The 107,193-nt window shown below is 38.6% G+C and overlaps 1 protein-coding gene and 1 long non-coding RNA gene across 5 annotated transcripts; one reads left to right on the top strand and one right to left on the bottom strand.

The window, feature by feature from the left end:
- Positions 1–7,254: 7,254 nt before the first annotated feature.
- LOC101731219 lies at positions 7,255–11,543 on the bottom strand. Its single transcript, XR_208504.4, has 4 exons — positions 11,115–11,543; positions 8,481–8,550; positions 8,357–8,392; positions 7,255–7,578 (listed from the first exon to the last, which is right to left on the bottom strand). It is a non-coding gene; the product is annotated as an uncharacterized LOC101731219 (long non-coding RNA).
- A 1,014-nt stretch (positions 11,544–12,557) lies between these two features.
- On the top strand, positions 12,558–92,843 carry lpcat2 (lysophosphatidylcholine acyltransferase 2). Of its 4 annotated transcripts, none has more exons than XM_012960473.3 (15): positions 12,558–13,055; positions 22,864–22,983; positions 37,445–37,584; positions 46,439–46,656; positions 53,576–53,688; positions 55,338–55,398; positions 56,054–56,112; positions 59,500–59,534; positions 70,267–70,321; positions 76,836–76,918; positions 83,644–83,769; positions 86,624–86,777; positions 88,284–88,382; positions 88,837–88,978; positions 90,739–92,843. In XM_012960473.3, exons 1-15 carry the CDS (start codon positions 12,996–12,998, stop codon positions 90,942–90,944), a joined length of 1,671 nt encoding a protein of 556 aa, XP_012815927.2. In that variant the 5' UTR covers positions 12,558–12,995; the 3' UTR covers positions 90,945–92,843.
- The last annotated feature ends 14,350 nt before the right edge of the window (positions 92,844–107,193 follow it).

Genomic DNA, 107,193 nt, shown 5'->3' on the forward strand with positions numbered 1-107,193 from the left:
AGGAAGTCTCAGTTTTTCAAGAGTTGCTATTTGAAGCAACATACAGTACAATATTTATTTATATTATGTTGGTTAGAAAAACCCAACATACTGTAGGGACCCATAGGCTTTAAACCCTATTATTTCCTTCTTTATTCTGTTACTGGGCAAAGACCTATGTATCTAGTTTACCATTTGCATTCTGTGCCTTATTGGTTCATAGGTAGATCACTCCCTTTGCACTCTAATATAGTGTTTAGCAAAGGGGTGGATCCCCCTCTTTGGCTGCATCTGTTGACTCAGGCACCGCCGGATTTGCTATTGAGGCTCCCTGAGGCCTTCCCCATTTGCACCCACCCCAGCACGCGCAGGCGCAACAACACCAACCCCCCCCCACACATTCAAACTCACATACAGAGCAGTGGTCTCCATCGCTCCGTATGTGAGCAAAATTTCAGGTCGGCTTGGGCGGCTACATTTGTGCTGCCCTAGGACCAGGACTTTGTGGCCTCGCCACAAATCCAGGCCTGGACTCAGGTAGAGGTTTCACTAAGCCTGGGATCCACAGGGCCAAAGTAAGCCATTATAACCTAGAGAAACATCCTACTTTAGAGAAAGTTGGGGAACAGGGACCCCGTGAACGAGGAATAGGTAGATAGTAGACATACTAGGATCACTTTCTAGGAAAGTTAGCATAAAGATTAGGTAGAAAGAGCAGTTTCTGGCCACAGTTAATTTGCAGGATTCAGTTTAGTTCTAATCCCTGATCCATAGTCGGCTGTTGGGATCCTTAACAGCTAAGGTCCTGAGGACCTGAGGTATCTGTCCAGACTGCCCTCCATAGTGGTGCTGTGCTGTCAGGTGTCTTTACCCTGCCCAGACTCATTAGGTGGGATAAACTGGTAGACATCCTCTCTTTCCATCCTCAGAGTGTTAAACTGCTATCTCCTCTGAGTATTTCTACAACCCTGTGCACTAATTGTCTTGGACAATAAACAAGTTGGTTTATGTTTTCACTGCAAAGAACATTCTGGCGTCCATTCTTTCAATTACTTTGCACAGAGCCTAAGTTGTAGTTACTCAAACGTCCCTTTCTAGTTTATTTATGTAATTGATATAGCCAAACACATTTTCACAGTGCTTTACAGTGATTATACATCACTCACTGCCACAGAGAAGCTTACAATCTAAGGTCCCTCTAACATTCACACACTTTGGTCAATTTATTTAAAAGTAAAGGTCTGTATGTTTTAAAAGTCTGTATGTTTTTGGAGTGTGGGAGGAAACCAGAGTACCCAGAGGAAACCCATGCAGACATAAGAATATCTCCTTCCAGATAGTGCCCTGACTGGGATTAAAGGGATTTTGTCACAGGAAAATTTTTTTAAAATGCACCAGTTAATAGTGTTGCTTTAGCAGAACTTTGCACTGAAATCCATTTTTTTAAAAGAGCAAACAGATTTTTTTTATATTAAATTTTGAAATTTGACATGGGACTAGACATGTTGTTCCCATAATCCTTCAACTAGCAGCCTACAGGTCCTGCTTTGTAGCATCATGGCTCTAAGGTTCTTTGACCCGTGCCTCGCTCAGTCTCAAGAAAAAAAATATTGTCAGTTGTTAGCCTATGATTATCCACTGAAAGTGAATATTAAAAATGTTGGTTTTCTAACTGTTCTATTTGGTGCATAATGTGAATCTGATTTAATAAGCCTTGCAAAATAACATAGTAAGTTAGGGTAAAAAAAGACACGTCCTTCAAGCTCAACCTTTTATACCTATATATAACCTGCCTAAGTGCTAGTTGATCCAGACGCTGGCAAAAACCCCTTCTGAAGCCTCTCTAAATTCCTCCCTGACTCCAAGATGGCAATCGGACCAGTCCCTGGATCATCTGATATGATATGTTGATATGATGATCTTCCATAACCCTGTATTCCTCACTTGCTAAAAAGCCATCCAACCCCTTCTTGAAGCTATCTAATGTATCAGCAAGCACGACTCATTTCAGGAGAGAATTCCACAACTTCACAGTTCTCACCGTAAAAAACAAATTCTGAGTATTCAGATGGAACTTCCTTTCTTGTAATCGGAGTGGGTGCCCTCGTGTTCGCTGGAAGGACCTATTGGTAAATATAGCATTAGAGAGATTATTATATGATTCCCTTATATATTTAAACATAGTTAGCATATCACCTCTTAAGCACCTCTTCTCCAGAATAAACAATCCCAACCCGGGCAGTCTTTCTTCTTAAATGAGACCTCCCATATCTTTTACCAGCTTAGTTAGTAAAGTGGTATGGAAAAGTGGAAAAATAACCCCCTCTATACAGCTCAAAACCTTGTTTGCCCTTGCAGCTGCTGCCTGGCATTGCTTATTACAGTCAAGTTTATTATCTACAAGGACTCCAAGGTCCTTCTCCATTATGGATTTGCCTAGTGCAGTCCCATTTAAGGTATGGCTTGCTTATTTTTACATCCCAGGTGCATGACCTTACATTTATCAACATTAAATCTCAAGTAAATGAAAATTATATTAAATATATGCTGCATATTGACAGGTTAATAAATTTGCTTGCTTGGGCTTCTCATTGCGATATTTATTCCTGTCATTTTAAGACTATATTCTACTTTTTCATCATCATCATCATCATCATCATTAATTTATATAGCCCCATAAAGTTACGCAGTTCTTTACATTCATTTTTAACAAACAGGGGTCTAACCATAACTGAACCAACTATATGCTTCTGTAAAGTATTACAGAATAAAAATAGGATCAAAAAGGCCTGCTCACAAGAGCTAAAATTGTAACATGAAATTTAATTCGCAGTACTGAATCATTATCACTCTTATTGATTGGAGAACTTTAAGCTCTGGGCATATTAAAAGGGAATTATACCAACCCAAACAACTATCCTCAATTTTGAAAAATCATTTCAAAGCTTCCACAGGTTCTTATCTTCCCTATATCATTAAGTACCAAGATAAAACACCCTAAATATGAATGCCAGGGGTCCACTTAACAGTTTGATACCCAATGTCCAAAGTATGTGGCATGTAGGGGCCCCAAAATGAAAATACCCCCATATGGTGTATCATTTCTGTCATTTCAGTTACTACAAAATTAACACATTTACTTAATTTTATGGGGGTAAAGCTATAAAAAGTAAGTTTACCCCAGAAAGCCATATATTTTTGGAAAGTACACATTCCTCTGAATCTAAAATGGGTACCCATGTATTTCTACTCTAAAGAACCAAGCCCCAAAGCTTTCCTAAATTTGGCGATTTTGACAAAACTTCCGAAGATCACCTCAAAACTTCCACTTTGCACTATCTTTTCTCTCACAGGTTATTAGGTAACCATATAAAACAACCTCAATATAACCAACAGAGGTCTACCAAACAGTGTGATGTCCAATATACATAGGTTCATCAAAATACATGGCACTTACAGACTCTTACAGTTATGTGTGTGGTAAAAGAGGCAAACATATAGGATAACTCCTAAAAACCATATTTTGTTTGGAAAGTATGCATTCAGACGAATCAAATATGGGTAAAGACGCCTTTTCTACACCAAAGTACCAAACTGTAAAGCTTTCCTAAACTTTGCGGGTTTGATGGCATTTCTGAAAGTCACCTAAAAACATCGAAATATACCACCTTTATCTCACACAATTTTTTACATACAATGGCAAATTACCCTAAATATGAACGCCAGAGGTCTACTGAACAGTTTAATGCCCAATATGCATAGATATACCAAAGTATGTGGTTATGTACATGTAGCGCACCCGTAGGTGTAGCTGTGTTATATGGGTCCTGCTCTCGACCACCTCTGGTGACACCCACAACCCCCAGTGATACACATAAACCAGCAGTATAATGCTAAGCACTTTTATTGGATCCGGAGACCCATTAATAAAGATAAATTGAACAATCTTTATTTCAGCAATATGCTTCAACAAATAGGTTATAGCATCTGTGTAAGGTCCCTGACCGCCGATCTTAGATTTAGTAATCCGTGGGAGCCCTCCTACCAGGACAAAGGCGTATACGGGGACAAGAACGACACAACTCCAATGGTAATTCAAACTTGTCCAGTTTATTATTACGTGATCATAGAATTTATACCCCTGGTGTACGTACAGAGACGTACAGAGACAAAGGAATCATTATAAAATAAAGATGGTGTAGAACCTCATTATCTTCAAGGATGGCCTTCATGGATGGCTAATGCAGGACAGGAATTTTAAGGAGGACACAAGGAGTAGAAGAGGCGTTAGTGCACAGATAAGATTAAGTTGTTTTTAAACCATGTATTTCGTAAAGTGCAAGCTGTACGATTTGGGAAAACAACTATTATGGGATGTTCAAACCTTGCTGTTTGCTGTTACAAAATGGAGATCCATTTCTAAAATGGAGTATGATATGCTAAGCATCAATGTGTATCAAAGTATCAAAATAGGGGGCGTGGCTTGCCTTGGAACTGAATGGCAGCATATCCTGAGAGCTCCGTGACGGAACTGCCCTTACAGCCCTAAAGAGTAGGAGAAGAAATGGGGAAACCTAATAAAACAAAACCGGAGAGGGAGAGAACCCCTAACAAAAAACAATTAGCCTCTCAAAGCGACATAGCGCCGCTATTCTTAAAAAGAAAAACGGCACGATACGAAGCCAAAATGGCGGCCGTCAGTGAAGCGAGAGAGGAGGAGGCAGAATCTAACAGAGAGCTCTCTGAGCAGGAAAGCGACACAGAGGAGGGCCCGGACCTGCATACTTACATAGCGAATTTACCCTCAAAAGCAGATATCAGAGATATGTTGCGCGAAGTTACAGATACACTCAAGGAGGAAATCCAGGATATTAAAAAGGACTTGCTCACACTGGCGACACGCACAGATGACCTAGAAAGTAAGTGTGCAAATAACCAAAAATCTATATACACGCATATACAGCAACAAGATAGTATGATACTCGACCTCCAAAGACAGCTGGAGGATCAGGAGAACAGGAGCAGGAGAAGTAACATTAGAATACGTGGGGTCCCAGAAAGGATCCCCAATGAGGAAATTTGTAATGTTTTGCTGCATGTGTTCAATAAAATACTGAACAGGGACCCTTCCACTGAAATCATAATAGAGAGAGCACACAGGGTCCAAAAGCCAAAAGCTGCACCTCTAAATGCTCCTCGTGACATATTATGCTGCTTACACAGCTTCTCACTTAAAGAAGAGATTTTGACCAAATCTAGAGAGATCAATAATCTCACATATGAGGACTGTGTTATAAAACTCTTCCAGGACCTATCAAGGACCACTCTGGCAAAGAGAAAAATGCTCAGGCCACTCACCGATCTCCTTAGAGAAAAAAACATTCCTTACAGATGGGGTTACCCTTTCTCTCTCACTGCAAATAAGGATGGTACTATCGCAGTAATCCGCCTCCCCACTGATACAGACAATTTTCTAAACAAATTCCATTTACCAGCACTTGATCTACCCGGATGGGCACCTGATCCAGGGAGGATCCAGGACCTATCCTTTGATCTACAAAATGACTGGACAGCCGCTCCAACACCAAAAAGAACACCAAGGACTACAAGAACCCCGAGAGACAAAACAAGACCCTCTCTCAACTAAAAACAATGGAACATTGCAGGTCATGGACTACTTGAGGATCAAATGGAGACTTTAAAACACAACTCAACTTCTCTATTTGGACTCTAGGATTCCCTCTCTGCACACGAATTGGCATAGGACAACTTGTACTTACTCGACATGGAACACTATCTATAATGGACACTATACCACTTGGACTTAATATCTCCAACAGAGGGATCTGGCAAGACATAACAGTCGCACAGATCAACGCAGGTTCCTGAAACAAGCACCACCTGAACCAAGACTGGGACTTTCCTAATCACACTGATCATCTTTCTCGCTACAACATATTATTGCTTACACAAGAGGACTCAGAGACAGTACCCAGACAAACACCCTAAGCGATTCATAAACCTGCGTGCTCCACAACTGGTATAGGTGAAAGGTAATAACCCCAATTGCCTAGCACGAACCTAGACTATGCTAAGTTTTTTTTTTTCTTTTCTCAACCTCAAGTTTTTGTTATATTCATATGTATTAATATGTAAGGTTACAGTTATTTAGATAGCTAATAACTTGGTTACTAAGTTACAAGTTACTTATTTTGATTTTAAATCACCTCACATATCTAAGACCTCAAAAAGGCAATTAAAGGTTTACTCCAACTTTTATGGTATTAAACATAAGAAATCAAACTGACTAATACATTGATATTCGTAAGTTACCCCATCATCTCCTCCACTAACCCTAATGTTATAAAAACCTGAGAACGGGCAGGGCACAACCACCACGGGTTGGAATGAGACCAGAAATGCTCCCACTTAACTCCAACCAATCACGCTTTCCCACAAAAAAGGTGCAGGACACCGATGCCGCTGCTAAACCAACCCAGCTAAGGGGCTACACCCCTGTAAGTCTACTGCGGCAACTAGTTGGTATTATACCCCCGACACTCAGTTGTCAAAATAGTTATTGTGCTCCCCCTTTCCTGTCCTTCCCTCTCCCGCAATCTGTCAGCAAGTGTCAAAACAGTCAGCATATCAATATGAACAAGCAGGTTAAACACATTCAACTGAATGGCTGACCAAACTAATATGGACTGTCATGTCCTTTCATACAATGTTAATGGTATAAACGAGCCGGTCAAAAGGGCCCAAATACTGCGTGAATGTATGAAAAGTAAAGCAATGATAGTGATGCTCCAAGAAACCCACTTTAAGGAAAAACATACCCCAAAAATAGCAATTAAGACATACCCCCAGGTGTATATGAGTAACAACCCCATAAAGAAAGCTACCGGGGTACTCACCCTAATACACAAGGACCTACCTTTTATACATACGGACACACTATCTGATAATGAAGGGCGATTCCTTCTAATTAAGGGAAAACTGGTGGATCAAATGTGTACTGTTGCAAATGTGTATGTTCCAAATTCAGGACAGATCCCTTACCTAAAACAATTCCTGAAAATACTCGAAAATTTTAGCAAAGGCTCAATAATATTAGGAGGAGACTTTAATATGGTACTGAATCCACTAGTAGATTCATCATCAAAAAAGAGTAATATATCATATAAAGGTCTTAAAGAAGCCAAAAAACTCCTTGCTGACTTACAGTTGATAGATGTTTGGAGGGCAATAAACCCCAAAAAAAGAGACTACACACACTTTTCAAAAACCTTTGCAGTTTATTCAAGAATAGATTACATATTTACATCCCAAAGATGGTTACACTTATTTACTTTGGCAGATATTGGCAATTTTCACACATCAGATCACGCACCGGTCAGAATAAGATTCAGGATCCCACAGACCTCCAAGCACGAATATAATTGGCGATTGAATGATTCTTTACTTCATAGGGACTCCACCAAAAAAGAAATTCAGTCTTTAATTACCCAAATAATTCAAAACAATTCTTCAGAAGAAGTATCTCCGGCGACGCTCTGGGAAACACTGAAATGTGTACTAAGAGGCCACCTGATAGCGCTAAGCAGTAATATGAAAAAAGAAAAAGATAAAGAAATAAGTACATTAATAAGCAACATAACCTCATTAGAACAAGTACATAAAAAGACCCTAGCTCAAAACACCTTAGCAACACTAGAAAGCAAAAGACTTCAACTGAAAACAATACTTAATGAAAAGATACGAAAATCATATGTGAGATCCAAGCAAAGATTTTACGAACTAGGTGACAAATGTAATAAACATTTTGCACAAATACTTAAACGAATACAACCATTGACTCAAATAAATGCAATCAGAAATAATAATAACGAACTGTTACATGATACAAAGGGTATTGCAAGCACCTTTCAGGAATATTACCAGTCCCTCTATAAATTAAAACCAGGGAAAACACATAAAGACCACATAGATAAAATCGATAACTTTATTAAAGAAGCCAACCTTAAGAAACTATCCCCTGACCAATCCCAACAGATAGACGCCCCCTTCTCCGTGAGCGAAATAGAAAAATGCATAGAATCCCTCCCTACAGGCAAAAGCCCAGGACCAGACGGATACCCTGCCATTTTTTATAAGAATTATAAAGCTTTACTTTCTCCCCTTCTCTTAACATACTTCAACTCTATATCAGAAACAAGAGGTTTCCATCCACAAGCCCAAGAGGCCCATATCACTATAATACACAAACAAGGGAAAGACCCCCAATTATGCTCCAGCTACAGACCCATATCCTTAATTAACATAGATCTGAAAATATACGCAAAAATTCTAGGAAACAGAATAAAAGAACACTTACCAGATTTAATACATACAGATCAGGCAGGGTTTGTACCTGGAAGGGAAGGGAAAGATAATACAACTAAAGTGATCTCCTTGATAAGGCAAGCACAAAAGAAACATATCTCCTCCCTAATACTTACCACAGATGCAGAAAAAGCCTTTGACAGGGTATCCTGGGACTTCCTAGATAGGACCCTAGCAGGAATAGGCCTGGGAAAAGCAAGCAGGCATAGAATATTAGCTCTATATGAAAAACCCTCAGCTAGAATCAGAGTGAATGGCATTTTATCTCCCAAAGTATACATACACAACGGCGCAAGGCAAGGCTCCCCTCTCTCCCCCACCCTATTTGTCCTAGTAATGGAAACGCTTCTGGCCCACATTAGAAACAATCCGAATATTTCAGGTATTATAATCGCTTCTAAAGAATACAAATGTGCAGCCTTTGCTGACGATCTCTTGCTATTTATTACCAAACCTATTATTTCCCTACCTAACACGATTTCTCTTATGAAAGTATTTGGCGACCTATCCAATTTTAAGGTAAACTACTCTAAATCAGAGATTTTAAATATAAATATTCCAGAAACAACCGCTTCAAACCTAAAACAAAGCTTCCCATTCAAATGGGCAGACCCATGTATTAAATATCTCGGGGTCAAAATACAATCAGATCTGGACAAGGCATATCAAGATAATTACCTTCCCTTAATCTCCAACCTACAAAAAATTACGAGTAACTGGAATAAACTCCAACTCTCTTGGTTTGGGAAGATCCAAGCAACTAAAATGATGATCATGCCTAGAATATTGTATCTTTACCAAGTTCTCCCAATCCACCTACCTCATTCCTTTTTCACCACAATTAAATCTCTAATTTCCAGGTTTATATGGGCTGGGAAAAATCCCAGACTCAAACATAAGTTTCTTACTCTACCCAAAGAAGAAGGAGGACGAGGCCTCCCTGTCACCCATCTTTTTTATATTTCCACGCATTTGGACCGCATCCTAGAATCGAAAACCACAAAAAAAAAAAAGACTGGTGCACACTGGAACAACAGTTCCTACCACTACCCTTAGAGAATGCACTGTGGTCAGATAATGGGCTTATCTTAAAAGAGGCAAAGCAACACCCTTTGATACATGCAACACTAACGATCTGGCATAGAAATAAGGAAAGCTACAAGCTTACTAGTACCCCCTATGTTTTACAGCCCCTTACACAAAATCCCAATTTTACCCCGGGCATGGACAAAGGCTCATTCGATAGATGGGCACTATGGGACAATAAACAAACTAAAATTAGAGACTTTGTCAAAGATAACAGAATGATCCCATTGGCGGACATTCAAAAAAAGTGGGGTTCCCATCCAAGGGATAGTTGGAATTACAACCAACTTCACCATTTTTTACAAGTTAATCAATCCCAACACTGGAACAGACAGCTAACCCCATGGGAACGATTATTGAATGAACCATTAGAGATAGACAAACCACTCTCCAAAGCGTATAGATACCTATTGAATGCTATGCCTGTACCACCTAGACCATTTTGTAAAGCATGGGAACAGGAACTGGCCGTTAGTATACCGGACAAAACATGGGAAAGAGTTTTTAGAGTCATGCACAAAGCTTCTAGAGCCTCTAGAACAAACGAGGCGGTCTTCAAATTGGTAACAAGGTGGCATTATACACCGGTAAGATTAAGTAAAATGTACCCCAATAGCTCTGATTTATGTTGGAGATGTAACAGTCCTAGAGGTACTCATACACATATTTGGCTGACCTGTCCAGCACTACATGAATACTGGTCAAAGGTACTAAACGCAATAACTCAAATCATGAAATATGATATGGATATTGGAGACCCCGCTCTTATTTTACTTAATATCTATCTAAAGAAAAATGTTATTATCTCAGATCCCCTCACCCTTCACTTACTACAATCAGCAAAGGCGCTTATCCCTAGAAAATGGAAATCTATAGACCCCCCTTCATTCACGGAATGGTTAGCAAATACTGAAGACATACGCCAAATGGAAGAAATAACCCATATGATACACAATAACAGTTATCAATACAGGAACATCTGGACCCCTTGGTTAGAATATCTAAGGTCACTTTGACTCGTACTTCAAAGACAGCCATCCACATAAAGAACAATAGAAGTAAAGAGTATAAGGTATAGTTACTTGAATTTACATGTGAAAATCTAGGTATGACTTGATGACAGAATTGCTTGAGTACCTTCGTTGACAAACAATGTTAAGTACAAACATGCAATTTCCCCCCCCCTACCCTCCCCTTTTCCTTTCTGTATCCCTTCCCCATATTGCAAAATTTTAAATAAAGAATTGAAAAAAAAAAAAAGTATCAAAATACATGCATATATGAATATATGATTATATGAATATGAGAACATAGGATATTATATCAAACCTTACAATCTGAACACACAGTTACATCAACAATGCAATAACAAACATTGGTTGCAAAGGAATAGAATAGAAAATGACAATAAATTGTTGAAATAACAGACCTATATAAACAGACTGATATAATCAACTCAGATTAAGATTATGTTTAAATCAAGTTCCCTGAACACTGGCCAGTGTTAGTATAAGCAGCAAGGCCGGCAGTTGGAGCTCATATATATTAGTATTTGTAATCCACAAGGCACATAAAACAGTATTGGTAATCCACAGGAATCACTCACTGAAAACTGGGCCTGTGAGTCTGCAGGGGCAGCAATATAGGCAGAGGATAAAGCATACCAATAGACTGGATCCACTATCAGCCGATCACTGCTGCCTCAGCTTCCTTCACACTGCAGTAATAAAGTAGTTTCCTTGCAGTTTCTCCAGGTGTCAGGCCGAAGAAGCAGTCACCATGTGGAGTGGTCTGTAAAACAACTCTTCAGATAGCAGGCAGTCACTGGTCACTCTGGAGAAAAGGATTCCACCTCACATACAGCCCAGCTCTGTGCATGGCTCTGTCTTGGATACACCCCTGCGTTTCTCTCCTTCCAGAGCTTCCCCTCACAGCTCCAGAAAGTTCTCCTCTCTCTGAAGTAAGTCTTTCTCTCACTGGCTACAAACTCCTCAGTCTGAAAGCTGCTCTCCTATTGGTGGCAGGAATCTTCCTTCTTTCTGTGGGAGGCTATTTAATAGCCATGTTAGCAGAATGGCTACATACAGATCCCAAATAAAAGTAGCGCATAAGAATTTTTTCAACTGCCAACTCAGCTTCTGCAAACAAAGCCCCCAACTACATATTATGTGCCATAAAAGCCCCTGTACAGAGACCCCTAGAAAAAAAACATATATTTTTGGAAAGAACACATTCTGACAAATCCGAAACAGGTGAAGACGTCTTTCTACACCAAACAACCAAACAGCAAAGCTATGCTAAAAGAAATACAACAAACAACAATGCAAGTCTAAAACTGCAATAAAATCACAAAAATGAAATACAATTAAGCCTGCTTGGCACTTAGAGCTTTTTCTAATAAGCACGTAACACATACATGCTTAGCAGATAAAGGTAGAGTAACACCAAAAAATAAAATTGTTTGCATCAGAAAAACTGCTATAATTTATATAAATAAGCTGTTGTGTTGCCATGGGCGCAGCAATTTAAAGGAATACTGTCATGAGAAAACATGTTTTTTTCATTTAATAATGCTAATCCAGCAGAATCCTGCAGTGAAATCCATTTTTCAAAAACAGATTTTTTTTATTTTGAATTTTGAATTTGCCATGGGGCTAGTCATTTTCTTCAGTTTCCAGGGTGCCACAACCATGTGACCTGTGCTCTGATAAACTTCAGTCACACTTTACAGCTGAACTGCAAGTTGGAGTGAAATCACTCCCCTCCCTTTCTCCCCCAGCAGCTGATCAGCAGAACAATAGGAAGGCAGCAAGATAGTAGCTCCCAGTAGATATCAGAATATCACTCAATAGTTAGAAATCCAAGCCCGGCTTGGGACTCCTCCAGCTACATAGGAGCAGAAGAAACAATAGGTTATCTCAAAGCAGTTCTAATGTGAAGTGCGGGCTTCTTCTAAAAAACTCAGGCACAATGCACTGAGATGGCTGCCTACACACCAATATTACAACAAAAAAATACATTTGTTGGTTCAAGAATACAATTTGAAATGGTAGAGTGAATTATTTGCTATGTAAACAGTGTAATTTAGAAATAAAAAGCATACCATAAAAAGCATGACAGAATCTCTTTAAGCTAAAATTGGGGCAAATTGCACAAGCTACATAAGAGATATCCCATTGTATTCTAAACGCTTATCTGTTATCTGCTCTGTATCCTGTGCCTTTTCTCCTTTTTCAGCTTTGCAAGGCCGCATATTTATATAAATTATAGTAGTGTTTTAGAAGCAAACACAAGTTTTACTAGTGCTGCACAACAGTACATTATATTTATATTACTTTATAAGACTTTTTTTTTGGTGTTACTGTTCTTAAAATTAAAGCAGAAATTAGTAATTAGTTAACTAACCGTGATGCACAGTTAACTGTTAGATATAATTTTTAGAGCCTTTGCAGCTGCAGGAGATCAAAACTAGCATTTCTAGTTTCTTAATCTTTAATTAGGGTTTACCCGGATATGGGGGAGGGGAAGGGTGGAGAAATTTTGGAATGAGGAAGCTTGTTTCACAGACTGCTGAATTGTTTTCGTCTGTAACGATGGCATTTAAAGTAAGTAGAATGTATTCATGTTGGATACTTTATGTTTGGACAACAAACATACATAAGCACAATATGCTATAAGGAGCGTATCATGCAGTGAAAGGTTCCTGAGATCCTGTGTATACTAGCTCTGTCTCACTGTTTACATTGAGAGAAAAAAATCTGTGTTTGTACTTGGTGCATGCACTCTGTAAGGCCAACTTAAGTTTTTGGACTTATATTGTTTTAGCTCTAATAAATTGGTAAATAAGTAAATACACCATTTACGAAAACTGGTGCCTTCTAACTTACGTTTAGTATGCACTGACAGATATGTCATACATCTGCAGTTCACACATGATACAGATTTTCATGAATATGCATGCTATCACTTTTTCCCTGCTAAAATCCAACCGATGTGGTCTTGTGGATGCCCTTCCTATCAGTGCATGCTAGAGAGGCAGAATGACGTTTTTTCCACCAGTGTATTTACCATGTGCAACCCTAGCCTTTATGGTTTAACATTTTTGTCAAGGATCCCTTAACACCTTGCCTGCCAAGCATGTATCCCCTGACTGGTAAAAGCTAACTTCCAAGAGCATATAAGAAGTGTGCCAAGTGCAGAAAATGCCCTAGCATGAGCATTAGAATGAGAATAAATGTGTCTGCTATTTAGGCCTTTCTGTGCAGACCCCTGTTCTGCCTCTGTCCAGTGGGACGTTCCATGGCTGCCAGTGGCCCTCCAACTACAAAAAATGGTAAGACACACATTTACACACAAAAAATATTAAGCCTTTTTTTCTTTTGCACACATTTGCACCTTCACATATACACAGTCGCACAAGTTTTAGAAGCGTACACACATGCATACACAAACACACAAGTGCTTTTTTCTATTATTTGATTCTTGCTTTGAGGGTCTTTAAAAACTTATTATGACGCTACCTAGAGTATCAGTAATTTAGACTAACTACACATTTTGTTATTTCATTGATTTGCTTAAGTTTTTTTTTATTATTGTGATTCTATTGTATTTTTATTCCGTAATATGCTTTTTTTCTTGTGTTTTAGTATTGCTTTGTTTTTGGTAGCCTGGAGTATAAAGATTTATTTGCCCATTTTGGATTTTTAAAATGTATATTTTCCTAAAACAAGTAGCAGCTTTCACCCAGTGCCCATTTTCCCTCTCACACATCATCAGTGACATTTACATCTGCAAACAGCACATGTGCACTGTAAAGTTCATGGAATGGAGCAGTGCTGTCCAACTGGCGGCCCGCGCGACCCCCCTCTGTGTGGCCCCCCACCTGTCTGGCTGCTTTGATGGCTTACTCTTGTGTAAGCTTTAAATGGTATCAGTACTGTGATTAACTGCATGTTGCATAACTCTGAATTTTTAGAATTTTCGCACAGAAACCTCTACTTTTTCGAAAAAGTCCAAACCAAACTAAAGGTGGCCACGCACCATCGGTCGCACGAAAGATCGTTCCACATCGGCCACTAACCTTCAGGGCTGAAACAGCAGATATGGAGGTAGAAACAATAGGATTTCTACCTCCTTCTGCCGATTCAGCTCAGAAGGCAGGTTTTGCTCAGGCACCTTCTATGGCACCTGATCAATATCTTTTAACCCACCCGATCGGCAAGACGACCGATATCAGCGATGGTTTCGTACGATATTATTGGTGCGTGTATGGCCAGCTTTAGTTTAAAAGAAAAAGAATGCTCCGGCAAGGAAGGGACATCTGCCGTTGACTTCCATCTTGGCAGATCTTTAGCCATTTTTACACATAGTAAATCTCTTTTAGCGCTAAAAAAGCCGAATTGAAAAAAAAAAATGTGTGTTAGTAAATGGCCCCCTTAATAACCAGTGGTGTAACTACGTTAGCACTGGGCCCCCCCTGGAAAAAATATTGTAGGTGGCCTAGCATGCACAGTGCCTCCTGAAAGCAACCCCTATTCCCAAGGTCTGCTTGCACCTGGGGGAAGTACTACTATACAGCAGTTATGATTTCCATAGAAACTGTACTCTAGCTGTGCACTCTGCTGGAGAAACATGTTTTTTACAATTGTCTGCAGTTAAATCGCCATATACTTGGGTAAGCATATGTACACTGGACATTAAGATGTTCAGGATGTTTGTTCTTGGTACATAAAAATCTGTTGATAACATTCTGTTAGGGTAAAGACACACTGAGCTACTAGTAGCAGCTTCTTTTTTACAGCTACTAAAGTCCAGAAAATACCTTGCCATAGACAATACTGAGAATTGCCTCTACTAAAACACACATGGGGCAGATTTATCAAAGTAGGAATTTTTCATACTTTAAAAAGCACGATACAAAGAAATTGTATTAAATGCGTTTTTGTTGCGCTTTTTGTTGCAAAGTTCAAAAAGTCGAGCAAATATACGAAAAAGTCGCAAAAAATACGCAAAAGTTGTAACCTTTAAAAACAAAAATCGTATTTGGACCTGTCTTACTTTGATGAATGTGCCCCATAGAGTCAATTATCAGTAAATGATCAGCATTGTTTATTTTAGTAGCTACAACAAGTAGCTGCTACTAGTAGCTCCGTGTGTCTTCACCCTTAAATGGAAACTTTAGATGTGATTTTTAGAAATTTCATGAAAACTGCTAAGTAGAAAGAGGACTTCATCAATTTTGGATATTACAAATATATATGGTTTCCAGAGGTTATTGGACTCTTGCATGCAGGGTTAAACATGAATATCTGTATGCATTATTTGCATATTGGTGCGTCTACATGCCATATACTTCAGTATGTGCATCAAACTGTTCAGTAGACCACTGAAATTCGTTTTCAGGTTGTTTGATTTTAGCACATACGGATTTGTGAGATTAGATGCTATAAAATGGAAGTTTTTGTGCAACTTTTAGAAATATCACCAAAACTGCAACATTTAGGAAAGCTTTGCAGTTTGGTAGTTTGGAATAGAAAGACATATTTATATTTGGATTCAGGAGAATGTACTTTCCAGAAATATGTGGTCACCACACTTTTTGCAGCTTTTACCACACATAAAACAAGAAATGAGTTTTTGAACTAGTTAAAATGTAAGCCTTGTAAATAGTATGCACAAGGTATATTTTGAGATCTCTACATACTATATATTTGGCTAAACCTATGCACATTGGCATCAACTTGTTCAGTTAACCCCCGGCATTCATATTTAGGATGTTTAATCTTGAAAAATAATAACATGTTGGAGATAAGATGTAAATAAACAATCAAGGTTAGGGTGAGAAAGGCTATAAAGGGCCAAAAAACACTTTGCAATGCAAGACATGCAGTGTAAAGCCTATTTAAAAAAGGAATTGTACTTACATGCCTCATACTACACACATAGGACTACCTTAAAATAAAAAATGATGGACTTTACCCTTTTTCACCCTAAGCATGATGGTACCTTGGCTTCACTGCTCTCCAAGTTCTGCACCCTTATAAGCCATGTCCCAATATCTTGCACTGATGAGCTCTAAAATAATTGAAACAAGTTTTCTGCAAATTTGTATAGATGGCTTTGAATCATTAGGCTGTATCTGTGCTATTAAACTAGCATTTCTGGATGCATAGTTGGGTATAAAACTATTCAGTAGACTCCTGGCATACATATATAGGATGTTTGATCTTGGAAAGTGGATGATAAGATGTTGCTCACTATAAGCTTTGACGCAAATTTCAGAAATTTTACTGAAACTGTAGGAAAGCTTATTGGGTCTGGTAGGCTGCAACAGAAAGACATATTTGGCAATTTTGGATTTAGGAGAATCCAAAAAGGCTTTTTTGGTGACCTCAATTTGTGGCTTTTACACCATGTACTGTATATATGGTGCAAGCACTAATAATACATAGGGGCAGATTCAGTTACTTATGGAAAAGGTTCAATTTGAGGAGAAAAAACTTTCTCTCTATGTAGTTCCAGTTTTCACCTATAGTCTTCAATAGAGTTTTCATGTGAGATAGATTTTTCACATTACATTGCATCTAGCTCTACAGGAAACTCTGGAATTGAATTAAGTGATAAGATTTTCTAATCAAATTGAATCTGACCGATAATCTTTTATCAAGGGCATGTATGTTTACTGTCACTGCATCAATAAAAATGTTTAATATATACACCTATTTATTGTACAGCACTGCCCTTCCATACACTGTTATGTACACAAATGACCAGGGCATTCTCAGCAAAATATGAAGCCTAAGGGAAAAGTAAAGCTTTGTGCTCAGCACCGTGCTCAGCTAATTTCTTACCATAATTACTTAGATATATCAGTAGGATTACTACAAAACTGGGTAAGCACTCCATTAACCCCAGGCATAAGTCAAGGTAAGTAGTGACTAAACAAAATTACAGTATGGAAAAAGGAGAGCAGCAAAAAAAGAAATGATTTCTGAATTCATTTGGTCTGGGGCCTCAGAAATGATTGCCTCTCATTGTATTTAATGTATTTGGGGCTAAAGTTCCGACTGGCTCACACTGCATTTAATGTATTTGTTGTGTCACTACCAAATGTCTCTCACTTTATTTTATGTATTTCGGGTGCCACTACTTCTGGCCCTCACTGGAGGAGATTATTTTCTCTTTATGACAAATCAATCAATTTAAAATGTATTAACTGGTACTAAACTGGCCAAGATGTACTCATCTAAGAATGATGCTTACCCTAGAAAGCAGACTTTTCATTTTATCTGGAATTGTTGCAAAGTGGTAGTATATTTGTAGAAGGTAATCGATTACATTTCTAAACAGAAGCAACTTCCAGTGAGACTTGCTCCTGAGATGTGCCTTTACAGGGGACTTGTCACCCAGACCTAAAAGGACTTATTATACAGCTTTTTATAAATAAATATGAAACTCAAATTCCTTTTATTATTAACACATCCCATTATAAAGGAATTTAAAAATCCCAACTGTCAATCATATATTACCTTCCCCACCAAGTGCCTTAGGCACTCACTCCCCCCCCCCCTCACCATCTAATTGTATAGCCAGAGCATGGGCCTGGGCATCTGGTCCTGCATTCTATCACATAAACTAGAAAAAGATTTTAGCATGATGCAAAGCTTGTCTTAATAACAATGGCACCTGCCTGCTTGCTGTGATTGTGTAGGAAGACTGAAGGAAAAAAGATTTATATTTATTATAGTATAAGTGAATTTTATTTTGCTTGTCAAACACAATAGAACATATTTTGTATAATTTCTTAAGGTGACAGGTCCCCTTTAAATTGGTTTATTCTGTGTTGGTTGAAGAATCCTGTACAGGTATGGGACCTGTTATGCAGAATGCTTGCAGCTTGGGATTTTCCAGATAAGGGACCTTTGTGTAATTTGGATCTTCATACCTTAAAGGTGGCCATACACACACCGATAATATCGTACGAAACCTTGTTTCGTACGATATTCGGTGCGTGTATGGTATGTCGGCGAGTCGACCGATATCGCAGGAAGCTGCTGATATCGGCCGACTCGCCGATCGGACCAGTTTGAAAATTTTGATCGGGCGCCATAGAAGGGGCCTGACCAAAATCTCCCTTCAGCGCTGAATCGGCAGAAGGAGGTAGAAATCCTATTGTTTCTACCTCCTTACCTGCCGATTCAGCCCTGAATGGTGTGTGGCGGATCTGATCGTCAGATCGCCACGTGTATGGCCAGCTTTAGTCTACTAGTGAATGCTAGATAAGCTGATTGTCTGTCTGATATGTAATAAAAGAAGGAGGCAAAGAATTCATAAAAAAATAACAATTTTGAGGGGAGGTTTTTTTTTACATGTTTAGCAGATGTAATTAGTCATATATAAGGGTTGATGAAAATGTATTGCTTTTCAGGATTGTAATTGTTCTAAATTGTGTGCAACTATTGTATACTGTGTAAAGGAAGTGAAAACAAAAATGAAAAAAAAAAATGTGTGGTACATTTTGCAAATAGCCGCTTCCTTCACTAATGCAGCACTGACTGTGTTAATCAGTGCTGTATAAATGAGGGGCAATAGAGTAATCAGTGCTGTATAAATGAGGGGCAATAGAGAAAGGCGTAAGGCGTTGCCTCTCTGGTCTTTTAGACACCATCAGTTTTTAACTTGTCAGATGCGGAGGCAGCATTCGCATCCCACAAGCATGTCGCGTCAGATGGCAAATGTTTCATGTAATGTAGTTTACACATCAGATTTTTCTATCAATCCAATTATATTTTGACACATGACAACATCCAACTTGTATGATTCATCCTGTCAACAACAGATATTATCTACAAAGCACTTGCAAGAGATCAGTAATTGCATTATGCCACTTGAATTAGTGGAACAGCAGGCGAGATAAAGCGGTTAATAGCACATGGGGGGGAGGGGAAGGTTAGAGAAGTTATGCAAGGAGGAAGCTGTTTGCCCGGACTGCTGGATGGTTTTCTTATGTAATGATGGGAGCCGTGCATGTGAGTACATGTTATTCAGAGCTACAGTATGTGAACAATGTTTGGGCAGCAAATATATATAATTTGCAGTGAAGAATTTCATTGCAAACTGGTCTTCTCTGAATGTTTATATTAAAAAAACATGGCCACAGAATTCTGAAATTTGATTGCCTTATAATACACAAGAGCCATGAGTAACATGTCAAATAATTTTTTTAACCTTTTACCTGCTGCCAAAGTAAGAATGATGTCACTGACTAAGGTTCCGGGTGACGGAGATTCCATGTTTACAGGTTTTTGTTTATTCTATGGGGATTTCACATGATCGTTGAATGTGGATAGAAAGGTATGAGCAGTGCTTAGTAATGTCTTCAGTTGCAATTGATTCAAAATCACGTGTCAAATTACTTATTGAAACTTCTATATTATAAAACGATCTGCACCCCCTCCTAAGAGCTCTAATGCTGACAGGTGTCACCCAGTGGCTGTGCCTAACACAAAGAAAGATAAAAATCACTGGGGGGTGCCAAATGTTAGGCACCCCCAGTGACTTTAATCGCTGACCTTTTACCCCGTCTGGTGCTCCTGTGAGAAGAAAACTGCACCAGCCCAGGGTACCTGCGAGTGTCTCCTCTTCCTTATTTCTTCTGTCTTCGGAATCCCTGGGCCGGCGCATTCACAGTCGAGTGAAAAAAGCCGACTTCTTTGTTAAAGTTAGACTTTTCACTCTACTGCGCATGAGCAAGCAACTATGTATAAATATATAAGGGGATCATATAATAACCTTTCTAATGTTTTATTTACCAGTAGGTCCTTCCAACGGACACGAGGGCACCCATTCCGTTTAGAAGAAGGGAGGTTCCATTTAAATAGGATTTTTTACTGTGAGAGCTGTGAAGTTGTGGAATTCCCTCCCCGAATCAGTTGTGCTGTCTGATACATTATATAGCTTTAAGAAGGGGCTGGATGGATTCTTAGCAAGTGAGGGAATACAGGGTTATGGGAGATAGCTCTTAGTATAACTTGATCCTGGGACTGGTCCGATTGCCATCTTGGAGTCAGGAAGGAATTTTTTCCCCTCTGCGGCAAATTAGAGAGGATTCAGATGGGGTTTTTTGCCTTCCTCTGGATCAACTAGAAGTTAGGCAGGTTATATATATGGTTGAACGTGATGGACGTATGTCTTTTTTCAACCCAACTTACTATGTTACTATGTAAGACAGAAGAAGAAAGAGGAGACACTCGATCGCAAGTACCCCGGGCTGATGGGGTTTTCTTCTCACAGGAGTACCAGCCCGGGGTAAAAGGTAACCGATTTAAGTCACTGGGGGGTGCCTAACATTTGGCACTGCTGGAGTACTGTGAAGTGATTACATTATAACATCTTGTAACATCCGAGAGAACATTACAACAGTAAAATGTTGTTTTAAGCCAGGATCAGCAAGGAAGGCTAGAAAATACACTAAAACCTTGTTGCTACTATTTCATTCTTTTTGTTTTCATTAGAGGAAGACTACATTTCCCATGTTGCAACTTTAGGATTTACAACAGGGAATCAGTTGCAGCTACAACAACCAGTTAACTTTTTTTGGTGCCACTCCCTCAGTCAAAAATTATTTGTTTCATTAGTCTTCATTCAGATGAATCATGTTTGAAAAGACTGAAAATCATATAATACTCTGTAAGGTCTTTACATGAGAACAGGAATAGCACGTAGGGCAGGCAGCAAATTGTTGGAACTGTACACCCCAAAAAACCTTAATCCTTATTCCCTAGTTTAGTCCTTCATCAAAGATATGCAACCCTTTCCTGCCATCCTTATTTAGAATAGGATCACACTCTAGCACACACTCTAGCATAGGGTGTCTACCTGATGAAGATTAGGTAAACTTGGAACACCTACACCCCGGCTTTAAGCGATAACAATCACTGGGGGGGGGGGGGGTGCCTAACATTTTGGCACCTGGGGTTTTCACATAAGGGATTTCTCTGTAATTTTTGTTACCATACCTTGTCTGCTAAAAATCATATAATTCAATAGGACTGATTTGCCACCAATATGGATTGATGCAGCTTAGTTACTAAGTTACCAGTTGACCAATGCTCGTTGACTAAAAGAAGCTAATTTTTTAGGAGCTGGAATAGCATCCAATATTGGCTCAGCCTCAGCTCAGAGTTGTAGTTTTGCTGCACTGAGGAATATGATGCTAATCACCTGCTAATAAGTGCAGCATTAGCTAACTATATTGAGCCAAGATGCCATAACATTCTACTTTTTAAGTAGATAAATTGCAGTGATTTGTTTTGTGTGATACTGCTCCTCAGGCTGATTTACTGTGATTTGTACTTAAACAATTGAGCTCTTTGGCCAGTTACCTTTCCTGAGTAGTGATACCCAATCCTACAATGTCCTATTTGCCCCTAGGTACACTTACAGATTAATAGTTCTGGCTGCTTCAACTTGTGCCTACCCTGCTCCCTTAGCTGGTATTGCTGGAGTTGCTCAGGACATGGAAGTGAAGGCAAAAAAGAACAGGCATGTTCTACCTTCTCAAACATGGAGCAGTGAGAGATTAAAGTTATAACTGATCTGGGCTACAGGAAGAGGCTGGATGGGTGTCAATGAGTAGCTCTGATCTTAGGACCCTGGAGGGGAGAAACTCTCTTATAGAACTGGCTGGCTGACTGCCTATGAATTGAATGCGGTAGTGCTGGGACTTTAGTAAAAGTTAGTGACATAAAACCTAAAGTAAGAGTCGGATTTTTTTGGGGGGGCCACAGCACTCTTGCTTCTCCCAGTTCAGACACCTATGTTCTGATTCCTGTAATATTTAAACAGGATAACTAAAAGTTTCAAAAAGTTTAGCCAATCTTTCCATCAATTATCTTACTTGGTAAGCCTAGCCAGAAACTATTTACTCTAATTATTTTCTATTTAGCCATTATATCATAATGGATAATTACCACATCTATGCAGAACCTGTACATTTTACTTGTTAACCAGTCTTTTATGCTTGTTTAATTCTATCATGCTTGCTTGTAAATAAATATGACACACTTGTTATGTTATTTTTTAATGATACATAACTTTCTGGAGCAGCATAAATAAATCATGGCCATGATCACTAACCTTTTAATAGTATTATGGTGGCATCATATATAGTAGTTGCAAGTAATTAGTTGCTTTTAGAATTACGTTCCTCGGAATACTGATTGCCATTTTTAAAAATGGCATTAGTGTTCCATACAATATTCAACAATGTAATTTAGTACTTAAGTACTTTAGTATTTAAGTAAGTAGTTTGTGCAAAAAATTGTACTTTTGTGTTAAAGCAAAGCATATATTTGCATCTGTTAAACTGCTAATATTGATGGTGTACTAACTATAATGTCACTTCCCCTATAGGCTAATAAGGTAGAACAGCAGCGGGTACCATCTCTGCCACGACAGAAATCCTTTATTCCCCCGCAAATCCCAAACCCCTTTGTTCATGAAATCAACCTGTCCCCAGTTAACAAGTTAAAGGTGAGTGCATGCTAAATTTGTATTGCTTACATAATAATAGCAAAGTCAAGTAGCACAATAATGTGTTACTGTATGAAAGTGTTAATGTATATTTTGTGTTTAATAATAACCAGGGAAACTAGGCCCCAGGCGTCTATTCTGTTAAAGAATTGTAATTGCTACTAAATAAATGTTTATATCTAAAATTTAGTTTTCAGTGGCAAAGTAAAGGACAAGGAAAGAATTGCTGTGGGTCCCAAACTGTTACTTCAGACCCCAGTTCAAGCCTCCATTTCTTTGCTTTTTATTGAGCATCCATAACAGTAGACTATAAGGTGTGCTAAAGCTCTCTAAAAGTAGACTGGTGTTCCTCAATAGACAGTAATGAGTAGCAAGAAGGCATTGCAGGTAATAAGGTGGGATGGTAACCGTAAGGAAAACGATCTGTTCATTTTGGAAACAAATTATGAAACATTGTAAACATTGTTCTAGGGTCTAATTAAGGCACTCAGTTTGGCCATTAGTTTGCTGAAAATAAACCTAGATCTAAAACTTAGATCTTCAGCAACCTATAGAACTTAAAAGTAAACTGCATACCCCTGTCCAAGATTTCTAATTTATGTATACTGTGCAGATGGAATATTTCTTAGAGCATAAATTCTGCTGTAACTAAATCTACAGGGAGATAATTTTGGAATAAAATGTGCCATCTTTGTTAATCAATCAACAACAACTAGTATCATTCCATGAGAGTCCAAAATAAAACTAAGAGAAATTGAACTCCAAGGTTTCCCAGGCATTGGTAAAGGTTAAAGAAAACCGATTGGTTTTCCAGGCGTCTTACTCCAAGTGCATGTAAAATACAACCTAAAAAAATCTTAAACATCCTGACAAAATCTAGACAACCAGATGCTCCTATTGATCAGGTTTAAGGGCTTAATAAATCCCTTGTGGCCAGCAAGGGTAGAATGGTGATTAAGTTTCAAGACAGTTTGTGAAAAAAATATTTCAGGGATGGAAAAGTTGTTTTTTTAAAGAAAAGAGAATTATTGCTGAACTGAAGAATGCAAATTCAAACGAAAGAAGCTCCAAACACTCCGGATTCCAAAAGATAAAATCCTATCTTTATTAGTCCATTAAAATGTGAATACCTAACGCGTTGAACTGAAAAATGCCCCACTTCAAACGACAGCCTCCTGAATCTTAATCTATAAATAAGACCATGGCTGATGAAAAAGCTGTAGGGGAAAAACAACCCCAACATTGACAGTCTGTCTTTATATCTTAAATGTTTCATGCCCTTCCATGCAGTTAAGTTGTACATCTTTATACTTTCTCCAACTCATTAATATTCTTCTTAAAAGAGGGTCAACCCCCCAACCAAAAATTTTAGCAGAGAAAAGCCTCACAGCACTGTTTAAGTACCTGCCACTCCTGTCCCTCAGAAGCAAACACTGAAGCTGCAGCGACTAATATCCCTGATATGCCATCCCACGGGCTTGAATGTAAATCGGCGGTGGGATGGCATATGCGGCGTGACGATTTCCTTGAGAGAAAACTTCCACGATTTTGGGAAATTGTAGCGCTGCATATGTTTTTGCATTATGTTTTCATCCCTTGAAGCAATGCCCTTTTTAATGCAAGACAGTACTTTATTTGCTTTAGTAGCCACTGAATGCCACTGCCTGGAATTAGACAACTTGTAATCTACAAAAATCCCCAGATCCTACTCAATAAAGGATACCCCCAAAACACTAAAATTTAGTGTGTAACTCGCATTTAAATTATTTCTACCAAAGTGCATAACTGTGCACTTTTCAACATTGAACTTCATTTTCCATTTTGCTGCCCAGATTTACAATTTTGTCAAATCGCTCTGCAAAGTGGCAGCATCCTGCATGGAACTTATAGTTTTGCAAAATGTAGTATCATCTGCAAAAATAGAAACAGTACTTTCAATGACTACCTCCAGGTCATTAATAAACAAATTAAAAAGCAAAGGACTGACCCCTGCGGTACTCCACTGGGCTATTTAAAAAATGTTCAGTTTACTACTACTCACTATAATTTATCCTTTAGCCAATTCTCTATCCAAGTACAAATATTATGTTCCAGGCCAATATTCCTCAATTTCCTCATTAACTTTGTTAGGTACTGTATCAAATGCTTTAGCAAAGTCCAAGTAGATTACATCCACTGTCATCCCAGAGTTAAGGTTCCTGCAAACAAAAGCAAATAAAAAAAAAAATTATGCTGGCACCTCCCCACTCAGTTATACAAGATACTTATTGAGAAAACAGCATTTAGTACTATAAAATTTAACTTTTAATGGTTTGCATTCAAAACGGCTATTCAGTCCAATAGACCAGACATCAAACAGAAATCCCATAAGAGAAAGGGTAACATAGAGTCAGGTGGCCTCCACCTCACCTCTGTCCATGCCTCACTATGGAAAAGTAAACCAGTACACCAGTAAAACACTATTCTCCCCTGGTGTCCTTCTAGCCCTCAAATGTATTGCTGGCTTTGTATTATGCAGTTGCTCACACCTAAGTCACATCTGCTGCCCTAAGTACCATTCAATCACTTCTCGGGCAGTCACATAAAGTTAAAACAAAAGTACCCCCCTTCAAAGGAAATGCCTTTCACTCATAAAAAAAGCTTTATCAAAGGCACGGGCAGCTGTCAGTATGGCTTTAAATGAATAGAGCCACACCTCTTCTGCTGAAGCCTGCCAATTGGAGTCACAAATAGTTAAGTTTGAAATACTGGGGCCAATGGATAGTCAGTAATTTAAACAACAGTCTAACCTGTTTTGCTGAGATGTTGTAAGTTGTAAGTGGTCTGTGGTATACCTTATTGATAAGATTACCCTCACTCTTTCAACCTGTTGGAAAGTTATCCTGCCCTTCTCTTAAATGCACTCAGTTATGTAAAGTTTTGCATTAATACTTCCCCAACTGGAATTCCCTTCTTTGTGGATAGGGGGTGATGGCTAGAAAAGTGAATACTAGAGTTGGTAGCTGTATTTTTACAGAATAGGTCACTGGGCAGTGAATGTCTGATAAAATGTTACATATAAAAAAAAAAATCAATCTGTCTTCTATCTAATGTATATGTCAGCATTATATTGGATTTATTGTTATTTAGTCAGTCTATACACTACATAAGCAAGTCAGATTCCCCTGTCCAAAGGAAGACCAAATCATCTATGTAGAGATGACTCCTAAATGATTTGTACTACTACTTTGTAGACAACTTATTGTTAAATAAGAAAAAATTATGGGTCAGGCAGAAAACTATTAAAGCAGTGATAAAATCAATATACTCTGAACTCCATCGGCTTTCAGTCTCCATAAAGAATTTTACTGCTAATAAACCCCATTTATGTACTTTCAAGGTGTAGAGTGACTCTGCATCACATATAACCAATAAAGTACCAGAATCAGTTTTCAGATCCTGAATTTTGGCTAAGAAGTCACCCATATGTGGTTTGGATCACATGATAATTTTTCATAGCACTGATTATCCAATAACTGTCTCAGGGTGTAAACTTATGTACCTTACAGAAGCACTATCACTATGTTGCCTCCTATCTGATGCTTTGATTACCACATCATCCCATTCTCTGATCTGTTTAATGCCCAGATTCTCATCTTTAGTCAGATTAGCAGGGCCATGTTCTGCTAGTTTGAGAAAATCATGCATGACCAACTCTCCAAATACCAGAACTGATCTGCTAGTATTTTGAGGTGGCATGAATTTATTTTTAGCTTTGAAGGTGCATGAGTTTTCCTCTATAACTTGATCTAACAGTGATTCTGCCTCCACTAGATAATATGGATTATTAAAATCTGGTAGTCTTGAAACTGGGTTGACTGTTATCCTTGTCATTGATTTCTCCTTTATATAAATGTTTTGTAAGATCCATATAGAGGTGAAATTTGTTATGTTATAACTAGCTGAAAAGGAAAGACCCTAATTAAAAACTTTCTCTTGGTATGGGGACAGCATGTGGTCACTAAGATTTATGTCTTCATCATCTCTGAGATCTCCCATACATAATATGTCATATTGTCTATATTTGTAGTGACCATATCTATTTCTCAACACAGTTTCCATTCACCACTTTGTCTTCTACAAATTAAGTTTTAGATCCCCCCCCCCAGGTCCTCTTTAGCAAAAATATAGGCTGCACCCAAGCATTAAAGTAAGTGCGTATTGAGCTACAGAGTGCCACCCCTGAGACAAATTTAACAGAGCTAATTCGGAAGAAACTTGTCTATTAGAGTTATCAACAATAGCTGCCATGGTGGACAAAAAAACAATGTTAATCATGATGTAACAGTGGGCTATTTTACTCAATGAGAAGCAAATCCCATAGTAGTGCTTCCCTTGGAGCAAGGTTAAAATGAACTCGACTTTTAAAAAATCGGCAAAGTCTTCCAAAACATTTACGAAACAGAGAAAAATTTGCAAAACTGCGAAAATATTGAACATAAAAAAAGACGCCTGCAATTATTTTGATACATGTCATTTTTTATGCGTGCGACAAATATTTTTTTACACAAAAAAAGATCTGCCAATGACGAAACGTGGAAATTCGCCACCAATCCATGCCTTCTGAATCATTTCTCCCATCACTAATCATCTGTAAAACAGCCTGTATGCAGAAGAAAATGGAGCTAACACTGATTTAGAATACCTCCTGAATATAGCGGTATTTCTTGAAAATTTTTCTGGAAATGACCTCTTAAGTTCCTGGGCATATGATTCAGTAGGACCTTGAGGGTTAGGGGCTTGGCCTTGTAATTGCAAAATTCAGGATTGTAAATTTTGAAAAAAATCAGAGTCATGCCTGCTCTTTGTTGTGAAAGTCCTGCTGATGCTAGCTCAGTTCATTTTAGGGGGCCTAAGCAAAATTTAGATTGTTCTATTTAGATTGCAGTGGAACAATTCAGCACCTCCCTTCTTACTCTGGAAACTCAATTCCCATATATTTCCCATGATGAGGCTGGTGCTGAGAAACCTCCCTGGTGAGAGCAGTGTGCTAGAGCTGCTGCAGTGCTGTAGGAGAGATTTGCATTGCATAGCAAAGCCTAAACACAATGCCAACCTGGCATTTGGTTCCGCCAAATTGGGCTACTAATTTAAAGGACATGTAAAGCCTACATTTGCCTACAATGTATATCAGTTGGGCATGTCTCCCCCACGCAAATGGCATTATTTGTACTACTTATATCCCCTCCGTTTGCTAGCACCATCACATTTTCCAAAAGCAAATAGCAGCACCCAGTGGCCATTTTTCCTCTGATACATAATCAGATACATTTAAATCTGCAAACAGCATACACACACAAACACAGACCCTTATTTAGCATACATTTCATCAAGAATACAGGCTCACACACATAGGCGGATGGTGATTTTTTGTTTGGGGAGGCTAAAAATGTTAAGTATCTATATGCAATTATTATTATAGCCTCCCCAAGCCTTCATTAATATCCGCCAATGCTCACACAGGCAGAACTGTATTTGATAAAAGTTCTGCTTTGTTTGAACTGAGCTCAGGAGAGGAGGTTGTGAGAAAAAAATTGAAGCAGACAGCTAGAGCTGAGTTTCTATGGGAACCAGCAATGCCATCTCTTTATTGGCTGCTAGACTGGAGGGCGTGTTTAGTAATCTGAGTTTAGAACAACCGAGCATGCCCACAAACCAAAAGTCAAAGCAAATTCATGAGGGAGGGGGCCGAGTGGGTTAAAGCAGGATAAGGAAATCTAAGTGATTAAGGGGATGTTGCAGCCTTACTATTAACCTCTGGACAACCAGAGTGGCAGGTACTGAAAGATTTCAAAGAGGCTGTTCACTGATTACTTTTACTTTTTGTGTGTGGGGTTTACACTGCTTTTCTAACCTCTCAGTCGTAACCTGCATTACAACCTTATTCCTGCTCTGGTATGAGATCGTACTACTACTTTGTAATTTGATGTAGAGGGCTGTCATTTGTTACTTTCTTTTCTTAGGCTATAAGTCAGGATCTCTTAGGGTTTCTGAGAGTTGTAGTTGAACACAACCATAAATATATCATGTCTGTGGTAATGCAATATTCTAAATCCATTTCTGCTGTAACATACCTCCCAACGTATGCCTTCTTTTATCGTTTAGATTTTTTTTCACTGTGGATATTGTGCTATTTGTGGGCTACTTTTGAAGTGGCGTTTGGCTAGTTTTGGGACTGACTGGCTGGTTTGGAAAATTAGACCTGGCAACCCTGCTTGTGCCTGTGAAACGATTGAGTGATGCTGCAAAACAGACAGCTTGCTAAGATTGAGGCAGTCACTAGCTACTGCAGTGACCAAGGGATTACTAAATTAAATTCAGCCCAGGCCTAAGTTTACCACCACACACAATTCACAAGGTCAGTAGGAGCCAAGTCATACATGGAAGAGTCACTAAATTTAAGTTTGCAGGGGGAAGATCTAACACCAAGTCAAGGACAGCTGGGTCTTGCATAAAGTAAAGTTAAATTAAGCTAAGATGTTACAAGAACTCTTACTAGGATTGCACAATAACTCCCTCTAGAACACCAACAGAACTGTGCCTAGGCAACCAGACTAAGGGGGGGGGGGGGAGAGAAGGCCTCTTCTGTGATTAGATGGATGAGAAACAGAGATTAACCACTATCAGTGCTGGAAATAACCCTAACAACTAAAGAGCTGAAAAGGGTACAGAGTTCTGCTAAACTGAGAAATGAAATGGAATAAACTATGAAAAAATAATATGAAAGTGTGAGATACACAACTTTTAAGAGAATATAATTACTTTTTACAAATACAACCCGGTTTCCAAAAATTATTATTTTATTTCCATAAACACTGTGTAAAATAAAAATAAAAACAGAATGCAATGATTTGCAAATCACTAAAATCCTATATTTTATTGAAAATAGTACAAAGAAATGATATTGTTTTCTGAAAAACATATGCATTGGACAGGGGCATCTTTACAACTGTGTTGCATCACCTCTTCTTTTAACAAAAGTGTATTATCTATCCCTAAAACCCTTAGTTTTCCATTATGGATTTGCCTAAAGCAGTACCATTACTGGCTTGCAAAATTTTACATTGTAGCTGCATAACCTTAAATGTATTTACATTGAATCTCATCTGCCACTTATTGTCAGTTTGTCAAAATATGCTAAATGACAACTTTTTATTTCAGGCAGTTCAAGAACCCACTAGGAATGACGCTATTTTGGACCTGGTGATTTCTAATAATAATGAACTTATCTCTAACATTTGTGTGGGTGAGCATTTGGGGAACAGTGATCACAACATGGTCTCCTTTGAGATAATGCTGCAGAGACAGCGCTATAAGGGAGTAACTAAAACACTCAATTTTAGACGTGCAGACTTTGCCAGTATAAGGGCATCTCTGCAATGTGTCAACTGGGAAAGGCTTTTCATGGGGTTAGACACAGAAGGAAAATGGAACATCTTTAAAACATTGCTTTGTAGGTATACACAACAGTATATCCCCCTAGTAAGCAAGGAGAGGCATCGCAAAGCAAAACCTTTATGGCTGAATAAAAGTGTTATTGTCAAGGTTGGTAAGAAAAAACGTGCTTTTAGGGCATTCAAGTTAGCTGGGACAGCGGAAACTTTCATCAGGTACAAGGAAGCAAATAAAGCATGCAAAAAAGCTATCAGGCAAGCTAAAATAGAGATGGAAAGGGATATTGCAGCTAGGAGTAAAAAGAATCCAAAATTATTTTTTAATTATGTGAATAGTAAAAAAGTGAAGCAAAAAGGGGTGGGAACTTTATTATCACGGGGGGGTACGTTGGTTGATGAAAACGGGGAAAAAGCTGAAATTTTGAACTATTATTTTTCATCTGTCTATACATCTGAGGAGCCAGATAATGAAGGCTTCCCTTGTAATATGCCCAGTTCTAGTAATTTAGCTACTGGCGCATGGGTCACTCGGGAGGAAATTCAAAAGAGACTTGAACATGTAAAGGTAAACAAAGGTCCAGGGCCGGATGGGATTCATCCCAGGGTATTAAATGAGCTGAGCGCTGTGATTGCCAAACCTCTTCACTTAATTTTTCAGGATTCATTGAGGTCTGGCATGGTGCCAAGAGGCGGATTGCTAATGTGGTGCCGTTATTTAAAAAGGGATCCCGTTCTCAGCCTGAAAACTATAGGCCTGTTAGTCTGACATCAGTAGTAGGAAAACTTTTGGAAGGGGTAATAAGGGATAGGGTACTTGAATACATTGCAGTTCACAATACTATTAGTTTGTGCCAGCATGGTTTTATGCGTAACAGATCTTGCCAGACTAATTTAGTTGCCTTTTATGAGGAGGTGAGTAGGAACCTTGATGCTGGAATGGCAGTTGATGTAATCTACTTGGACTTTGCTAAAGCGTTTGATACAGTACCTCACAGAAGGTTAATGATCAAATTAAGGAATATTGGCCTAGAACATAATATTTGTAATTGGATAGAGAACTGGCTGAAGGATAGAGTACAAAGTTGTGGTTGTAAATGGAACATTTTCTAATTGGACCAGTGTGGTTAGTGGAGTACCGCAGGGGTCAGTCCTTGGGCCTTTGCTGTTTAACTTGTTTATTAATGACCTGGAGGTGGGCATAGACAGTATTGTTTCTATTTTTGCTGATGACACTAAATTGTGCAAAACTATAAGTTCCATGCAGGATGCTGCCGCTTTGCAGAGCGATTTGACAAAATTAGATAACTGGGCAGCAAACTGGAAAATGAGGTTCAATGTTGATAAGTGCAAAGTTATGCACTTTGGTAGAAATAATATAAACGCAAACTATCTACTGAATGGTAGTGTGTTGGGGGTATCCTTAATGGAGAAGGATCTAGGGGTTTTTGTTGATAACAAGTTGTCTAATTCCAGGCAGTGTCATTCTGTGGCTACTAAAGCAAATAAAGTGCTGTCTTGTATAAAAAAGGGCATTGACTCAAGGGATGAGAACATAATTTTGCCCCTTTATAGGTCCCTGGTAAGGCCTCACCTTGAGTATGCAGTGCAGTTTTGGGCTCCAGTCCTTAAGAAGGATATTAATGAGCTGGAGAGAGTGCAGAGACGTGCAACTAAACTGGTTAAGGGGATGGAAGATTTAAACTATGAGGTTAGACTGTCGAGGTTGGGGTTGTTTTCTCTGGAAAAGAGGCGCTTGCGAGGGGACATGATTACTCTGTACAAGTACATTAGAGGGGATTATAGGCAGTTGGGGGATGTTCTTTTTTCCCATAAAAACAATCAACGCACCAGAGGTCACCCCTTTAGATTAGAGGAAAGGAGTTTCCATTTGAAGCAGCGTAGGTGGTTTTTCACGGTGAGGGCAGTGAGGTTATGGAATGCCCTTCCTAGTGATGTGGTAATGGCAGATTCTGTTAATGCCTTTAAGAGGGGCCTGGATGAGTTCTTGATCAATCAGAATATCCAAGGCTATTGTGATACTAATATCTACAGTTAGTACTAGTGGTTGTATTTATAGTTTATGTATGTGAGTGTATAGATTGGTAGGTGTGGGTTAGGTGTGCTGGGTTTACTTGGATGGGTTGAACTTGATGGACACTATGTAATCTTGCAGCCTTGGCCTTGCTACTTCCTTCCAAGATTTGCTGCCTGCATCAAGGTTCTTATAATAAATATTGGATTTGCTACCCATTTTAACCTGCATATGTTCATTCTCTCAATGTCTCTGATTATAGCACCAGACACAGGATCTAATCGCCATTATATCACATTGTTGCAATGCAGTACTTGCAGAAGTACTTGTGCTAGAAATGTTCTTAGAAATTGGGAAAAGACTCTTTAGAAATAGTGAATAAGGAATATTTCTGATTAATGAGCTTGAATGAAAATAGCTAGCGTTTAGCAAACAACCATGTCCTTATCTATCTGATTTTCAATAAGAACTGTAAGATCTAGAAAGTTTACACTAATCTAAAACAAAAAGTTGTTCATGGTTTTATGTGTTATTCATGTTTTCAATAAACAACTTCAGATCATAAACAATGAGATAAAGATAAACCATTTAAACAGTATAATATTAGCATGATTCTTCAATATCAAGAGCATACATTAACTCATTAGCATATGGAGATACCATAGATGACTCCAGAGCATTATAGGCAGGTAATTGTGACAGGGACCTTAGATTGTAAACTCATTTGGGAGGGAATGATGTAAATGATGTGTAATCTTTGTACAGTTCATCTGAATACCTTGGAATTATATAAATAACAATAAGTATTCACTTTGAATATCATTTTCTGAAGTTCTAAAAACTCAGTAGGGGGAGCTGTCTGACCTGATTTGTTCATTACCTCTCTGCAAAGAGCAATACCAAATGTTGAATGATTGTGTACAGGCTTTCAACATCAAAGTAGAAAATTATGAGTTTAAGGGCTACGTTTATTCATTTCTTAGGGCTTGCATTCACTCCTTTCTGTGTTTGCTGCAATGCATTCCTCTGTGTTCCACCATAGGCAAGTGCAGGAAGAAACACATTCTGTTCTTCCTAATAAGACTACACTGACACAGGCACATGTAGTAACGCAGGTAGGACACAGAATGTTGCTGCCCATATAAAGTCCTTAAAAAAAAAAAAAAAAAAAAAAAAAGCGCACAAGGGAAAACTCCCCTAGTGTATCAGCAATGGTATAATTACAAGGTTTCAAAATCCTGTTACCTATTAGCAGGCAATGTGAGTAAAATATATCAGATAAGGGTCCACCACAGTGCTCCCCGTTCCGGCTATATACTCACAAACACACTGTTAAGGATTGCTTTTCATGAATGGCAACCCATTCAATGTGTGAAAAAACAATAAAAGATACCATCTTGCATTAAAATTGTTAATGATGTATAAATAGTTAAAACAGATGTCTACTCACAAAGTTGATAAAAGTACAAGTGGTAAAAATATCAAAAGAGAAAATGCTGACTGCTCCTGGCTTCACGCGTTTCGTGAGGCTCCACCCCACTTCATCAGGGATTGGGCGTGTCAGCGAGTTTTTAAAGCACAAAGTTACTATGTATTGACCCCTGGCAACCACTAGACATGTATAGCTACAACAACAAAGGTGCATGAGCGGATGAAAGTGCAAGTGGTTGCTAGGTGCTTGCCCCAGCAACCACTATAAAAGTTTTAAGTGCAATAGTGACACATGAACAATAAGACACAAACAATAAAATCAAATTAAATATATACCCAGAGCAAAAGCTCTCCAAAATTAGGAAAACATCAGTATTAAAAGTGTGATGGGCTGCTAGGGATCTGCCCTAGCAACAAATGTAAGTGCATTACTAGTGCACTAGTGATTCAAGAAATTGGAGACATAAGAGAAAAAAAAGCCCAAAACAGAGGCTATCCAACATTATAGACTTGGTGCTTGCAAAATATAGTTATGTGCACTTCTTAGTTGCTAGGGACATAACCTAGCAATGAGGAACTTTACCTAGCAACCACTATAATTGTGTTAAATCTACAATGTTGAACTGAATTAATATTAAAAAAAGATTCAAATAAATATGCCTACTGCTAAAAAGGTCAATCCATAAACGTATACATGAATTACTTACTAAGAACATAATAATGAAATATATATTTCTAACAATACAAAATGCCCACTGTCATAAATGTAACTAGGAATTGTGGACAATGGGTTGGAGAAAAAGATAAAGAAATGTTTTAAGTAAGGATCCAACCAAAAACACAACAGCCCTGTCTGGTGGGCTTGGGAAGCATGTTTAAATTTAGTATTTTAGGATGATCAGCCGTAAGTTATTACATAATTGACACAGCTTTTTTTTTAAAAAAAGTTACCAGTTTGCTTTGTAAAGGCTAAACTACACAGCAGATTTTGTAGAATGGTGTTAGATCAACAGAACACATCCTACAAGTTGGATTCATTCACATGGGCCAAAATAATGGGACTGACAGAAAATGGCATGGAACAAACATTTGCCACCTGATGTGATACACCTCTTGGCAGCGTATACAACATGCTGCATTTTTCAAGATACAATCTGATGGTGTCTCAAATACTTTTTTTGTCATTGAAATTTAACCGTCAGATGGAAATGCATAAACAAAATACACTATTCAGCTTTATCTAATCTGACCAACTTACAGCAGTGGGGAAAACTGATGCTTGTCTCCAATGTTAATAATATCCTTCTAGGTGTCTTAACAACCAAATAATACAGTATAATGCCTTTTACAAAGTGAAACTTGTTGGTGTGGGAGGTTCTGCAGCCACCTTGGAGTGTGTTAGGCTAACTAATAGAGATCTCTTACCGCAAGAATGACTCCTGTATTATTGTGAGTAGTACTAACCTTACAGCGTGATAGCATCAGAAACACATGGTGTCAGAAGCTGGTGAGCTCACTGCAGTAAAAGAAAGCATAGAGTTTGCAGGTATGCAGCCACCCAGCATGGACGGGAATAGCATAGAAGAATATAAAAGGTCTAAAAACATGCAGAGCTCATCTCTAAGGGTACTCTCAAGGCAAAAGAAAATAAAATAAATACTGTTGTCTGCTATGGGCTGGGGAGACATGTCAGCAGAGGAGAGCAAGCTGCTCAATGCTCTATTATAAAATATACAGTGATTATGTAATCCCAAAAGCAAACCCAATCTTTGCAAAATATAAATTCACTAAAAGAGTGTAAGATGCAAATTAACCTGTAGGGCAATTTGCAGGGTCAGACTGGGGGGGCGCCCCTGCTGTGCCTCCCTAACCCCCTACAGGGTCCCCCCCGTCACACACCTGACATCCTCCCCTGAGTGCGTGTAAGTGAAACTTATTTTAAACGTGTCAGAAGAGGGACACCGGTGGCCGGGGGGGCGCGCCAACAGGAATCGGGTCTGGGCTGCTGGGTTTTTCCCCGGTGGCCCAATCCGACCCTGGCAATTTGTCACAGATCTAAAATTATTAGCCAGTAGTGATGAGCGAATCTGTCCCATTTCGCTTCACCAAAAAATGGTGGAAAATTTGCAAAATGCTGAAAATGAAAATGGCAAGTACAAATGCACAAAAGATAACCATCTGTGTAGGAGTAAGGCCTAGATGCCAGGCAGTTACTGATATAACTGTACCATGCGGTGACCGTGTTCTGGGTAAATCTGTACATCAAAGGTTAACCTACAGATTCATGCACCCCTTCACTGATCAGCCTGCATTCCTGAGTATATCGCCACAGCCCAACACAACCCCCCAAGCAAGCCTTGATTACTGCTACCATGGCCTTGAAGATAGGGCCACCTGTTTGGTTGTAGAGCAGCTCTTTGTTTTCTGTGCTGTAAAGAGATACCTCTATGCACTTCCATTGTATTTGTATACTCTATTTAGCCTTGGAGTGCTCCCACGTCCCCCTGTGGTGTATTTATGTATTCTAGCAGAGTTACTCTGCAGGAAGAATGGCCACATTTCAATGTGGTTGCCTTTAAAAAATAGGTGTTGATCAATGGGCAGTCTTCTTCTTTACAAGCCTTAAGCAGGGAAGGATTCAGCCACTGGGATTTAATGGACAACCAGGGCAGATCTACTAACTACTCCTGCCAACTTATATATAAGTTTGGACTATATACATAGATCCTGTCTTTAATAAGCATATTATTCTTATTATTAATCTACAGTTAGTATTGTATATAGATACTGTAGGTCAGTATAGGTTTGTGTGTTCTGGGTTCACTTGGAAGGGTTGAACTTGATGGACTTTGGTCTTTTTTTCAACCCAATGTAACTATGTAACTATTTAACTGTCACTTAAGTAGTATAATATAAACACAATTTTCTTCCATTTTTATAACAAAAACATTTCTGTCACATACAAGCCTGAAAACCTAAGAGGATCCATGCATAGAAAAGAGCTTTGGGAGTGTTGAAAAGTTTACTGGCAATAAAAATTAGTTGAATAAGGCTTGTCATGTTCTATTTGTTTAAAGCACCTTAGGAATGAAATTCTGCAGGGACAGCTGCATATACTGCACTAATTGTTACTACTTTTATCAGCTCATGTCATATGTCAGATACATTAATACAATGAGCAACTTAAAATCAGTTGCATAGGAACAGAGTTCTATGTCACTGAAACTGAATTTAAGCCAGTAGGGGCCATTAGGGTGCAATGGCAATGACAGGCAGTAAAGACAGGGCTGTCTTGCACCCATCATGGCTGCTCACTGCTTTCTGATATCTCTGTAAATAACCCCATTGATTTTAGATATTCACTCCTATATCTTACCTTATTAATGTATTTTTATTACAGTTTAGTGGTATTTTTTTTCCACAAGGGCTTTAAAGTATCTGGGAAAAGTCTTCAAGCTGAACTTTAAAGTATTTGAAAAAAGTCTACAAGTTGAACAATGAAATTTAACTTTGTAACAACATTCACTATAAATCTTTCTAACATAACTTAATCTGTTTCCAACAGATGGTGTTATGTGGTTTGTTTCTTCTTCCACTCCGAGTCATTCTCTTTATGATTGTTTTACTTGTGTCATGGTTGGTTGCAGCCATAGCTACCTGCTGTTGTCCTGAAAAGAATGAGAAACCACTTGAGGGATGGAGAAGGTAAGAGAAGTTTACATATTCATATTACAAGAATAATAGAAGTCAAATAAAATCAACAAAAAATTTTTTAAAAAAAATATTATTTGTGTTTTTTTTTACTTGGATTTTTATTGGTATTTTGTGCAAAATAATTATAACAGGCATTCAATAGGTCAGTAGTAGTAATGTAGCATTACAATAAAGTGGATCAACTAAGTTGACCATATCGCAAAGTACAGGGCAGGCCTGCTAATTAACATTTATCATTGATCAAATTAACTTGATTTTCTTGGGTTGACAGTAACATTTTAAACTAACAGTTGCAATTGCCAGTAATAATAAAAAGAAAAAAAAAGAGAGAAAAGGAAAAAAGAGGCACAAAGGGAGAGATTCGGATCCATCGGGGGGGGGGGGGATGGGAGATCATGGTTATAGGTCAGATAAAGGGTTATTCCTGTGTAGGGTGTATCTTATTCTGTGTTCTAGTGCTGGCTATATAGTAATCCCATCTGGACCAGACCTTCTCCCATTGTTTGTGTCAGTCGTAGAAGTTTTACAGACGTATCATACCAGAAAAACATAGTTTTATATATATTTTCCTTTTGTCAGACACATGTCACCATTCTCCTCGCATTGTCCCAGATATCTGCCCATTCATCTAGGGGAGGGTTGTGAAGGTGATTTCTTCCCACTTTAGCATATAGGAGTGCTTGGGGAAGGGATCCTTGGGTAGGTTAGTCAGGAATCTATGCAGAATGGAAATCAAGTCTCTCCGAGGTAGTCCTGTTATACAAAGTCTTTCAAAGGGGGTGAGAGACAGAGGGTGTGGGTCTTTTGGGAGATTAGTCTGGATAAAATGGTTAATTTGTATATATTCAAAAAATCGTGAAGAGGGTTTCTGGTATTTGTTTTGGATTTCAGCGAATGACCACTGTTTCAGCGTCAGTGGATCTAGAAAGTCATAGATCCTGGATAGCCCCTTTGTACCCCAGTAGTTTTTAAATTTCTCAGAAATCCCTGGGGTAAAAGAGGGATCGGCCAGGAGGGGTTTTACCAATGAGATCTGGTTTGCTAGGCGGTATTTATCTTTGCACGTTTTCCATAAGGTAAGGGTAAAATGCATTGGGTGTAGGATGTCTGGAATGCTCTTTCCTTTTTCATCCCATAATAGTGAATTTGGTGGGTTGGGGAGATCCAGAGAGATTCAATATGTGCCCATTTGCTAGAAGGGGGCAAATATTATTTGTATTATTATCATTATAATAATCAATTTGTAAATATACAGAAAGTTTAGCAAAATAGAAAGCACATTAAAATGGGATGGGCTGAGTGTAGCCTTGTTATTTATTGTGCTAAACAGTAAATTGAAACTGCTTTTACTTCCAAACTTCCTGTCTCACTGTTTCTGTTGTGTTATTGTATGCAGAGGAGTAAGTAGTAAAACAAATGACCAGTTCGATGTATAATAAGCTGCTTTTTATGGCAAAGCCCAAGGCTAATGTTGCTCATGATCTAACCCCCCCAACCCCCAGACTGTCTTACACAGTTATTTCTGCCAAAAAATGCGCTAGTGACCATTTTTGGCCAGAAGTCACTGGCCAAAAACATCACGTCTACTTTTCTGCTCAGTTCCCACTGAAGTCTGCTGGAGTTGGGGGATGTGGATAAAGATGGTTCCTCTTCAGCAGTCTTCCACCTTCAAAGAAAAGTTTTTGGCCAGAAGCCATCTTTAAAATATGATACATCAAAAAATAATAAAAAACTGAAAAAATACAGAACAGATAGGAAAAAACCATGTCCAGTTGCAGGTAACAGATATAGGCTGGCAGAAATTAAACAGAAACTGAATAACAGGCCAAAGGTCAAGGGCAGGCAGATAACATGCAGAGTCCATTAAACAAGCCAAAGTTCAAAATAGGTCGAAGATGTGCAAAGTCAGATAGGAGGGAACGAGGACAAGGCAGTGCAAGGCAGGACTTACGGGACAGGAAAGTCAAGAACAGGAACTCAGGGCTTAGACACAGCAGTATGAGCCAATGATCCAGCAACAGGTTGTAGTAAGAAACAGGCTTAAATAGCCCCTTAATTGAGCTATTGGCTGAAGCTGAAAAATGGGAGGAAACCAAGGGAATATTGAGAGGAGGAAAGAGTCATCATGATACAGGGGGTTAGAGTCATCATGATATTCTGGCAGGCTACAGCCAGAGTGTCTCCTGTGTCTCAACTGGGAAGAGCTCTGTCCCAGGTTCGAGACCAGGGATTTCCTGACACCTGCATACCTGGGGAAAACAAGGGATTGGCAAGTACTGGTATTAGTAGTGAGTTCAAGCTCATTAGTCCTTACATTGCTTCCAAATTTGTAGGGCAAATATAAGAGATTAAAGTTTGAGTTTCTTTGCTCAGCTCTCTGTGCCATACAAAAAAGTGCTAAGATGGGCTGAGTATGCCCTTAGGTCTTATATATATATAATATATATATGCCACCCATCTCCCGATTCTGGTGTAATGGGCTTTAGATCTTCAGTCTATGAAGATTTTCAGTCATCCAGGTCATGATATACAGTTTCTACTAGAATTAAGTCTAAAGCAATTGGACTTTTTGAGTTTTCTTAAATATTTTAACACTCATCTGAGCATCTTCTTTAATTTAACCGAATTGTAGGAATTTTTCTGGCATTTAAACCCCTAAGGGGTAGTACAATTACAGATCTCCAATCACAGTCGTTCCATTGAACGTATTCAGTTTGGTGTTGGCTGGAACTCACAGATGTGTGAAAGTGTGATTCAATTAGGTGTTGGCATTAAGACTCTGATATATATAAGCTGAGATGAAGAAAAAAGAATTATTTTTATTGGAAGATTGGGTCCTGTCCTGTACAATTTTTCTGCATGGAATACATAGCCTTTTTATAGTACTATACCTGTACACATCCAAGCATTCAGAAAAGGATCCCACACATTTTCAAATGTATCCAGGCAGGCCCTTCTTGCATAAACAAGCTTGTTTAGCAGAATTACCTGGTTAACCTGATTTTGCCATAGTGTCAGTGACAGTGGTTAATGAGCTTTCCAGTGCATGACAATGCATTTCTTAACTATAGTAAGGAGTATGGCAACCAGGGTTCTTGCCACTCTGGTAGGAGTTAGGTCTGTAACCTAATAAAGTAGCATTGTCAACTGATCAGGTTGTATATGCATCCCTATGATATTCATGAGATATTCCAAAATGGATAACCAGAATTTGCATATCTCAAGGCAGGAGCACATCATATGTATACAGATGGCTGATGCATGGTGACAAAGTGAAGTTAGTTTTGACACAGGGATGTGGTGCACTATATAGGGCTTTTGTCCATTTTATAAAATTGACCCAAAAGCCTAGGGATTGCATGTTAGTCCAGAGATATGCCCATTTTCGTCATAGACCTTCTCGTTTCCTGTGGGGTGTAATGGGTGATCATCAGGTTTGTAAATAAATGTCTCAGATTTAAAACTGTTGACCATCCAGGGACAAACCAGATTGGTCAAAAATTGAAGAAAGAGCACTAGTGAGACGATTGGCAAGCACTTTGGTAAAAATGCTTGCATCGCAATTTTTAATAGATATTGGCCTGTATGAGGCACATAGTGTGGGATCTTTCCCGGGTTTTAGTATAAGAGTTATTAATGATTTATTAGCAGACAAGAACAGAAGGGTTCCCTTACAAATTGCGTTGAATAGTTTGGTCAACCAAAGGGCTAGAATAGAATTGTATTTTTGTACAATTCCAATTCCATTGGAAGATTGTCCAAATCTGGGGGTCTTCCCTGATTGGCAAGAGTTTATGGCATCCACCAATTCTTGGACTGAAATGGGGGGGGGCAGTTCCTGACTTACTGAGACTTCAAGTCATGGCATAGGTATATTGCAGATATATTCCTGCACTGTTTCTACTGTATATCTAAAGTAAGCTATAGCTAAAGAACAGCTCGATTTGTGCTATTAGGAATTTGGTTTGGGAGGTTAGGAAGAGAGGTTAGCCAGCCCTCTAATAAATGCTTTTAAAGTACTTTTTAATATAACCTTGGGTATGAATAAAGGAAAATGTATATTTTTTATATATTGTTTGTTATATTTTTTAAGGAGAAGGGAGGAAAGGGTCAGATGTGCCTGATTATTGTGTGTGTATTGGGCAGCATCTGAGTATCTGCTGTGCCATAGGTCGGTTAGGCCAAAAGCTTCCAGCCACCTTAGCAAAGAGCCATCAGAGTGGGCTTGTGTAGGGAGTCTGTCAATAGATTAATTTAGCACTGTATTAAAGTTATCCATGATAACAGAGCCTGGGAATGGTGAAGGCAAATATATATTGGCAACAATATGCAGTGACCCTATTACCTGGGCTTGCATATTTATAAATCTACCCTTAGGGTCTGTTATCAATTATGGTAAGCTAAAGGAGCAGCCTCTGCTAATCAGTATTGGTACAACTCTCAAGTAGGTAGAATAAGAGGTATGATAAGCGGCAGCCATCCACCATTTTCTGAGGGCCAGAAGTTTGCTACCATCAAAGTGTGTCTCCTGCAGGTAGTGCTTAAAAAAGTGGAATATCAGTCCCCACTTTATGGCACTACCCAGGCCTCTAGACATTGTAAATCAGCATTTTCCCTATGTAAGAGGTGAACTGCATCCCTACAGGTGCTTCTGCCACATGCATAATACATTTGTCAGAGATGTGGTATTTAGTTGAGGGGGGGTCTTGTTTGCAAAAGCTAATTTGGTAGCCAAGAATATCATATGCACTATTTCGTTGCACATTCCTTGCTAAATATATGCATACCTGTATTGGGCATCAAACTGTTTAGTATAACGCTGACAGTCATATTTAGGGGGCATTTTCTTTTGAATGTAAAAAGTTGTGTGTAAATGCTGCAAATTGCATCATTTGTAGGCGATTTTCAAAAGTGCCATCAAAACCGCTAACTTTAGGAAAGCTGTGCCAGTTGGTGGTTTGGGGTAGAAAGAAATATTTACCTATTTTGGATTTTTTTTAGAATGTGTACTTTTCAAAACTATATGGTCTTCAGGGATCACCATACTTTTTTGCAGCTTTTACACCACATAAAACCGACAGTATGTTTATGAATTAGTGTAAATGTAAGGCATTGAATTAGTATTCACTAGGTATATTTTGAAGTCTCTACATATCATGTACTTTGATAAACCAATGTACATTGGGCATCAAACTGTTGAATAGACCAATGGTATTTAAATATGCTGCAAATTGAAGGTTTTGAGGTGATTATTGGAAATGTAATAAAATGGTCAAATTTAGGAAAGCTTCGCAGCTTCATACTTTGGAGTAGAAAGACAAGAGTACCCGTTTTGGAATTGGGGTATTGTGTACTTTCCAAAAATATATGGTTTTCTGGGGTGAAGCTACTTTGTTGTGGCTTTACACCACCCCCCCCCCCCCCCATAAAATACAGTAAATTTGTTAATTTTGCAGTAACTGAAATGACAGAAATGATCATATGGGTATATTTTCCTTTTGTTGTTTTTCTTTAATGTTTCTGAAAATGTGTTTATATTATAGAAAGTAATGTGTTCAGTGAAGGGTGGAACATTGTGTAGTTTAGTTTTGACACAGGAATCATCTACAAATAGGAACCAATGACTTGGTGCTGTTCCCTGTTCACTACTATAGGAGACACATGGCAACCCATGGCACAGCTATGGTTTTGTCTGTAACAAACTTTCTTACACTTGAAGTGAGTGGTATTAAGACATAGGTCCAGTAAAGAACAAACTGGGTTCAGCTTTGTTCTTCTGCAGAAGGAGATGTCTAATTTCAATTGTTTTCTCAATGTTTCAATTGCCTCTATTGTCAGTATGGATATGAATTGCGATTTCACATTACTCATTTCTACTAGATACTATATATCATGACCTGGATGAATGAAAATATTTATAGCCATATGTTCGGCACAGTTACCCCAGCCCTTGTCACATGTGGGACATTCAATGGAGTTCTCAGTGGACCCCTCAGAGACAGATGTTGCTTTAAGAGAAAAGTTTAAGTATACATGGACAGACACTTCTGCCTAGAGGATCACTTTGTGTGCTTTTCACAAAGTTGAGAAATACATAAAAAGGAGGAATGTGGAAGCACTCCAAGGCTAAGTAAAAATACATGCAATAGAAGGGGTGAATATAACAACTCCTTGGAGATAATGCCCTGACTGAACTTGAACCTTCATGTGCCTTCATATGAATTAGGTGGTCAACTTCCACCAGTAAACATATTGTTGACCATGTCTACCTATTTTTCTTTGTCCATTCAGATTTGTCTGTCAGTAAAGACAACCTTCCACAAATGATCTTTGTATAGGCACATCTAAGCTTCCTAGGAACCCTAGCAACTTGGTATACATCCCATGTTTTTCCACATCTCCTCTCCCCTTCTCCTGTGCACTACTGAATGCCTGCTCTCTCTCTCTAATAAAAGGACAACTGTGCATGATATATTTTTCTTACTTGCTCTTCACCTGCTTGCTATTACTAAAACCTGGCTCAGACTGCCCTTTAACTTGCTCTATCTTATGGTAGCTTTTTCTTCACCCAATCTGCATGCACAGAGGGCAGAGGTGGAAGAGTTGGTCACCTTTTCTCTTCACTCTGCAAATTCAAAAGCACTCCCATTCCATTTTCTTGAAGGGATGCACCGAATAATCCCCTCTAATACACAGAATAACCATGCCCTCTCACAGTTTCCTTTTTGTCTAGAGAAAACAACCCCAGTCTGATCTCATAGTTTAAATCCTCCATCCCCCTTACCAGTTTAGTTGCATGTCTCTACACTCTCTCCAGCTCATTAATATCCTTTTTAAGGACTGTAGCCCAAAACTGCACTGCATACTCAAGATGAGGCCTTACCAGAGAACTATATAGCGCCAAAATTATGTTTTCATCCCTTGAATTAATGCAAGACAGTACTTTATTTGCTTTAGTAGCAATGGAATGACACTGCCTGTAATTAGACAACTTGTTATCTACAAAAATCCCCAGATCCTTCTCAGTTAAAGGAGAAGGAAAGGCTAAGTCACTTGGTTGTGCCAAAATGTTAGGCACCCCCAAGTGACTTTAGTCGCATACCTTTTACCCCAGGCTGGTGTCCCTGTTAGGAGAAAAATGCACCAGCCCGGGAAACCTGCATCAAGCACTTCCTCCTTCCTTCTGTTGTCAAAATTCCTGTACCGGCACATGCACAGCAGAGTGAAAAGCCAACTTTTTTGTTAAAATTTGGCTTTTCACTCTACTGCGCATGCGCAAGCGCGCGAAGAAGGAAGCAGGAAGAGGAGACCACACTCGCAGCTACCCCGGGCTGGTGCGGTTTTCTCCTAACAGGGGCGCCTGCCCGGGGTAAAAGGTAAGCGATTAAAGTCATTTGGGGGTGCCTAACATTTTGGCACCCCCAAGTGACTTAGCCTTTCCTTTTCCTTTAAGGATACCTCCAACACACTACCATTTAGCATGTAACTTGCATTTATATTATTTCTACCAAAGTGCATAACTTTGCACTTTTCAACATTGAACCTTATTTTCCATTTTGCTGCCCAGGTTTCCAATGTAATGTATTCAAGTGTCCACCCCCTTATCGATTCCAAAAGCTTTCCAACCACTGATGTCAGACAGTCAGACTGTAGTTTTCAGGCTGAGAATGAGATCCTTTTTTCGAATAATGGCATTAGCAATTTGCCAGACCTCAATGAATCCTGAAAAATTAAGTGAAGAAGTTTGGCACTCAAATAGCTAAGCTCCTTTAGTACCCTGGTAGTGGTCCATTCATCAGTAGTTATATTACTAGAATTGGCTCCTTCATTAGCTGGCTCCTCCGTTGTATAGACTCTGATTTTTCCCTGTGCTAGTCAATGAACTTGCCCCCCTATGATAATAAGGGTCCTTCTTCTTCTTCCCCTTCTTGCTTGTTTGTTTTTCAACAGGGACCTATCTCTATACACTTTGGTGCAAAAAAACACAAAGGGGCACATTTACAAAAGCACGAATGCTCCCAGCGTATTTTCATAGAATTTTTCGGGCGTCCGCACAACTTTTTCGTATGCTTGCACGAAAAAATCGGAAAGGTTTTACCGCTGTTTGACTTTCGGATTGCCAATACGATATTATCGTGACTAATACGATTTTTTTCATAAGCATTTTCTGGATATTTGCGATCTTCAGAAATGTTCCTTTCCAATCCAAATTTTTCCCATTCGGGATTCAAACTCATGATTTGATAAATCTGCCCCAAAGTGTTACAAAAAATGAGGGCTAGTAAATGCCCCCCATAGTGTATTGTCATATTTACCAATTATGAATGCAATTTTTAAGTTATTTCCTTCATAAGGCTAGTGCCACATGAGGTTGATTCTCAGCCTGTGGAAAAATGCAGGCCGAGAATCAGCCTCTATGCTGGCATTTGCCTTTTACTTTGCCTGCACCTGGAACTATTGTTTTGGCCCGACTGCAGGCACATGTAATGGAAAACAGCTCTTGCTTGTCTTTGCAAAAAAAAAACCAAAACACTGGGCAAATTTGTATCTGGACAGTAACCTATAGCCTAATCCTAATCAGTATTTAGATTTTTTCAACCAGTTGCAGGTAGAACAATGAAAGCAGTGACTGGCCACTATGGGTTAATGTCCAGGAGCATAGTTGCCTGGTGTTTTTTAATGACTCCCAGTATAATTGTAAATGTGCATTATTCTTGTTTATTTAAAATACTTATGTTATTTGTGGTCAGATGGCCATGAAAATACAACAGGCACAAGAATTTGTTTTATTATATACAAAGCTTAAAGAGTAGAAACATGTATTGCTGTTTTTTTGCTCCTACAGGAAAGTAACTCAGACTCTAATCGGCAGCCTTGGACGCCTTCTGTTCTTCTCTATGGGATTCCATGTTCGGGTGGAGGGGAAACCAGCCACTCCATCTGATGCCCCTATCCTCTTGGTTGCTCCACACTCCTCCTTCTTTGATGCAATTGCTGTTATTGTATCTGGAATGCCATCCAGTGTTTCCAGAGCAGAAAATATATCAGTGCCTATATTTGGTAGTAAGTCACCTTTAATACTGGAGAAAATATTTTCTATTATGTTCTAAAGAAGGGATGTTCATCAGTTAACTTATCTTAATAACTTATTTTCTCTATTCTTTTAATTAGCATAGTTGCCCTTCTTTGGTTCTCTCTAGTTCCACAAATTCCTTTTTGTGTACAGGATCCTTTAGGTGAACTGGATCTAAATGGGGGAATCTAGATGGGGTCTTAGAAGACAGTTAAGAATAGTTATACAAATTACTGTATATACTATCTTCTTTAATACAGAGAAAATATCACTGGCTTTTGCAACTGCAGACTGGCATTGTATAAAGTAGTGCTGACTATGGTGCTTTTGGTGGGTGATGATGGCAATGTAGTGCAGACACAATCAAATGACAGGACAGCACCATAGCTTGGCTTGAAGGTTTACTTAAGGTTACTTGATGGCTTGCCTTGATGGTTTACTTAGGTTAGGTTATTGAAGGTTACTTTACTATTGAACTTCCAGTGATCCTGTTCCTTTTTGTACTTGCTTTTGTTGCTGAATTCCTGGTGTTTAAATTTGGTATGCTATCCAAACTGTCCTTAACTCTGCCTGACCTGTGCCTGGACCATAAACTTTGTGCTAACCCCTTATATATTACTATTGGACCCTGCCTGCCCAGTATACCTACCTGCCAGTACCAGTGCCTTTTTTACACGTACTACTTTTTGTCTAGTGTCTGCTTCCTCCATTGCTTGCTAGAGGTATTTTTATTATCCACAAATACTTCTAGGTTCTTCTCAATTAATGACTACTATTAATGACTATACTATGACTTCCCATTTGGAGCAAAGAATATGCTGATGCATAACCTTAGTTTATCTACACTGAATCTCATTAATTACTTACTTGCCCTGATTTCTAGTGTGTCCAGATCCACTTCATACATGTCATCAGTAAACAACTACATTCTTTTCAATGTCCTGTCATGGCAGGATCTGAGAATATGACAATAACTGATTGTTCATGATACTTTAGCTTGTTTTCTGTAAATTAAAATATCTACAAACAGAAATAAGTTTGAACAGTAACCCTTTATGTAACCTAAATAACCTAATTGGTCTGCACTCCGTGAGCTTAAATCACCAGGTGCAAGTCATACAGGAAATGGAGGAAGATGTATTTTTTTATATAAAATCCATAGTGCATCAGTATATTTGTGAAAAGTTGCCTTTGTGTAACATAGGTTGACAAAAGACACTTGCCCAGCAAATTTTTATGGTAAAGGCAAACTGCCTAACCTGCCTAGTTGATCCAAAGAAAAGCAAAAAACCCCATCTGAAGCCTCAAGATGGCAATTGTGCCAATCTCTGGATTAACTTTGTACTAAGAGCTGTTTTCAGTAGCCCTGGCCATGCACACTGAGTTTCGTACGATTTTTGGGCCGCGTGTGGAATTATCGCCCCAACAATGATAAAATCTGCATATGTATTCTGTGATATCCTTGGGGATCCTACAATGCATTTCCAGGAAGTCACTTTTGTACAGTTGTATCCGCCATGTTTATGTTCAGAACATCCTCTGAAAATCTGATGTGTATGGCCACCTTTAAAGTTATCTACTGTATCTGCCAGTACATCTGTGTGTGGTTGGAAGGACTTACTGGTATATAAAAGCTTTAGATAGTTTATTATATTGTCCCCTTGTATATTTATGCATTATTATCATACTTTAGGTGCTTCTTATGCGTAAACAATCCCAACCTGTTGTCCTTCTTTGAACTCTCTCTAATTCAATAATATCCCCTTTGAGCACTGGAGACCAAAAGTGTGCTGCATATTCTAGATGGGGCCTTTGTAAAGTGGGAAAATTAGCCTATCTTCCTGCTAATCTGTACCCCTTTTAACCATTTTTCTGCCAACGACGTATGGGATACGTTGTGGCAGAAAAAGGATTTATGTATGTGTCTCGTACGTCGTTGGCAGATACAGGATACAGGCACTGCATGTGCTGCCGCTGCAGAGAGTTTTTAGCGATGACAGCCCCCTGGGCAATGAGCCAGGGGGGCTGTCATGTTGCTCCTGCACGTCTGCTGCTTGTACTGCTTCCTCCTTCCCTCCCAGCCGCCGCCCACTGACTTTTTTTCTGGGGGTCTCTGTACAGTTAGGGGGTGTTACGGCACATAATATGCTGACAGGGGGCTCTGTGTGCAAAAGCTGAGTTGGCAGGCGAGAAATTCATATGCACTATTTTCATTTTGGGTTCAGTACATACCACGGACTTTGGTATATCTATGCATATTGGGCATCAAACTGTTCAGCAGACCTTAGGTAAAAGAGACGCCAAAAGGATAAAATTAGCTAAAAACATCAGAGGAGGTAGTAGTGAACTTACCTCCTCCAGGCACATACCAACAAAAGTGGTAATTTTCAATAATAATTTATTCACAACAATATTGCAACGCGTTTTGCAGGCTTTTCCTGCTTCATCAGGCAATGGATTGGTACTTTGGTGTAGAAAGGACTCTTTAACCATGTTGGATTTGTCAGAATGTGTACTTTCCAAAAATATGTGGTTTTTAGGGGTCCCCCTACATTTCTGCAGCTTTTACCCCTCATAAAACTGCCATATGTTTATGAATTAGGTAAAGGTAAGCCATGACATTAGTGTGCACAAGGTATATTTTGCGGTCTGTAAGCGCCATGTGCTTTGATAAACCTATGTAGACCTCTGGGGTTCATATTTAGGGTGTTTTATCTTGATACCTAATGACCTGTAGAAAATAAGATGCTGCATATTGGAAGTTTTGGTGGGATTTTTGGAAATTTCATAAAAATGTGCAAACTTGGGAAAGTTTTGCGGCTTGGTATTTTGGAGTAGAAAGACATAGGTACCCATTTTGAATTCAGGGCAATGTGTACTTTCCAAAAATATATGGCTTTCTGGGGTGAGCATACTTTTCCTGTAGTGTTATCCCACATAAAATGATGAAAATGTGTTGATTTTGCAGGAGCTGAAATGACAGATCATATGGGGGGGTATGTTCACATTGGGGCCCCTACATGCCACATACTTGGGTAAACCTATACATATTGGGCATCATACTGTTCAGTGGACACCTGGCATTCAAATTTAGGGTGTTTTATTTAGTTACTTATGACCTGTAGGAGATGAGATACTATAGACTGGAAGCTTTGAAGCGATTTTTTTTAAAAATGTCACAAATTGTGATAAAAACCAATAACTTTAGGAAAGCATTGCAACTTAGTAGTTTGGAGCAGACAGACAGTTGTGCCTATTCTGGATTCCCCAGAATCTGTTCTTTCCAAAAATGTATAATTTTCTGGGATAAACATTCTGTTGGTGAAATTTTTGGCCTTGAAATCTAAAGTATGCATCTTTCTGAAGCAGTGCTTTGGAAATTTGGTAGTGTACTGCTGGGAGTTTTTGACCTATGCAAGTGAGAAATCTCCATAAAACTATATATATTTGGTATTGGCATGTTCAGGAGAAATGGGACTAACCCCCCAACCCCCGCAAGGGGCCTCACTAACCACCCGCAGGGGCCCCCACCCGACGTCCTCCCCGAGCATGCATAAATTTAACGCATCAGGGGAGGTACAGTCAGGCAGGGGGAACGCCAGCAAGGGTAGGGTCTTGGCGGGTCTGACCCTGGCAGTGTGTAACTTATTGAGGTTTCAAACCAATAAACAGGCTGTCTGGAAGTCATAAATGTCCAATAAAACCATAAAGTGAAAACATTTTATTTAGATTTAAATGTTATACCTAATTGTCCAGCACCACCAATAGCATCTTTCTAGAAAAAAACTTTCCTCCTACAGGACTGTTTAAACCCCTGTTTATCTTCACTTGTAGTAATAACATTGTATTCCAAATAGCTTGTTATCTACTATGCCAGTGCTGTCCAACTGGCGGCCCGCCTCTGTGTGGCCCCCCACCTGTCTGGCTGCTTTGATGGCTTACTCTTGTGTAAGCTTTAAATGGTATCAGTACTGTGATTAACTGCCCCCCCCCCCCCCCCCTGCATGGTTCTCACCTCAGATTCAGGCTGTAATCAGGCTGTATTGTTTAAATATGTAATCCCCTGTGTTGTTCACACCTTTTAATCTCTGCATTGTTCACCCCCTGCAGTGTTCACACCTCAGGCTCAGGATGTAATCACCCCCATTGTTCCCCTGTTCACACCTCAGGAGCAGTAGAAACCCACAAATAATCCCTGCACACTGCAAAAAAAACATATACTGAGGTGGTACTTCAATTAAAAAGTTTTTTAATATACAGTGCAGACTGTAGGAGCAGTGCCAGCATTGTGTCACTGTAGGCTGCCTGTGTGTGCCATACACACAGCCATCATAGGGCAAGCAGAGTATGGCACACACAGGCAGGGTAGGGAAGGCAGAGTATGGCACACACAGGCAGAGTATGGGACACACAGGCCAAGTATGGCACAAACCAGCCAAGAATGGCAAACACACTGAAAGTATGGCACACGCAGGCAGGATAGGGAAGGCAGAGTATGGCACACACAGGCAGGGTAGGGCAGGCAGTGTATGGCACACACAGGCCAAGTATGGCACAAACCAGCCAAGAATGGCACACACAGTGAAAGTATGGCACACAGACAGGGTAGGGAAGGCAGAGTATGGCACACACAGGCAGGGTAGGGAAGGCAGAGTATGGCACACACAGGCAGGGTAGGGCAGGCAGAGTATGGCAGGTTTTTGCTGTACTACAACCATTAATATGGATATGGTCATGTGATAACATGGGTGTGGTTTCAAGTGGGTGCAGTTTCAAAAAGGGGAGTGGTCAAAACTGGCTTCCATTATCGGCCCTCCACCACGTAGGTCGGAAAAATTCCGGCCCTCGGTACAACAGAAGTTGGACAGCACTGTACTATGCAAATGTGAGCAGACAGAACTGAAATGAAGTACAGCACTTCTGGATATGGGAGCTTTTAAAGCTGCACCTTTGCTCCCCACTTGTTCCCCAGCCCCTATGGAACAAGCAGAGGTGGAGATGAGTGGCTTCTAGGGCACGGTCGCCCAGGGGCCCCATAGGAAACAATAGGCACGTGGGTTATTATGTTTCCTGGTTTTATACCTCAACCCCAATGCTGCCACTCGCAAGATCAGGAAAAGAAGATGGTCCTCTGGTTCCTGCATCCCATCGATTTTCAGAAATGTTATAAAAACCGTTTAGCATAGCTTTGTAGTTTGGTAGTTTGCAGTAGAAAGATGTATTTACCCATTTTTATATCATCAGAATGTTTACTTTTGGAAAATATATGGGTCTCTGTACTGTGGCACAAAATACACATACCGGGTGCTTATAATGCAGCAGCCAGAGTGTCAGACATGAAAATTCATATGCACTATTTTCATTTGGCTGCCTCTATACGCCACATAGTTTGGCATACCAGGCATCAAACTGTTCAGGAGGCCCGTGGCATTCATATTTAGAATGTTTTATGTTAGTATGTTATGAAATGTGGGTTACAGAATGGGGTAAAATGCAAGCTTTGAGATATTTTCAGAAATTACATAAAAATCTCTACATTTCGCTTAGTTTTGCTGTTTGGTGCTTTGCCATACAAAGACATATTTAACCATTTCACATTCGGCAGAATGTGTATTTTCTGAAAATGAGGTTTTGTGGGGTAAACTTACTTATTTTCTACTTTTACCACATATATTTTAACTAGCAAAAAATACACCTCCTGAATTATATGCCATGAATCATGTATGCACTAACTTCCTTTTGGGGTCTCTAAATGCCAGATCCTATGCACAATGGGCATTGTGCAGAGGACCCTTGGCTTTCATATTTAGGATGTTTTTTCTTGGTACCTAATGCTATGTGGGAGATAAGATGTTTAAAAGTGTAAGGTTTGATGCAATGTTTAGGTATATCATCAAAACCACCAATTTTGCTAAAGCATTGCACCTCCGTAGTTTGGATTAGGAAGACATAGGTGCCCATTTTGAATTCACATGAAGGTGTTCTTTCCAAAAATATATGGTTTTGGGGGGGTCAACTTATTTTTTTGTCTTTACCCCCCAAAAATGCAGTAACTGAGTTAAATTTTCAGTAGCTGAAGTGATCTTGGGGGCAATTTGTTTGCACTCCCCCTTTTTGGGGGGGATGCTTTGGTGATTCTATGCACAACAGGCATCAAACTGTGGACCCTTGTCTTTCATATTTATGATGTTTTTTCTTGGTACCTAATGCTGTATGGGAGATAAGGTGAGGCGATTTTTAGACATTCCTCAAAAATGGAAAGTAATGAACTCTGCAGTTTGTAGTAGAAAGACATGGATATCCATTTTCAATTCACCTGAATGTTTTACACCACAAAATGCAGTAAATGTGTTCACCTTTCAGTAGCTGTAGTAATCTCTGATGCAATTTGCATTATGCACTAACTTAATTTTGGGGTCTTTAAATGCCAGATCCTTTGGTAAACCTATGCACAATGAGCATCAAATGGTTTTGCGGTGCCAACGTATTTATCCCACAAAAATGCAGTAAATGTCAGTAAATTTCAGTACCTGAAATGCACAATTGGCATAAAACTGTTCAATGGACCCATGGCTTTCATATTTAGGTTATATTTTCTTGGTACCTAATGCTATGTTATATAGCAATTTTTCTTTCTTATTGTTTGGTATTTAGAGCTCTAAATCTTGTTCCAGAAGTGGAAATACACAAAAACTCAGGCAGATTTGGCAAACTCAGGTTCTCTTGAAAAAAAAAAATATATAAGCTTCTTACCTAAACTATCCCCCTCCAAAAAATGCCCCTAAAATGAGAGAGCACAAAATGTTTGTTTGGCACTAAGGGGAACTGAAATTTAAAATTCTGCTGGTGCTTAAAGGGTTAAAGCTAGTTGTATTTTTCTAAACTAAAAAAGCTTTTTCTTTCTCTCAGGGATACTCCGGGCTCTTCAGCCTGTTCTTGTGTCCCGCGTTGATCCAGATTCCAGAAAGAACACAATAAATGAGATTAAAAAACGAGCAACGTCAGGAGGGGAATGGCCACAGGTAAATATTATGCTTAATTTGAAGAGTTCAACATTTTCTCTTCTCTTTCTAAGACAACACACATAGATTGAAGCAACACTAGTTAAAATATAGAGTCTGATTTGCCTGAAAACAACATATATTGTTCCAATTAAGCTAGGATTGCAAACCATTGCTTCATGTAGCATTCCATAAGCATTAACACAAATGTGTATTGTATCGTCATGTATATTATACTAGGGCACCTCATGTCATGAAGGTGATGTGCCCAGAGTACAACCATTCAGCTTTAAGGAGCATGTTAAAAACCAGTAACACAGAACAGAGACATTAAAGCATACCCTCGCTGCATCCCAACCCACAACACGGATATTCAAATTATTCAGAAGGTCTCACATGTATATGGATATAATTTGTATCATCATGAACATTTTGGCACATGTTGGCTGTAATATGAGGTGATTGTAACCAAAATCCATATATTTGTCTAGTTTTGCTCTGTCATTGATATTTTGAAATCATACTTAAATTCATATTTTCTTCCACTAATCCTTTCTTTAAGCTATACTGAATCCTATCTTTCTTTAAGCCTACTATAAAATATTTAACTACCCTCCTCTGAGTAGGAGACCAAGTTGCTTCACTCAGATGACATGTAGTTTATGCAGTCAGAGGGGGGAGGCATATTTTGGGCAGAAATTTCCAGGATTTAGGTGGTGACCCTCTTCCTAAGAAATCATACAGGAGCTATAAATATTTAACACAAACATTTGAAACAGTAATAAATAAAATGGATATCATGCAATTGTGTTTCATGCTGTTTATGCAGAAAACTTGCTGTAGAGATCTATGGGTTGGGCTAGAGGAGGCACATGTGAGGTTCCTGGTTAATAATTTTGTAGATCTAGGTACTGCAATGAAAAACTACAAAATCCTGGCTAGAATGGATAGATTTTTGTTTAGGAGCCATAAATATCTGGTGCCAGATAACTGTGAGAAGAGACTCAAAGGTCTCCTGTTCCACATGAACCGACATAAATAACATTGTTACACATGAGTATACCTTTATGTCTGTCTTTTTCTCATGTGGAATTCAAAAACAAGACCCAGTCCATTAGTTTGAGGGAGAAAAAGTGCTATATCTTTCAGTTGAGAAAAGATTAGCAGTTTAATAGTTTTAGGTACAATTTACCTATTTTTCTGGAGCTCTGCTCTCTGAATATAAATAACACATTGCTTGAGGCAAACATGTATGAGACATAAGAAATTGTATATGTGGCTTGTGTGTTGCTATGTTGGTTTTTAATTTTTATAATAGAATGACACACAATGTCATATTTAGAAATGATTGCACTGAACAGTTTTCCAAGGTAAATTCAAAATTGTGAGAGTACGAATATTGAAAATTTGCTTTGTGTCTGTGTGGAAAAGTGGATGGTACACAAAGGGTTAAAATGTAAATATTATATTAGATTTTTATTCTCAATACATTTTTTTTAAATAATATATGCATTACATTGTGCATTCCAACATCATATAACAACACATTGCATACCTTAAAAGACTTGACTTGACTAGTTTTTTCTTTTGTTAAATAGATAATTTTTCTTCAAGGACATAAAACTAATGTGTTTACTACTCCTTAATAAATTCCTTGCTTTATTGTGTAGGTTTTAATTTTTCCAGAGGGTACCTGTACAAATCGCTCATGTTTAATATCCTTCAAACCAGGTAAATCTGTAAATTATTTACTATTGCTTACATTTATGGATAGTGTGGTTAGCGATAGCCATATATAAATAAAAAAATAAGTCAATATAAAAATAAGTTTGGAAACAAAATGTAATGTACAGGTATCGGATCCCTTATCCAGAAACCCGTCATCCAGAAAGCTCCGAATTACGGAAAGCCTGTCTCCCATAAACGCCATTTTAATTAAGTAATGCAGAATTTTAAAAGGGATTTGCTTTTTCTCTGTAATAATAAAACAGTACCTTGTACTTGCTTCTTACTAAGGTAAAAGTAATCCTTATTGGATGCAAAACAATCCTATTGGGTTTAATTAATGTTTTATTGATTTTTTAGTAGACTTAAGGTATGGAGATCCAAATTACGGAAGGACCCCTTATCCAGAATACCCTTGGTCCCGAGCATTCTGGATAACGGGTCCTATACCTGTATAATGTCACTTGCAATTCTGTTTGTATTCCTTTTAAAAGTAAAAAAAACAAAAAAAATATATAGAGAGAGAGATTATATATCTATATATACTGTATGGATAAAAATATTTACTAAATATAATGAAAATATTTACTACATTTTTATTATTTTTTTCTAAGCTGACCTAAAGCTTTTGATATGTGATTTTTGTATTGCTCTGCTTTAGGTGCATTTCACCCTGGGGTTCCTGTTCAACCAATACTTTTGCGATATCCAAACATTCAGGTGTGTATAATATCATCTTATTAAAAATAAATGTATTGTTAAGATGGGAATTCAAATCAATAAACATTGTAGGAGAATTCCTGGAAAGTGAGAGATAAGGATGACTGCATGTAATTACACTATGTGAAAGAAGGAATTAATCCAAATGTGGTTACATACAGAAAAAGTTTGTTGTGTTGTATATTGTGAGTTATTTAACACAGTACACACACGTACATTTTAACAGAACACATCCCTTAGCATTACTTGGAAACCATGTTATACATTCTTAAATAAAAACTTAAATATTGTGGGATACTTGAAATAGGAATATTCATATAACAAAACAAATTCAATCCCATTTTTAAAATAAACTCACCACTTGGAACAGTGGGTCCGGGAGCACAAGCCCCAGACCTTCAGCTGAAGGGGATAATTACAGTATCTTCTCAGAGAGAAACCGTCTGGCACAAAACCGGACTAGAGTAGAAATATGCTGCTTAAAATCTCTATTTACTAAGAACTTAATATATCGTATTCATAGTACAACAAAGCCCTACACATTTTGTGCCCCAAATACAAAATATTTGTAGATATATTTTTTTCATATTATTGGGTACTGTGCATCTGTTATTCAACTATGTACCTTTTGTGAACATTTATCAAAGTGCAACAGGTCCGATTACACAAAATTCATATTTTTTTCTAAAGTTTACAACTTTTGCATATTTTCTGCAATATTTTCGTTAATTTGCACAACTTTTTCGTACTTTGCGACAATTTGTGCGACAAAATCATATTTGTTGCAACGAGTATGAAAGTTTCGGATTTATTCAAGCTTCGGTATCGTTACTTTCCTTCGGCCAGGTTGGAGCTGCAGAGTGCTATTGAGTCCTATGGGAGGCTTTCAAAATCAGGTTATAAAGGTACCCAGCTACAGTGCCAGCCAGATCAGAGCTGAATGTGCTCTGCTTTGCATCGAGCTCCAGACTATCAAGAGAAGGGTCTACTTAGTTGCTGGTGGATGCCTTTGCCTCCGTGTCTCTCCAGTGTGTGTCCCCTGTGTGAGGACAGGTGTTTCTCAAGTGCCTGCTATGTGGGAGAAACTGCCTATCCAAAGGGAGAGGTACTTTGAGGCAGGTAGCGCTACCTGGGGAAACTAAAAGAGCTCTTGGGGAAGGGACTTTGCCAGAGACTGAACTGGACAAGGGTATTTCCTCCAGGAGTGGAGTGTGGGACTGTGTCCTGGAAGAGACTGTGCTAGAAGTTTGGTTAAAGCCACACAGGTTTCCCGTTTTCTAGTTATCACATTTTATAAACTGTTATATAAAGTTTATCTTTGCTGCAAACTGTGTGTGATTTATTTTCCTAGTTGAATTCCCCTGAGGCGTGCTCCTCAGTGTCCACTAGGTGGAGGCACTGTGCTGGAAATCGCAGTTCCCAGTATCTTTCAACATATGCAGAATTCCTGCTCTTTTGAAATAAGCATAGCCCAGAGAAGCAAGTGTAATCCAATTTCTGCATAAGTATGCCAAGAAAGGGTTACATATATCAATAATGAAAAACTATAAGGATTATGTTTGAAAATATCTAAAGCACTTTGTTGCTTTTCATTGTAAAGATTAGGGATATTCATCACCACAATTAATAAAAAAAAACCACAGAGTAAACAAATCCAATCCATAATATACCATTTTTATACATAGCAGAGCCTATTTAGCTGTAAATTCTGTTATTCCTTTAAGTTTAAATAATAAAAATCCCATGCTCTGGTTTAGGTTGACGTATTATTATTTACTTGTTATGCAGCTCTTCACAATTGTGATTCATACACCCGAGCTGATTCCTTACCATTGACCATCTGTGTGAGTTTCACAAGCTGTTTTTTAAAAAAAGATAACCCACTTAACAATTAAACATTGTTTAAAATGTTTAATATTAAAAGGAAAATAATGTCAATATGCAGAAAGGTACTCAAACTTTTTATTCAGGTTGCAATTTTTTTATATACCATGCATACCATTGTTGATGATGTGATCCAGGACCAACTGAATTACCGTATATACTCGAGTATAAGCCGAGATTTTCAGCACAAAAAATGTGCTTAAAAAGTGAACCTCGGCTTATACTCGCGCTTATACTCGTATATATACGGTATATGTATTCCCCGTGGACGACCTAACGTACGTGCTGCCGCGCATGCGCGCAGCATTGTTGACTAGCAGCGGCTTCATCGCCGCGCATCGGTACAGCGGGACTTTACATGGCAGCGTATGTGCTCATTGTAGACAACCAGCGGCTGCATCGGCAGGCTCGGTGGCGCTCGGTGGGGTGCAGGCTCGGTGGCGCTCCCACCACAATACTGTGATATAGTGTGGAAAACTGCATCAGTAAGGATCTCACGTATAAATTAATAATTTTTTTTGGTTACCGGTATGTCATTAAAACCAATCATCATTTTGTACTTACAGTTATAGAAGGGGAACAGTTGAACACCACACTTCTTTGTTATTAAAATTAAGTAGGTGTTTTGCCAACTGCATCTTGGTGTGTCAAGTGGTACATATATATCACAAGATACTTCATATTTACTTGGTTGATTTTTCAATGCCTATGATTAAGTTTGCCTGCGCGCAAAACACGTTAGGCATGATGTCTTTAATGGGTCAATAAAGCTGAGTTTTAAAGTGGATATCCACTTGCTTGAAGCTACCTTTGGATATATGATTTTTCAATTCAGCAACTTGGAAATCTGAGCAGATGTTTATATTATTTTGTCACAACCATATTCCATTTTTTCAGATTTTGTACATTAATATTCCTGTACCAAAAACACACTTTAAATATGAAGACAATGAAGTCCAGATATTCAATTATTTATGGTATACTTTTAGTTCTAAATTACACTGTTTACATAGCAAATAAAATTGTGTTCTTAAACCAACAAATGTATTTTTTAGCTGTAATATTGGTGTGTAGGCGCCATCTCAGTGCATTGTGCCTGAGTCTGAGCTTTCAGCCAGCGCTACACATTAGAACTGCTTTCAGCTAACCTATTGTTTCTCCTACTCCCATGTAACTGGAGGAGTCCCAAGCCGCACTTGGATTTCTTACTATTGCGTGCTATTCTGATATGTACTGGGAGCTGATATCTTGATGCTTTCATATTGTTCTGCTAATTGGCTGCTGGGAGGGGGGGGATATCGCTTCAACTTGCAGTAGCGGCTGCATTTCCCTCGCCTTATACTCGAGTCAATAAGTTTTTCCAGTTTTCTTAGGTAAAATTAGGTACCTCGGCTTATATTCGGATCGGCTTATGCTCGAGTATATACGGTATATCTGTTCCACAAGCTTTTTTTGTCAGTAGATATTAATGTGTAGTAAATGATCATATATTTTATTCTGTAGGATACGGTCACCTGGACTTGGCAGGGATTCTCTGTGTAAGTAAGATCAAATTAATATATGTAAAATTGTAAGCACTGTACCCAGTTATTTTTGTTTTACTTTGTACATTAATACTGTTTACTAACCTGGCGCTGACAGATTATTTTGTGCTTTTTTTAAATAGAAGCCTTTATTTATAAAATACAATTAATATTTTAATGACTTGTGCTAAATGTAGCTTAAGACTTACCTTTAAATACTGCCTTTTATTGATTGTTTAAGATAGGAGAGCCTATAAAGTTGTGTTTGGTGTACAGGTATAGGACCTGCTATTCAGAATGCTTGGGACCTGGGGCTTTCCAGATAAGGGATCTTTCCGTAATTTGGATCTCCATGCCTTATGTCTACTAAAAAAATCATTTAAACATCATTTAAACCCAATAGGAATGTTTTGGCTCCAATAAGGATGAGTTATATCTTAGTTGGGGTCAAGTGCAAGGTGCTGTTTTATTATTACAGATAAAAAGAAACATTGTGTTCACCATAGTTCACCATAGCCTGGGCTGTAAATAACGATGTTGTAATCCAGTTATTAACAAATTGTGGCATTAGTGCCAAGGAATGGCAGTAATGACCACATTTCTTTTTAATGCTGCTAATTTTTTGCAGCAAAATTTTGCACTAGTTTTGCAAACGGATTCGCCAATGTCAAAATGCGGAATTTAGCAGCAAATCCATGCCTGGTGAAAAAAAAATGTGCTCATTACTAATGGTATTGTAACCCTTTCTTGGCACACTCACTTATTTGGGCTGTATACTTGCTTAAACAGGAAATTTTTAGTTAGTTCTCTTTGTAAATGTGAAAGATAGTGGGAACTGGGATTTTAGTGCAGTGTCTCCACCCAAGGGGATTTCCACTAGAAAAAATAATTAGCACACACTTTGCAGCAAGGATAACTTTATATAACCGTAACATTTTTAACAACTTTATGGATAGCTGATTATCCTGCCCTGAGGAACCCGTGCAGTCTTTCCACTCCTGGCACAGTCTCTTTGGGTGCCCAGTCCCAACTTTGATCTGGATAGACCCCAACCCTTTTATTCAGTTCAGTCCCTTCCCTAAGAGCTCTTAAGTCCCCCGAGGTAGTGCTACCTGCCCCAGTACCTTTCGCTTTGGAAAGGTGGCGGCTCCCACATAGCAGGCAAGCAAGCAATACCTGTCCTCACCAGGGAACGCACAAGGCGATTCCACAGAGGACTTTGCAATCACCAGCAGCCCAGCAGACTTCTCTCTTTGCAGTCTGAACAACAACTGGCACTGGCTACTCACTCTGGATCTCTCTTCCAAAAACAACAGGGGCTCCCTTAAACTGTTGGGCACGCACCTGATTTATGGCTCCAAACCTAGGCACGCCTTCTCTCTCCCAACAGGGCACTGGGGCATCCAGCCAATAGGGTTTCTCCCCAGTCTGTAGCCGGGCTGGATGATGTGGTTGGGATTCATTCATTGGGATTTTTTCAATTTTATCAATTAAAATTGTTAAAAATGTAATCAGAACTAAAGTTCATTTTTGATGCCTTTAAACAAGAAAAACAGAATAGGAAAAAAGTCACAGGCTGCAAATAATTGGAAGTTATAGAGTGGACTAGGGATCACTCCTGTCTGCTGGGTTCTGCTCATTCCTTTCAACTCTGTTCCCCTCTGCACGTCCCTTACACAGCAGATCCCTTTATCATTTCACTTCTACCGTTCCCTTCCCTCTGCTGGCTTCTGTCTGTCTCTTTCACCTCAGCTCCCTCCAGATGATCCATTTCACAACTGTTCCCCCCTCCCATTAATTCCCCTGTGATCATCCCTTTCGCATCAAATCCCTGTAGCCCACTCAGTTTATTTCTGTTCCTTTCCTTGATGGCTTCTTGCCGCTGCTTTCATCCCAGCTTCTCCACTCCACTCTGTCCATTTCACAACTGGTTTTGCCCTCCTGCCCGTACCTCCCTGTTATATAATCTCCCTCTACCCCAACCCACCCCCCTGTTTCACATCCATTCCTTTACCCTCCAGTCATTCTCCTCTAGCATTGCTCCTTAAAATTAAATACATTCGGTGCCTTAGACATTTTGTGTTCACAGACACTTAATAATGGGCCTATGATTAAGTGGCTGTGAACACAAAATGCATACCGCAATTATTCAGCCTCATGATTTGCTCATTCAGTACCTGCTCCTCAAAAAATGTTGATAGTTATCTTTGCCCCCTTTAAGTGCCTCCTTTGTGTAAACAACCCCAAACTAGACAGTTTTTCTTCATAACTGAGACCTTCCATAACCTTTACCAGCTTAGTTACCCTTCATTGGACTCTCTCTTACTCATTGATATCCTCTTTGAGCACTGGAGACTAAAACTTCACAGCATATTTTAGGTAGAGCCTTACTAGTGCTCTGTAAATTAATCTTCATCTCTTTTTTAAAGGAAAAGTAACGCTAAAAAATTTTAACTAAAAAATCTATTCTACCCTCCTCCAATAATTGCCCTATCCTGAAAACTATTTGTTATTTATAATGCTTTAGAAGAAAATACCTGTTAAACTTGGCTTCCGGTCATTTGAACAAAGCCAATATGGCCATGCAGGAGAAAGTATCGGGTGAAGTTTAACTATGCGGTGATCGATTGATCGAGTTTAGCCTGACTCCTTCCTATACAGAAGGAAGGCTCGACTCGATCAGTCGATCGCCGCATAGTGAACGCTTCCCCTGAAACTTTCCCTGTATCGCCTTTGTTGAAATGACCATGGCCAAGTTTTTTACAGGTATTTTCTTCTAAAGCATTATAAATAACAAATAGTTTTCAGGATAGGGCAATTATTTGGGGAGGGTAGAATAGATTTTTTTAGGTAAAAATTTTTAGCGTTACTTTTCCTTTAATAAAGCTCAAAACCTTCTTTGCCCTTTTGGCTGATGACTGGCATTGCTTTTTAGATCCAAGCTTATTACCTTTATAGACTCAAAGGTCCTTCTCCATTTGCCTGGTCCAGTCCCAGTAAGAGTATAAGTGACTCGCATATTTTTACATTTATCGACACTGAATCTCATCTGCCACTTAAGACTCTCAGATTGCCAGTTTGTCAAGATCCTAATGCAAGGATGCCACATCCTGGATGAACTTAATTGGGCTGCATAGTTTTGTGTCATCTGCAAACACTGATACATTACTTCCAATACCTTACTTCCTATAATTCATTAATGAAGAAGTGAAAAAAAAGTTGATCCAATACAGAACCCACTGAGAACATTACTCAAAGTAGAGTATGTACCATTAACAACCGCCCTCTGTAACAGATCCTGTAGCCCAGTGCTGTCCCACATATAATCCCTACACACTACAAAAAGAACATATACTGAGGTGGTACTTCAATTAAAAAGTTTTTTAATATATAGTTATTGTGCAGACTGTAGGAGCAGTGCCAGCATTGTGTCACTGTAGGCTGCCTGTGTGTGCCATACTCTGCTTGCCCTATGATGCCTGTGTGTATGGCACACACACAGCCTACAGTGACACAATGCTGGCACTGCTCCTACAGTCTGCACAATAACTATATATTAAAAAACTTTTTAATTGAAGTACCGCCTCAGTATATGTTCTTTTTGTAGTGTGTACAGACAGGCAGGGTAGGGAAGGCAGAGTATGGCACACACAGGCCAAGTATGGCACAAACCAGCCAAGAATGGCAAACACAGTGAAAGTATGGCACACGCAGGCAGGGTAGGGCAGGCAGAGTATGGCACACACAGGCACGGTAGGGAAGGCAGAGTATGGCACACACAGGCAGGGTAGGGCAGGCAGAGTATGGCAGGTTTTTGCTGTACTACAACCATTAATATGGGTATGGTCATGTGATAACATGGGTGTGTTTTCAAGTGGGTGCGGTTTCAAAAAGGGGAGTGGTCAAAACTGGCTTCCATTATCGGCCCTCCACCACGTAGGTCGGAAAAATTCCGGCCCTCGGTACAACAGAAGTTGGACAGCACTGCTGTAGCCAATCAATGTACAAACAGCATTACGGACCTTAGTTTAGAAAGCAGTCATTTGTAACAGAACAGTATAAAACACTTTGGCAGAATCCAAAAAGGTCACATCTACTGCAACCCTGCTGTCCAACTTCTTACTAACCTCACCATAAGAGACAATAACATTTGTCTGACATGACCTATCCTTGACAAGGCCATACTGCTCTTAATGCCATTTTCCAGAACATAATTTTGAAAGTGATCCCTTAACAAGCTTTCAAATAATTTGCCCACTACAGATTTACAAACTTACTGACCTATAATTGCCAGGCTGAGATCATAATCCCTTTTTAAATATAGAAATTTCATCAGCTTTCCTCCAGTCCATTTACTTCATTTTATGTGTACACATTCAGGTAAATCCAAAATGAGCTCCATTTGCTTGCTGCTTGCTCTGACCTTGTGCCCAAACTTGGACTTGTTTTAATTTTGCCACCTGCCCAGACCAATCTCCAGTATCCGGACTTGTTTTTTTCAGCTCTTTATATAGTGGGTCCTTGTTTTCAGTTTTGATATGAAATCTTCTATTTAAATATGCAGTTCTTGCCTCAGTATGTTTGCTAGAGAATGTAGAGCATATAGGCTCTCTTGTGTTAACAGAAGAAGTTTTGCAGGAACGCATTTGTGCCTATACACCTTCTTAATTACATGGCTAACTATGTTCAGACATTGATAAGAAGGAAGTATATAACCATAGAGAGCAAGCATAGAAAGAGGCTAGAAAACACAAATCCACTAAATCCACCAAATAACGGGCTCTCGCCAGCTAGTTCAGCTAGCAACCTAGCTAAGCACAAAGCTTACATTTTTGTTATGTGCCATCATAAAACTGTCTAAGTATAAACACCAGGGGTCTTCTAAACTGTTTGATGTCTAATATGCATTGACTTACCAAACCATGTGATGTGCAATAAAAATATGCATATGAATTTGCAAAATTAGCACCCACTATGGGTATTATGTGCCTTAAGACACCTTAACAGTAGGGAGACCTTAGAAAAGTCTATATTTTTTTTCTTGGAAAATACACTACAATACTTTCTTTCTACTGCTAACTACCAAACTGCAAAGGTAAAAACAGTAAACTTTGCAGTTCTTATTACATTTCAGAGAATTGTCTCAAAGCTTGCATTTTAACCCATAATTTGGCCCGCATGTCTTCATGTAACAACGTAAAACATCCTAAATATGATTGCCAGGACGCTACTAAAAAGATTGAAGCCAAATATGCATAGATTTACCAAAATGACACGAAAATGAAAATATAGCATCCAAAAATTTTACAGACAAAATAAGTGATCAAGAACAATAAATAATACAATAAAATCACTAAAATCCAATAAAACTACAAAAATAAATACTTTTTTATCTCTTAGTGTAAGCGGTGGTCAGAATTGCAGTTTGAGTAGTTTTGGTGGCCAAATAAGTTTTAAAGGCACAATCAACCAATCAACACTTAAACAAGATGCCGACAAAAAACAGAACATAGAAGTCGACAAAAAACAGAATATAATCACAGCAATAACATACAAAAGGTATTGCACAGTGGTTAGTAAAAACTTGTCAATTTATTCTCTCCATGGTAGCCAGACTGCTAAATAATCATAATATTTATCCCTTATTGATGCTGTTAATTTTTCCATCAGACATACTTCATTGGGCAACAAAAATTTGCATAAATGTGCATGAACATTTGGTAACTGTGTACGTGTGCAAGTATGAGTGATTGCTGTAAATGTGTAAAATCCCTGATTCCCCAAAAACATGTGTGTGTATTAGTGTAAAAATTTGTGTGTGTGTAAGGCTTTGCCCTGTGGCAAGCTGGCTGAAAATCTGGACGAGGTGCCACAGAACCAAAGTTTGCCACATACATTACAACACTCTGTTGAGCAAAGCTGCTTATATTTTGTCTAGCTGCTGATCCAAGACTAGCCAGCACCCCAAACTCAGAACCACTACAGATCAAAACTAAAAACATATGGGGAGTTTCATTTACTAACATTTGATGATGATTATTTCACGATTTGTAATTTTTGTGGACAAAATATGACTTTGTCACTATAGCAGAGTGAGGTAAAGAGATGTAGCGAACCTCACAAAAAAAGTTCGCGAACTCGTTTGCGAACTTCCGCCAAAAAGTGCGAACTTTTGCGAACCCCATAGACTTCAATGAGAAGGCGAACTTTAAAAACTAGAAAAGCCATTTCTGCCCAGAAAACTGATTTTAAAGTTTTTTAAAGGGTGCCACGACCTGGACAGTGGCATGCAGGAGGGGGATCAAGGGCAAAAATTTCTCTGAAAAATACGTTGTTGACACAGCGTTGCGTTTTGTGCTGTAAAGGGCAGAAATCACACTACATTTCTAAACTTGTGTAATAAACTGCTTTAAAACGTCTACATGCCAATCAAGTTGTGTAAAGGTTACAGCCGGTTCACATGCAAAGACAAAACACCGCAGTAGTGGATACGGAATATATTATTGCTGGTGGAAAAACATTGCTCAGGTGATTTTATTGCAATGCAATGTCACTACTATGTGTAACGTGTTTGGTGCACTACTATGAATAACAGCAAACAGCACTGGACACGTTAAAGAACAGTAAGTTAAATTAAAAAAAAAAAAATTAATAATAAAAAAAAAAGTGATCTCTGGTTGGTGCTGGGGGTGAACTACTAGCAGCACACCAGTCCCCCACAGACTAATAGCACTCGGCTCTATAAATTACAGTAGCAAAGTAAAAATGATGTGAATGTGTGGTTGGTGCTTAGTGCACTACTATGAGCAGCACACCTGTCTCCAACACACACAGACGGAGCTGCAGTACACAATGAAAAGAAGAGTAACAGTAATCAGAAAATAAAAGCAGTCCTTACAAGGACTATTGGGTTACAGCAGATGAGATCAGCAGGACAGCTGCCCACAGCAGCTACATACAGAGCAGTAGAAAGTAGATTACTAGTCAGCAAAGCTACCTAAACTGTCCCTCAAACCCCTGCACAGCTCTCTCCATATGCTAACTCATCAAGCACACACAGGCAGAATGTAAAATGGCTGCTGGGCTTCGGTTTATATATGGAAGGGAGTGGTCCAGGGGTGGTCCAGGAGGGAGAGCTGCCTGATTGGCTGCCATGTATCTGCTGGCTCTGGGGTGAGAGGTCAAAATTTGGCTCCAGCTAAGGAGAACCCAAAATTGCGAACATCGCTAAAAGTTTGTGAACTTGCGAACACCCGATTTTCGTGCGAATTAGTTCTCCGGCGAACAGTTCGCTACATCTCTAGTGAGGTTCTACAGGCTGACCAGGGAGAGAGGTCTGTGAACTCTGCACACTGTGCACATTTTGTTACCTGACCGGAGATCTGTAAATTCTTTATATTTTTCTTTACAGGGTAACCCTTTCAAAATAAAAAATAACAAAAGTGGTATAAACTTAAACTTATACTTTTTTATTTCAAAAGGGTTACCCTGTAAACATTTTGAGACTAACACGATATATCACCTTTTCCTGCATTTATATTTTTGTTGTATCCTTCTGAAGTAAGTTGTCCTTTCTTTTCAAACGTTTTTGCTGAAGCTGTTGAGATCATGAAGTCAATGGTAGGTGTCACTTTACAACTGGAAGATGTTTCTTTGCTTTGTGGTTTTAGAGGTTTTTGGGGTTTTTTTAACGCTTGCATTAATGCAACAAAATGAAAAAGTAGTGGTTTTCACATTTTTTCTGATTTATTTTTGATTCATGCTATTTTAATTTGGATCTTTCAATAAATAACTAGACACTTGTGGTTTTAGAGAATTTGAATTTAATTGTTTAGTCTAAAAGTTAATGAGTATGTTGAGAAATGGGCCTCACATGCTTACTTAAATTTAAAACATAGTTGACCCAGAACAGAGTAAGTTTAACATATTGCATGACATCAGTTCCTCAGCTCTAAAAACTAGCAGAGCTCCAGATGAGATAAGCATTATGAAGTAAAAAGTCAGTTTCATAACAGTATAGTCTAATACCAAGAGAGTTTTAATCCTAGTTTCCTGTTACTATACAGAACTATATGTTACAACTATTTACATATATTTTGATTATTAGCACTTGGGCTTAATGACCACTTTGTGCACACTGTGTTTAGCAGGGGGGGACACATCCTATTATGCCTTCTGTCCTGATTGATGTGGTTGCATTCCAGGGTGCCTGGGACCAACAAGGCCCAAAATTATCCAGTTACACTTACCTGAATCTCCATGATCTTCATTCTGGGTTGCTAATGATCCAGTAGCATGTGGCAGTAGCAAAGGTGGCCATCCAGCTGTCCCTGATGAACTACCAGTTAAGAGTGCATGCTGGTGTTCGAAGATTAAGAGGCTTTGGGTGGTTTTCCACCTGCTTTTGTGTTCCAAAACGGTTATGTAATAAAAGGCACTAATCTTGCCCAGGAGAAGTAACCAGTATTGCAAACAATCAGCTAGAAGCATTTACTGGCACTACTATAAAAGCAAACATCTCATTGGTTGCCACAGGTTAGTGCTCCTTGATTATCGTGTAACCCTTTCTTGGCACAATCACTTATTTGGGCTGTATCCTTAATTAAAACAGGAGATTTTTAGTTAGTTTTCTTTGCAAATGTGAAAGATACTGGGAACTGGGATTTTAGCGCAGTGCCTCCACCCAAGGGGATTTCCACTAGGAAAAATAATTAGCACACACTTTGCAGTAAGGATAACTTTATGTAACCGTTGAAATAGTATAAACACAACTTTATGGATAACTGATTATCCTGCCCAGAGGAACCTGTGCAGTCTATCCACTCCTGGCACAGTCTCTTTAGGTGCACAGTCCCAACTTGGATCTGGATAGACCACAACCCTTTTTATTCAGTTAAGTCCCTTCCCCAAGACCTCTTAAGTCCCCCCAGATGGGAGGGAGTGTAAGGATACGTACCCTGCTGCAGTGACGTCAGTCCCCGTCCGGCGTCTTCCAGTGCGCAGGCGTGCACATTGGCCATAGCGATGTTCGTCTGCGTGCTGATGCTGACGTGAAATCGTCACATCATGATGCATCATTACGTGGCGCGTCATTACGAATTGGCACCAAAAGACAAGCTATTTAAAGCGGTTTGTAGTACTGATCAGTGCCTGGTTATTGTGGTTATCCTGAAGCCTAGCTGTTATTTCCTGTTGATTCTCTGCTGCTGACTTCTGCCTGTCGACCTTGAATCCGTGCCGCCCGTCCTGACCTCTGCCTGACCCTGAGTCTATCCACTCCTGGCACAGTCTCTTTAGGTGCCCAGTCCCAACTTGGATCTGGATAGACCACAACCCTTTTTATTCAGTTCAGTCCCTTCCCCAAGACCTCTTAAGTCCCCCCAGATGGGAGGGAGTGTAAGGATACGTACCCTGCTGCAGTGACGTCAGTCCCCGTCCGGCGTCTTCCAGTGCGCATTGGCCATAGCGATGTTCGTCTGCGTGCTGATGCTGACATGAAATCGTCACATCATGATGCATCATTACGTGGCGCGTCATTACGAATTGGCACCAAAAGACAAGCTATTTAAAGTGGTTTGTAGTACTGATCAGTGCCTGGTTATTGTGGTTATCCTGAAGCCTAGCTGTTATTTCCTGTTGATTCTCTGCTGCTGACTTCTGCCTGTCGACCTTGAATCCGTGCCGCCCGTCCTGACCTCTGCCTGACCCTGAATCTGAACCTACGCTGCCTGCCCTTGACTCGGAACTGTCTGACTACGCTTTGCCTTCTCCTTTGGTACCTCGTCTTGGTTAGTCGCTCAGGCTTCTCTCCACTCTCCTCACCCAGAGAGGCTTCGTGTTGTGTGAGCTGTTTGTGTGACACTAAACTTCTTACTGTCCTAACCCTAGCTGGTGAGGCCCTGTGACCCCGACTACTGTGCGATCTGATAAGCCTGACAGGGAGTACCTTTTCCTTTGGAAAGGTGGCTGCTCCCATGTAGCAGGCAAGCGAGCAATACCTGTCCTCACCAAGGGACACACATGGAGATTCCACAGAGGACTTGGTAATCACCAGCAGGCCAGCAGACTTCAGTCTTTGCAGTCTGAACACACACAATTGGCACTGGCTACTCACTCTGGATCTCTTTTGCAAAAAACTGGTAAAGCAACAAGGGCTCCCTTTATAAACTGTTGGACCCGCCCCTGATTTTTGGCTCCAAACCTAGGCACGCCTCCTTTCTCCCAACAGTGCACTGGAGTATCCAGCCAATCGGGTTTCTCCCCAGTCCGTAGCCGGGTGGGATGATGTCACAGATAGAGAAACAGGGGAAAGAGTTCTCTGATACCCTACAATCGTGCAAGTTTTTCTGTTGCTCGTTCTTTACTAAAATTTATCCAGGTTTATCCAAAGGACCAGAACCCCATTCACTAGGAAACTTTGTGGTCAAGCTTCATAGTTTTTTTTCAAGGTTAAAAAGCAAACTTAATGAAACTGCACTGGAAGCAGAAGGACAAAAATATGCCATATGGGGGGGAGGTCTTGTTGTACTTTGAAGCTTTGAGGAGGGTCTACAAATGGGGCAGGTATGGAGGGAGGGATATACCAAATGAGTGCCAATATAGAGTTGTACAGTGAAAGGTTGGGTTTTGCTGAATATTCTTCTTCCACAGCTCTTTTTATTAAAATAGAGTGAAATTGTTGATAATTATGAAACGAATTAATTTCAACGGTACTATTTATTAATGTATTTTTTCATTTTGTTCTCAGTGAAAAGCTTCTATTATTGACTTTGTGTCAAATCTGCACAAATGTAACTGTGGAGGTGAGTGATTTTTTAACTCTTTAAGAACTCATAACTGAGGTACAATTAAAATAAATATATAAATTACCTATAACAGAGAGCACAATATTATATTGTATTCCATCAATTAAATATTCTATCTACGTTAGGAGTTCTGGTGCTACATCTTGGGTACTGATGACCAGCAAACTAACACACTCCGTACAAATGTACTTTGTGAAAAGGTATTTTGTGAGCTTAAAATAATTTTGACATCAGAGAAAGCACAATATAATTCTGCTATAAGAAAAGGTCTTTGAATTAGCACAAAATAATTTTGTCATAAAAAGTCATAAAAATTCTTTTTCAGTCCCAAAATTATTTTTACCATGATTAAAAGGTTAGTAAAAGTAGTCTGAGCCACCAACAGCCAATCAGATTTTATCCATCGAATTCCATTGTTTTACATTTAAAACACTCCCATTCTCACACTATTTATGCGAGGGTTCACAAATTTTGTACAGTCAGTCACTGGGTGACTACAAATGCAGGATTAGAAATAGTGGGTGGAGCCACCAACAGCCAATCACATTTCTTTTATTAATTTAAGTGGGGAAATTTTAACTCCATCTGCCATTCTCACAGGATTAATATCAGGGTCCCCAAATTTTGCACAGTTTAAACTCTTTAACACTTTACACAGTACAAACTCTTCACAGTTGTTCACTAGGGGACTGCAGTTTTAGGTTTGAAAAGGTGGGTATAGCCACCAATCAGATTTCACCCATTGAATTTTGTTGGTTTAAATTTAAAATGCTGCCATTCTCATACTGTTTATCGAAAGGTCCTTCAAACTCTGCAAAGTTAGTCACTGGGTGACAATAATTCAAGGATTAAAAAAAAAAAAGTGGGTGAAGCCACCAACAGCCAATCAGATTTATCTCATTGATTTTTTTAGGGATGTAGTGAAACTACAACTCACTGTAGCTGTGTGCAGTTCAGATTAGCAAAGATGGATGCCAGAAGGTTCTTGCAGTTGAACTATAGACAGATTTATTGTCCCTGTCCCCAACATCTCTAGAGTAGATGAAGAGTACTCTAGGGCACTAAGGCATTATTGGGGCCTATTCTGATGCCAGGCTCACTGGACCTTCACCTGAGACACAGAGGCAGCCAAAGAGGAAGCCACACCTTCTTGCTAAACACTATATTGGATTGCAAGAGGTGTGGTCAACCAAATAAACCAATAAGGTATAAGTGCAAAGGCTAAACTAGATACATGGGTCTTTGCCCAGTAACAGTAGAAATAAGGAAGTGGAAGGGTTTAAAGTCATAGGGGCAGATTAGCCCTATGGGTCCCTACACAACAATATCACTATCCACAATAAAATTCATCTGCTGCCCAGATTGTCAGTTAATTTTCTAAAAGTATCTATATGGTTGGAATGAGAATGTACCATTGACAATCACCATCTGTACACAATCCTTTAGTTAGTCTATTTAAGTACAAACCACATAGTTTTCATTGTTTTGTTTTTTTTTTAATGTAATCTGTAGGTTTACTGTATAAAATGGTTTCTATCTTTCCCCATTTCGCAGAGACAGGCCCTGTTTCAGGAGTTCTGACCCCTGTAAATTATGTTCCTATGTTAGTCCTCATCTGCTATTGGGGTGTACTTGGGAGATAACCAGTTAAAGGGGACTTAAAACAATGGTGATGTTATGCAGAGCTCAGTTGGCTTTTTGTAGTACAGCAGAGAGTCAATGACCTATTCTTTAATCAGGTACCATATAAAAATGAGTGTTGGAGTGTTGTTTACTGCTGTGGACTTGGAACTCTGCCTAAGTAAAAGCGCTGCCACAACAAGACTCACCAATACTGGTTGTGCATGCAAAGTCAATTCTAATGCCAATACTAGAGTCATAATACTGTGGCCCGACAACATTCATCGCTTCTGCCTCAAACATCAGTTCCCCTCCATAGCACAGCTGGCCAGGGACAAGAAAACTGCATGCAGTCCATGGCTTTCTAAGGTAATGAAGTGTGGGTAGGGGTGAAGAAAACAGCTGCTTCACAGTATTTGATAATTTATAGATTTGCATCTATCAGTTGCCTGTCTGCCTGCCCCTTTCAAACACGGCCCACCCCATTCAACACTATCTGACCCAGAACTGACTAAAGGGTACCAAAGTTAATCCAAGCAGGTTAAAGGAGAACTTAGTTTCTCATGGGAGAGGAAGAAACTCTGTAAAGTAAAACAACCTTTAATCTTTAATTAAATAAAGCCTTTTTTGATTTAATGCTGCTGAAAAATATTGCAAATCAACTTATAAAAATAATGAAATAATAATAATAATGAATAAACTGGTAAAGGGGTTGTTCACCTTTGTTAAACATTAAAAAATCTAATAGTTTATGCTAAGAAAACATTTGTCATATAAATGGTTAACAGTTGAAGAGATATTCACCCCAGAATCATCCCTTTGCTGAACCTTTACTTCATCACTGACCCTATGCTGGGTTACCATGGTTACCATTGCTCCTTTACTTCCTTAGTTGACATATACTGCTGGCAGTAACAGGTTGAAGAGATTAACTCATTGGCTATTTCTCCAGTCCGTATCTGCCTCTGATCTCTTATCTGTGCTGCTGCACATAAGCATAATACACCCCTAAGCTTAAAAAAATCTTCTTGTTGTGCCTGCGGAAAGTATTGAATCTGCTTGGGTGCCGGAACACACAGCCAATATCCACCAACAAGAACAAGACTTGGGGTGCCTGCTTAAATGGACAGCTGTGTTATCTCATTTGTACTTTTTCATGCATATTTGCTGTGTAAGCACACAGCAATGCAGTGGATACAGACAGACTGCAAAGGATACCACAGACAGACTGTGCAGGCAGAATCTCTTTTTCTCCTTGATGTTTATAGCCCAGATTATATCTGAGCTATTATATAGATTACATTTGGCCTCAGTCATTTCCCTGACCCTATTACAGACTCCTAAACTGATACTCTCTTTTTTTCTCTACTGGGAATAAATTAAACACAAGCAAATCCTGGTAAACATAGTAAAGAGTATTAACTCTGTACTCCAGAAAGGGCAAAGGGCCCACTCAGTTTAGTGCCCACCAGGAAAATATACAGGCCAGTCCAACACTGTGCTTTACTGCATGTGTGATTTCTGTGCCCACAGATCAGTCAATAAGTAGATTGTTATAATTTTTCACGCCAACTCATTGGGCGACCAAAATATATGGCTCTCATGCCAATGATGGGATTTCAGAGAGGACACCCACAGACTTACATAGTCCCTAACCAGGTGGATTTTTAAAGAGACTGTAAGAGAAAAAAGAGCTATTGAACATTTCACATACATGCTTTTTGTAAATTTGAAATTTCAACAAGGCTGAAATTCCTAAATCCAAGATATGAACTGATAAAAACAGGGTACTTAAGTCATAAAAATATCCCTTAAAAACACACACATCTTATAGAACAGAATAATCAAACAAGAAAATGGGTGGTAACACACAGGGCACTGCATTGCCCAGCGGAAACTCTCCTCTCATGAAGCGTCTGACCAGTGACATAATTACAGAAGCAGTAGACCACACAGCAGCAAGGGGGTTATGGGAGGATAGGGAGCTCAAAAGAATTTTAGCTAATGTGTTATTTTGTCAGCATTAACTGCTTATTGTGCTTTCGCTCATGCTGCCTGACACTTATTTTGCAGCTAGGAGTGTGCCAGGATATTACTACCTTTTGCTCTGCTTGGCTGCATCACCAGTTTACACCTTGCTGGGCCCACCCACACCATGACGATTGCACAGGACTCGGAGGACAGCAGAGGGGGTAGTATCAACATACCCCCATTTGAAAGCTGCAAAGAGTCAGAAGAGGAAGGGAAATCATTAAAAAATCAAGACCATTTAAAAAATTGCTAAGAATAGGCCATTGTGTAACATACTATTATTATTAAATACTAAAAGTTATCCTGAAGGTGAACCACCCCTTTAAAGTATACTTTTCAACTGGTCTTCATTTTTACAGTCTTTGAAATGTACCTTCCTCTTCCGCCTTTTTCCAGCTTTCAAATGGGGGGTCACTCTTCCATTTTACCAATCAAAATTCTTGCATTTGTAAACATACATTTAATACTGGCACCAGCGTGATAATTTTGCATATACAGCTTATAGTGCCATTATAAGTACCCCCAAGCATGTCTCCTCCCCCATATTCCCTTACTATGCCACTACCTCATCTAACCAGTCTTCCACAAAATTATTCACTGCACCCTCCCCATGCCTAGTTTAAAATCTTCTCCAACCCTCTAGCCATTTTCTCCCCCAAAGCAGCTGCACTATTATCATTGAGGTGCAGCCCATCCCTGGTAAAGAGCCTGTAGCTAATTGAAAAATCAAGACAGTTCTCCAGAAGCCCAAAGCCCTCCTCCCTGCACCAATCTCTCAGCCACGCATTAATCTCCCTAAACTCCTGCTGCCTTCTTAATGTTGCTCGAGACACAGGTAATATCGCTGAGAAAATTACCTTGCCATCAACTTTTCGCTTAGTTTTTTTAAATCGTTCTTGAGAACTCCCCCCCTCTAATTTTTTCATTGGTTCCTATGTGTATTAGAGGGGCTGCCCCCCCCCCCCAAAGGTGCGCTGAGAGTCAGCCTGCTCCATACATGCCAGTTCAGAGCTGTCCTTCCCAGCATCTTCACCCAAAATGGCAAATATGTTGGTTTGAACAAGCTGTGGACCCATTTTGACTGTCACAAACTTGTCTCCCTTATTGGTATCCACTATCCTCCCCCATGTTTGCAGCTGCCTTCAGTGCTGCCAGTTTCCCCCTTAGAGTCTGCAATTCAGATTCTAAGAGGAAAACCCATCTACATCTCTAACAGGGGAGTGCTGCATTAATTTGCTGCTCCGGGTTAACATACAAGATACACACTGAGTTACGCCAGTGTTCCCACTGGAACTCATATTGACACTGGGTACTTAGTCTCTCGAGTGCAATTCCTCATATAACTCCTAAACGCCTTTTGGTTTTTTAACACCTGCTAAACACTTAATCCACATAAAACACTTAGATCAAAATCCAGTACTCGCTTAGCAGCTCCCACACTAGCTGTGCTGTCAGCAACTTATTGAGGTACATTTGTCCATTTGGACTTTCACCTGGCATAGTGCTGGGCGGTATACCGGTAAAAACCGAACACCGTTTTTTTTTAAAAAAACAATATCAATTTTTTACATACCCCCCGGTGTGCGCGCTTCCTGGCAATTTTTCCAAATACTTCCGGGTGCGCGCGTGACGTCAGCGCGCACGCGACGTCAGCACGCACGCAACGTCAGCACGCACGTGACGTCAGCGCCATCGCTAGGACGCATCATTCAGAGTCGGATACCAATGTGAGCTGTCGGGGGTGCCTGAGGCTGCCTGGCCAGTAATTATATTTTATGTGAAGGGGATGGGGGGTGTTTGGGGTGGGGGGTTATATTTATGTGAAGGGGATGGGGGGGTGTTTGGGGTGGGGGGTTATATTTATGTGAAGGGGATGGGGGGTGTTTGGGGTGGGGGGTTATATTTATGTGAAGGGGATGGGGGGGTGTTTGGGGTGGGGGGTTATATTTATGTGAAGGGGATGGGGGGTGTTTGGTTGGGGGTTATATTTATGTGAAGGGGATGGGGGGGTGTTTGGGGTGGGGGGTTATATTTATGTGAAGGGGATGGGGGGGTGTTTGGGGTGGGGGGTTATATTTATGTGAAGGGGATGGGGGGGTGTTTGGGGTGGGGGTTATATTTATGTGAAGGGGATGGGGGGTGTTTGGGGTGGGAGGTTATATTTATGTGAAGGGGATGGGGGGGTGTTTGGGGTGGGGGGGGTGCGTGCGGATGGGGGGTGTTTGGGGTGGCGGGGGGGTGCGGATGGGGGGGTGGCGGGGGGGTGCGGATGGGGGGGTGGCGGGGGGGGTGGGGGGGGTGCGGATGGGGGGGTGTTTGGGGTGGCGGGGGGGTGTTTGGGGTGGTCACCTAATCATGCATGGGGAAAAAAAAATACCGTCAAATACCGTGATACCGATATAATTTTGAAAAATACCGTGATATAAATTTTTGGTCATACCGCCCAGCACTAACCTGGCAAGAACAATAGTTAGCAACTTTTTCAATTAACTAAACTTTAAAAAAAAACTTGTGGAAAAAGTACTGAAGGAAGGTAAAAAATGTTTAAGTAACTAATCCTTTTTATTTAAAAAAAAAAATATTGCCTGTGAATAAATGAAAAACAAAACATTTACACAACACAACTTTTCATTGGGCACTTTGAATGCATTCACGGTTAATTTGCCATTTTCTTTTCTTTTAGTAATTGAATATTTTAATGTCCTATTTTCACCTTTGGGTATTTTTGCCTTTATCTCAATCAATTAGCAGATTTTATTTTGACAAAATGATTGAATTTGATGGGTGTGTATTTTTAAAACTTCAATTATTATGCTAATATGTCTAACTATATCTGATTAGATTTTTGTTTTCCTTCTAGTTCCTTCCAGTATATGTTCCTTCTGAAGAGGAAAAGAAAGATCCTTTTCTTTACGCACACAATGTCCGGCACACAATGGCACAGTACGTTATTTCAGTAAATAACAGCAAGTAGATTTCCTTTTTCAACTATACAGGGATATTTAAATAATCTGATCTATGTACTGGAAAGATTACACTCCTGTCAGTACATACATTGTTTAGCAAGCAACCTAGAAACAATTCATAAACAAAAAAGCGGCTTCAATCACACATTGGAACGCCATCAGATGTACATTAAAACTCTGCTTTATTTATCCATTAAAAACGATCGCACCTTATACGTTTTGTTCACATGCGCACTTAATCATTGGCATAAACAGAGCCCTATTTATTCCTATGATTAAGTGCGCATGTGCATGAAACGCATCAGGTGTAATAGTTTTTTAAGAAAAAATAAAGACAAGTTTTAGTGGAATCTGATGGCGTTCCATTGTGTGATTAAAGCCACTTTTTTATTTGTGATTGATTTCACCCTCAGGCTATGGGTTCGGTGCTTCTAGCACCTGGACCACCAATCAATAGCTATGAGCAAATCTGTCCCGTTTCGCTTTGGCAAAGAAATCTTCCTTTCTTGAGGCGACCATGCCTTTTAAATGTGACCAAGCCCTTTTTCCTATTTTTGATGTGCCCCCAAATTTTCGCGGTGAAATTTAGTGGGAGTTTCACAAAACAATTTGGCAATGGAGAAATGCGAAAATTTGCTGAGAATCCGTGCCTGCCAAAAAAATTTGCTCATCACTACCGATCAACAATGGTGAGTTGTTTTTGAATTTCGTTGGACTGTTCAACATTGCTGGTTGCTGTGAAGTGAGTGACTGACCTGGGGTTTAAACACCCAGGTCATCTGAAAATCTGGGTGCGATTTGACCTTTTGGGTTTAATTTGAGTTTAATAAGCGCTAGCTTTTTTGTCACAATTTAAAATAATTTTATTTGGTTTGGCTAGAAGCAATTCATAGTCTTTTTCTGGATCAACAAGTTTGTGATAAGTTAAAAGTACAATGCACTAGCAAGTACCATTCTGATTTATATGCAGTAGCAACATCATCAAGATGTTGGGTGCTCCAGTGGCTCCTTTGATGTTGCTACAAGCATCTTGATACAGTTAATAAAGCAACTGATGTATGAACATATAAGCAAAAAGGCACATATTAATACATTATATGTTAGATCCGATATGCTGAATAATACCTTAGTGAAAAAGAAGTGCCAACATACTGTATCTACCTATTCACAGGGCAAACTAATAACAACCCAACCCTATAAATCCCATAGGTTGTTATATGATCTTATTAATGTTTCTTCCTACCTAGGTTAGAATTTGGTCAACATTTTAGCTGAACGTTCAGTTCAGTTCAATTGGAGGCAATGTTCATAATCCCTGAGGCAGTAGAAACTGAAAATCAAAAGATTTAAAAAGGTTTATTAAAAAAAAAAGGTTTAAAAATTAAACCTGAGCTATATCATTTTAGGCTTATTTATCAGTTTTTGAGTTTATGAATTTGAGTTTGTTTTTTGAAATTGAATAAATGTGAATATTGAATGCTTATTTATTCATAAATTTTTTATTAGTGCAAAAACACTCAAATCATGAAAAAAAACATTCATAATACTTCCCCTTTGTGTTGAAACAGATGGTAAGTGGGGTCCTGATAACAGTATATAATCCTATATTGTATTTTTTTTTTTTTATTCATTTATACATTTTTTTCATGAATGGCAATTATTTATCAAAAAACCTGAAATGAAAAGGTACAAACAAAAAAAAGAATCGGTAGAAAGGGGAAAATCACAAAAAAACGCAACTTTTCCATATTGTTGCACAAAAAACCCTAAAAATCTTTAAAACCACGAAGCAAAGAAATATCTTCCAGTTGTAAAAAGGACTACTACTACATGATCTCGACAACATGGGCATCCATAAATAGCGTCATACCTCAGAGACTTGATTAGAGACAGTAGAGCTGTAGTGCCTGCATCTTCTTTCCCCTTACACAGCTTTTTAGACATTTTCTTATTATGTTTTAGTCTTGGTAAAGCCGTGCTGGGATTGGATAGGGTGGAAGGGAAGTTCAAACCTTCATCCTTCAGCCTGACCAATCACCATGTGGCTCTAACAGAACTTAAACTTCAAGAGAGAACAAGTAGTCTGAAAAGCGTTCTAAGAAGAAAGAAGGTGCAGCCACTATAACTCTACCCTCTTTACTTGATTCTGCAGTTCACTGCCAGCAGGAAGGGCCTGGCCCCAGAGTTAGTACAGCAGGGCCAGGCACCCCTTAAGTTATTGGTTGGAAACCTTTGTCTTGGCACAGTAAACATCAGTCTAGAGTTAGAAGAAGGAAGGAAAGTGTAAAAAAAATTATATCAAATAAAATAATAAAATTAATTTAAATTGATTGTAAATGAGCAGTAAATATATGATGTACCTCTTTAAAAAATGAATTAACTGTGAAACTATAAGAGTTATTATGAATTGGTAAAAGTGAGAAAAGTGATCTATTTATTCTAAATGAGATAGTGATTGTGGTTATATAGTGTACAGCTGCCCTGCACTGGTAAAGTTGTATGTTTGATTCAGAAAGACAACTATAGTTTATATTAATACCCTGCTGGGTAGCCATGGGGGCAGCCATTCAAAAGAAAAAGATTACATAGCGGATAACAGATAAACTCTCTAGACACAATGATGTTCCTTGCAACTTTTTTTTAGTAAACATTAGACATTCGGAAAATGAGTTTAGTGGAATTTGAAATTATGGAGTTTTAGTAAATCTTCCCCTAGATGTTATGACTTGGTCTTTGCTGGGTTAGAGCCTTTGTGTAGCTTGAAATTCATTTTAATGAAGTTTAATGAACAGACTAGTCAAAGGCTTCCATTAAAATAATTCAGTAGTGCAAGGTACAGATACATTTTAATATGGAATCCACTTGTAATAGTGAGACTTTTGACAGTGTGTATATAAAATCCTGTCAGCATGCGCCAGTTACAAGGTACTGAAACATGAAAAGAAGTGGAGCATTACTGCACAACTGTTTTTCAACTAAAACATAGCTAAACTCGAACCATCCCCCAGGAACAACTACAGAGACATAAAAGCAAAAATTCTAATAGAAGAGCAGAACAGAGCCAGCTAGTCAGTACCTTAATTTAGTAGTCAGTACCCCAAAATTACCAAAAATGTAATATAATCACTAAAATAACATACAAAAATATTGCATAGTGCAGTTAGCAAATTGCTATTCTCAGTTTCAATAAAACCATTTTTTCAGGCAAAAAAACCTCACGGAATGAGCGAGGAGTGAAGAAGCAGCTTTAAAAGCCACTCCTCTGCTCCCAGACCCACGATCTGTGTCACATAGGAACTTTTATCCACACAACATAGATTCTATGTTCTGTGGCACTTAAAGGATAAATGTATGGCATTAATATGTTGGTGTTTTATAAATACATAATAGAGTACTTTATCATTTTTCCAAGTGTGCGGCAGTGGTCCTTTCAGTCCTGGTATATAGTAACATTGCAGGCATTTAAATAAAAAAAAAATGATTCTGATGGTCATGTTTTTTGCCTCATGCCACTTTAAAAATGATCAAAAAATTTAATTTCCAGTTTTGGGCAGTCATAAGAATCAATGAAAGGGCAGACTCTCTGCCCTATTTTGAACCATTAAATCACCAAAGATATTAAAGAAAAAGCAATCAGTAATTCCAAGAGTGATACAATAAATATAGGGAATACAAAGTTACAAATATGCAAAATTTTATACCAATGTGATATCATAAAGAAACTAAAAAGTGTACAATAAAGATGTATACTTATGCATAGAATATTGGGAGGCTGCATTAACAGATTTTTGCAAGATAAAAAAGGGGCAGAGTATTCAGGTACACCAGTTTTACCTGGACCGTACAAACTGCTGCATACTTAGCCTTTTTATCATCTTTTCTCCACCCTTGGAATATTAGTTTTATTAGTGAAATTGATTACAGGTAGGAACTTATAGTTTGAGGGCTCAGTGCAATTAGTAAGTTAGCTTGTATCTTTCATTTTTAAAGCTTTTTTATTTGGGGGAAATCCTCTCTAGAGAAACATAATGCAATGAATATGATACCCCAGGGGATGGAGCGCATAATCATAAATTTGCCTTTTCTGTGATAATGGCATTTTATTGAAATGGAATGCTATCCATTTTAAATGCTTATTAAGACTAATGAAAATATTAACTGATCAAGACAGACATTATTAGAGGAGACTAGTGATTGTATTTCTTTACTGTAGAACTGATTGCAACTGCAAACATGTAATGAACAATTGATATAATCTAATCATTTACTACGTGTTAGAATTGAATTAAAGTAGTTGGTGGCACATAGAAAGACTAGGAAAAGCAAAAGTGAACTCTGTACTGAAAGGGGGTAGGATGAATATGTTTTTTGCTGGTGTGTGTAAATCTGATTTTGGTTTACATACCTACTTGTCTAGTGCATGTCTAACAGTGAGTAGAAAAAATCAAGAAGTAGATGCTTTATACAGGGCTATGTTATATAAACAAACTGTGGTCAATACAATAAAATACATTACAATAGAAGATTATGTGTAGAAAGGGGCGTGGCAAAAATATTTTTTAAGAAAGAAGGTACAATGAGAAGCAGAAGGGTGTATGTAAGAAGCAAAAAAAATTGAGATGGCAGGAAAAGATAGAATAAGTTAGAAAGGAGGCAAAACGGGAAAGACCGTTACGGAGTAAAAAGATCCCTTGTCTATTAATATTGCCTCAAAGAACATGAATAATCATTGTTCTCTGAAAGAGATCGGGGGAAGATAATGAGTTTATTATTCATAACATATTCCTGCCAGTTAGGAGAGATATGTGACATAATATGTAAATATTTACCACGTTAAACAATCCAAAAAAGTCCAGGTTTTGGTAAATAATTTAAGGAGCTATAGGTGTGGGACTTTGCAATGTGGCTTTTACGAGCCACTCCAAGGGTAAAGAGTATAATATGGCAAATTAATTGCAAAACTGTGGATTTAGTATATATTTTTAGTTGTGCCTATTATATAGATTAAAAAGCTATAGATGTTAAGCTTTGCAACATATTACTTTTAAGAGTATAATATGACTAATTAATTGCAACACTGTGGATTTAGTATATATTTTTACTTGTGGTAAGTAGTATGTTGAGTGTACTACATGATAATTGAAATGTTGCATGACATATTAAAGTGAAAAATATATAAGTCTGGTGCTTAGATATTTTGTATTATGTTTTAATAGTTACTTCTCCATTATGTATGTTCAGGGCATTGAAATAGTTAACTAAATTGTGACGGTAGATGAATTTTTGACTAAAATTATTACAGTGAAATGTTCTCTGGATTTTTCTTTTAAAACTTGGAAGCTAAAATGAATGTACATAGCTAATTGCACAGATTAAAAGAAAACCATAGTCTGTCTCTGTGCTTGCAGTAACTAGTGCTCCGCTCCTATTGGGCTCACAGTGTAATGCAACTCATCCATTGTGAACTGATGGTTTCTTGAACTTGAAGTTCTTTTGCTTTTCATAAGTGGTGCACAGACTCTCTGGAAAGCAGGGGGACATAAAGTGCATTTATATTTATTTTGTTAGTTTGGATAGTATTTAAGCCCAACGAAATGAGCTCACGTAAAAAAGGGGGTATATTTTCCTTATATTAGGTTTATAATAATGTTTTTTATTTGATGTCAGATAGGAATCATGTTTATTGTTTCAGAGCTTCATGCAATAAGTTAGTGCAAAATGTTTTTATTAAGGTATTAATGCTTGATGCAGGCTTTTAGTTAATTTTCCTGTTATGTGTACAAAATTATTATAAAACCTAGCAATAAATTAGATTCTACTTAGCAATATTGATGAACATAAAGTTGACAGCCGAGCTTGTAAAAATCAATAGGGATTACGACAACCTAAATGCCTTACTCTGTGATACAGGTATAGTATCTGTTATCTAAAAACCCATTATTAGGATTCTGACTTAAGTAATAATTACCCCTTATTGGAGGCAAAACACGCCTGTTGGGTAAAATTATTGGTTAAAATATCTTTTTTTTTTTTTTTTTGGAAAGATCACTTATCTGGAAAATCATAGGTCCCAAGCATTTTGGATAACAAGTCCCACACCTGTACTAGTATGACAAAGTCTAATTTCTGTATAGGTTTGTAAGACAAGAGGGAAGCACTCACCAGGATAGCAAACTGTGAAGCTCAGCCGTGCTCCCACTCTTCTGGCAGCCCCCGATAGGGCCAATGTGTCAACAAAAATTGTAAGTGTAAAGCGGAGCACTGGATTGCTTCTTAGTAAAAACATATGTTTATTTCCATTCTGAGGAAATTCTGAGGAAGTGGCATGTAGCCATGAAACGCGTTAAGCTGTGTGGTGAGGACGTTTTGCTATGTTTTTAATAATGGAAATAAATATGTTTTTACTAAGAAGCAATCCAGTGCTCCGCTTTTCACTTACAATTTCTGTATAGGTTTGTAGTCTCTGTCAGCTCTTATGATAACATGCGCATGATACATTTTAAGCTTAGCATTTTTTTTTTATTAGAAATTACAGCTTTACTTAAGAAATGGAAGCAAAAGTTGTGAATTGTGCATATTGCTGATTAAATGTGGTATTAGTTAATGCCCATTCAATTTCCACTGTTGTGCTTCTCTTGCAGTAATTTAATTGTAATAACTAATTGTCATTCCATGTACTTTTACCTACGGTCTGTTCTGCAGAGCACTGGGACTACCTGTCACTGATCATACATATGAAGACTGTAGGCTCATGATGACAGCTGGAGAGCTGACTTTACCAATGGAGACTGGCCTTGTGGAGTTTACAAAAATCAGCAAGAAGTTGAAGTAATTTTTTATGCTTCAGTTTTAAGATGAAATGTGTTCTAATGATCATGATATGTGATATTACGCCTCTTTTTAAGATTGCTTTGATAGTAATGTATATTATAAATGTTGGCAGGGACCAGTTCTGCTGTGATATAAAAACAATTTTGTGCTCAACTTATTGTACCCAGAAGCAGGTATACAGTTAGAAAGATCAACATTAGGTAAGAAGAGTAGTGATGAGTGAATCTGTCATGTTCTGCTTTGCCACAAAATTTGTTAAACAGTAAAAATTTGCGAAACGTGGGTACTGTACATCTTTTTTGCTGCATGTGACTTTTTGTGACACCCGCGCCTATTTTGATGTGACTGCAAATTTTTGAGTTAAAATTTTGCAGAAGTTTCCCAAAACAATTTTCCAATGGCAAAAATGCTGAAATCAGTGTCAATGATATATTAGTGTATATTATTAGTATATATATTAATATATATTATTATATTAGTATTATGTTAGTAAATATTAGTATTATGTATTAGTGGAGTCGGATGGCCACTGGGTTTATAACCTTCAGGATTGGAAAGGGACCAATAAACTTTGGACTAACCTCGGAGAGGAAATTTTAAGATGGATGTTCTTGGTGGATAACCAAACTTTGTCTCCAACTGAATACTGTGGGGAGGATTTCTGTTTCCTACTGGCAAAATTTTTATAAAAAAAAAGCTCTTCTGCAAATTAGTGGATAGTGATGGGCAAAATAATTCGCCAGGCATGGAGTTGTGGCGAATTTCCGTGTTTCGCCATTGGTAGATTATTTTGTGAAAGGGGCAACAAAATTTGCTGTGAAAAAAATTGTTGCGCATCCAAAACTTTTCACCCATGTCAAAAGAATTGTCACAAGCGTCAAATGTATTGTCACGCCAAAAATAATTGCCTCTTATTAAAAGAATTGTCTCGCGTCAAAAAGAATTGTCTCTCATCAAAAGAATTGTCTCTCCCCAAAAAGAATTGGCCCTCTCATCAAAAGAATTGTCTCTCACATCGAAAAGAATTACCTCTCATCAAAAAGAATTGTCTCTAACCAAAAGAATTGTCTCTTTCCAAAAAGAATTTGCCCTTTCATAAAAAGAATTGTTGCGCGTCAAATGTATTGTCGCACCAAAAAGAATGGTTTCTCTCATCAAAAAATTGTCTCTCACCCCAAAAGAATTGGCCCTTTCATCAAAAGAATTGTCGCATGTCCAATGTATTGTCGCATGCAATAATTCTCTTTTTGACACACGTTTTCCCCGTTTCGCAAATCTTTTTAACTTTTTTGGTTAAGCGAAATGGGAAAGATTTGCTCATCACTACTAGTGGAGCTGCAAATTTCAGACATTTGGGTTACATGATCATTGGCTGCTGGGACAGAGAAGGAAGTCCTATCAAAATGTTTAGGGATGTTGCCCATAGACAATTAGAAAAGGTGATCTCCCAGTGGAGGCATGCAAAGTCAAGAGCTTGACTAACTTGTTCTACAGCTCCATTGGACTAAAGGTGATAGGCAGAATACAAAGAGAGATGCCAAGGGCTTTACACAGAGAGTGCCAAAATTTAGAAATAAATTAGGAACCTCTATCAGAAACAATTACCTCTGGGAATCCATGGAGACAAAAATAGCTTGTGTATTGAAATGAAATGCGCCATCTTTTTCAAAGTCTTTTTAACTTCAGAATGATCTGCTTGTTTGGAACTAACAAGCAAAAGGAAAGCTCAAAAGGAACATAAGCCATGCCAAAAGGAATGTCAGGAGGTGGAGAGTACTGAGCAGATTGAATCTGAGAAGCAAACTGTGGTAGCAGATAAGCAATAATTCTGCCAGAGGAAATAATAGGATCATTATCTTTACAGTAACAAAATTAAACCAGGAGAAGAAGAGTGCCCATCCAGCCTGCCAAGGATCCAGTCTTTTCAGATCCTGGATATACTGTAGATTTTTATGGTCCGTAAGGATAGTAATGGGATGTGGTGTACCTTCAAGCAACTCCAATGTTGGATGTAACTTCCCATCAGACACTTGTCTTTGAGACAAAATTGCTCCCGATCCAATATTGGATGTATCTACTTCAATGAAGAGGGCCAGGATGTCTGAGGACCGGAGCGGAAGCAAAATACTCTTTCAGTGTTTTAAAGGCTCCCAGGGCTTGCAGGGGCCATATGTTAGGTTTTCCACCTCAAGCTCAACCCACACATCACTAGTGGGCAGTGGGTACTAGCACCCCAGGCACATTATATGTAGTGGGATGCAGTGGGTATTCAGGCATGCCCATGCACCACTGGTGTAACTATAAAACACACCAGTGTGTGTTAAAAGTTGTGCTTTTGAGAATTTTGAATGAGTAACGTCTACAACATTATGTACTAACCCACCTTTGTCTCCGGTAGTCTTCATTACTCAGGACATCAGAGATAATACATATTAGTACATATATTAATTCATATATATATTATTTAATATATGAATTAATACATATATTAATATTAATCTGAAGTCAGAAACAGTACATATTAGTACATATAATACCTATTAGAGATGTACTTTGGCACCTATGGCACTATTTATAGTATTTGCATCTAAATGTTTCCTATTGTTCTGTAAGCGTGAGAATAATTTAGAATTTTATATATATATTTACACACAAAGTGGCAAAAATTTAAATTTGAGGTTTCCTTTAAAACTTTCTAAAGCAAAGCATACAATGTTGGCAGCGTGAAGTATTTTTATGTTTATAATTTATATTCTTGAATAACAATTTTACATTTTAAATATTATTATATTATTGATCATAAGTGTTGTCAAAATTCTAATAACTGATTTGAAAATTTGTTAAATTTTAGCCTAAAGTGGGACAGCATCAAAAAACAACTGGAGGTATTTGCTTCCATCGCAGGATCATGCAAAGGAGGAAGAATTGGTATTGAGGAGTTTGCCAATCATCTAAAGCTTCCAGTATCTGATGTTCTGAGAGAGCTGTTTTCATTGTTTGACAGGGTATATATAACTACTAATGTATGACTAATCACTGCACATTGCAGAATTTGCTTTATTTGATTAGAATGCTCTTCACATATGTCAGTGACTATTTCTCAATCATGATCACTAGTCACCCGAAAAGTCAGTAATTAACTATATGTAAACTTTGTTGACAAAACAATGTTAAAAAGCAATCATTCAGTATAATCTGAAGCATTGTGCTGCATGTCAATGACTGATATGCAAAAGACTAGTACATTGCTCTTTAATGAATTTTCAAAACAGCTGCCATCTGCAAACCTTTTTGATTTATTTTTTTTTTCAACACTGATCTCCTTTCTTTTGTCTGATGTTTCTGGTGCAGTATTATTTTTATCACCTTCCTTCTCTCCATACCTCCCAACATTCCCTACTTAATAAGTTATATACAGGCTACAGCCCCAGTCCACCCAATTATTCCATCTAATTACCCAGCTACCCGCAAATGCCCCATGCTCTGTGCCCCAGAAAAAAATTAGGTGAATTACGAATTGTGTTTTGCGTCTGTTCTGCTCTGGTGTACAATGTACCTGTTAAGAAAGTATGCTTTTTTATTTGTAATGTCAGTGTTCAAACTCCAACACATTAAGAATGTGTGACAGCCCTGCCCTCGGTAACAGCTTGTATTTATGTGCCTCTGTGTATTATTAGAGTTAAACTGACATCCGTAGAACCACTATAAAAAAAATCCCTATTTTGTGAAAATCGAAGTAGCCGATATAGCCAACCTTTAGGTGGTTGCCAAACAAGCAAATTTTGCAATGTATGGGCACCTTTACTTTGTTAAAAATTTTAATTTAGACAATTGATTTGTTAATGAACATTTTATACACCAAATTCCTCTTAACACCTCTTTTGTCACTTGCCCCAATGGTATATGTGCTTGAATTTATTTTCCTACCTGAAAATCGTCACTTTACTGTTTTCATATTGATTTCAGATAAAATGTAAAGGTTCAGTTGCTAATCAGCAATCAACACAGATGCAGGCTGCAAAATTTTTGTAACCAGCTGTGCAGCATGAATTTATGAATTCATTTGTATAGGGATGTAATATTTTACTTGCATACAAAATACAAATACAATACAAGTATTGACTATTTTTCAATATTCTAAAAATATAATTTGCAAGCTTCCACTACCACATTTACTTTTTTGATGCTTTATAAATAGGACTCACAATGTATTTCAATGTTTTTTTGAGGTTACAGTGGTATAAAAACAGTTTGATGTCCCAGACAGGATCTTTAGACAAAATTAAAGGGCAGATTTGTCAAAATGTGAGTTTAGAACTTAATACATAAAAACTCACCTTCTCACATTCAATTCATTTTTATGGGATTTTTAGAAGCCTGATTATACATGGGTAAAAAAAAGTCCACCATTTGATAAATAATACTTAATTATTATTACCTCCTATTACCACACATACGCTGAAATACATTTTAAATGTTCAACTTCCCATATAAACTATTGTTCTTAACAGAACAAAGATGGAACAATAGACTTCAGAGAGTATGTCATCGGTGTGGCAATCCTTTGCAATCCCGCTAACACAGAGGAAACAATTAAAATGGCATTTAAGGTAAGGGTACACAACATAAGGATACCACAGGTAGGAAGTTGCTTTGGTGGAGTATGGGGAACATGGTAGAGAACGTAGAGATTAATGAAGATGATCTAACCTACTGTTTATAACAGATATACTTAAAGATGGACTTGACATTAAAAGAATGGAACACTTGCTGTTCAAAAACAGGTTCCATAAAAAAGGGTAGTTTGTGAAGATTGCACTAGGATTGCATTCTGGATTAATTCAACAAGCTGTTCAGTCAGGAAGAGGAGAAATTTGTGCCACTAAGGACAAAGTATGCATTTATTCTTAGTATCAATAAATGCTTACAGAAGTGAGTAAAGATTATAAGCGTAAACATGAATGTCAAATTACTGTTTTGTACTGTATAAATTAGTTTTCAACTGCACCTTTAAACGAAAAGCTGCAGAATAGCAATCAACATGTTCATTACTTTTGATGTCAGCTATTTGATGTGGACGAAGATGGAAGTATTACAGAGGATGAGTTCAGTTCCTTATTACAGTCCTCCTTGGGTGTCCCTGATCTGGATGTGTCCAAACTTTTCAGGGATATGGATGCTGACAATTCAGGAAAAATCTCTTATGGTAAGATAGATTTTTTTACATTTCTTAAAAAGTAAGCCAAGTACTTCATGTCTACTGGAAGTTAGAAAGCTGCTTAGCACAGTGTATGTAATAAATCTTCTACCTAAAAAAGTTGTCATTTTTGCTGCAAATGAATACACTATGCCAGGGGAGCTGCTATCATAAGGCGAGTTGAGAAACTCCTGAGGCTCCTGGAGGCTAACTTTAAGAGCCAAATTTGCGAATTTTAAAGCCGAAATTTGGCTCTGCTAGTGCAGAGAACGCAATTGCACTCTCTACACTAGCAATGCGGCCCCCCCTGGACCCCCTTCGGGGCTGTAAAGTTAAGCCCGGGGGGCGGCATCGGAGGACATAAAAAACACCCCTGCACTATGAATAGTTAGTATATGTAATACAATAACTGCCTCACATAGATTAAATTGCGAATGATTTTCGGTTTATGACATTTTCCCCATGGGGTGAAGTACGGTTATATTTTAATATAATTTTAAATGACAATCATTTCTGTTCTGTCTTTTAGTGTAAATCATTACTGAAGTGCTTAAAATTCACTTTTCTATTCACAATCTATCTCCACACCCCTATAATATTAAAAAGTATTAATCAGCTTTCCTGCAAAGTGGATTTTGTAAAGATCGGAAATAAAACAGAATTAAAGGGATTCTGTCATGATTTTTATGGTGTATGTTTATTTCTAAATTACACTACTTACATAGCAAATAATTCACTCTACCCTTTAAAATGTTATTCTTAAACCAACAAATTTATTTTTTCTTTAGTTATAATATTGGTGTGTAGGCATCTCAGTAAATTGTGCCTGAGTCTGAGCTTTCAAAAAGAGCCAGCACTACACATTAGAACTGCTTTCAGATAACCTATTGTTTCTCCTACTCCCATGTAACTGGAGGAGTCCCAAGCCAGACTTGGATTTCTTACTATTGAGTGCTATTCTGATATCTACTGGGAGCTGCTATCTTGCTGCCTTCCCATTGTTCTGCTGATCAGCTGCTGGGAAACGAAAGGGAGGGGAGTGATTTCACTCCAACTTGCAGCTCAGCAATAAATTGTGACTGAAGTTTATCAGAGCACAGGTCACATGGCTGTGGCACCCTGGGAAATGCAGAATATGGCTAGCCCCATGTGAAATTTCAAAATCAAATATAAAAAAAATCAATTTGCGTTTTGAAAAACGGATTTTAATGCAGGATTCTGCTGGAGAAGCTCTATGATGCATTTAAAAAAAAAAAAAACATGTTTTCCCATTACAGTATTCCCTAGCAGCCAGAAAGTATACAGTATTTAGTCTAAGGCTAGAATCATTGCTTCCTTTTCTTTAAAATTGAGTCCTTAAAGTGTTCCCTAATAAATAGATAGGATACTCCTCTACCCTCTCTGGCCCAGCCTCTTACTAGAATTAATTTTTGTAATGAAAGGATTAAATCCCTTACCCTAGAAAAAATAAATAATGAAGACTAATTGCCAAGTTGCTAAGAATGGGACATTCTGACCTACTCAAAGAAACATAAGAAATGTAAACTAATACTAATTAAATGAAATATATTTAAAACCATATACTTAATATTTTTTAGCATATGTAATGTGTGCCTGCTATATCTTTATTTTTTGTTTTCAGGAAGCTGTTATTACTTAATGATATACTGATTATTTAATTTTGCAAGAAAAAAATCATTTTGTTATCATTCATTATTTTTGTTTTCCCTCCATATTAATTGCTTCTTTTTTTTTCTGTTTGGTTGTAGAGGAATTCAGGAATTTCTCCCTGAACCATCCAGAATATGCCAAATTGTTTACAACTTATCTGGAACACCAGAGGTATTATGCTTATATGCTTGAATGTGAAGAGAAAGAAGACTATAATGTAATGGTTCAAAGTGCTGCAAATAAATTATGTCCCATCAGCAACGAGGAAGAGAGAATTAGTGTATCTGACAAAAAGGAGGACTGATAAAACAGCAAAGGAAGTCTAAGCAATTAATAAAATGAGTAAAATATGCAAAAATATATTACCTATGCTATGTACCTGGCTACAAAATGTTTACTTTTTCATCATCATGTAAGAATTGCATGTGGGTAATGCCATTTCTCATTTAGAGATATATATATATATATATATATATATATATATATATATATATATATAATGTTAAAGGGTGATTAAAATGTGTGTACTGCTTTTATTCATGGTGGTCGAGGTACGTAGATGATGTAGATCGTAGATCAGCCCCAGTCTTATTAAGAATTTACTATAAATTGACTATAATTGACTATTGACCTTAAACAGTCCCATTCTTTCTCCTAACATTCATATTAATTTCACTACCTTTCTATGTTAAAGGCAATGTTAAAGAACCTTTACATTAGCAATTGTACCGCACAGTGGTGGAACCCAGCAAATTTCAAGCTTTTGCAGGAGTATTTGTATAGCATAATAAAGCTGCTTGTTACAAATGTAAAAAAAAATTATACATTTATACCATTTATAAAACGTTTTCATTCACTAGGTCAATTAATCAATAAACTGAGCATTCCTTCTCCAAACATTTCTATTTATAAATAGTAGCAGGAGCTGATATTTTGGGGTGTAAACCTCATCGGAACAGGATTCTCTTTCCTAAAGCTGCCCAATCATATTCATCTACATTCTAAAGAAAAGGAAGCACCTTTACGAAACATAGAAAACTTTATTGCATTTTTGAAGAAAAATATGTATAGGATAAACATGATAATCTATCAGTGGGCAAATGGGTACAGCACAAGTCAGCAAACTGAAGAATAACAGGTGGGATGTGGGTAGCAGGTTAGCACTAATTCCAACTTCTGTATAGGTAAAATTGGACCCAAAAAGATTAAAAAGTATGTGATCTTCTGCTTTCTGTGAAAGTTGGTAGGAGTGGGGACTAATCTGGTTCTCTCCCCAGGTTCACCAGGCATATTAGTTATTTTTCATAGGACTGCTGTATTTTCAAAGGGCACCCTTTATATATGAAATTGATCATTTTTACCTTCTGCATCATCTGTCTTGTTAATGAGTCACATACATTTTTAAGGCTTTAATGGGGGACTGTAATAAAAGTGGGTAACCAAAAAAATATTTGCAATGCGAAAATGTATGACTTTTAATAAACAGATATTCCTCTGCGTGCATTTAATATAGCTTTTGCACACCTGGAAACTTTTTAGCAACCACTTTAGACAGTGGAAGAAAGATTGTAAATATTATAGTTTGCACAGTGTATTTAATAAAAGTTCTTAATGAAAAAGTTAAGCTTCACCTTCAAGCACCTCTTAAAAGTGTGCAATGCGTAATTAAAATTCACAATGCAGTAACAGTCTAATAAAATGCAAATTTTTATTCCTCATTTGTGCAATTTTTTTCTCCATTAATGACTTTTATTACAATCCCGCCAAGTATCCAGAGTGCAGATTCAAGCCAATATGTAACATTATCTTGCGTCATAGAGTCATAAAAGAAAAGCCATCACCCAAAAATATGAAAACTGATTATGGGGCCATAATTTTAGTTGCTTATGAATGCATTACATTAAAACTGGTACACACATGCAACCACTGAATGCTAACTGGTCAAAGGTTCTTGTTGCCCAGTGCCTTTTCGTGGCAGAACTGAACAAGTCAGTTTATCTACTCTAATTATCAATTATGCAAGATGTGTTTTATTGTCTTATATCAATGTACCTGTCTTCATATTACGCCAGCTAAACGACTAGCCTATGCATCTCTTACCTTTTTTGCAAATAAGGACTTCATAAGTTACTTTTTTGCATTATTGTCAGAAGAAAATCAAAATTGTTGTGCTTCAATAAAACAGAAAACCTTAAGGAGTTAATTATTTTAAGTTCTGATGGTGTCTGTTTTACAGTTTGCTAAGGGACACAGCTCTTTGTCCTCTAAGTTTTCATGCTAACGTAATGAACTTGCCAGAAAGCTTGTTTTTTTTTATAAGTATTACAGTAGATGTTACACACCTAATGCAGCACTATTATCCACTAACTATTTATTAAATCATATTGTTATAGCAAGTACATTTGTTTTACAATATTAGCCCCTAATACATGCATGCGTATTTTTACTTTGATACCATACTCCAGAAAATAGTCTGAATGTGATGTCTAAAGCCTTAAACAACATTTAAACAAATGTGTAAAGTAGGCATTGTGGGGCAATTTGGTACTCCGTGCCATCTTGAGGTAGTCTAGCTGTTGCTACTTATTTTTTAACATCAGAACAGGTTGAAGGGGCCACATCACTAGTGCAGAAAGTGCAGTTTTGCCACCCCTGGTAATCTGCGGGGCATTACTGTCCGAGGCAGGTTTCGCCCCTTTTATTATTATTATTAACAATTATTTATAAAGCGCCAACATATTCCACAGCGCTGTACAATAAGTGGGTTTCATACATTGGACATACAGAGTAACATATAAAGCAATCAATAACCGATACAAGAGGTGAAGAGGGCCCTGCCCAAAAGAGCTAACAATCTACAAGGAGAAAGGGTTGAGACACAAGGTGTGGCACAGGGTATTGCTAAACTAGATTAGGGTAAGCTTCTCTAAATAAATGTGTTTTTAGAGATCTCTTGAAGGCAGAGAGATTGGGAGAAAGTCTGACAGTTTGTGGGAGCGAAATCCAGAGAAGGGGGGCAGCCCTTGCAAAGTCTTGAATGCGAGCGTGTGAGGAGGGAATGAGAGAGGAGTTGAGGAGCAGGTCAGTAGAGGAGCGTAACAAGCGGTTGGATGGTATCTAGAGAAAAGTTCAGAGATGTAGGGTGGGGCAGAGTTATGAACTGCTTTAAATGTGAGAGTCATTAGTTTAGGGGAAGCCAGTGCAGGGATTGGCAGAGTGGCACGGCAGAGGAGGAGCGGTTGTAGAGGTGTATGAGCCTGGCAGCAGTATTCATTATGGACTGGAGAGGGGAAAGTCTTTGGAGGGGAAGGCCAATTAATAGGGAGTTACAGTAGTCCAGGCGAGATATTATAAGAGAGTGAATGAGAATTTTGGCAGCATCTTGGGTGATAAATGATCGTATTTTAGAGATATTTCTTAGGTGAAAGTGACATGATTTGATAAGTGATTGGATATGAGGAGAGAAGGACAGGGCAGAATCAAGGATAACTTTAAGGCACCGGGCCTGGGAAGATGGGGTGATGGTAGAATTGTTAACCGTTATAGATACCTCGGGAACAATGTGGGCGTTGGATGGAGGAAAGAGAACCAGTTCAGTCTTAGAGAGGTTTAATTTAAGGTAACGTTGGGACATCCAAGTGGAGATAGTGGACAGGCAGGAAGAGACGAGTTAGAAGCTCTGGGTTGAGATCAGAAGAGGAAAGATAGATCTGAGTATCGTCAGCATAGAGGTGGTACTGAAAGCCATAAGAATTGATTAATTTGCCAAGTGAGGAGGTATAGAGAGAAAATAGTAAGGCGCCCAGCACAGAGCCTTGAGGAACCCGGACAGAAAGAGGCAGGGGAGAAGATGATTCACCATTGTAAGAGACACTGAAGGATCGATCTGAGAGATAAGATGAAAACCAGGATAAGGCAGTGTCACGAAGGCCAAGAGAGCGGAGAGTCTGGAGGAGAAGAGGATGATCCACAGTGTCAAAAGCAGCAGAGAGATCGAGAAGTATTAGTAGCAAGTAGTGTTTTTTGGCTTTAGCCGAAAGGAGGTCATTTGTTAGTCGGGTTAGAGCAGTTTCGGGGGAGTGTTGTTGTCTAAAACCAGATTGTAGGGGATCCAGGAGGTTATTGTCAGAGAGGAATAGCGTCAGTCGGTTGTAAACTAGGCGCTCAAGCAGTTTGGAGATGAATGGGAGCATAGAGATCGGTCGGAGGTTAGTAGGATTGGAGGGATCAAGGGAGGGTTTTTTCAGAATAGGGGTTACAAGTGCATGTTTCAGTTGGGAGGGAAAGATTCCAGTAGAAAGCGAGAGATTGAGTAGATGAGTTAAGGCTTTGATAAGACAGGGGTTGGCATTGCGTAGAAGTTTGGTAGGAATGGGATCAAGTGGGCAGGTAGTAAGGTGAAAGGAAAACAACAGTTTTGAAACTTCCTCTTCAGTCACTGGGGAGAAGGAGCCAAGAAGAGACTGGGTAGAATGTAGGGAGGGAGGGGAATGGTTATGGGGATTAAGTTGTGCAATGTCACTTCGGATGGTGTCAATTTTATTTTTAAAGTGCTCTGCGATAGCTTGAGCAGTGACTGAAGCACACGGAGGGGGTGGAGGAGGGGACAACAGAGAGTTAAAGGTAGAGAAGAGTTGTGCAGGTTTTTTAGAGAGGGAGTTAATAAGTGCAGTGAAGTAGGTTTGTTTAGCTTGGCAGAGGGTGGTGTTGTAGGAGAGCAGAGCAGATTTGTAGCTGCAGAAATCTGACTCTGACCTTGATTTGCGCCAGCGGTGCTCAAGTGTACATTTTTGGAGGGATTTGGTATGAGCAGTGTGCCAGGGTTGGAGTGGTTTGGCCTCATGGCAGCAGCACCCTGGTTAACTAAAACAGAAACCCAAACATTACAAAATGCAAAAGTCCATCACTACAAAGTACTTAAAGCTTAAAGGAACAGTAACACCAAAAAATGAAAGTGTATAAAAGTAACTAAAATATAATGTGCTGCTGCCCTGCACTGGTAAAAGTTGTGTGTGAATACTTAACCAACAGATTTACAATAGTTTATATCAAATTAAGTGACCTGTTAAAGAATCCTACCAAAACTGTATGATATATATCAGTAAATATTGCCCTTTGCTGCCTTGTGACACCATTTTTCTGTCTGTGTGCTCCCTCAAAGATCACCTGACCAAAGTTAACATTTTTAATTACAATTTTAAAACTGACTTAAGGATTCCACTTTGCAACATCTTAGCTCCTACATATTATTAGGTACAAATATAAAACATCCTACAGTATATGAACAGTTTGACACTCACTTCAGAGAAAAATGGTAAAATGGATAAAAAAAAGTTTAAAATATGCATGTTTGATGCCTGATGTGTGTACACGTCTAACATTTCTGTGTATATGTGTATGTATAAAGTGTGCAAAATAAAAAACCAAAAAAAAAAAACTTTAGGCAGATTTATAAAAAAAGTCTATTTATCAAACGGTAAACTCTTTCACCCACTTGTACATACCCTTCTAAAAATTTTATAGGAATGAATAAAAAGTGAGCATCATGCCACTGCCTTTACACTTACAGAAGTGTATCAACCCAGGCAGCTAAACAGCGAAAGTCAATGATCAGGGGCAAAGAAAGATTGGTAGAGGCGCCTTTAAATACAAACCGGATTCCAAAAAAGTTGGGACACTAAACAAATTGTGAATAAAAACTGAATGCAATGATGTGGAGGTGCCAACCTCTAATATTTTATTCATAATAGAACATAAATCACGGAACAAAAGTTTAAACTGAGAAAATGTACCATTTTAAGGGAAAACATGTTGATTCAGAATTTCATGGTGTCAACAAATCCCCAAAAAGTTGGGACAAGTAGCAATAAGAGGCTGGAAAAAGTAAATTTGAGCATAACGAAGAGCTGGAAGACCAAATAACACTAATTAGGTCAAAACCCTGTAACTCCTGATACTAGGACGCCCCATGACCTCACAAGCTTTTAGATGGCATATTTTTACATTTGTATTTTTCATGGTTTTGATTCATATTAAATTGTGCATTCATAATAACAATCATGATTATTAGTGCACAAGATGTGATTGAATGAATGTGATTATTAGCTGAAAAAAAACATCCATTGATCTATAAAGAGCTTCCCAAAAAAAAGACACATTGTCATCACATGTCTGTTGTTTGGGGGTCAGTCCTGCAGCTATTACATTGCTGAACAGTGATGATAGCCCCCTTGGGATGCTGCCAAAGGGGGTTGGCATTACTTCTGACTTAAAGTCTTACTGCTGAAGAAGTCATTTGATATGTTCTTGGCAGTTTGGGCCTTAAGGTAAAGTCAGAATTTATTTAATTCAGTTGAAATGCTGAAATATACATTGTTTAATTGAACATTTGGATATAAGTAAGTAATGGACAGTTAATCATCAAGAATTTGAAATATCCCAGTAGTAAAATTATATAGCAATTTAAACCTACCCAAACATACTGGGGTAAAAGTTGATACAACCCTTTTAATTAAGTACAACTGAATTACGTGAAGCCCAAGAGGTGACATTATGGCTGCTGAAAGACCCAGCCAAGAAGAGGATTCCTATGACTGTCAGTGAGTAGGTAACCACTGCAAAAAAGGTTTGTAACCTCACCACAAGGTTATATGATGCCTGCTACATAGAAGCAGAAAACCATTCTGTCAGTGAAAGCATTTTTTGGGGAAGCTAGCACATCTAATTCAGTCTTAGATGGCACTGTATTGTATTTACTAAGCTATGATTTATTGTTACACGTGGTGTGTTTAATGAGACTGGATGTAAAACGAGAATTCATTCTACACAATTGTAATCATCTCTTATAATCTCTTACGAACTCTATCCTATACTAGGATTAACAAAAACAGCCATGTTCACAGTATGCGTTATAACTAGAGGGCTGCCATCAGAAACAGATTTTTTTTTACACGTGTAACAATTTAGAATACATACTATAACTGCTAATTATTGTTTTTGGGTTCCAGTTGTTACTGAACCACATACAGCTGTGCTGAGCTCGCTACCCAATAACTGCACTTCGTTAAACTATGAATTTTAAGAACTGATTTACTAGTACGTGTGAAATGTGGTAAGTGCAAAAACATGCTAATCACCATTTTATTTGTTAACATTCCAGTATAACTCTGGGTGCCTGCTTATGTCCAAACATAAACACGATTTACCAAAGAAAACATATATTTGTGTCAATGTGGGTGAAATTGACATAATTTCCAGTGTGGCAATGATTGAGTGCATATCGAGGTGCATGTGTAGGAGTAACATCTCCTGAAAACAGGTGTTAATTCCAGGGACACCGTATGACCTTTAGTTTGTGCTTTTATGTGCAAGTATAGAAGATCATGTATACATGCAAGTACCTTTGTAAATAGCATTTTAGTGGTTGGTTTTGTGTGTGCCTTGTAAATAAATGAAAACATTTGAATGGTTTGTTTTCAGAGTGATTTAATAAGACTTTGGTGATGATGGCAGTAGTTTGGGACAGAGATCTGAAGGTGAAACGACAGAACCGGAGAAACATTAAAGCACATGGGGAAATAGAATCTGTGGCTAACAGCAGTAAGTGAGTTAGAAATTATTCAAAATATATTTCATTAGCATTACACTATTACAAGAATGGGTTAAACATTTTCTAGTTAGCTAAGTTACTAAGGAATGTGTTTTTCTACAGTTATCTCTCTCCTGGGTCCAGCCAGAGTCCCATGTCAAGATACCTGACACCAACACATAATTGCCTAAACCTCTGAGCCTCAAAAGACGGGAATGATAAACTAGAAACATATGCTGAGGCCCCTGATGACTACAGTACATATGCTCACTGTGTTTTTATAGGAAACAATTCAGCATTAAATGGGCAAATGGTATTGATTAACCGACGGCTTGTGATGGCTTAGTAATGTGTTGCAATGCGTTATTTTAGCATAATAATATCTTACAAAGAAGTCAATGTAACCTTTCAATAGGCTGGGAGCCATAAAAAAATCCTTTGGAGAGCTACATGCATCCCAAGGTCCTTGAGATTAACAGCCTTGTAGTAGAGTCTGCAGGAAGTATTCAAAGACTAATGGAACAAAAGAAAGATCTTAAAAATAATTAAATATTAAATGGAATGCTTCCCAGTTTTCTAAAGCTCTCTGAAGACTTAACGTAGTAGTTATATGATGTAAATGAAATACAGTGTTCACATATTTGTCTGGTTACTGTATATGAGAATTTAATACATGACCAAATTGCAGATAGTCTGCAGTTTATTTTTTAACATGTTCAAAGTGACATATATACTAATTCTTGTGAGTTTCCAGCAGTTGCCAATTGTTCCATACTTGTTAGCAAATTTGTAACCTTTATAGCCTGAAAGTTGATGATGGCTGCATACCTCGCTGATCAATGGTCAAAAAAATCAACCAATGGAGTAATTTAAAAAATTATGTAATAAGTGGTCAATAAACCTGTAAATTATTAAACAGTGATTGAACTAATCATGAATAAGAAACAATTTGAACTATGAATAGAAAATAAAAAAAACTCTACCACTAATAAAGCACTCAAGAAAGTCAGAGAAGAGGCAGTGAAACCGTTGGTGCTTCTAGAACATTACGCATTATTGATGAGTGAAACTGGGCTGTTTCGCTTTACTGAAAATTTTCGAAACCGATGAGAATTTTTAAAAAATGGTGGAATGGTAGAATGCACTGAAGCCAATAGGCATTTTTTTCCTGTGCTTATTTTTTAACTGAAATTTGTATTATAGTTTCAAAAAGTATATAATGGTAACAGCGATATTTGAATATTTAAAAATGAATTTTTGACCATATTACTTACTAACTAAGACTAAAAGTGGCCATACACTGGCCCGATTCTAGCTGCCAATATCAGCCTATGTAGGGGCACCAATGATGGGCCTGCCCGACCGATATATGGCCTGAAATCAGCCAAGGCCAAATGACAGAATTAACCTGGATTTGCCCAATATCGCCCACCCGTAGGTGGAGGATATTGGGAGAAGATCCGCTCGCTTGGCGACATGCCAAGCAAGCGGATCTGAAGGTGTAAGGCCACCTTAAGACTAAGGGGCTGATTTACTAAGACACAAATTCGAATCCGAATTGGAAAAATTCCGATTGGAAAACGAACATTTTGCGACTATTTCGTATTTTTTGCAATTTTTTTCGGCGCCTTTACGACTTTTCGGAAATTGTCGCGACCAATACGATTTTCGCGAAAAAACGTGAGTTTTTCGTAGCCATTACGATTCGCTCGTATCTTGTCGCGACTTTTTCGTATTGAGCGCTCGTAAGCGGCGGGCGAAACTTTCAGACTTAGCATGATTTTGGAAGCCTCCTATAGGACTCAATGGCACCCTGCAGCTCCAACCTGGCCCAAGAAAAGTCACCATACTGAAGCTTGAATGAATCCGAACGTTACGAAAAAATCGCAACATTTTGCGCAACTTTCGGAATGGCTACGAAAAAGGCACGACTTTTCGCGCAAGTTTTAACGCTACGAAAAAATCGCCAGATTTTGCGCAACATTCGGAATGGCAACGAAAAAGTTGCGATAATTTTCCGAAAAAATCGCCAAATACCGATCATTACGAAAAAAACGCAATCGGACGCATTCGGCCGGTTCGTGAGTAAGTAAATGGGCCCCTAAGTCTATCTTTTCTCATTTTTTTGTATTAAAATTTGAATAAAGTAATTTCCAAGATTGTCTGGCATTTACTAAAAAGTCTGAACTGAAAAAGTCTGTGTGGGAAAAAAGTCACAAAACTGTGACTTTTTTTTTGTGAGGTTTTTGTCCCACCAAAACCTCTACTTTTTCAAATTGCTGCACAAATCCGTATCAAAAATCTGAAAACCTCTAAAGTTGGCAAACTGGCATGATCTTGGCAAGTTGTATCTGGTGAATTGTTAGATTTTGTAGCCATTTTGATGCACAGTAAATCTCTAAAAAGTTGCGACTTTTTCAAGTTTTGAATCCGAATCGTAAAAAAAAAAAATCTGAACGTTTGTAAATGGCCCCCTTAATGTGTAAAAATAGGTGTAATATCAGGTAAATGTGCAATTGCAATAAAAAGTTACAGTAAGAAACTGAAATGGGGCTAAATAGCACAGGTATATATTTATAGTTTTGCCTGATGTTTGTAGTTCACCTGGTTTAAACATTACATGGCCATCCCCTTAGCATCTATTAATATCTACCCCAACCCTCTATTTGGATTTCTGTTTCGGATATGTACGCCCTTTAGTGCAGTAAGAAGATTTTAAGGTCCTTTGGGACCTTTATAGCCAAAAGCTATAGGTTTTTATGGTGTTACATATTACCAGCTTAAGTGACTGATGATCTGTGCAGTTTTACTATGCCAATGGGAGTCTATTTTAATGCTTTGGGGCCAGATCTCTCAGAACAGCCTACAATAAGTCATAATCACAATATGGTTTGTGTGTACTGTGCACACAATGTACATGAGCATCCCCTAAAGTATGACAGTACTTATGAACCACATACGGAATGGTGACAAGGTTTGTGTACCTGGAGCATTTCAAATGAATTTCAAAATCTATGAGCCTTTGCAGGTAAGGTACACCAGTTTCCATGTTTGACAAAGTTGCAATAAAGGTGGACCAGAGGTCTGTGAGAGGATCATTTACACATCCTCGCTGCCTTTGGTAAATACTATGTCACTTATAGTAATCCTTTTCATTTTGTTGCAAAAATTCCTGGTAGATTAATCTGTTTATTCACATGATGGTCCAGAGGTATTTTTACCTAACATTAATCTGATTTTTGCTCTATGTATAATTATTTCTAACCACTTTTTTTGATTATGTATGTAAACATATGCCTTGGCACGTGGGAGTAAGTATGCAGTGGTTGCTATGACAACCACCATTTGTTTTATGTTGATTTCTTACACTGTGGGTTTTAGGTAGGGGCCTTAGGCCTTGTGCGTATAGGTAGAAATCCAGCACTGCCTTTAGCAGCATAGGCAGTTTGCTGTGAGTTGTCGTAGTAAATGCCGCATATTTCTGCTAAACCTCTATAGATAGACAAAGCTCAAAGTTTTTCCCTAATAAACACACCTTATTTATTGCCTCCGATACAATGTGCAAGATATATTGTGAACTATTTTTCCATTGTCCATCTAATGTTATTCAACCATTTTTTCTTTTAATAGTTTTCTGATTGATAATTTCCTTTAAAGGACACCAGATGGTGCTATAACATTTCAGTCAGTTATGTGACTGATAAGATAAAATTGTATTTGTTTTTGTGTGGGCCACAGGCAAATTATTCAGAGCAAATGTGGTCCTTATAATGTTAAAAAAAATTATAATTTTTTTTAATATCCAGAATGCTTAGGACCTGGGATTTTCCGTATAAGGGGTCTTTCTGTAATTTGGATCTCCATATCTTAAGTCTTATTCAAATAATAAATAAACTCAATAGGATTAATTATATCATAGAAAGTGAAGCAGGCAGGCACTCCGGAGTCACCAAGGAAATAGTTGTAGAACTCAGGTATAAAGTAAAATCATGGTAATGTTATTAGTTATAATACATAAATGCTATAGAGCCTTACGCGTTTCGTACCATTCAGTACTTAATCACAACCTATCATTAAGTACCAAATGGTACGAAAAGCGTAAGGCTCAATTGAACGAAGCCATAGATGTGGGGATAACAGATTTGCCAAGGCCTCCTGATATATTAATTAAGATGAAGGAACAAATAAAATGCTATGAACTGTCGGTAAAAAATGTGAAAAGAGATAAGTTTCAACGGGACAAACATGATTACGAGAATAACATGGTATATATGTGGAGATCTGGGAGATATGAGAGACAAAATTTCCAGGGGTTTAGGCGAGGTAGAGGAGGTAGAGCTATGAGTGGGACTACACCTCGCTCGATACTTAAGACCCCAAGGTCTGTCCAGTTTGTGGATTCGGATGACGATGTGGGTATGGTGAGTTCAATGTTATACCTCACCTTCTTCTTCCTCTTTTTTAATATCAGATCTAGATCGCACTGGAAGCCATCTGGATGTGGAACAAACGCCTGCAATAAGCAACAGAGGGAGATCCTCGCAACTGCGGAGAGAACCCGTCAGGACGTGCAGCACTCGAGACGAGGCGGCAGGTGCAGGCGGAGGACCCATCAGGATGCGCCGCACCCGAGACAGGACGGCAGGCTCAGGTGGAGGAACAAAAGCTATAGTTTATTCCAGAGGGAGGAAACAAGGAGTCCGGAAGGGTCCCCAAGAGCCATGCCTCTTCATTCCAATTTTCAGTTAGAGGGGATTGGGCAGATCGGTCTCCTGTGAGACAAATGACTATTGATCAGTCCCACCAGACCAATGTATACAGAGGGTTTCGGCTACGGATGATTTAGATAAGGGGAATGTGATCAATCTTTCGTCCCACCAACTGACTAAAGAGGAGTTAAGTCTCCTCACTCATGGGTTGAACTACATACCAACACACAATGCAACCCTTTTTTGGCCAATTACTCTACAGAAACACTTCTTGGAAAGCAACAAAAGTGGATCACTATATGATCCTGATGTAGATAATATTGAATCTCCTGATCCTGTTGTAGATTCCTCTGCTGATTTTTGTAATGATACTGAACAGGCTATTCAATTTTGTTCTTTAGATTTTCAGGATGAATGCGCGATACAGGTTTTATGGGACTTACAGGAGGGTCTAGTAGGTAAACAAGATGATATACCTATAGTGCACTCTGGTTTAAAAAAGAAATCAAAATATTATCCTGTACAAGGGCCATTACATATCTTTTTTTCAGAGACTGGTTCAACATGATATAAAAGTCATGGCTGGTAGATGGGACCAAGTTAGTAAGAAGGTTCCTTTTAAAAATTTGACTACTGGGGAGAGCAGGGCCTTAAAAGCTTTGACTGTAAATAAAGATATAGTGGTGGTACTGGATGCCAGTGTATATGAGAAGGAGGTTATGCGGCAGCTTCTAGATACTGAAACTTATACCCCCCTTACTGAGGATCCCACTCAGGTCTTCCAGAAATGGTTGGGTAACTTCCTCCTGGAGGCTATAGCTTGGGGATTCTTGTTAAGAATGAATATGAATACCTGAATTGTACACATCGGGTTATCCCCATCTTTCATGTACTGCCTAAAGTCCACAAATCTCTTGATGACGTGAAGGGTCGCCCCATATTGGCAGGTATTGGGGCCCTTAACGAAGGTCTCTCTCGGTATGTGGATAGATCACTTATACCTATGGTGCTTCAGTTACCAACCTTTTTGAGGGACACCACAATGTGCATCAATAAATTTGTTGATTTAGATTGGAAGCCCACATATAGGTGGTTTAGTATGAACGTTATGGCCCTTTATTCATCTGCTTACCATGGTGTCGGCCTGCAATCAATACAATTCTGGCTGAATGGGGGGATTGTTTTTCTACCAATCAGGCTGAGTTTATCATGCAGTCGGACTATTTTTTGTTACATACTAACTATTTTCTCTTCGATGGCCATTTCTATCTCCAAAAACGTGGGGCCGCTATGGGGGCTTCCTTTGCTCACACATATGCCAACCTCTTCATGGGGTGGTGGGAGAGACTCCACGTTTTTGGGGATCAAAAGCCAGTTCGGGGGCAGATTATCCGTTTCTATCGCTATATAGATGACTGCGTTGGGGTGTGGGATGGTGATGAGATTTCTCTACAACAGTTTGTTAATCAGTGCAATCAGGTCACAGATGGTATTAAGTTTACTTTTGAAACCAATAGGGAGAGGATCCCTTTTTTGGATGTGGTTTTTTATGTACATGATGGTAAAATCATGACTGATCTTTATCGTAAACCTATTACACAAAATACCCTTTTGCATGCAGAGAGTGACCACCCTAAAGCCTGCATTAGGGGAATCTCAGTGGGACAATTTTTGCGTCTTAGACGGATTTGTTCCTCTTGGGATTCCTTTCAGAGTCAGGCCATGCAACTATGGGACAGATTCACGCAGACAGGTTACGACACACATACCATTAAAGTGGCATATGAGAAAGCAGTGGCCTCCAATAGGGCTGACTTGCTGGATGGTAGATCTAAAGATGGGGGTTGGGTCCAGGATTTTAAATACAAAAGAGTATATGTAAACATTGGGGTGTGTTACTTCAGGATCCAACCCTGTGTAATATTCTGGACAAGAAACCTTTGTTCATTTTTAAAAGGGGAAGGAATTTAGCCTCTTGGGTCTCTAGGAGTCTCTATACCACCAGGACTAGTGAACAAGGGGTGGCTTGGTTGAGATATATGGGTAGGTAGGAGCCGATGTAAGGCCTGTAATATAATCAAGGTCTCCAAATCCTTTGTTAGTACCAATACAGGATGTTCTTATAAGATCCCCCAATATTTCAATTGTCAATCAAAGGGGGTGGTATATCTTGCCACATGTGAGTGTGGGGTGCAGTATGTCGGTAAGACTATTCGTAGAGCGGGTACTAGGTCTCTTGAACATCTATCGGCCATAGAAAGAAATGATCTGAGGTCGGCCATAGCCAAGAATGTCATTGAGAGACATGATAGCAGGGGCTCAGTTACCTTTCAAGTTATATAGTAGATCGACCTAAACTAAATGTTAGAAAAGGGGATTTGGATAAGAAATTATCCGAGAAAGAAGTGCATTGGATATACCGTCTAAAAACTGTGGAGCTTCATAATGGCTTGAATAGGGAATGGGAAGTTTCTTGCTACTGTTAATAGTTTAACGGATATATATTTTTTATAGATAGGATGCTGATATTATTATGCCTTATGAGGCATTACATATTTATATTATTGGAGCTAATTTGTAAAATTGAATGAAGGACTATACTACATATTGAATGAAACAATTCTAGGGTGTCATGTAATATTTTTATTGGAAACTGACGTATAATTTGGCAATAGCTCATCTAACCATGAGAGTGGGATGTTGTTTTTAAAGGTTTCAATGGTTTTGTTGTTTTGGTGCCTTATACCCATGGGGTTAATGTTTAAATTGGGTGTGAGTTAATATGTGTATTTAAACAATTGGTGGGTGTGGGGTACTGTGGTAGCTTCTGAGGAATTGGCGAGAAGCCATGAAACGCGTTAAGCTGTATGTATAGTTCATTGAGATGTTTTTAATGGAACCAATAAAATGATCTTTTAATGAGTGCTCCATCTGTCCTTATACTTTTTCCGCACTGATGGAGTCACGCCTGGATCGGGGGCGTTCTTTGACGTGGTAGCAGGGGACATTGAAGTGAAGGGATCGGTCCGGTGAGTGCTCCCCGTATACTATTTTTACTATTGTTCCTGTTTTCTCAGAGATGATTTCAGAAGTCAAGGGTCTGTCGTCAGTCATCAAAACTCGCAAAGGAGTAGACATGGGGAAAAGGGGAATACCAAGATACTTGGCAAAGGCAAAGTCCATGAAATTTCCATGCAGTTATGGAGTTAAGAAAGGCTTGTCAACAGTTATCATACCAAGGCGTTGGCATTTCTCTCCTTCAGAGGGCAGTTGTTGGCAAAATGAGCCTTTTAAACACAGTACAAGCACATGTCTGCCTCTGGAGTTTCTCTTGTCCAGAAAGATGTGCTCTTCCGATCTGCATAGGCTCCTCAGAGGTAGTGGAAGGGGGCTGATGGGTGGAGATACATTTCCACTACTTTTCCATTTGATGCTCCCTTAGGTGGGTGTCACTCTAAATAATGAGAGCAATCACATCATCTAGCTGGTTAGGAAGGTCTCTGGAGACTAGGTCATCCTTTAACCTGTTGGACAACGCCTGCCAATAAGCGGCCACATATGCCTCATTGTTCCAGGCAGTCTGTCCAGCCAAAGTAAGGAATTCAATAGCATATTGGCTAGCACTGCAGTTTCCTTGGTAAATCTGCATGAGATATGAAGAGACAGCAGCTACATGACTAGGGGCATCAAAGACATTTAGGAAGGTCTGGTCGTTGGGAGAATTCTTTTCCCAGAGAGGCACTTTGCCCTTCAGTATGGAAATTAGATATCCAACCTTAGCTTGCTTGGAAGCATAATGAGATGGCTGCAGTTCAAATTGTATAAAGCACTGGTTCACAAAGCCTGAGGATCCCCTTTGTAGCATGGCCCAAATATTCTGTCATTGCCGGCTTGGCTCAGATTGTATTCAAGACCAAGGAGGCAACATGAGTTCAGTCTCTTAGTGGTATATTTATCATGCTGTGTAAAAAGTGTAGTAAAACATCATTGATGCTGATTGGTTGCCTTGGGCAACATCACCGGTAATGCTTCACTCCACTTTTTACACAGCATTATAAATATACCCCTTGGAGTCCCTCAGGCCATGGCCGCCACCATCTTGAAAGGGAAGCAAAGCACTTCTATACTGAATGCTTATACACCAGCAGAGGTGCTGCTTTTTAAATACAATATTTTCCTTGCCCTTCCTTTTGCTGACTTATACTGCTACAGCTAAGGTTATTATCCACAAATAACCCTAGGTTCTTCCCCATCAA

The sequence above is a fragment of the Xenopus tropicalis genome, chromosome 4 (assembly GCF_000004195.4).
Source record: "Xenopus tropicalis strain Nigerian chromosome 4, UCB_Xtro_10.0, whole genome shotgun sequence".
NCBI lineage: Eukaryota > Metazoa > Chordata > Amphibia > Anura > Pipidae > Xenopus > Xenopus tropicalis.

Coding starts and splice junctions, on each gene's coding strand:
- lpcat2 (XM_012960470.3), top strand. CDS start 13,685: ATGTGTCTGCTATTTAGGCCTTTCTGTGCAGACCCCTGTTCTGCCTCT. Junction 13,784..22,863: donor CCCTCCAACTACAAAAAATG/GTAAGACACACA, acceptor CTTCCCCTATAG/GCTAATAAGGTAGAACAGCA. Junction 37,585..46,438: donor CCACTTGAGGGATGGAGAAG/GTAAGAGAAGTT, acceptor TTGCTCCTACAG/GAAAGTAACTCAGACTCTAA.